The sequence below is a fragment of the Haliotis cracherodii genome, unplaced genomic scaffold, assembly GCF_022045235.1.
Source record: "Haliotis cracherodii isolate W230 unplaced genomic scaffold, xgHalCrac1.p SCAF_19, whole genome shotgun sequence".
NCBI classification, from domain to species: domain Eukaryota; kingdom Metazoa; phylum Mollusca; class Gastropoda; order Lepetellida; family Haliotidae; genus Haliotis; species Haliotis cracherodii.
Genome location: NW_027266274.1, coordinates 15,911,863 through 16,056,041, shown reverse-complemented (window position 1 = coordinate 16,056,041; position 144,179 = coordinate 15,911,863). Strand labels below are relative to the sequence as shown.

Genomic DNA, 144,179 nt, shown 5'->3' with positions numbered 1-144,179 from the left:
TTGATGTGATAACAAATTCCATCCGTTTTAGCTATAAAAACGGTAACGCTATTATTCAAGGCATTATCATTTGCAGAAGCCCTCGGTCTTTTCAACTGCCCTCCTTCGTGGGGCAGTTGGGGCGGTCGGTAGCCAAGTGGTTAAAGCGTTCGCTAGTCATGCCGAAGACGCGGGTTCGTTTTCCGACATGGGTACAATGTGTGAAGCCCATTTCTGGTGTCCCCCGCCGTGATATTGCTGGAATATTGCTAAAAGCGGCGTAAAACTATACTCACTCACTCACTCGTCGGGCAGTTAATGGAAGACCTCGGGCTTCTGCAAATGATAATGCCCTGAAAAATAGCGTTACCCTTATAATAACTATAGTAGGCGACAAGACTATACAGTAATAACTATTTCAGCTGCAAGACATACGGAAATAATTATACTAGTCTACAAGGCTACATGACTATTTATAGTACGCTACAACGCTATACAGTAATAACCAGATTAAGCTGAACTAGTTTATGACTATGCTGGACTCAAGTTTTAGGACTCCACGGGAATAATGTAAGCAGATACAACACCAAACACTACATCACTACAAGACTCTACAGTAATATTTATATTAAGCTTCATGACTTACAGAAATGAATATAGTAGACTACAATTTAAGACACTGCAGGAATAATTATAGTACGCTACAAGACTCTACAGTAATATCTACATTAAGCTACAATAGTTACGGAAATAATTATGGCAGACTATAATTTTAAAACTCTACAGGAATAATTATAACAGACTACAACACGAAACACTACAACGCTACAAACCTACACGACTCTCAAGTAATAACTATATTAAGCTACAATATTTTACAGGAATATGTACAGTGGGCTACGCCACTCTATAGGAATTTCTATAGTTAGCCACAAAACTACAGACATGAAAAATGATATGCACAGTGATTTTATCAGTAGCAAATGCTGACTTTGATATAACGGTAAGAACAACCTTCTGTTTTGTAACTTACCCCTAGGTATTATTTCAGTGAAACATGAATAATCCTTAATCTACATTTGAAAATTCATTTTGACAATGCACCTGAAATTAAGTCAGCTTCTTGTACATAGTTCCAACACAGGCCTGTGACGTTTGATGAAGACAGAAAGTCACGTACGGTGTGTGTACTCCAATCAATGACGTTATAAATGTATGAGTGGATGACTGTGGTTTTACCCCGCCTTTACCAATATTCCAGCAATATGACGGCTAGAAACACCAGAATGGGCTCCGCACATTGTACCCATTTGGAGAATCGAATGTACGACCGCTTTGACCACAGGACTTTTATCCTCTTACACTTGCAAGAACCTTTAACATATTCAAAAACATAGTGGATACAATGAGTTAAAAAGGTTGATTTTGTCACCATATAATTACAGGCAAGTCCCTGACCCAAGGTGACAATAGGTTTGTACTGTCGGTGTCCACATCTTTGAAGGCAATCAGTTTGGTAACAGACTTGTTCATGTTAAATAATTATTATAGAAAAACACTTTCCGAAAAACCTAAAATCAGCCCTTTTGAGGCATTTTAACCTTACCTATGCACGAAGTGTTGTCATAAATCCCAAAAATCAAATCCAACAGTAAACTACGTTCATAACGAACATGCTTGTAACAGATAAAACGAACTGTTATTTTGGTCGAACTAAAATTAGTGGTCCCTTGAGTTCGTTATAACCGTAGTTTACTGTATTTCATTTCAAACATTCTCACAATGTTTCCTCTTGTCAGCACCATATACCCTTGTTCTTGGGTTTCACAAGGTGGTCATTTTCTGAAGATCTGTTACTTTCGACTTTCCACCACATGAAGCAGACACACCGTGACTGGAATACTGTTCAAAGCGGAGTCAAACCCAACTCACTCACTCATGTACCTGTTATGTTCCAACATGTTGTTTCCACCATTATCATCAACGAAATGGCCTTCGTGTAATCTAGACATATTCTAGACACACACAAATTGAGAAATAAACGTTTATTTATGTCCGCCGATGTAATAATACCTTCTTGGGTAAGAAAATCAACTCAGGTTCCACTTGATTTGAGTTGACTGCACACCAAATAATAAAGGTGGGAAATGATCAACGTCGAGAGTTTGAGTTTGAATTCATTTATTTTTGAAGCAATTTAATATTCAGCGTCAGAGAAGCGCATAAAACAAAAAAGTAGAGTTCAGCATTAATCTGGCAATGATTACAACGCACTAAACAGTACCACGCTCAGACTATCGTAGAAGTATTACCAGCCTTCTATAACGACGAAATGAAGACTAATAGCTTCAAATTAAATCGACACGTGCGTGCGTAACATCTAATGTTTCATTTAATTAATGACAATGCTAGATGTTTTAGAAATTCATCTCTGATACTGAACGTAAATGTATTACGTTATATTTGAGCGAAAACTGTGCAATTTCGTGTCATAAAATGCCAAATCATATGACCAATTAACTATAAAACGTACAGCCAATTACATGGGGTTGACATGAGGATTATGCTGGAGGTCCGGCCATGACCTTGGAGATGAAGTCCTCGTACTTGACGTTGCCCTCCAGATCCTCTCTCAAGTCTGTGCACTTGATGATGTCGTCCATCTGGGTGTCGGTCAGTCTGTCTCCCAGAGATGTCAGAACATGCCTCAGCTCAGCAGATGAGATGAAGCCCTGGCCCTCTCTGTCGAATGTCTTGAAAGCCTCCATGAAGTCGGCGTAGGTGCCTGTGTCCTTGATCTGCATGACGGTCTGGTAGATGGGCAGGAACTCCTCCAGTTTGTAGTTCTTCTCTCCGAACTTCTCCACACCTCCGTTCTTCATGATGGTGGTCATGGTAGGGTTGAGGCCCAGACAGTACAACATGTCGCCGGTCTTGGCAGCGTCGACGGCGCCATCACGACCATCCCAGAAATCGAAAAGGTCAAACACCTCGGTGGCTTCTTCAATCTCGTCCTTGGACAGTTTTATTTGAGGAGTTGCAGCCTTTGTGGGCTTTGCTGTTTTGGAGGCCTGAAAATATACATTCATTTGTTTTGTAGATTTACAATATTATATGTGGATGTGTTTTTAGGATGTGTTGTCTTTTCTACCTTTACACCTTTGAAAGATGTGGTATGATGTATTACATATGCATCCAGGGTTTCCTTCATTATTAGAAAACTATCTTTGTGTACTAAGTACATATTCCCAAATGTCTCAATGTCTCACAACCCACAACATAACACATTTCACATGTGTAGTTTTTAACGCCATGACACCAAATTTGGTCACAAGGAAATTAAATCGGATTCCTACACACATATGTTAGCTAGGTGCGTGTTTGAGATATTGTAATAAAGAGAGAAATAGCTCTTGCCACTGCAGTAATCACGGCACGTGTATGGTATTACAAACACGGACTTTGCCAAGACAACACTGGACATTATAGGTATTCTGGAATGTTTACTCATTCCACATTTTAAGTCTTATAATTTTTTGTACATCAACAGAACCGTGAAGAATATAACTTAATTCACAAACATGAAAATCCATGGGTTTCAATACAAGTTAACAAAGTCTGGAAAATCTGCACAGTCCTCCTTGTTCATTGATTATCCGCCTCAAGACCTATCAGCTCAGTGTACACGTCACGATATGGCGGACATATTGCCGATGTGACGTAAGGCATTAACTCACTCACTCAGTTTAGTGCGTATACAATCATGAACAGTAAACATATAACTGAATTAGCACAGAGAACACCAGGGTGTCATGGCTAGTTAATAAACGTTTAACACTTGAGAACAATAAAGAACGTTAAAGAATCAGTCCATAGCGGACCTGTTGAACGGCGTCCCCGACTGTCCATGACGTATAGTATGATGACGTGTCTTGTCTTGTCGACGTTAGTTGCCTGATTACAACGAATGTAAAAGGATGGTTGATATCGATAATTTTCTAATCTCACTATAGTTACAAACACTATATGAGCATCTTCACCGTTTTACTTTCAAGCAAGGCACCCAAATTAATGTCTGAAATAAGTTTATGAACGTTTTCTGGACCCCATACACCAATATGTAAATACGTGTGTATTTTGGATTAAACCAAATGGTAAACATTAATATTTAACAGTACCGTCGTCATTTTGTTTAACGAAATTCTTGACTATACAGCGCTACATGTTAACTAATATTGTTCCTATACAGCCTTGCCGTTTTCTTTCTGGACATATCAAGTTTGTCCGATAAACTGCCAGTGTTGGTTGATTATTACAATATCAGTTCAGTTTTGTAACAATAAAGAATAATAAAAGTCTACGTGAAAATATACAAGACTTACCATGCTGCTTGTCTGTGAGCTGCTTCTGTCTGACTGGAGAAAGTAGGTGTAGTGACTGTTCCTGCACGCGTCTGTATATATACCTACCTTGACCGTAGCGCGCACGAGGGGTGCCCAGATGGTAGCAAGTATCTCAGCTGTTCTTACCTAATCCGTTTATTAATTGAGGATACAGTAATTACACACATTATGTCATTATGCATGTGCGGGGGCATGCACGGTCGGGGTCTCTGTGGTCTGGAAATAGATCGGGGGAGGGGGCGCGTGGGGGGTGGGGGGTGGGGGGGGGTGGGGGGGGTGGGGGGGGGTGTGTTGGAGAGGGTATGGGAGGGGTCGGGATTGACCAGATGAGTGCATGTGGAAATGAAGGGCCACTAGATGGATGTTGTGAGGAGACTGCCTGAACATTCTTCTTGTTCAAACATAGATTTAATGGTTGCATAATTTGAGAATACTTTCTGACCTTCCTTGAACCACGGACTTGTATAACCGTTATACGAGTCCGTGCTTGAACGAAAATGTCAACGAGTCTTTATTTATAGGACGATACAAAAGATGACTTATACAACATCTGGAGCAATCCAAACATGAAAACATACAAGAACATAATAATGCTCTGACATCAGATGTCCCTGTATGTGTGCCATTATCATCTGTAGATACTAGCAGAGACCATATAATAGATGTAGTATATGGTCGCTGATGCTAGCATCCGGCAATACAGAGCTCATAAAAGGGATACACACAGCTGATACATATCATCAAGGCTTAAACAAACATAAACCTATTGCATTATGTAATAAAATCACGTACATGATCAACTATCGTGAAATTAGGTTTCAGCATACACTTTGGCTTCGTCTTACAAAGCATATAGGGATTTGTAAGTTACAAAAAATGAAATTATTTCGCATGGAAGAGGGCTGGTGTTCAACTAGATCAGTGCATGTGGAAATAGAGAAAGACTCTCTCCACATGTTTTGTGGAGGTCGCATTGACTTTAACTTTCATCTTGTTTATAAAACTATAACCTTGAGGGGGCTTCTATTTTTACATTAAGAGTAAGTTTTACATTAAGGTTTGTAACAAGACTTAACCCGCAACCCTTAATGTCATTTTTTTACTTTAAAAGTTATTTTTACATTAAGGGTTGTAACAACGTATATTTCTCTGAATAATTTGTTAGGTTTCAGAGGGAATAAGGAAAGGAAACAAGGAGATAATACACAGTTAATAAATAAGGATCATGTCTAATATGAAATGTAATCATATTGCATAATGACATAAAACGCCGTACAAGATCCAATATCGTCCAATTAGTTAGAGTACACTTTGGTTTCCCCTTACATAGAGTTTCTGGATTTGTTGAGTCACAAACAAACAATGGAATCAGTTCGCATGGTATCCTAAGTAGAAGATTTATAGACGAATGGTAACTATTCTTAAACTGGTAGATAAAATAACAAGAAGGATCACTTACTAGACGCTTCGACAAATATTCCATTTAATATATTACAGTCCCTAATCTAGACTGCGACATATTATGTGTATTACAGTCCGTAATTTGGCCTGTGATATATTATGTGTATTGCAGTCCTTAATTTGGCCTGTGATATATCATGTGTATTATATTCCTTAATCTATCCTGCAATATATTATGTGTATTACAGTCCTTAATTTGGCCTGCGATATATTATGTGTACTGCAGCCCTTAATTTGTCCTGCGATATATTATGTGTATTATTGTCCTTAATCTATCCTGCGATATATTATGTGTATTACAGTCCGTAATTTAGCCTGCGATATATTATGTGTATAATTGTCCTTAATCTAGGCTGCGATATATTATGTGTATTATTGTCCTTAATCTAGGCTGCGATATATTATGTGTATTATTGTCCTTAATCTAGGCTGCGATATATTATGTGTATTATTGTCCTTAATCTAGGCTGCGATATATTATGTGTATTATTGTCCTTGATCTAGCCTGTGAGATATTATGTGTATTGCAGTCCTTGATCTAGCCTGTGACATATTATGTGTATTATTGTCCTTGATCTAGCCTGCGATATATTATGTGTATTATTCTCCTTAATCTAGGCTGCGATATATTATGTGTATTATTGTCCTTGATCTAGCCTGTGACATATTATGTGTATTGCAGTCCTTGATCTAGCTTGTGACATATTATGTGTATTATTGTCCTTGATCTAGCCTGCGATATATTATGTGTATTATTGTTCTTAATCTAGGCTGCGATATATTATGTGTATTATTGTCCTTAATCTAGGCTGCGATATATTATGTGTATTATTGTCCTTAATTTAGGCTGCGATATATTATGTGTATTATTGTCCTTAATCTAGGCTGCGATAAATTATGTGTATTATTCTCCTTAATCTAGGCTGCGATATATTATGTGTATTATTGTCCTTGATCTAGCCTGTGAGATATTATGTGTATTGCAGTCCTTGATCTAGCTTGTGACATATTATGTGTATTATTGTCCTTGATCTAGCCTGTGACATATTATGTGTATTACAGTCCTTGACCTAGCCTGCGATATATTATGTGTATAATCGTCCTTAATCTAGGCTGCGATATATTATGTGTATTGTTGTCCTTGATCTAGCCTGTGACATATTATGTGTATCACAGTCCTTGATCTAGCCTGTGACATATTTTGTGTATTACAGTCCTTGATCTAGCCTGTGACATATTATGTGTATTGCAGTCCTTGATCTAGCCTGCGATATATTATGTGTCGACGGTACAGTGTCGTTTGCAGCAGGTAACTAACCGAACATTGGTTTTTCAACATTTTGTTTCCAAAATGTAAAACCATATTATGTAAGCTATAACCAATAATTTGGAAATATTGCTTGCTACTCGGCGATAGCCTATAGCCTGCCACAGCCCGCTCCAGGGAGCATTAATGGAATATCCATTCCCCTTTTCCTCTAGACGTGTTAATGCACTCAATTGTAATTATGAACCAATGAGATATTTAGCAAGTGCAAGCATTTTCACAATTACTGTCAGAGAATAACCGTTTCATGGAAAGTATTTCTCAACCTTGTTGTACACTGTGTGTTCTATATTATGCTTAGAAGATGAATTGACAAACGCAGCACCTGCACTGTATTATAATTTGTAAATAAACAACATTAGCTGTATTAAATTAGTTAATGGTTAACTATGCAACACTATAAGAAAGATTATAGTAGGCTACAAACTATAAAGGAATGAAAATATTAGGCTATAAGACTACATGGATGATTATAGTAGCCTACAAGGCTACATGGATGATTATAGTAGGCTATAAGACTACATGGATGATTATAGTAGGCTAAAAGACTACATTGATAATTATAGTAGGCTACACGGCTACATAGATGATTATAGTAGGCTATAAGACTACATGGATGATTATAGTAGCCTACAAGGCAACATTGATGATTATAGTAGGCTATTAGGCTACATGGATGGTTATAGTAGGCTATAAGACTACATGGGTGATTATAGTAGGCTAAAAGACTACATTGATAATTATAGTAGGCTACACGGCTACATAGATGATTATAGTAGGCTATAAGACTGCATGGATGATTATAGTAGCCTACAAGGCAACATTGATGATTATAGTAGGCTATTAGGCTACATGGATGGTTATAGTAGGCTATAAGACTACATGGATCATTATAGTAGGCTAAAAGACTACCTTGATAATTATAGTAGGCTACACGGCTACATAGATGATTACAGTAAGCTATAAGACTACATGGATGATTATAGTAGCCTACAAGGCAACATTGATGATTATAGTAGGCTATTAGGCTACATGGATGATTATAGTAGGCTACACCACTACATGGATGATTATAGTAGCCTTCAAGGCTATATTGATAATTATAGTAGGCTACACGACTACATAGATGATTATAGTACGCTATTAGGCTACATGGATGATTATAGTAGGCTATAAGACTACATGGATGATAATAGTAGGCTATAAGACTACATGGATGATTATAGTAGCCTACAAGGCAACATTGATGATTATAGTAGGCTATTAGGCTACATGGATGGTTATAGTAGGCTATAAGACTACATGGGTGATTATAGTAGGCTAAAAGACTACATTGATAATTATAGTAGGCTACACGGCTACATAGATGATTATAGTAGGCTATAAGACTGCATGGATGATTATAGTAGCCTACAAGGCAACATTGATGATTATAGTAGGCTATTAGGCTACATGGATGGTTATAGTAGGCTATAAGACTACATGGATCATTATAGTAGGCTAAAAGACTACCTTGATAATTATAGTAGGCTACACGGCTACATAGATGATTACAGTAAGCTATAAGACTACATGGATGATTATAGTAGCCTACAAGGCAACATTGATGATTATAGTAGGCTATTAGGCTACATGGATGATTATAGTAGGCTACACCACTACATGGATGATTATAGTAGCCTACAAGGCTATATTGATAATTATAGTAGGCTACACGACTACATAGATGATTATAGTACGCTATTAGGCTACATGGATGATTATAGTAGGCTATAAGACTACATGGATGATTATAGTAGGCTATAAGACTACATGGATGATTATAGTAGGCTAAAAGACTACATTGATAATTATAGTAGGCTACACGACTACATAGATGATTATAGTAGGCTATTAGGCTACACGGATGATTATAGTAGGCTACATGACTACATGGATGATTATAGTAGGCTACACGACTACATGGATGATTATAGTAGGCTACACCACTACATGGATGATTATAGTAGGCTACACCACTACATGGATGATTATAGTAGGCTAAAAGGCTACATGGATGATTATAGTAGGCTAAAAGACTACATGGATGATTATGGTAGGCTAAAAGACTACATTTATGGTTATAGTAGGCTACACCACTACATGGATGATTATAGTAGGCTACATGACTACATGGATGATTATGGTAGGCTAAAAGACTACATGGATGATTATAGTAGGCTACACCACTACATGGATGATTATAGTAGGCTACATGACTACATGGATGATTATAGTAGGCTAAAATACTACATGGATGATTATGGTAGGCTAAAAGACTACATGGATGATTATAGTAGGCTAAAAGACTACATGGATGATTATGGTAGGCTAAAAGACTACATTGATGGTTATAGTAGGATACATGACTACATGGATGATTATAGTAGGCTACATGACTACATGGATGATTATGGTAGGCTAAAAGACTACATGGATGATTATAGTAGGCTACACCACTACATGGATGATTATAGTAGGCTACATGACTACATGGATGATTATAGTAGGCTAAAATACTACATGGATGATTATGGTAGGCTAAAAGACTACATGGATGATTATAGTAGGCTACACCACTATATGGATGATTATAGTAGGCTACACCACTACATGGATGATTATAGTAGGCTATACCACTACATGCATGATTATAGTAGGCTACATGACTACATGGATGATAAGAGTAGACTACATGACTACATGGATGTTTATAGTAGGCTACACCACTACATGGATGATTATAGTAGGCTACATGACTACATGGATGATAAGAGTAGACTACAAGACTACATGGATGATTATAGTAGGCTACATGACTACATGGATGATTATAGTAGGCTACATGACTACATGGATGATAAGAGTAGACTACAAGACTACACGGATGATTAGAGTAGGCTACATGACTACATGGATGATTATAGTAGGCTACACCACTACATGTATGAATATAGTAGGCTACACCACTATATGGATGATTATAGTAGGCTAAACCACTACATGGATGATTATAGTAGGCTACACCACTATATGGATGCTTATAGTAGGCTACATGACTACATGGATGATGATGGTAGGCTACAAGACTGTAGTAATCATTAGTGTAGGGAAGGATAGCATCGCCATGACGACCAGGCAAGTCGTTCCCCCAGACGGGCAAAACAACACCACATGTTAAGGGTATTGGTTTCCATGGAGATTACGATGGTGGCGATAACGGCAATGAAGCTAATGATGAAGTAATTATATAAATGGTGATTGGTTCCGGTCGGTTACGTCTTAAGATGTAACAGTGTAGCAGTCGGAATTTCTAGGATATCTTTGACATGGGAATCATGTGTATTTTATGATTCGCTGAATAGAGATTATTAGCCGCGTGTGTTTTCGTATCGTAAATATTATATATTTTTATGAAAATACATTGAAGGTATGCGTGCCTTTGGCAAGTTATACGTTTGGGATGTTTTGTCTCCCGGAATTTCTTTAAAAGCTTCAGTCATACGTGACAATTGATACCGAAAGACGCCTTCAATCGTGACCAACTTGTATATCACTCGGGTCCACTCGGGTCCACTCGGGTCCACTCGGGTCTGGCATCTGTGAGGTTTGTTCTTGAGTTGTTGCTGTTGTTGTTGTGTAACGCCGCACTCATAAATATTCCAGCTAAATGACGGGGGAAATAATCGAGTCTGGACCAAACAATCAAGTGACTGACATCATGTTTGTTTGTTGTTTAACGCCGCACGCAGCAATATTCCGGCTATATGTCGATGGTCTGTAAAAATCAAGTCCTTCACCACACAATCCAGTGATTGACATGATGTTTGTTTATTTGCTTGTTTTGTTGTTTAACGCCGCACTCAGCAATATTCCGGCTATATGGCTATGGTCTATGAGTAATCGAGCCAGGACCGGACAATCCGGTAATCATCATGAGCATCGCCTCTTGCGGCAAGCTTGGGTCTATCAATGGAGTAGTTGTATAGTATATGGTAAATTAATTGAGAAGGAAAGCTATGAAAAGTTTTATAACGTAAAAACGTATAACGTATAAACGTATAAAGTACATATTTCTATCAACAGCAGAACCCATGAAGTAACATGAGCTTTGCAAGCTCCAACTCCGAGTTTACTGAAAATTTATAATAAAGTTATTTCTTCGCCGCTATCGCCCCTTCATTATTTTGGAGCTAAATTAACACCTTCGTAGGGAGAAAGTTAGTACCTGGAGTAATTAGCTGACCACCAAAGTCGGTATAAGATTACAAAACTCCATCAACCATAAATGTTAACTTAACATAAGGGCGTTTAACATGTTGAGGATTTACAGATCAGAATTAAGACTCAGTAAGTATACGGCACAAACGACGTCAATCAATCAATACTTTATTCAGTATGAAGGAAGGTCATAGGTTCATATACAAAACACAGTTTACAAGTATGGTAGTGGCAAAATACATAATTTAGGCATTGTTTAAAAAATACTTTCTTCTTTCATACGTATGATAAATAAACAGGCTTATTCTTTCTGTATCGTTTGTGGCAATTATCTTTTTTAAATGTATGCATAAGTTATACATGTCTTTGGTAAATATTTACTTCTAATAGCATCAAAAGTAGCACATACAAGTAGAAACTGGTTTTCTATACCTCGATCACATGAAGGACACTTTCTCCTGCACATATCAGTTTTTAGCACATACTTTCATTATTTCTCAACCGTCCCCCACTAAACATGACTATAATATTTCTAAGCCTTAACTCGCTAATTGCATAAAGACACTTTTCTGATTCTAACAACTTCTCGATAAAGATTAGATTTTGAACTGTTATTAACAGTAGATATCCAGTTTCGATTAAACATATTAACAGCACATCCTTCAACATACTTATGAAACTTTTTTACTTCCAGCTGTTTGGAAGCCAAACAAAACCGAAACCATAATATTTAATATTTGAAGCCCAGTTTTATACCCTATATTATCTGAATAAAGTAACACCTTGTACGCTGATTCGGGGAGGCGGCCCTCGTGCATTGATTCTCTTTTACACCAGTATCGAACACTACGACTTGGGACCTAGGTTACGCCCCCCGAGTAGCAGGCAGCTCAATTCGCGAGAGGGAAAGAATTTGTGATTATAAGTATTCTAATACGTCTGTGCTTCGAACGTTGTTCACCAAGTGCAGGAGGCACGGGTCCCAGTCGTCTAAGGCGCCGCGATTCGCTGTGCAAAGTTGGCGTCACTTGGGCACGTCAGAAACCTATGATTGTGGGTTCGAATCCCGGTTCGCCCCGATTATGTTTCTAGGTTTGTCAGCACCCTACCCGTGCTCGTGGGTTTCACCGAAGTGGTTAACGTCTGAGACCTGCATCAGTTCGGGCTTTCCTCCCACATTAAGCTGATACGCCGCGATATAACTGGAATAATGTTAAAAGCGGCGTTAAATCCAACTCACTCACTCTCTCATCCAGTGCAACATAAGCTCTTAGTGCACACGACATATGAGGGGTATTGATGGCATGGTAATAACAGATAATAGCATTTTGACACAGCTTTGACAATGCTTTTTGTGAATGGGGTATACATATTACGATGTATTGGGATTTAACCAGAAGTAAATGCGTATTTCTATCTTAAAGTGTGTTAATTAGGATATACACCAACCACACCGTTTTCAGTCATGTTTCTCTTTCCACACTACCTCTCAAAGGGATGTCTCAGAATGACACTACACTTTCTTGATTTAAAAAGTAATAAAGCTGTATCTAAAACGGGATCAATCCACAGTTAATTATCCTATTGATATACAAACCACGCATCTAATACACAACAATACAAATATATCCTGCAAAGTATATTTTTGAGCCCCAATAATGAACGTGTCTCGCAGAAGGAGCACAAGATGGCTGGAACAATATAAGACCTCACATATGAGGGGTCTAAACTTCCGGGTAAGGGTGAACTTGAGATCGCTTCACTACCAACACTGTCTCACATAGAGAACCATGTATTTCCTGTTCCGGAGCCGCGCTTGCTTTGGGACCTCATAGTAACCCAAAAGATGCAAAGAACATCCATGACCGCTCCATCCAATAGCTTTACAACCAATTCTCTCACACTCTGCCTTACAAACAGTCAAGGTAAGTTTCTTGAATTCGCTGTGGTCATCAATAACGAAACCATAGACGCCGTCGAACCCAGGCCCGGAACGACTACACGCTGAAAACAACGTGTGAATTTGAAATGATAAATCAACTCTCTTCAGCAAGGAAGGAAGTGATGAACGACGCTTAAGGAAGTATTTGAGGGTGACCCAGGTAATGGTATTTCCGACCTGTGAATTACCTGCGAGCGGGCCTTTGGCGGCGACTCAGGAGGTATTCAGCTAACCTAATTGTAAAAGTGTTATATTTAATTTGCCCCGGGTTGTACAATCAAAAGCATAACCTATTTCCCGGGGTTGTACAATCCCAAGTATAACCTCTTTCCCCGGGTTGTACAATCCCAAGTATAACCTCTTTCCCCGGGTTGTACAATCAAAAGCATACCCCATTACCCGGGTTGTACAATCAAAAGTATAACCCCTTTCCCCGGGTTGTACCAACCCAAGCACCACCTCTTTACCCGGGTAGTACATTATCAAGCATGCCCTCTTTCCCCGGGTTGTACAATCAAAAGCATAACCTATTTCCCGGGGTTGTACAATCCCAAGTATAACCTCTTTCCCCGGGTTGTACAATCCAAAGCATAACCTCTTTCCCCGGGTCGTACAATCCAAAACATAACTTTCTTCCCCGGGTAGTACAATCCAATGCATATCCTCCTTCCCCAGGTAGTTAATCCAACGCATAACCTCCTTCCCCGGGTCGTACAATCCAAAGCAAACCCTCTTTCCCCTGGTCGTACAATCCAAAGCATACCCTCTTTCCCCTGGTCGTACAATCCAAAGCATACCCTATTTCCCAGGTAGTACAATATCAAGCATAACCTCTTTCTCCGGGTCGTAAATCAAATCATAATCTTACATGCAAACTTATATGAATGGACCACTGAAAATCAGTGATGACACCAGCTGTTTGCGAAAACGGTAAGCATATCCTGCTCTACCGGTATCACCCGCCATTCATACAATTTTGCATAAAAAAGTAAGTATTTATTGCCTGACGCATAAGTCGTGGGAAATTTCCGAGGGAATTGGGTCTAACGCCGCTTTGAATAGAATATGTAAGCTATATCACTGCGTGTCAGGCTGACGTGGGAGCAACGTTCGAGGTTGGGGGACAAACAGGGAGACCTACTTCTGCTGCATGCGTCCTCGGTGACGTTGTATCCGTACCCAGGCTTGCAAAGGCAGAATCTACCCCGGCTGCACTCCATGTTCCGGTCGCCGCAGTCTGACGTCACCAAACACGGGGAGAAATGCCCAACTGATCGGGAGACAAGCAGTATCATATGTCATCACACGAACAGACAGTATTATATATCATCACACGAACAGACAGTATCATATATTATCACACGAACAGACAGTATCATATATCATCACACGAACAGACAGTATTATATATCATCACACGAACAGACAGTATCATATATTATCACACGAACAGATAGTATCATATATTTTCACACGAACAGTGTCATTTATTATCACACGAACAGACAGTATCTTATATTATCACACGAACTGATAGTGTCAAATATTATCACACGAACTGATAGTGTCATATATTATAACACGAACAGAGAGTGTCATATATTGTCACACGAACAGACAGTATCATATATTATCACACGAACAGACAGTATCATATATCATCACACGATGAGACAGTATCATATGTCATCACACGAACAGACAGTATCATATATTATCACACGACGAAATAGTGTCATATATCATCACACGAACAGACAGTATCATATATTATCACACGAACAGACAGTATTATATATCATCACACGAACAGACAGTATCATATATTATCACACGAACAGACAGCATCATGTATTATAGCACGAACAGACAGTATCATATATTATCACACGAACAGACAGTATCATATATTATAACACGAACAGACAGTATCATATATCATCACACGAACAGACAGTATTATATATCATCACATGAACAGACAGTATCATATATTATCACACGAACAGACAGTATCATATATTTTCACACAAACCGTGTCATATATTATCACACGAACAGACAGTATCATATATTATCACACGAAAAGACAGTATCATATATTATCACACGAACTGATAGTGTCGCATATTATCACACGAACAAACAGTGTCAAATATTATCACACGAACTGATAGTGTCATATATTATCCAGGAACAGACAGCGTCATATATTATCACACGAACAGACAGTATCATATATTATCACACGAACAGACAGTATCATATATCATGACACGATGAGACAGTATCATATATTATCACACGAACAGACAGTACCATATATCATCACACGAAAAGACAGTATCATATGTTATCAAACGACCAAATAGTGTCATATATTATCACACAAAAAGACAGTATCATATATCATCACACGAACAGATAGTATCATATATCATCACACGAAAAGACAGTATCATATATTATCACACGAACAGACAGTATCATATACATTCACACGAACAGACAGTATCATATATTATCACACGAACAGACAGTATCATATGTTATCACACGACCAAATAGTGTCATATATTATCACACGAACAGACAGTATCATATATCATCACACGAACAGACAGTATCATATATCATCACACGAACAGACAGTATCATATATTATCACACGAACAAACAGTATCATATATCATCACACGAACAGACAGTATCATATATCATCACACGAACAGACAGTGTCATATATTATCACACGAACAGACAGTATCATATATTATCACACGACCAAATAGTGTCATATATTATCACACGAAAAGACAGTATCATATATCATCACACGAACAGACAGTATCATACATCATCACACGAAAAGACAGTGTCATATATTATCACACGAACAGACAGTATCATATATTATCACACGAACTGATAGTGTTACATATTATCACACGAACAAACATTAACACACGTGTGTATGTGTGTGTGTGTTTGTATGTGTCATTCATATACCCTCCACACAACAACCCTCATATATACACAGTAAAAAAAGTGTTGCACCCCCTATACTTTTTCATGGAGGGGTGTTTTGAAAGGGTGTAAAGATAACCGAATTAATATTATAACCAGGATTTCGTGTATACCAACAAACCAGTTTATTGTCTATACAATGAACTTAAATGGGGTATTCCATGACCTTATGGCATGTAATAATCTCATGCTGAACTTTTACGAAAAATGAACGAACAACGAAGACGCATTAAGTATGGTGACATCTCAATAATTTTTAGTGACCAAATTCATCCAATAGGGTAAGAATGTCATATGGAGATTTGACGAACACAGTAAGTCAATATCGAGAACTTCCACCAAGCACTTGGATCACAGCTTGAAGTCTTCGTCTCATACCCCTCACCAGTCGTTGGAATCGCTCCATGGGCAGCTGCTGCCACTCCTCGTGTAATACTGCTTCCAATTCACGCAAGTTCTGTGGAGGAGGGTCCCGACGATAAATCAGGCGTCCCACAATGTCCCATACATGTTCCAGAGGATTCAGATCTGGACTCATTGCTGGCCATGGAATCTGCGTCAGAGCATTGTTGTGGATAACCTGGGTCACAGCTCGTGAACGATGTGGTCTGGCATTGTCATCCATGAATATCGGTCTGGTGGCCAGTGGATGATTGTCAAAATGGGGCACCACAACTGGATTCAGCACCTCTTGGATGTAGCGCTCCCCTGTCAAGTTGCCTCGTATGGTCACTAAATCAAGCTTACAATCAAATGAGAAGCATCCCCAGACCATAACAGATCCACCTCCATATGGTACAGTTGGCATGATGTTTCTTGCAGTATAAGCTGTTCCAGGACGCCTCCATACTCTCACTCTGCCATCCACAACATGCAGAAGGAACCTGCTTTCGTCCGACCAGTGGACTCTTCTCCAGGACCTCAAGTTCCAGTTCTGTCTCAGTCTACACCAGGCTAGACGTAGTCGTTTGTGGTTGTCTGTGAGTTTAGGTCGCTTGATAACCCTTCTGGACTTCAACCCTGCAGCTTTAAGATGATTTCTCACGGCCTGGGTACTGAACTGTTGACGAGGAAGCCAAGGACGTTTCAAGGTTGTGCTTGTAGCAAATGGATGACGCCTTACCACCCTCAACAACGCTCTGTCATCTCTAACTGTGGTCTTACGTGGTCTGCCAGAGGGTCTGCGATTCCTTACATCATTAGTTTGTGCGTGTTTTCTGACCAAACGGCTTATTGTTGAGTAGTGATGTCCGGTTCTTCTGCCAATCTCCTTGAACGAAAGACCTGCTCCATGAAGGCCAATAATCTACCACTTGACTGCTTCTGACAATCGTCTACCCGGCATTGTGGGTTACAATAAACTGGGCTGTCAGAGAACATCTTTTATAGGCGATGTTGAGCTTAAGAAGATACTGCAATCTGCAAATGTCATGCACCATGCAATTCACGTGCTGATTGCTACGTTTTGGTGATCATCTTCCCTCCGAAAACATTACACATTTCACATCAGATCCCCAAGGAATACCTACCATTAAAACCAGAGCGGGCGTTTTAAATGTTGTGATGTATCAAACGTATTAATGTGGGGGTGCAACACTTTTTTTACTGTGTATATATATATCCACCCCACCATCTTCTCTCTAACTGTCACGCATATAGATTTTCCCTACCTCAAACACATATATATCCTCCCTACCTGACGCATATCTGTATCCCCCTCCCCATCACGCCTGACAAACACACACACTGATATATATATATATATATATATATATATATATATATATATATATATATATATATATATATATATATATATATATATATATATATATATATTATATCCCCCCTACCTGACACACATATATATCCACCCTACCTGACACACATATATGACACACATCCCTAGTAAGACCTGTCACTAGGTTTTACTTTTTTCCTAGTAAGACCTGGTACGAGGTGTTACTATTTCCTAGTAAGACCTGGTACGAGGTTTTACTTTTTCCCAGTAAGACCTGGTACGAGGTTTCACTTTTTCCCAGTAAGACCTGGTACAAGGTTTTACTTTTTCCTAGTAAGACCTGGCATGAGGTTTTTCTTTTTGCAAGTTAGACCTGGTATGAGGTTTTACCTTTTGCAAGTAAGACCTGGTACGAAGTTTTATTTTTGCAAGTAAGACTTGATGATTTGTGTAGCAGATGGAATTTGGGCTTCGTGTAACAAATACACCATATACATATACATACACTATATACACTTTATATCCACCCTACCTGACACACACATATATATACACCCTACCTGACGCACATATATATCCACCCTACCTGACGCACATATATATCCACCCTACCTGACGCACATATCTATACACCCTACCTGACACACATATATATCCTCCCAACTTCTGTGGCTGGCAATAGTCCAGATCTCCACAGTGATGGTCTGCGCATGCTCCAGCGAGGGCCTTAAACATATCAGTTTGTGTGTGTTCAATTCAAAAATACGTTGTTAGACATGTCACAACTTATCTAGTAAAAACATCCCCACAAAATGGTTTAAAAACCCCAAGTAATTTGTGAACGTATATTTTCAACCATGAATATTTCACCCATGCAAGAGTACTTACTTTTGGCAAGATGGACCTTGGGAAGGCTGTGGCTGAGCATGTATCCCATTTTCTTGGCGGGGGATCGTGAGGGACATATTCTAAGATATGACACAGTTTCGATTTATGGGCGTATTTACATTCCTTTCTGAAGAGACATTGTGCAAGACACTCCATTGGTCCAAATCTGGATGGCACTGGTACTCGTTTCGGACGCGAAAGTCTTTGAGATGAACACTTGTACAAGCATAACAGTCCCACACATATGATACTGAATCTGACGTTGATGATTTTTAGAACACTTAATCCCACTGAAGGTTTAAGAGCACTAGAGACGTACATAGTGGTGTGTGCGCTCCTCAGGGCAAGTTGCTTGTGAAACTTCTGACTGTGGCAACATGATTCTGAACTTTGGACTTGGTCGAAAAGATTTAAGACAGATAAGGTCTAACTTGGTATTCACGTTGAGACAGATGGCAGCGATTGTATGAGTGAATAGTTTAACCTTTATGTTTTAGCCTTTTGGCGGAGCGTGAGGATCATTTGACGTCATCTGATATAGAGTTGATGCAAATGGTAGCGGTTGTCGACTTGACTATGTAGCAGTTGAACTTCACGTTGAAGCTGATATATATTATCGTAATGCTGAAGACAACGCCCAGTTATAAACCTACTGCCAGTTTTGCGTAATGTATTGTAGATCATTCTATCTTGGAATACTGAGGTTTTACTTTTTCCTAGTAAGACCTCGTACGAGTTTTTACTTTTCTCCAAGTAAGACCTGGTACGAGGTTTTACTTTTTTCCAAGTAAGATCTGGTACGAGGTTTTACTTTTTCCTTGGAAGACCTGGTATGAGGTTTTACATTTTTCAAGTAAGACCTGGTATGAGGTTTTACTTTTTCTTAGTGAGACCTGGTACGAGGTTTTACTCTTCCCTAGTAAGACCTGGTATGAGCTTTTACCTTTTGCAAGTAAAACCTGGTACGAGGTTTTACTTTTTCCTAGGAAGACCTGGTATGAGATTTTTCTTTTAGCAAGTAAGACCTGGTACGAGGTTTTATTTTTGCAAGTAATACATGGTATGAGGTTTTACATTTTGCAAGAAAGACCTGGTACGAGGTTTTATTTTTGCATGTAAGACTTGATGATTTGTGTAGCAGATGGAATTTGGACTTCGTGTTACAAACGTCCAATGCTCTAAAATCGAAGACAAGAAATGAAACCTTTCAATTCAAGACGGGAATCTTCACATAACGTGTTAAGTTTTGTAACTCACTGTTTTCCCACTGAGCCACCGGTGCAGGAACTTAAAAATCATTTAAATGTCACTCGCACTCTTTGATCGCATGCCTTGTATACAGCGACGCACTCTATTGTTCACTATGAGATATCTCGATGTTTTCTTATTTTTCTGTTATTTCTTGCATTTAGACGTTTTCACGTAAAACACGACTCAACCTTCAAGCCAGAGTATCTATGTGAAAGTCAGACAATCAACATGCATCCTTCACACCGAGACTGAGTAAGCCCTCTTGGAACCAGCATTATCCCCGTCAGTATATATAGATTCCATCAAACAGTGTATGTTTCCGGAGCTAAAGATAATAATAGTGACAGTAAACTGTTCCCCATTCGGTGATAAGCGTTATCTTTGAACGTCACATTAATAATAGAGAAGCCTCTTCGGTGGGGACTGTAATAGTATATCCACTCGGGGACCAGGGTAGAAGTTTTCTCATCTGTCTCGAAACTATGACGATTATTCATACAGTCAAAGACCATGATGATAGCTGATGCGGGTGACGATATCAGCTACATCGGCTGTCCGCTAGAGCGTACATGGGTGGGCCACATCGGCTGTTGACTTGAGAGAGACACAGTGTACATGGGTGGGTCACATCGGCTGTTGACTGGAGAGTGACACGGTGAACATGGGCTGGCCACACTGGCTGTTGACTGGAGAGAGACACAGTGTAACCGGGGTTTGTGATGGCAAATGCAAGGTCCAACACAGGCTACGGGTGTGAGTCTTTATTGCCTTAGTAGATAATAATGACACCCTGTAATGTACAAACAATAAGATTATAAAAACAGTAGTACACAGGTTTCATACACACATATATTAATACAATACAAAACGACCTTTCATTTAATATAAACAGTCTATTTTCATTACATCAACATGAACTTAATAATTAATGATATATAAAATCATTATCTTACCCTGAAGTAGACAAACGATTTATTAAGGGCGATAACTCGATCCCGACATTACTGATAAGATTACAGTATATAGATGGTCCATGGTTCTAAAATACAATGAACATTACAAATACAATTACCACTTTGTTGAAACTACTATATTAACTCAATACCTGATCATACATTTGGTAAGATACACTATTTACAAAATATATTTCATGACACAACAAACATCTAAATTATCCGTACCCTGTGGGTGACACTGGGGTGTTTGTCCTCTCCAGGCAGCCGCCTTGCGTTGTAGCTAAGTAGCTGTCAGCACGCTCCAATTTACAGAATAAACTATGAATAAATGTATCATATAGAATACAATTGAGGAAATATAACTAGCTACAAGCTATCATACTATGATTGACATTGCATACAAATTCAGTATTTACACAATGATAAAAATCAACGCATTCACTCAAACATTCACACACAGAAAGAAGAAGGATGAAAAGCATATATAGTGTTTACTTAGCCTTAATTAATTAATAACTCAGCAATATGGTGACACAATCACCCTACCAGAGATAAGCATGTTATAATACTGAAATAACATTCCACATAACTTAGATAACATAAGTTATATTATTATATAAATACATACATAGATATTAGCTAGCAATTTTATACATTACTAACCTTAATAATCGAATTATTTATCCCAAATCTGTCCAAGTCCAAATTGTTGACTGACTTCTGAATTGGTGTATTGTCAAGTGCAAGATGGATGAAAAGTGCACAATTTGAACAAGCCAATGAAAACAAGGCTTGGGTTAGAACAAAGAGGAGAAACAATGACACAAACATAGACCAACCCAACCACCCTCTACATTTTAAGTAAACTAATCCAGAAGCCCATAATAGATATTGAACTAAGAACCTACTTTCCTAACAACTTAAAAGAATATTACAAACCTAAAGGACCTCAAATAGATAAAACATATGTACAATAAAACTGTATGTTAATACTTGTGTCTGCCACACATGGGTGGGCCACATTGGCTGTTGACTGGAGAGAGACACGGTGTACATGGGTGGGCCACATTGGCTGCTGACTGGAGAGTGACACGGTGAACATGGGTGGGCCACATCGGCTGTTGACTAAAGAGAGAGACACAGTGTACATGGGTGGGCCACATTGGCTGTTGACTGGAGAGAGACACAGTGTACATGGGTGGGCCACATTGGCTGTTGACTGGAGAGAGACACGGTGTACATGGGCTGGCCACATCGGCTGTTGACTGGAGAGAGACACGGTGTACATGGGTTGGCCACATCGGCTGTTGACTGGAGAGAGACACAGTGTACATGGGCTGGCCACATCGGCTGTTGACTGGAGAGAGACACGGTGTACATGGGCTGGCCACATCGGCTGTTGACTCGAAAGAGACACAGTGTATATGTGTGGGTCACATCGGCTGTTGACTGGAGAGAGACAAGGTGTACATGGGTGGGCCACATCGGCTGTTGACTGGAGAGAGACAAGGTGTACATGGGTGGGCCACATCGGCTGTTGACTCGAAAGAGACACAGTGTATATGTGTGGGTCACATCGGCTGTTGACTGGAGAGTGACACGGTGAACATCGGTGGGCCACATCGGCTGTTGACTGGAGAGAGACACGGTGTACATGGGCTGGCCACATCGGCTGTTGACTGGAGAGAGACAAAGTGTACATGGGTGGGCCACATTGGCTGTTGACTCGAGAGAGACACAGTGTATATGGGTGGGTCACATCGGCTGTTGACTGGAGAGTGACACGGTGAACATCGGTGGGCCACATCGGCTGTTGACTGGAGAGAGACAAGGTGTACATGGGTGGGTCACATTGGCTGTTGACTGGAGAGTGACACGGTGAACATCGGTGGGCCACATCGGCTGTTGACTAAAGAGAGAGACACAGTGTACATGTGTGGGCCACATCGGCTGTTGACTGGAGAGAGACACGGTGTACATGGGTGGGCGACATCGGCTGTTGACTGGAGAGTGACGCGGTGAACATTGACTGGCCACATCGGCTGTTGACTGGAGAGAACAAAAGGACACATGGGTGGGCGACATCGGCTGTTGACTGGAGAGAGACACGGTGTACATGGGTGGGCCACATTGGCTGTTGACTTGAGATCAGCACAGGGCACAAGGGTGGGTCACATTGGCTGTTGTCTCTAGGGAGTGCCCCTGCGTTTCCCCAGATAGCTTAATTAACACTCGCTATGCTGATGATCCGAGGCACCTCAACACCATGCCTGCCCTCCTGTGTTAATCCATGTTGTAACGTCCACGGCCAATACCTTTCCTCCGTCACACGTGGTATACCCTATGTGTAAACCAGAGTGTTTCCCTGGCTAATAGTGAGTACTATGTGTACACTGTATCATTTGGCAGCGGACAAGTATGTGTACATTTATTTACAAAACAGGCGGTTTGGAAAGTGCGTCTCCTTAATGGATTGCCACGAGTCTTCAACAACTCATGCCTGACGTAAGAGGCGACAAACGGGATCGGGCGGTCAGGCTCGTTGATTTGGTTCATGCATGTCATCGTATCCCAATTTCGTAGATCAATGCTTATAGTCCAGCAGGTTCAGAGGGTCACCGGTATTAAGTTAGGGGAATAATTCTCATAGCGATTTTTGGCAAGTCATGGGCCCCAAGAGTTGGAAAATGTGTGACAGCATTGCAGCGGTGGCAGTTTTGTGGGTTTTATCACCTTTTTTCAAAATGGCTGCCAAAATACGCGTTACCACATACAAGTGGCCATATCTAAGCTCATAGAGCAGTTAGGACAGTATTTTTGGTGTCTATGGCTAGGTTTGAGGGGTCAAAGATTTCATTTCTGCCTTTACCAAAACCATCGGAGCATGTTCCTGATATGAAAATCCAAAATGGCCGCCAAAATGTTGATTTCCACATACAAGTGGCCATATCTAAGGTTAAGAGCAGTTAGGACAGTCATTGTGGTGTCTTTGACTAGGTTTGAGGGGTCAAAGATTGCATTTCTGTCTTTACCTAAAACATCGCAGCCTTGCTTTATATTGAAATCGAAGATTGCTGTCAAAATGTTTCCTGGCTAGCATATAAAACGCCTTATTAAAGCTCCTAGAGCAGTTAAACAGTGTTTTTGGTGTTCATGATCAGGGTTGAGATGTCAAAGATAATTTTGTTTGTCTTTACCTAAAATGAGAAATACTTCCTTTATATGTGAATCCAAGATGGACACCAAAAAAATTAAACTCTGATTATATGCACATAGTTCATGGACTCTAAACTACCAGGCAAAAGAAAGTTTTCACTTTAAAAATTGTTGTTATAAAAAACAAAAAAGCTGGTACAGGTTTGAACCCCCGCAGAAAACATTCGCCCAAAGGCAACATGACCACAACCACACCGCAGATTTTCGAACGCAGCTTTCCAAATCATGCATTGTTGAAAACGTGCAAAACGTGATTTTGAGACATTGGTCCAAATGCACGTGCATGATTGTGGCATAAGTACCGACTTTTGACAGAGCAGGCATTCAGTAAGCAAAAAAAACAAAAAAGAATATGCCCAGACTTACACAAGCGCAACGAGACAGAGCGATCGGTATGGCCAATATGGGGGCTACTCAATATCAGATAGCCAGAACCTTCAACTGCTCCCAGACCACAATCAGCAAGTTGATAATCCGCTACCAACAGACAGGACGGACTCAAGACCGGCCAAGATCGGGAAGATCGAGAATGACAACGCCGGCCGAAGACCGCTACATCCAGCAGATTCACATCCGACGGCGACGTCAACGGCGGCAACAGCACAAGGGCATATCATGAGCAGACGATCAGTACTTCGACGACTTCGTACGGCTGGTATACAAGCCGACCGACCCTTCCGTAGAATGACCTTGACCCGTCTACACAGTCAACGCAGACTGCAATGGACAGGAACTGTACTTCGGTGGCAGCGACGTGACTGGGCAAGAGTGCTCTTTACAGATGAAAGTCGGTTCTGTCTGTTCAGGAACGATGGCAGAGTTCAAGTTTTTCGACGAAGGGGAGAGCGACTGGCGCCAAACTGCATTAGAGAAGTTCACCCGTTTGAAGGTGGAGGCGTCATGGTATGGGGTGGCATTTGTGGCCAGATTACAACACGGCTGGTTATCATCCGAGGAAACCTGAATGCTCACCGATACAGGGATGAAGTGTTGGTGCCCTTTATTCAACATCAGCCAAGAAGATCAACTTTGCAACAAGACAATGCAAGGCCTCACACTGCCCGAATTGTTCAAGACTACCTGAACAACGTTAATGTCAACGTATTGCCCTGGCCACCTTGTTCTCCAGACATGAACCCCATTGAACATCTCTGGGATCATCTTGATCGTCACCTGAGATAACATGTACCGCCTCCAGCGAACTGACAGGAACTTGATGAGACTCTATTGAACGTATGGAACAGGATTCCTGTTGACATTATCTGCCGACTGACGACGTCAATGAGGAGGCGTGTGTTGGCGTGCATGGATGCCCAGGGTGGTCACACTCGCTATTGATGACGTGTTACCTGACTACCTGAGTTATTAATGGACTCTTCATGCACTTTTTCAATGAACTCTGATTTGTGTAATTTTTAATTTGGACCCCTTGACTCTTTCTTTGTGTATTGCGGAGAAGTAATATTGGCATTACAATGCATTTTCATTTCTAACTCATGGAAAATGATTTCTGTTTATAAATTAATCATCATAAATCTCACATATGCCTTTGTTTTTGGTGTTTGGTCAAGTGAAGTCGGTGAAAACTTTCTTTTGCCCTGTAGTTTACATCGCCGGTTGTTAAACGGTTAAACATGGCTACTTAATGCATGCGGTGGCAGCCAGTTTGACTGCCACTTGGGATTTCAATATAATGCAAGGCTGCGATGTTTTAGGTTAAGCCAGAAATGCAATCTTTGACCCCCCGAACCTAGTCAAAGACACCTAAATGACTGTCCTAACTACTATATGACCTTAGATATGGCCACTTGTATGTGATAATAAACATTTTGGCGGCCATTTTAGATTTTCATATAGAAACATGCTCCGATGGTTTTGGTAAAGGCAGAAATGAAATCTGTGATCCTGAAACCTAGGCATAGACACCAAAATGACTGTCCTAACTGCTCTATGAGCTTAGATATGGCCAGTTGTATGTGATAATAAACATTTTGGCGGCCATTTTGGATTTTCATATCAAAACATGCTCCGATGGTTTTGGTAAAGGCAGAAATGAAATATCTGACCCCTCAAACCTAGCCATAGACACCAAAATGACTGTCCTAACTGCTCTGTGACCTTAGATATGGCCACTTATATGTGGAAATCAACATTTTGGCGGCCATTTAGGATTTTCATATCAAAACATGCTCCGATGGTTTTGGTAAAGGCAGAAATGAAATATCTGACCCCTCAAACCTAGCCATAGACACCAGAATGACTGTCCTAACTGCTCTGTGAGCTTAGATATGGCCACTTAAATGTGGTAAAGCGTATTTTGGCGGCCATTTTGAAAAAAAGGTGATAACACCCTAAAATCTGCCACCGCTGCAATGCTGTCACACATTTTCTAACTCTAGGAGCCCATACCTTGCTATGAGCATTATTCCCCTAACTTGATACCGGTGGCGAAAATTTTGGACCGAGGCTGATTATGATGTCAATCACTGGACTGCATAGTCCAGATTACATTATGTACAAATCGCCGTCATTTAGCGCCATGGAATACGTTCGGCGTTAAACAAATAAACAAACAAATAAACTGTCACGAATGGGTATTTGAAATTCATAAACTATGTATCACATATTATAAATGTTAACATTCCAACGAAACAAATATAATTGCAAAGCATTTTATTTATCAAGTACACAATAATCATCATCTTTTACACATCACAATCACAATTCTTTAATCCTATGGAACCATTTACACAACAGAAGTTACATACTGCTGCAGATACACACATCCAGGAACGCAAGGTCAGACATTCTGTTTTAGGAACGACGCCACATGACGTTATCCGTGACATCTTTAATTTTGCATTGCATATCTAGTGTTTGACATTTCATCCTTCTGATGTGACTAAGTCGGGACCCGTGAAGATCCGGGCTAGAATAGGTCTTCAGCAACCCATGCTTGCCGTAAAAGGCGACTATGCTTGTCGTAAAAGGCGACTAACGGGATCGGGTGGTCAGACTCGCTGACTTGGTTGATGCATATCATTGATCCCAATTGCGTGGATCGATGCTCATGATTTTACAGACCGCCGTAATATAGCTGTAATATTGCTGAGTGCGGCGTTAAACAACCAACCAACCAACCAACAACCAAGTCGGACACCGGTAAATCTCGACAATACCAATCTCGACGTTAGAACCTCAGCAGTGAGAGCAAACGTTACTGTTCAATCGAATAACGCACTACGGATATACCGAACTGATCTATTAGGTAAGCTACACGTCGTGACATCCTGATAGGCTCTTATACAAAACGTTTCTTTACATTCACACACTCATCCATACGTCATAATTTAAATGTCATTCATATAAAAATGCTTATAAGATAAAACTGGCCATTCCTGGCATGGCTCGTGTTGAAAGCGCACTGGGTTCGCATGCTGAGACGGTCTCGTGACTAGGCCTCGATGACGTCAGAGCGGCACATGGAGACCGTGAACTGTAAGGTAAGTGAAGATATGCATGTATACAGGTGGATACAATAAACTGTCTTTACACACAGTTCTAGTGAATATCTATCGTGTATCACTTTGTTTACCCGTTGTCATTAGATGGACACAAGGATACAAATACAACTACAACTAGTACTACACTTATTACTACAACTACTACTACTACTACTACTACTACTACTACTACTACTACCACAACTACGACTTCTGCTGCTACAACTACTACTACTACTACTACTACTACTACTACTACTACTACTATTACTACTAATACCACTAATACTACCACAACTACGACTTCTTCTGCTACAACTACTACTACTACTACTACTACTACTATTACTACTAATACCACTAATACTACCACAACTACGACTTCTTCTGCTACAACTACTACTACTACTACTAATAATAATAATAATACCACTACTAATACCATTACCAATTATACCACTACTACTACTAAAGCCACTACCACTACTACAAGTAATACTACTATGGACATGGACCTATAAGATTTCTACCCTATATACTTTAACAAGGACCTACGATAATCCTACCCTATATACTTTAACATAGATTTCAATATAATGATATTGGGGGTTTTTCTGTCAAGCAATCGGTTGGTCCAGTTGTCTGACAACTGATCATGTGGATCTCCGGAATCCATATCGTGAAATCAAATCAACATCATCTAAAATATATAGTGTTCTGACCCTGAAAACACGTTCTCATGCTATTCATTTTATTTGTGGCATCTAATACAGACGCATGAGTCGTCATGGTTTGTTTGTTTTAAATTGCGAGGCAGTTGCTAATTTATTAGCGCCCTGGAGCTTCCGTCGATTTAGAGTAATTTTACGACGCAGCGCGAACTACCAGGTCATTGTGAAGCGGCCTTAATAGTTATGATGTGGTTTGGAGTGAGTGAGCGAGTGAGTTGGATTTAACGCCGCTTTTTAACAGTATTCCAGTTATATCGCGGCGTGTCAGCCGAATGTGGGAGGAAAGCCCGAGGTGATGCAGGTCTTAGACGTTTACCACTTCGGTGAAACCCACGAGTACGGGTATGGTGCTGACAAATCTAGAAACATAATCGGGGCGAAGCGGGATTCGAACCCACGATCATCGGTTTCTGTCGTGCCCATGGGACGCAACTCTGCACAGCGAATCGCGGCGCCTTAGACGACTGGGCCACCCGTGCCCCTATGTGGTTTAGAAGTCGTTCAGGAGGTCGAAGCGCGAAGAGCGTTTCGTAAAATGTCACCCTGCCTTCTGTATGCTCACCTCGTCAATTTCTCCTGTAAAGTTGTCATAGCCTGTGCCCCGCCCCACCTGCATAGCGCACTGGCTCTTGGCAATGTCACCTGGAAAACAAAGTGATCAATTGAAAAGCTAAGATGGTGGTGATGTCCCATATACAAGAGCTACAGACAAGCTAAGATAGTTGTGTCCCATATACAAGAGCTACAGGGAAGCTAAGATGGCGGTGTTTTCTTTCGCATGTACAAGAGCTACAGACAAGCTAAGATTGTGGTTTTGTCCCATATACAAGAGCTACAGACAAGCTAAGATGGTGGTTGTGTCCCATATACAAGAGCTACAGGGAAGCTAAGATGGCGGTGTTTTCTTTCGCATGTACAAGAGCTACAGACAAGCTAAGATGGCTGTGTCCCATATACAAGAGCTACAGACAAGCTAAGATGGTTGTGTCCCATATACAAGAGCTACAGACAAGCTAAGATGGTTGTGTCCCATATACAAGAGCTACAGACAAGCTAAGATGGTGGTTGTGTCCCATATACAAGAGCTACAGACAAGCTAAGATGGGTGTGTCCCATGTACAAGAGCTACAGATAAGCTAAGATGTGTGTGTCCCATATACAAGAGCTACAGGGAAGCTAAGATGGCTGTGTCCCATATACAAGAGCTACAGGGAAGCTAAGATGGCGGTGTTTTCTTTCGCATGTACAAGAGCTACAGACAAGCTAAGATGGCGGGGTTTTCGCATGTACAAGAGCTACAGACAAGCTAAGATGGCGGGGTTTTCCCATGTACAAGAGCTACAGACAAGCTAAGATGGTGGGGTTTTCGCATGTACAAGAGCTACATACAAGCTAAGATGGCATGGTTTTCGCATGTACAAGAGCTACAGACAATCTAAGATGGCGGGGTTTTCGCATGTACAAGAGCTACAGACAAGCTAAGATGGTGGGGTTTTCGCATGTACAACAGCTACAGACAAGCTAAGATGGCGGGGTTTTCGCATGTACAACAGCTACAGACAAGCTAAGATGGCGGGGTTTTCGCATGTACAAGAGCTACAGACAAGCTAAGATGGCGGGGTTTTCGCATGTACAAGAGCTACAGGTAAGCTAAGGTCTTGTCAGATATTCATTACCTGGACAGGAAATGTTTTTAGTCTCGCTTCCAACCTTGGCCGTCATGTTACCGCCGTACAATGTCAGTCTACAGTTAGTCATAGACCGGCTCCTGTAACCCACGACGGTCTGGAAGAAAAACATATTCCATTACAATCAAAAATCAGTTTCATAGTGGTCAAAACTCCTGACCTAAAGGAAAAATGAGTAAGTTAGTGAGTTGGGTTTAACGCCGCTTTTAACTCTATTCCAGTTATATCACGGCTTGTCAGCTTAATGTGGAAGGAAAGCCCGACGTGATGCAGGTCTAAGACGTTTATCACGAGCACGGATATGGTGCTGACAAACTAAGAAACAATATAAGGTCGAACCGGGATTTCAACCCATTATCAGAGGTTTCTGGCGTGCCCAAGGGACACAACTGTGAACAACAAATTGCATAAAGCAACCTGTAGATAAGATCCAGTACAAGTTAAGGGTGATATAACACAGGTGAGACTCGATAAAAGAGCATCTCGTTCTTCCATATCTATAGTTTGTGTCCCAGACCCCAAAGAATATATTAAAAAAGGAGACCAGTTCAGTCTAGAAAGATTTGGCAAGACTGGTCCTGAAATTAAGGATTGTTCTGGGCTCCATTTGGATTTTGATATTTATATTTTGTAGATACATATTATTAAATAAGATTACTTTTTATCTAGGACTTAATGCCAGTCTACCAGGTCTACAGTACTTCGGGATGAGGAGAACCAGCCATTGACACAGTGAAACCTCGTTCTCCGGACGGGACCCCAGTAAATCGATCAGAGTTAGGTAAATATATAATTCCGGATGAACGAGTCTCGATTGTTGAGAAGTGTCCTGTGTATGTATGTATTCGTCCCTATAGGTAATCGCTATAAAAACTAGGAATCCCGACTAACAGGGTTTCGCTGTAATCTCCTCACATAACAGCCTGGTCTACTCACTTCGTAGGGCAAAGAGAGCGTACATTCCGCCTCATTCTTGTTCCTCAAAATGAATTCCACCGTCGACGATGTCTGAATGATGTAGATGGACCCCTGTCGACCACAGTCGGCATTGCTGACGATAGCCTGTGGTCTGTCGGTGTTTTCGCCCCTCCGCAGAGAGAACGATATGACGAGCGTGCTGCCGATGTCGACGTTAGAGAAACGAGGGATGCGGAGTCCAGAGTCGCGGGAGAAGGAGGCAGCACCGTCATTGATGGTGACGCCTTCGTTCTGGATGAAGGTGTAACGTCCCGAGTAGTCGTTGAGGTCATCGTTGCAAGGGAGGTACACTTCCGGTTGGCACACTGCGGTAGCTGTAATACAATGCACTCTTGAAACTGACCCTCCTGAATCGGGTACTACAGAGGCAATATAGCTCATAAAGATTTCAAATTATAATGTTATAACACTCCGATATTTGTATATAGGTATCTCAGAAACTGGAAACTACGTCATTTGAACATGACGTCATCCTGTTACTTTTTAACAAGGCGATCGCAACTTGCAAACTATAAAAACGAATTAGGTTGGACTTTAAATCAACGCGTGATCGGGTCTCAAATCGCCACTGTGACCTGCAGATTTGAGAAATTTTCAGAATCTGTGAGCAACCATGTGATATATGGGTTAACAAAAAACAACATTTTGACTTCTTATTATTTTTTTAAACTGCAGGAACTTAGCCATACAAAAATAAACTTCACAAGCTTCAATTCATATTTATTACTGAGATCAATGGCATCAAACAAGTCCACATTTTCCGACCTACAGCTGTTTATGTGATGATTGCAGATTTTATATATAATATCTCATCGTTTGAAAGTACACATGTATGCTGAAATTTTTGAAATAGTGTTTTTATTACATAACAAACGAATGAGAAACGCGTAAGAATGTTGACGTCAAACGTCTTTATGACGTCACAGCACAATTGTATCCTGGTACCCATAGCGCCCATTTTCTCCTGGTGGGACACATATATTTTACATAGTGTTTTTATAGATTCACTCACCAGACGCAGATGTGGTTGTGACGGCGGGGACGACAGGGACGTTTGACACGACACATCGACATCCGGCGACATGAAACTCTGTTCCAGTAGGGCATGGTCTCTCCATCCAACCGTGACCACTTACCAACTGTTCGTACACAGCCGTGTTCCCGGCAACCTCCCGACAATCGGGACTAGCTGCTGTTGTTGTGGACTCTGAAACGTGAACGGTTGCCATGAGAACGGCCTCATCACCTGTCTACTTTGATAAGCTATTTGTCGTCATTTTCTGAATGTGACATACGCTACGGTGACTACACCGAAAAATAAATGAAAATTTATCTCCGGTATGCCATGCTATGCTATACTACACAACGCAACGCTACGAACCCATATGCTAGGCTATGCTATTTTACGCTACGCAATGTTACGAAACCATATGCGATGCTATGCTATGCTATGCTATGCTATGCTACACAACGCAACGCTACGAACCCATATGCTAGGCTATGCTATTTTACGCTACGCAATGTTACGAAACCATATGCGATGCTATGCTATGCTATGCTATGCTATGCTACACAACGCAACGCTACGAAACGATATGCTATGCTATGCTATTTTACGCTACGCAATGTTACGAAACTATTTGCTATGCTATGCTATGCTATGCTATGCTATGCTACACAACGCAACGCTACGAAACGATATGTTATGCTATGCTATTTTACGCTACGCAATGTTACGAAACCATTTGCTATGCTATGCTATGCTATACTATGCTACACAACGCAACGCTACGAACCCATATGCTATGCTATGCTATTTTACGCCACGCAGTTTTACGAAACCATATGCTATGCTATGCCATGCTATGCTATGCTATACTATGCTATGCTATGCTATTTTACGCTACGCAATGTTACGAAAGCATATGCGATGCTATGCTATGCTATGCTATGCTATGTTATGCTATGCTATGCTATGCTATGCCATGCTATGCTATCTTCATTAAATTAACCAAAAATTAATTCAAAAGTTAGCTTTAACAAAGATTTATAATACAATAACTCCAAAGAAAATAAACAAGAAATATACACAAAAGCTTTACAATTAAATTCAAAATTCACAAAATGTGTGAACGGTATTATGGACCGTATACTATCAGAAATATGTCCTTCGTGTAAATAGTAACCAGTCCGCTACCTGGGCATGGTTCTGCCCAAGGGACGCAACTCTGCACAGCGAATCGCGGCGCCTTAGACGACTGGGCCACCCGTGCCCCCTCATGACTAAATGACATGATGTATCTATATGCTTCATAGTTGCTTACCAGGAATGGGTACATATGAAGTGTCACAGCGACACAGGGCGGCTTTAAACTCGGTTCCAGCAGGGCATGGCCTGTTCAACCACCCGTGACCATTGACATACAGCTGGTACACTGCCTTGTTGCCGGCAACCTCCCTCTTTCCTTTACAAGCACTAGGGGCGGCTGTTGTTGGTACTGAAACAATGAATGAGTGAGTGAGTGAGTGAGTATGGTTTTACACCGCTTTTAGCAATATTCAAGCAATATATGAACAGTGGAACAAGAAATGGGTTCATACATTGTACCCATGTGGGAATCGAACCCGGGACTTCGGCATGACGAGCTATCGCTTTAACCACTAGACCACCCCATCGCCCCCTGAAACAATTTTCCATATATACGCTGAAGATGTGCCTTGACTTTAGTGCACCCGATGAGGGTGGAATTGTCAACGTTCGACTTAACTGATACTGAAGTAGATCAGCTTTTTCATTCCCTTCTAAACTATCCCTTCATTGTAACGTTCTAGATCCATACTAAAATAAAACGTCAACGCCAGAGAATGATCACTCTCGATTACCTGCCGAAACAGATTCCTTCGAGCGTAAAGGTAAAGTAGTGGTAAAAAGTACCTGACTGAAGCACTGAAAGTCCATGCAGACACCAGGTCTTCGTGAAAAGAGTCAATCTCATTAAAATCAGATCTTAGTTTTCGCTACCGCTAAACAAAGATCTGAGGACATCCCATTACGGGTCAGGTCAGAACGACCTTTCGCGACTTTTGACCGACCAATGAAATGACTCACAAGAAATCGACATTGGCTAATAAGAAGGCAGCTTTCTCGAGCTTTACGACACTAGTTTCAAACTGACGACTACGCTTTGAAACATATTTTGACGTATTCGCGGTTTAAAAATTTAAAACTGATAAGAAGGACATTCTGGAATGGCTTATAGATGCATAGATTGTATGGATATAATCATAAAACCTGTTACTGTCGTTCGGAATACCCCGTGTTAATAAATCGTGATTGCATGATTATACAACACATTACCTGGAGATGGGGAACCGCATGAAACAGCACTAGCATGTTTACAGGTGAGATCGGTCTGGTCCCAGAGCGTCCCGGGGGCACACGGCCTGACGATGGGCTGGGAGCCTTCCTCCCAACACTGAACGTACCTAGAGCAGTCAGAGGGGTAGGGCATATACCCGATACCATTGGCATACAGGCAGCCGTCACACAGGTCCACTGGAACAAAGACCAACGACGCTATTAACCAATAATAAAGCAAAACAATAAAAAAGTATTAAGTTAGTGGAGGATCTGTTGATTTTAAACCACGATTCTCGGTATGGCAAGACTGTGAAACCAGGGTTGCGTGAAATCATTTCAGTAATTTCATGAAAACCCTGTTTTTGACCAGTTTATAAAATCCCTAAAATATTTAGGGAAATATCCTAGCATCGAATCTAGAAAGGTTAAACGATTGTCTTCTCTGGTTAGAACCGTCCACACAGACCAGCTTCCATTTATTATAACGATATAGTTATTCGCGTCATTATATAAAAGCTATCGGTCTTGTCTGTACATTATATCTGTAACGCTGATGCACACATTACTCGGTGAACGTGTTACATCTTACATTAAGGCGTCAAGCGGAAGGATAATAAATCTACCTGGACATCCATCAGAGTTGCAGACTTCTGAATCCTCCTCTTTCGACTCTCCTACACAGTCCGCTCCGCCGTTGCTGGGAGCAGGGTTGGTGCAGGTCCTGTTCCTGGAGATGGTTCTAGATCCTCCTCCACACGACGCTGAACAATCTCCGGTTGTAACCGTCCACTCAGACCAGTTTCCGTCAACTATAGGCGAAGCATTTACAAATTGACTTACATTTAGTATGAGCGCATTGGGGTATTTCAACAGATACATGGCAACCCTATTCCGTTACTTCTGAATATATTTATTGATCAACTTTGTAAAGAGAACATCTGTAAAGCATTTGAATTTGATTAGGTCCATGCTTTTTATATTAGTTTCATACCAGGACATCCAACAGTGTTGCAAGTCTCTGAATAATCTCCGGTTGCGGATCCAACACAGTCCGCTCCGCCGTTGCTGGGAGCAGGGTTGGTGCAGGTCCTGTTCCTGGAGATGGTTCTAGAGCCTCCTCCACACGACGCTGAACAATCTCCGGTTGTAACCGTCCACTCAGTCCAGTTTCCGTCAACTATAGGCGAAGCATTTACAAATTGACTTACATTTAGTATGAGCGCATTGGGGTATTTCAATAGATACATGGCAACCCTATTCCGTTACTTCTGAATATATTTATTGATCAACTTTGTAAAGAGAACATCTGTAAAGCATTTGAATTTGATTAGGTCCATGCTTTTTATATTAGTTTCATACCAGGACATCCAACAGTGTTGCAAGTCTCTGAATAATCTCCGGTTGCGGATCCCACACAGTCCGCTCCGCCGTTGCTGGGAGCAGGGTTGGAGCAGGTCCTGGCCCTGGAGATGGTTCTAGAGCCTCCTCCACACGACGCTGAACAATCTCCGGCTGTAACCGTCCACACAGACCAGCTTCCATTTACTGTAACGATATAGTTATTCACGTCATTATTTAAAAGCTATCGGTCTTGTCTGTACGTTATATCTGTAACGCTGATGCACACATTACTTGGTGAACGTGTTACATCTTACATTAAGGCGTCATGCGGAAGGAAAATAAATCTACCTGGACATCCATCAGAGTTGCAGACTTCAGAATCCTCCTCTTTCGACTCTCCTACACAGTCCTCTCCACCGTTGCTGGGAGCAGGGTTGGTGCAGGTCCTGTTCCTGGAGATGGTTCTAGAGCCTCCTCCACACGACGCTGAACAATCTCCGGTTGTAACCGTCCACTCAGACCAGTTTCCGTCAACTGTAAATGTTTGAAATAACTGGCTTATAACCATATAATTCTACTGTTCGAAATACGCTCAAAATGGAGTGAAAGGTTGATATTGTCGCAATTGTTTGAATGGCAATGTTTTTCAAACTATTTCCGATTTATTTAAAATTTCATTAAAAAGAGGAGATCACCAATACACACCTTTGCACACTCTCTGGACCAGGGCTAAAACATTGTCAAGAAGTTCATCAAAGTCATTCAGCTTCAAGACATTTCCCAGGGAGGAGGCGATACCGTTAAGTTCTGTTGTGTTGATGGAAAATCCGACCCCGACAGCAAACATGTTGAGCCCTGCTTTTCTGGCGTCAGCTGCAGCAGTTTGGGTTGCTGCCGGGTTCTTAGATCGCCCATCGGTGATGACGATGCCGACCTTGGGAACATCAGCACGGCCCTGATTCTGCATCATGTCAGTCATCCTCCGAATACCGAGATGGGTTGCTGTCCCGTCCTTGGGGTGGCCAAACTTGGAGATCTCTGACCTCAGGGCAGCACTATTGCTGCTGAGTGCTGCTGTTTCAGAAACAGTTGAACTGTACACAACAGCTCCAAACATCGTTCCTGTCTCACTCAGGTCGAGAGCATCCGATATCTGTATTACGGCCGTCTTCAGTTTTCGGAAATCGGCATCATCGATACTGTCGGAGCCGTCGACAACGGCAACAACATCAAGCAGGTTCTTGCACCCTTTGATAAAAAATATATAGCAATGAGACGTAACATCCCTTTATATGGGATGCTCTGAAGGCTCCCACCATTCTCATCTCTTAAACCCGTTGTCCCTTAAATTATTCTCGTAAATTGGGTGACGCATGACTCTTTACTATTATCATATAAAACATAAAGTGAACAGTTTCAGCAGCCGATACATCCCTCACGAACATCTGGTGTCATAAAGTGGACACAATTTATGGATAAAAACTTCCTTATTTCACTGTAATGGCGACGTTAAGGTATAGATCTCTTCTTGACAACGGTATAAGGATTTATACCAAAACGTTGCCATTACAGTAAAATAAGGAAATGTTTATCCATAAATTGTGTCTATACTTTGTCATCCGTCAACTCCTAAGAAATGCCTATCAGACAATGCATCTGGTGTCATCACTAATTTTCATTGATTCTTTCATATAATTATCACCGTAATCACATATTTCATAGAGATAGATGGTGACGGCCTGCTTCATGCCAACGATTCTTCCAAATAAAGGGGTTATAAGTAACGTTTTTAGTGGTACAGCACTACGCCCCTTGTTCGATTGTCTCCCATTTGTGATTGATCAGATTCAAATCACTGAGGTGGTTTCCTGTCAGTTCAAAAACAGACAATCAAGAGTCATCTTCCGGGAACTTCAGACAGCTACAATATCGCCAGCATTACACGACATCTTCATCAATGTGTACTCACTTGGTGACATACTTGTACAGGCTCCACCGCCGATGAATAACGCCAGCCACAGCAGAACCACGGGACTCGTCAACTTTATATTACCCATCACTGATAAGGATACAGAACAGAACATGAAGTCCTGACGTTTAAGCCGTGATAATAAATAGTTAACTAGAGTACGGGTATAAGAGAATATGATTTTACGCCGCTTTTGGCATTATCGCTGTTATACCACGACTAGGGAAAGTACAAAACGCTTCACACATTGTACCCATGTTGGGAATCGAACCCGGGCCATCGGCGTGAAGAGTGAACGCTTAACCACTAGGCTACCCAACGCCCCTATTCATGTATGGGCGTTATTAAAAAACAAAACAAAACAAAAAAACGGCAACAACATCATGCAGGTTCTGCCATCCTTTGAAAACAATATATAGAAATAAGACTGGACCTAACATTACTTTAGGGAATGCTTTATATGGGATGCTCTGAAGCCTCCCACCCATTAAAAAGCACTTTTATAGCTGTACACCAAACAAGATCTGTCATGGCAAGATGTTAACAGCAGTTATCTGCCCTTGTTGTGTACATGAACAGGACTGGTTTGATCGTCCGAGAAATTTCTGGATGTGACATTTATTAAAGGCATATATAAGAGGGACAGAGGTCAATTTGAGGCCTTTAAGATCTAACCCGACCAGTTTCTAATTTACTTGTCAAGTGTAGTTTTGATACTTATTTGTAGACATCGTATTCCTGCCACTTTCAACACTATTTAGGATTCACGAACTGAGAAATGCATCTTTCAAGGCATTCAACAGTGGAAAAAGTGAGTGCAATAACATAAACTCTATGGCCTGTTACTTCTTGTGTCACCTATTGTATTGCCTTCTTTATCGTAAACATAAAACTGCGTGATTTAATATTATTTATTGATTATTCATTGATATTAAGTCTTCATTTAATTATTTATTGATTTTGTATTTATTAGGTTTAATGGTTTTTAACGGTACAAACCCGGGTTTTTTCTGAGTTGAAACCACACAGACTCTCATGAAATACGAGTTGGCAACATGCTCCACATCAAAATACAATGCTGAATGAGTATGGGGCCATAATATTGAAGAGCAGGTTCAGATAAATTACTTGATCAAGCAAATTGAAGTCGTTAAAGCATCATTTGGTCAGCATAGTCATGGTCTATAATGTAAATCAATGTACCAGTTAATACTTTGAATAGAACTTCAGCAACCCATGCTTGCCGCAAAATGCGACTATGCTTGTCGTAGGAGGCGACTGACGGGATCGGGTGGTCAGGCTTGCTGACTTGGTTGATCCATGTCATTGCGTGGATCGATGCAAATGTTGTCAATCACTGGATTGTCTGGCCCACACTCGATTATTTACAGACCGCTGTCATATAGCTGGAATATTGCTGAGTGCGGCAAACAACAAACAAACAAACCATATAAATACAATGTATAAATATAAATATAAATATAAATGCAACATCGGGACCAACACGGGATGTGACCCGTGAAGATCCGGGGTAGTATAGGTCTTCAGCAACCCATGCTTGCCGTAAAAGGCGACTATGCTTGTCGTAAGAGGCGACTAACGGGATCGGGTGGTCAGGCTCGCTGACTTGGTTGATGCATGTCATCGATCCCAATTGCGTGGATCGAAGTACATGATGTTAATCACTGGATTGTCTGGTCCAGACTCGATTATTTTCAGACCGCCGTCATATAGCTGGAATATTGCTGAGTGCGGCGTTAAACAAAAAAACAAACAACACGGGATGCAGACACCAGAGTGCAGACCATTGTAAATAATGCCACTGGTCTTCAGCTCAGGTTATAATTGTTTAGGGTACTTCACCTACCTGTGGTGCGTTCTCTTCCAGAAATGTTTCGTTAAGTCTGCAATCTGAAGACTCTCTGTTGGTTTGTGAAGGCGAGAGGGGCATATATATACCAATACACACTCCCACATGCTCATAGAAGTTCTTGGAAGTCATCACAATGATACAATGACGTCATGCTCAGTTCTCATTGGCTGATGCCCCTCTTCCTCGTTTCAGCGTGATATTTTCTTACAGTTATCTCTTACGAAATTACCATACATTATTTTTAAAGGTATTTTCATTTGTTAAAGCTGCTATTTTCAGACTGGAAGCCGGATTGGGAGAGTTGTTGTTTTGTTGAGAAACTACTCAACCAGAATTACCCTGACTAGGAGGAGGAGAAATGGGCGAGGACTTACAAAGGGGAGGGCGAATGTCTTGTTCTCTCTACCCTGTACCCGGATAGGGTGGGGGACGAGGCACTGACAATTGGCAGACGCTGTATCCGGTTTGTCAAAGAACACAATAATGGTCCTGTAAGACAATCCTTGTGGTATAGATCGGTGTCAAGTTAATCCTACTTTGAACATGGGCACCAGACCATGAAGACAATCCACCCGGAGCTCAGTGATAACGTGATTATTTACGACAATAGACGCAATGACAAACAGCCAGCTATTCCTGTGCGACTGGGTTTATCCAGACGGTTAGCTTCTGCTGTTTGGATGACCGGACCTTCGCGTTCCTGTCCAGAAGTATTGTATTCCCCATTAAGGGCAATGGTAACTGTCCGCCGGACAGTCAACTTATCAAATATTCGGCAGGATTCCTTTTTAAAGAAGTCAAAATATAAATTTGCTCTTCTTAATAAGGTACAGTTGAAAAATAATACACTTTTATCTTTGAAATGTTGTACAAAAAAGGACCGAACAACTGCATATTCATATGGCATAATATGATTTGCCTTAAACAGATAAACAAAACAGTTTTAACTTTTACACCCTATTGAATGTGTTGCGGCATATATTCGAGTATGATTATTATTTTGAATTTACGGTTTGAACTGGACGAGAAATTAATTACACCTATTCATCTCCAGAATTTGGCAATCAGCATGTTATTTCAGGATGGATTTGCAATCCTGTTTAATCTAAATACATGTACGTGTTAATAATGTGAATATATTTGCCAAATAAAGTTCATTTCACTCTTTCCTTCCCACAGCATGTGGTAGTTGGGAAGAGGTAAAGGTGAAATGGGGTTCCACGTCGCGTCCAAGATTGTTGCACTATATATATGCGACGTGCATGCACGTGTGTGTGTTGCTACTTCCGTTAGTCCGGACTGACACTAGTCCGGACGATTTATAGTGCTAGCCCACTGAGATACCATGCCGTAGTTTAACATGAATACCCCACTCAGACACAGTATACTGACTCCGAGCCGACCAGTCCTCGTTTAAGCCCCATAATGCCGAGCACCAGACAGGGTAACAACAAGTGCCATCTTTTAACGTCTTTTGGTATGACGCGGTCGGGGATCGAACCCCTTCCGCTCTCCGGGCGGACGCTCTACCACTAGACCACGGAGGCGGTCGTAATTGGTAAGTCTCACGGGGCAACGTAAACCATGTTGCCATGAATATTCTATGCTTGATAAATCAGTAAATACAGCATTGTCCAATATTGATGTAAGTATTAATTACTTAGTGGATGCCTTGAAATTAGCGGGCTCAGACATGCAAGAAAAGGTTAGAAACTTAAAGCTTAATCAATTGTGTAAATGGTATGATGCAGAATGTGAGGGTCTTAAAAAGAAAAGATGTAGGGCACTCAATAAATTCAGGAGATGTAAAGATAAGGACTCACTTAGAGAATATCATAACATAAGAAACAAATATATAGCTGTGTGCAAAGAAAAGAAACAAGAATATTTACATGATAAGCAACAATCCTTAGAAGATAACATTCATGACTCTAAACTATTTTGACCAGAACTGGAAAGTCTAAGCAAACATCAAAAGGCAAATAATGTCAACATTAAGGATTGGTACATCTACTTTAAAGAATTATTTACTTTCACAGATACTGATCAGAGCCCTGAAAATCAGTTCCGGGAGTCACAAGATAATACTCAGACTCAAACAGATACTCAGTTTGCAAATGATATACTGGATTCCCCTATTACTAGAGATGAGATTTTAGAGAGTATACACCATCTTAAATGCAACAAATCACCAGGAATGGATTAGATTATTCCTGAGTTTTTTAAACGTTCCTCAGATATCACTGTACCTTACCTTGAACTTATATTTAATGTTATATTAGAAAATGGAACATTTCCAGATGCATGGTCAATAGGGATAATTGTGCTAATACATAAACAAGGTGATCTAAATAATATAAACAATTACAGAGGTATTTCACTGCTAAGTATATTTGGTAAACTATTCACAAACATAATTAATAAAAGGTTAGTGTTGTGGGCAGATACCCTCAACAAAATCAATGAAGAACAAGCTGGGTTTAGAGAGGGCTATTCAACTATTGACAACATTTTTATCCTTCAAGTTCAAGTTAACAAATACCTCAGTGTCAAGGGTGGGAAACTTTATGTGCTCTTCGTTGACTTTGTCAAGGCATTTGACTCAGTGCAGAGACATAAACTATGGAAGATCACATGGCCTCAGCTTTAAGATGAACAAACTATTGGGTAGCATTTACGAGAATATTAAGGTGTGTGTGCGAAACAATAATTATATATCAGAAACATTTATTAGTCAGTTAGGAGTAAGACAAGGATGTATCTTAACCCCATTTCTCATTACTTTTTTCATAAATGAACTGGCTGTACAAATAAATACCAACTGTAATTATGGTGTGCAGCTCCATCCAGATATTACACAGATATTTTTACTTTTATTTGCAGATGATATTGCTCTCGTTTCATCAACAGTCAAAGGACTGCAGTGTCAAATTAATGAACTTAAAAGTTACTGCAATAAAAGGAAGTTAACAGTTAACATGAGTAAAACAAAAGTTTTGGTATTTAAGAATGGAGGTCATTCAGCAAGTAAGAATATTGGTCCTTTAAAGGACAAAAAATAGAAACTACAGGATTTTATAAATATCTTGGTGTTTACTTCAGTAGAAACTTGTCATGGCATAAACATTTGTATCAAGCTGCTTTACAAGCAAGAAAGGTCTTTGTGAGTATCCATAAGAGTTTTTAAAGTTTTAGAAACCATTTCTCATCAATCTTTTTTAAAAAATATTTGATATAAAGATACTCCCCATTTTGTTGTATGGGGCAGAAATCTGGGGTTTACAGCACTTTGATGCCATAGAAAAGATTCATTTATATGTTTGCAAAAAGTATTTAGGTGTTAAAATAAACACTTCCAGCTTGGTGGTGTATGGAGAATGTGGAAGATTCCCTCTCTATGTATATTCAAATATAAAAGTTATTAAATACTGGCTGACACTTATTGACATGCCCTCATATAGATTGCCAAAAAAGTGTTATAATATGATGATAGTTTATGATAATAATGGGAAAAGAAACTGGGTTACAGGTGTGAGAGAATTACATTTCAGTTGTGGCTTTGATATTTGACAAAACCAAAATGTGTATTCCAAATCAATGTTTATACTTTCATTAACCCAGAGATTAAAGGATCATTGACTCTAACAAACAAGTGCTTTTATTACAAAATGTTTAAATCAGAAATAATTATGGAAGATTATTTATCAAAAGTTAATGTTAATAAAAATTTCGAACGGCTCTTTCATGTTTTAGATGTTCTTCTCACGACCTTTTAATAGAAACAGGGCGCTATGTAAACAATACTCGTGAAGAAAGAATCTGTAATCTATGTAGTTAAAACTCAGTAGAAGATTAATTTCATTTCTTAATAGTATGTCCAGTGTATTACACCTTAGAGAAAAATACCTGCAAACTTATTATTACAGCTACCCTAATATTATTAAATTTGTTAAACTGCTGTCAAACACAAAAAGAAGTATCTTACAAAATGTTTCCATGTACATATATTATGCCTCTTTATACCGACAGAACCTTATGAAAGAATAATCTGATCTGCTTGGTATTAGGAAACTGTTGTGTATATACATTATGTACATATTTATAGATATTTGCCTTATGAATAAACTACAAACAAAAGAGTTAGAAATGGTATTAAACTACTAGGCTGTCATATGATATTGTGGGACGTGATATTACACATGGTTTAGTATAGTTATATGTATATGGAATGATATGATGTGAAATGATATGATGTGACATGACATGATGTGATATGATATGATAAGTGTTGTGGTGTGATATGATACATGAGGGGATATGATGCAATATGTTATGTGTATTATAGAAATTTTGTAAATACTGTTTTTTTAGTGTACATATTATATTGCTTGCGGTCTTCCAGTGTTAAATAAATATTGATTCATTTATATGAAATAAATTGGCATTTGAATGACATGGCATTATATGGTATGATATGATAAGATATGATGGGACAAGCTATGAAATTGCTAATGTGTTGTGTGATATGACATGTTGAAATGTGATATAATATAGGTGTGATATATGGTACGATGGTATGTATGGTATGTTATGATATGATAATGGTATATGAAATAATACGATATAGTATTATCTTATAATAATGATACAATATGATGTGATGTTATAGAATATGTTGTATGATATAACAAGTTGTGATATGGTAAAATAGAAATTATGAAATTACAGGGTATGGTATTGTACTGTATGTGTGAAATTATGTGACTGCGTTGAGATGCGAGGTGGAATGACGTGAGGTGATTTGGTGAGATATGTACATAAGTTGTATCAAATTGTATATTCTTCAAATTGTACTATAGGCCTGTGGCCTCTTCAGTATGTGAAACAAAGATTGGAAGATTGAATATTCTATGATTTAGAGAGATGATCCTTGTAAATTATTTCTTTGTTTGTTTGTTGTTTAAACGCCTCACTCAGCAATATTCCAGCTATGTGACGGTCTGTTAGTAATCGAGTCTTGACCAGAGATTGACATCATATGAATCGATCCACGCAATTGGGATACCATGTCATGCATCAACCAAGTCAGCAAGCCTGACCACCCGATCCTGTTAGTCGCCTCTTAGGATAAGCGTTGGATGCTGAAGACCTATTCTACACCGGATCTTCACGGGTACTTTGTAAATTAAATGACACATACTAGACTATATCAAGTGCGGATTTCGAGAAAAGCGGATAACATGCTGTGAAGTTTGGATCAGGCATACGTATAAAGCACCTTAGAAATAAAGATCATATTTGAAAATAGTTTGTATTTTACAAATACATACAATGTGCATGTACGTGGATATAATACCATATATATCCAAAACATAAGTTGAATATCTACCATATACGTGTTTTTGGAAAAGGGATATAAAAAAAATTAAATTAAAATGAAATTCTGACACTGACTTTCTGGAGTACTGTTTCGAGCTGAGTACGAATAAATCTGTGTTTTCAGCTGATTATTTCAACACATTAAGATAATGTAGTCTGTAGTCAAGTCGTCTGAGGCTTCGAATTGCGATTTTCAGAGTTGCGTCCCTTGGGCACGCCAGAAACCTATGATCGTGGGTTCGAATACCGGTTCGCCCTGATTTTGTTTCTAGGTTTGTCAGCATCATATCCGTGCTCGTGGATTTACCAAAGTGGTAAACGTCTAAGACCTACATCACTTCGGGATTTCCTCCCACATCAAGCTGCCATGCCGTGATATAACTGGAATACTGTTAAAAGGGGCGTGAGACCCAACACACTCACTCACTTCCAAATTTGTACATATAGTATCCTCGGCGGGTTCATGATCAGTCCACGGTGCTCCTTCTTCCAAGATTGGTTCGGAGTTCCTGAAAGGCTTTCACTTACAGGGTTCGGAGTTCCTGAAAGGCTTACACTTACAGGGGTTCGGAGTTCCTGAAAGGCTTACACTTACAGGGTTTCGGAGGTCCTGAAAGGCTTACACTTACAGGGGTTCGGAGTTCCTGAAAGGCTTACACTTACAGGGGTTCGGAGTTCCTGAAAGGCTTACACTTACAGGGGTTCGGAGATCGTGAAAGGCTTACACTTACAGGGGTTCGGAGATCGTGAAAGGCTTACACTAACAGGGGTTCGGAGATCGTGAAAGGCTTACACTTACAGGGGTTCCGAGTTCCTGAAAGGCTTACACTTACAGGGGTTCGGAGTCCCTGAAAGGCTTACACTTACAGGGGTTCGGAGTTCCTGAAAGGCTTACACTTACAGGGTTTCGGAGTTCCTGAAAGGCTTACACTTACTGGGTTTCGGAGTTCCTGAAAGGCTTACACTTACTGGGTTTCGGAGATCGTGAAAGGCTTACACTTACAGGGTTTCGGAGGTCCTGAAAGGCTTACACTTACAGGGGTTCGGAGTCCCTGAAAGGCTTACACTTACAGGGGTTCGGAGTTCCTGAAAGGCTTACACTTACAGGGTTTCGGAGTTCCTGAAAGGCTTACACTTACTGGGTTTCGGAGTTCCTGAAAGGCTTACACTTACTGGGTTTCGGAGATCGTGAAAGGCTTACACTTACAGGGTTTCGGAGATCGTGAAAGGCTTACACTTACAGGGGTTCGGAGATCGTGAAAGGCTTACACTTACAGGGTTTCGGAGTTCCTGAAAGGCTTACACTTACAGGGGTTCGGAGATCGTGAAAGGCTTACACTTACAGGGGTTCGGAGTTCCTGAAAGGCTTACACTTACAGGGGTTCGGAGTTCCTGAAAGGCCTACACTTACAGGGGTTCGGAGTTCCCGAAAGGCTTACACTTACAGGGGTTCGGAGTTCCTGAAAGGCTTACACTTACAGGGAGCATTGTTTCTTTCTGTTCAACAACGTTAAATACTTGAATGATATTTATTACAGTCGCATTAAAGTCATCATGACCTAATTAATCGCAGGTGTCATTCATATCTAGTTTCATTGCATTGATCAATAAGAAGAATATTAGTATAGAGTACTGAACTATAACGTCTACTACGTTTCTTCACACATGAACTGAAACATCATGCAAACGTAATACTAATAGGTCTCGATGTATGTTTGCATATTTGTATTTTTAAAGTTTCAAATAGAAAAACAAATTAGTAATGAAAACTGTTTCAAACATTTACAAATTATTCGTGTAATTGATTATGATAATATACTCTTCAAAACAGAAACGCAAAGCCAGATTTGTGTGAGGTAGGAAAATACATTTATACGAGGAGCCATACAAGGTAATGAGCCTAAATGTTGTGGAGAGAACACTTGGTGATTGTAGTCATCTCAGTTATCGGTACATTGGAAAAGTCCAAGGTGAAGGTCAGCTATCATCAATAAACCCCCGTTGGAATCGATAGCGTTCTGACATCTTGCCCATGGAAGAGACGAGTATGCGAATCACATCCTGGGGAATGGTAGCCCACTCGGCCTGCAACGCAAAAGCCAACTGCTGGGGTTGCGGTTGACGTCGGCGTAGCCGTCTATCCAATTCACCCAAACAGGTGCTCTATCGGGTTCAAATCCGGGGATATGGAGGGCCAGGGGAGAACATTAACGTTGTTGTTGTGCAGACAGGCTCTTGTGATCCGTGCTGTATGCGGTCAAGCATTGTCCTGCTGGAATACACCGTTGCCGTTTGGCGGAGAATTTCGTTGATGCAGTCTTTGTTGACGATGTTGTCGACTCAATTTGACGCGTCGAACAGGACGTCTTGCTCGTAGACCTGCTGCTCTTAAACGGTTTCGTACGGTCTGGTCGGAGATTCCGCGCAGTCCAGGTATTTGGGATGCGGATGAGGTGGCCGTTGTCGTTCTGTGGCGCAGTAGGATGTAGCGATCTTGGCCGGGATGGTTACTCTTGGTCGTCCCGACCTTGGCCGATCACGTGTGGACTCATGCTGTTGAAACCGATCCCATAGCCTTGTGATGGTGCTGGGTGCTACTTTGAAAACCCTGGCTACAGCTGATCGAGATTCCCCTGCCTGCAAGTTGCCTATGACGTTGTTTCTTTGCACTTCTGTTAATCTGTGCATGTTGTTGAACTGTCACTGTTCGATTGACACAAATGCTAGGCAATCAAAAACCCTGTGCGCGTTTTACGTTTCTTCGGTTTGAAGAGTATAACTTCAATGTGGCCTCATTGTGTTATTGTGTCACAGCACATTGTGATTCAGTGTTGTATGATCATGCCCTTTATGACGAATATTCAACAACACTTTACTCTGTTGTTTCAAGTCACATCATGGTCCAGAGTTTTCATAGAGAATAATATTAAAGTTTCGTCTTGAAAAATCGTTTTAATCGGCACACACACACACACACACACACACACACACACACACACACACACACACACACACACACACGTGCATGCACATCGCTATATAAGTGCAATAATCTTGGACGGGACTTTAAACCCAATTTCACCTCTTCTCACCTTAGATTTAATCACATACTTTCAGTTTTGTCTTTTGACTTGGTCGTCACGATATGGCTGAAATACTGTCGATGTGACTTTAAATCTTATCTCACTCACTCTTTTGACTTGGCTCTCGTTAAATTATGAATCAGAGCTATTGATGAGATGGGGCATGTCCTACGAAATGGTCTCCCCACACACACACGCACACATTCCCTGAGAAACGCTCCTATGGGCCGGTAGTGTAATACGGCTACTTTTAGTATACCCGATCAGCTATGAAATTACAGCTACTCCCCCACTCCTTCACACACAGTCCATGGATCCGCCTGCTCTTAAAGGTCTTAACACTGAATAGCGACACCCCTGTCTCTGCGATGCATAGGAATCAGTACGCATGATGTCCGACGAGAGCTCCGCGACAGCTCACGCTATTCACAACCTGACATCAGCTTCGTCAGGGGGCAAAAACCGCCTCCTTCCCAGTTATGTCTGATTCATTGTGAAACGCAATGACACATCTCGGGGATTTCATGTTTCGTTATTCACAGAAAGTAGTCTTGTGTAACGTGTTGGTGATGCTTCGTGACAAACTGATGATAACGAACATTCCTACAAATACAAATGATTATGCAGTTACGAAATGAGATGATTAGAACGGCATGCCTACACAAACTCCAAATAGTTGTTTGAAATAGTTTGTATTGGCGATGCTTCATCTGAACGACCTTACTAAATATATTGTTGACACAGACAAAACAGTAAACTACGTTTATAACGAACACGCTTATAACGAACTGACGGATATAACGAAATTATTTTTGTTCCGACATTTGCTGTATATATGATGTGTATATGATTATAACGAACTACGATTATAACGAACTAAACTTAGTGGCCCATTTAAGTTTGTTATAACCGTAGTTTACTGTATTACGATCATATTATTAATGACTTTTGTGATGATGTCTGTTTGTTGTTGAACACACTTGGAAATAGTCTATAGCCTGAAAATAATCAAGTCCAGACAATTCAGTGATCAATGTTATGAGCATCGTTCCAATCCATGGGGTTGAGCCGAGACGCAAGTCACAGAGCGTGACCCCCCGATCCATCTGCTCGTCTTACCACCAGCATAAGGGAATAGTCCTAACCCGGAAACCCGGTATGTTCAGGAAATGAATATACAAGCTGTTGTCCATAGTTCGTCATGACCTCCGACCTACTACAATACAATTTAAAAGATTCTGGTTACAGTTTATGTATATCCGTACACGGTAAACTACGTTTATAACGAACACGCTTAAAACGAACTCGGTTTTTTTGGTCGAGTCCATTTGCTGTATATATGCTGTATGTATGCTTATAAAGAACTTTGGTTATAACGAACTATAATTGTCCGTCATAACCGTAGTATACTAAGCCGACGTTTATCATGTATTGCACTGAATGCCATTGCTAACAATCTACGTTATTGTTATTTAAAACACATCCAAGGATATAATCTCTGCCAACATATATGTCTCAAGTTTATCCAGTCATGATAGATGAAAAACATTCACCAACCTATCAGGACTGTGTGCAAGTTTGTATGTGAAAGATTTGGAGGCTTCTTTGTTGTGTACTTCCTGGATGCCATTTGGACTAAGTATAGATCTTTGTGTCGGTCGTTATGGTCTCGAGTTTCAGATAATAAATCTTCTAAATTAGCAACTGTGCGACCGGATACCCCAGAATACCCTGCACGAGAAGGATGTTCACATCATTAAGTTGAAGAGGTGCGGGTAGTTTTTAATGATGTTCTATTGCTGTACTATATGACTCATTTTCAAAAGATGTCACTATTTCTGTCCAAACCCATTACAAAATTAAAGATATATATTTGTACAGATTATCACCTGCAAAGTAATACATATAGTAAAATGGTTATTTTCAATCATTGTGTCATATTATGTGTTTTTTGGTGCGTTTTAAATGGGTAGAAAGTGCGTCTTTGGCTGTCCCAGTGCATTTAGCTTCAAATTTGAGAAACTATCATTTTATAAATATTGGCATATATGTAATATTACTGTCCAAGGGCGTTCGTTTCGGCCCTCGGATGGTAGCTCAGGATGATGACGGAAGACAAAACTCAGGGTGAAGTTTTGACGACAGCAGCCATGTTTATTGTTGACGGTTTGGAATAAGTCGAAAAGGTACATGTTGATAATAACGTTACAGAACGCACACCGGGACCGAGTGGCCAATCTTCCCGGGTGGGAGAACCGTTCTGTCACTTACACGAGTCGATCTTCTGGCTGTCTCCAGGCTGTCTCCTTGACTGACCATGTCAGTCGTGTTTTGTAGAGCGAGGTATTACATAACGTGTGCTAAGATCATTGTCCCACGTGTATGTATAAACGTAAGATCCGGCGAGGTGTTAATCAAAATTTATAGATAGCGCTGGAGATTAAGGGTCCAGCCCGGAGGGGCTTATGATAAGAGGGGATACGCCGAATGTTTGCTGAATATATTAAACAGACAAAAGGCATAGAAGTTCGGTGCACTTGAAAACATATTGAACCAGGTATTTAGATAAATGAAATGTAAAATAAAAGTATTGAAATGGTTTGCACTATTTAAGTAAAAGTATTGAAATGGTTTGCACTATTTAAGTAAAAGTATTGAAATGGTTTGCAATATTTAAGTAAAAGTATTGAAATGGTTTGCACTATTTAAGTAAAAGTATTGAAATGGTTATAAAAACTAGATTCATTTAGGAATTTCAGTGTGTAATTTCAATATAACTGATTATATAATAATTATATATAACACCGTCCTTAGATTTTGTGACTTAATAAAACTTTGGAATAATCAATTATCCCCAATGTAAGGATATCAGTACGTTCTGTCATGCCTAGTACCATTTCCTATACAATAGGAGTGTGATGTGCCATGTGCACCAGGAGACAAATAGGCACCAAATGTTAACCAAAAAGGTAAGGAACTGACGAGTATTTTCATTTCATGTCTTTCCCATAACGTTATGATTCAATGGAACAGATGCAAAATAGTTCTTTCAAGTTCCAAGTTTATGTGCCAATTCATGAACAGAAAATTGTGTGAACATTCAGCTTCATGAAGGGACCATTAATTAGTCAATATATTTTTTTATCTTATGATTTGTCTTTCCTGTAACAGTCTTTCCTGTAACACTAAATTTTGTTACAGCTAAAACAGATTGTGTTATGGTAATTACTTTCTTCGCTTAATAAGCTATAAAGTAAGAAAACTATTACTTTCTGTTCTTTTTCAACATTCCAACTGAATATTTTAATTCAGCAGTTTGAAAGACAAAGTTGTATTTAATTATTTTGAGCAACGTTGTCAGAACATATGTTTTTTATAAGAAATGTGTTACAGTAAAGACATATTTGGTTATTGTAATGACATTTTGCAATTGAAAAGTTATAAAGAAACAAAGTAAACTACTCTCTGTTCTTTTTCAATATTCTAATTAATTATTTCAATCAAACAGTTTGTAGAATAAACTTGCACTTTATCATTTTATGCAAAATTATTAAAAACACCTAATTGTTATAAGAAATGTGTTACGGCAAAGACAGTTTTGCTTCAGTAATGACATTCTACATGTCCATAAGGCAATCAAAATCAAAGTAACTACTCTCTGTTATGATTGATGATATATTGTACTAAAGGAATCAATGAGATTTTAGTTACTTGTTCCTAAGCTTGCTAAAATAAAGTGTTATGATTTCAGAGTTATATGGTACCATGGTTATAGAAAAGACAATCTTTACATTAAATATAGAATCATGGCAGTGATCATGAAGTACCTAATAGCTTCTGGGTATTTTCTATTCTATAAGGTCAAACAAGTTTTAGAATACGAGTTTTGGAGAAAAACATTTCTTCACTGCACTAAAATTCAACTCTCCACGCTTCTTTATTTTCTGAAAAGGTCTAATAATATTCTTGATCTGTTGATGTTATGGCAAAGACAAACACTCAAGTATGATAATGTATAGATTTCAATACATCATCAAAATAATTTGAAATTCACTCATGCTGACTTCATGAAGGTTTACTGAATAGCAATGTGTGCTTGACTGGACTACAAAGCAACTCCAAAGTGGAATTTCAGTGTGGGACTGTACAACTAAATTAAACATGGCAATGAAAAATGGTGAGCTGTATCCCTGTACTGTGTTATCAAATGGTAACTGCTCAACATCATGTGGCAGTGTACTTGTTTTGGAGACAATTGACAGAGCAGCAGAAATGACAGTGAGAGTAGTCTCTGAACTTGTTGCCAATGAAGCCAAAGATCTTGATGGAAATTTCCCGTCTCAAGGCATAAAGGAAGGATGTCAGTGTAAAGAGACATAACTCAGTATTCTGACATATATGTTCCAGGAACTTGTCTCACAGACAACACAGTCCAAAGCATATTTCGACTCAAAACCCTCAAAGTGAAGAGGGACAAGTCTTTTATGGGAATCTGGCAAATTCACACTTTGACCACCATACAAAATCTACCCCAAACGTGGTTAGTGAAGGAGTGAAGGTGAAGGCTGAATATGCTGTTAGAGATGGAGAGAAAGTGAAGAGTGAAGATGAAGAGGCTAGTGATGGAGAGAAGGTGAAGGCTGAAGATGAGGAAACTATAGTGATGGAAAGAAGGTGAAACCTGAAGATGGTAGGCGAGTGATGGAAAGAAGGTGAAGGCTGAAATTGAGGAGGCTAGTGATGGAGAAAAGGTAACGGCTGAAGATGAGGAGGCTAGTGATGGAAAGAAGGTGAAGGCTGAAGATGAGGAGGCTAGTGATGGAGAGAAGGTGGAGGCTGAAGATGATGGGGCTAGTGATGGAGAGAAGGTGGAGGCTGAAGATGAGGAGGCTAGTGATGGAGAAAAGGTAACGGCTGAAGATGAGGAGGCTAGTGATGGAAAGAAGGTGAAGGCTGAAGATGAGGAGGCTAGTGATGGAGAGAAGGTGGAGGCTGAGAATGATGGGGCTAGTGATGGAGAGAAGGTGGAGGCTGAAGATGAGGGGGCTAGTGATGGATAGAAGGTGAAGGCTGAAGATGAGAGGCTAGTGAAGGAGAGAAAGTGTAGGCTGAAGATGAGGGGGCTAGTGATAGAGAGAAGGTGAAGGCTGAAGATGAGGGGATACTGATGGAAAGAATGTGTAGGCTGAAGATGAGGCTAATGATGGATAGAAGGTGAAGGCTGAAGATGAGGAGGCTAGTGATGGAGAGAAGGTGGAGGCTGAAGACGAGGAGGCTAGTGATGGAGAGAAGGTGGAGGCTGAAGACGAGGAGGCTAGTGATGGAGAGAAGGTGAAGGCTGAAGATGAGGAGGCTAGTGAAGGAGAGAAAGTGTAGGCTGAAGATGAGGGGGCTAGTGATAGAGAGAAGGTGTAGGCTGAAGATGAGGAGGCTAGTGATGGAAAGAAGGTGAAGGCTGAAGATGAGGAGGCTAGTGATGGAGAGAAGGTGAAGGCTGAAGATGAGGAGGCTAATGATGGAGAGAAGGTGAAGGCTGAAGATGAGGAGGCTAGTGAAGGAGAGAAGGTGAAGGTTGAAGATGATGGGGCTAGTGATGGAGGCAATCATCCCAAAGTTACAGAAGACTTCAGAATCATCTCATTGTGAGGTTGACAATAACATTTGGTCTACAGTTAAAAGCCACTATGAAGGGGTATAATGTCTTGGGAAGACAGCTATAATCTTTCAACTTTCTTCTTGGATGGCTTGATGTTACAAGTGTTTCATTCCAGGTTGTAGGTTAGATTCTTACTCGCAGTTGAAAGTTGTGTTCTTCTAACTGTAGGTCATGTGTTTTCTGACATTTTCTGAATTGTTCATCCTACAAGTTGACCAAGTCTTTATTTTCTCAAGTGTACCATGATTCTTTTACCAAATACTTTCAGTGTTTCACAATATTAGTAAAATTAATACTCGACCTAAAAAATTTTGGATTTGATCGTTGATCATAGAAACCACAAAAAGACATGAAAACTATTCTCTAAATGTCTTTCATGTAACAAAATGTTGTCTTCACCATAACTGTCTTCTATCGCATCAATCTGGAGATTTCACAATGAGATGGAAATATAACTATAACTACATCAAGTCGTGCCCCTGTTTGGTAAACCTTTGTTTACTTATGATAGCGAACTAACTAGGCTAACCAAAACTTCGTTTCACATTGTCAGTAATGTAACGTCTTAGGTCTTTCCTGTAACAGTTATAATGTAGGTCATAGGTAACATTCTTCATATTAATCATTTAAAAATATAAATATCATAAACATGTGCATTGTTATTCAAAGTAACACATTTTCTAATCCAGTAAAAATGCGGAAACTGCTTTGTGATCTAAAATGTCATTGTATGGTAATTTGTTCTGTCATGTAACAAACTTTTGTCCTTACTGTAACAAATTTTAGAATTTATCCTTTAAAAAGTTGGAATAAATTTATAAATATCACTGAAAAAGATAATGACTGCTATTACTTTTGCAAGCATTATTATATACATAAGAAACATTTGAGATAATCTTTACCACTCTTTTCATACTGATGATATGAATTTGCAATGTCTTTTCTGTAACAAATTTTAAAATTTTGTATATCTAAATATGTCTTTAGTTTCCACAATGAGACATAAGTTGATCATGGTTTATCTTTGTTTATCAAATAAAATACCTCCAAGAAATCTTGAAAATTGAGAAATCATAATATTTATGTTGAAGCGGTAGCAGTATTTCATAGAATGAACACTGCGTACATATTGGTCATTGAGAGACTAAATAAATGCCCTTCATCCTCACTTCAAATTTGATATACAAAAAAATGAAGAAATAAATATGTTTTGTATATGCTTTTTGCATTTTCATGAATTTCAAACCAAAATGATTCACACAAACATTGTTATGGGAAAAACAAGCCAAGTTTCAGTTGCCATGGTAACTGGTTATTCCTCTTTCTTAAAAGCATCATTAAGACTTCCATTTGATGTTACTGACAGCTTCAGATATTTGTTACTCCATTTTAACCAAAAGAAATATCATATCAACCATTGGATTTTGTAATTTTGGAAACTCAAAAAGTGACATCTTTTGAAAATGATTCATATATAACTTCTATATTTATTGTTCTACGTAAAGGTGAAAGCTTATTTTCTGGTATTACACAAGACAGACATGTGTTATTGGCTATATGTCCTGAAGCACAATTGAAACTGCGGCAGAATATGTTGTCACGTGAATATACACAATCTTCTTGAATCTGTTTTTTTTAAAGCAACAACAGCGTGTTTTAGATAAGCAGCCACTGAAAGATAACATTTACATTTTGTGAGCTGATGACAAAAATAATTAACATTTCAGAGTAATTATTCAAGAATAATGACATGTAGATTTTAAACTGGAATACTTGTTACACTAAAATGAGACGTGGAATTCTCAATTACCTCTTCCAATTGGTATATACACGATTAACAACATCAATACGTTTAGATTTATGAATCATATTTACATTGAAATTAAGCAATGACATTCTAAATATACAAAAACAACAGTCTTAATAACTTGTCTAGTAAGGAAGATGAACACATTTCGGTTGGAAGCTGTGAGTTTTATTTACTCTAATTTCTAAGATATTTGAAGTTATGAAACAGTTTCATGTCATGTACAAGTGTAAACGCCACTCCCTGCTTTAATATTCCCACAAACACTCGAATGTTACCAATATCCTGAACGATCCACACAAAGGAAAACACATGTAAATAATAGTTATGTTTGCTTCCATCACCCACCTGCATTAGTACTTTAATACTCTGAAGGGGATATCTGCTTTCGTCCATTCTAAGTTACTATGAAACAATCTATAGTATGCGTGTGTATAGTATCTCCCGTGTGTGACACAAAGGTATAGTTACTTGGGGAATCCAAAGAGGTTCGACCATTTACAATCTGTTCAGCGTGTGTTCTATTCAAGTAAAGTAAGATCTAGATCAAAGCACGACCTTTCGCTCTCCAGCGGGGTTCTGTGGTAGTTCTGCAGAAGATATGTGTGGTTATGCAGTATTTCTGCAGAAGAATTGTGTGGTTCTGCGTTAGTTCTGCAGTAGGTCTGTTTGGTTCTGCGGGAGTTCTGCAGAAGATTTATGTGGTTCTGCATTACTTCTGTCGCAGTTATGTGTTACTTTTGGGTATGTTTGTGAAGTGTCTGTGGTAGTAATGTGGTAGTTATATGGTAGGTATAATTATGTGGTGATTCTGTGATGGCACAGTACAATTTCTTTGGTATTTCTGGGAAGTTTTGTAAAAGATCTTTTGAATATTTGTGGTCATTTCCTTGTATTTCTTTGGAGAATTGTCAACACCATAGTGACATGGTCACATCAGACGTGACAGGTAGAACCTTCGCTGGTCATCCCGTAGACAGGAAGAAGGCAAAGAGTAAATAATCTAAACAATCCGAGGTATAGTCAAGTTCCCATCCCAGTAACGTTCCAAATGCAGTACACCTAAAAAACAAAACAAAAACAAAACGACTAAAATCTTCGGAAAATATAACACTTCAGTTCAACTGAAGAGGTAATATTGTTATATATATCTAACTTACAGTTAGTCACATGAGAACGGTGAAATACAATGCAGATGTTTACAGAAAGGCTACATGAGGTGACCTGTGACCTGTGACCTGACAAGCAGCGGTTACTAATCAACGGTGATATTTCCATCAATACCCAGTCATCATTGACCAAACTAGATCCTGTTATTTAAGAAGCATACAACGAGTCACTGAAGCGTGGATTCAAGGATTGGCTTCTAAATATAAATTCCCATTGTTATGGGACTTCCTGGTATACACCTGTGCAATAATATAATGTATTTTCAAAGAAAATATACCCCATTACACCACATCAATACAATGTGTAAAACCCAAAACCAAAGCCCATCTGTTGTGTCCCCTGCCGTAACTGCTGGAATATTCCTAACAGTGGAGTGTTATTTAACTCACTCACTCCTTTCATATTTCAAGACCGCCTCCGTGGTCTTGTGGTAGAGCGTCCGCCCGGAGAGCGGAAGGTCCAGGGTTCGATCCCGGGCCGCGTCATACAAAAAGACGTTAAAAGATTGTACTTGTTGTTACCCTGTCTGGCGCTCGGCATTAAGGGGCTAAAACAAGGACTGGTCGGCTCGGAGTCAGTATACTGTGTCTGAGTGGGGTATTCATGTTAAACTGCGGCATGGTATCTCAGTGAGCTAGCACTATAAATCGGCATCAGTCCGGACTAGTACAAGCAGCCACACACACACATACACGTGCATGCACGTCGCTATATAAGTGCAATAATCTTGGACGCGACGTTAAACCCCATTTCACCTCACCTCACCTCATATTTCAATGATGCTCTGTAGTTTGTTTTAGCCGTCAAATTGCTTTAATATTTCAATACATGTATACACAAACACGTCGTGGCAATAGGCAATGACGTCATCGTGCAGGTACAAAGTTCATGACAACCCAATTTTATTTTCATTTGAAGTGATGACTTCTTAAAATCTTAAAAAATTCCCTTCAGTTTTACCCTGTATAATTTTGAACAAATCACAACAGGCCCATGACTTTCGGATCAGGGGCGGTCGGGTAGCCTAGTGGTTAAAGCCTTCGCTCGTCACGCCGAAGACCTGGGTTCGATTCCCGACATGGGTACAATGTGTGAAGCCCATTTCTGGTATCCCACGCCGTGATATTGCTGGAATATTGCTAAAAGCGGCGTAAAAACCAAACTCACTCTCTCACTTTCGGGTGAAAGTTAGACGAGGATAATTAGTATTTCTATACCCCTCACCTCGGCTCACAATGGACAATATCAAGCTGTGTCACGGCAGCCTGTACCTATTCCTGTTTTGAAACCAAGGGTTAATAGCATGAACAATGTCTCACTCCGCCGGGGCATGAAATAATATTCCAGCAATATCACGACCAAGGACATCAGAAATGGACTTCACAAATTGTACCTACGTTGGGAATGGAACCCAGGCCTTTGGCATAAGGAACGAACGCATTTACCTCTAGTCTACCCCATCGCCCCTCAAGACTTGGAACCCTGTGGGGTACGTGGAGAGGAAAGGATAAAAAACAAACTGAAGTGATTTTTTTTCCAGTTCGAATAATGACTTTTTGTTTTATTTGAAAAGATTCAGATTTCAAATCTCTATCCTCTTTCTGTGGATTCAGTGGAAATGCTTTCTTAACGAATTTATAGCCGACCCAAGCTTTGCTGTGTTAAATAAAGCTGAATAGATAAAAGCGACAATTATATATATATTTATATCACAATCATAAGACGTCATTGCAAAATACAAAGTCCTTTGTAAGTTTCTGACTATTTCAGAAGCATGTGTTTATGAATTATGAATTATTTGAATCTCATTTCATAATTCCTTGCTACTCTTCATACATGTATTACCCTTTTTCAGTAAACTGACAACCTGGTTTAGTCCACGCTTGTCAGCAAGCATTTTCCCTTGACGTACAACCTTGTTAGAATGACATAGAGACATGGTTGTTTGTTTGTTGTTTAACGCCGCACTCAGCAATATTCCAGCTCTATGACGGCGGTCTGTAAATAATCGAGTCTGGACCAGTGGATCCAGTGATTGACATCAGGAGCATCGATCTACGTAATTGGAATGACTTGGAACTGCCCCCCCCCCCCCCAACACACACACTCCCTCCCCCCCCCCCCCCCCCCCCCCCCCCCAACCACCACCACCACCACCCCCTCCCTCCCCTTAGTCGTCTCTTACGATAAGCATGGGTTGCTGAAGAACGATTCTAAACCAGATCTTGACGGGTGAACAAAATCATGTGTATTTCCCACATGTACTGATACAGTCAGTATTTGGTTATACCATCCACGTGGTGTAAGGGTTAGAAATATGTATATATTACCATACTCGGCAATATTTCGGGTAAACGACGGCGGCCAGCAGTAAGTAATCGTATCTGGACCAGACACACCAGTGATCGATATTGTAAACATGTCGGTGACATGCTATCAACCAACTCACGGAGGCTGACCATCCAATCAACTCAGTCGCCTCTTACGACAAGCACATGGGCATGGGGTACTAGGGGCCATTTCTAACCCGGAATCCGTAGAATGGGGTTGATTATACATGCCAACAGGTGCACCGTCAACAACCATTGTATTGTATGAGTCATGTTGACAAGGTGTAAGGAAAATAACTGACAAGGTGTAGTTTTCTGAGAAGTGCCTTGTCATGCGTTAGATATTTAGTAATGAGGTTGTTGGGTTGAATATGGTATGACTAGGTTGTTTTGCATGCTATAAGAAAATGATTGGTTGCCTTGCTTTTCATTTTCTTAACGTACCGACCACGAGTCATTGTGCATAAATACATAGCAACATGTGCATCCTGCACAATCACACCCTACACGACATCCATTCACGCCCTGGTTAGCATCTACAACAGGCATGGTTGAGGCAGTGCTATTTGGTGTCGCTATACGCTGTGCAGAGTTCCATCCCTTAATCGTCCAGGGATCTGTTCATCATGTGGTCGAATTCCAGATTCTCAATTATCTTTCTGTCGGCATCATAATTATGGATGTGGATTGTAAGACTACCGTCACAATGTGCTTTTCTTCCGCATTTCAACAGACATTATAATTAGTATCGTGTGTGACAACCTCTATCTATGAGGGTAATAAGGGGGCACTGGTAGCTAAGGCGCCGCAATACGCTACTTGAGTTGCGTCCCTAAGGCGTGCCAGGAACGTATGAACTGCTGATCATGGGGGGCGATTTCACAGGAACTTGTTATTGGTCAGTAAATAATAATATAGTATCTCTCTCTCTCTCTCTCTCTCTCTCTCTCTCTCTCTCTCTCTCTCTCTCTCTCTCTCTCTCTCTCTCTCTCTCTCTCTCTGTGTGCGTGTCTGTGTGTGTCTGTGTTTGTGTGTGTGTTTGTGTGTTTGTGTGTGTGTGTGTGTGTGTGTGTGTGTGTGTGTGTGTGTGTGTTATGCAGTTTGTCTTCATCATACCCACCTCCCTTCCCATCAGGGGCTTCAAATTGTGGTTAAAAAACTATACTCGCTCACTCATTCGCGTCGGTGCACCAGTTAAAACAACCACCGAATACTACGAATGTCTAACTTAACTCTACTGTGGTTGGATGTGTTTACAAATAAAATAGCGATGGTAGCAGATTTTTACGAAAAGATAGGAGTATCCTGCCCCATCGATTGCACCCGTCACAAACACATGCAAAGGAAAGTAAACTTTTCACCTGAACAAACACGGAAGATATAGAACAAGGCAAATAAGGAATTGCATCGGACACTCTTTTGGTCACTATTTGGTGCGTCAAAATTCGAATTTTCACCACATATCTACTTCTCTTAATTACAAATTAAAAATCCCGGGGTCTTTATTCCAAAACTTTCTCTTTTATTGATAACCTGTAGTTTATTTAACATAACTTTACTTAACAAAAGTGCAGTTATCAAAACTTTTCATGGTGTTTCTAAATATGAATGTAGACAGAAAGTCGGACGAGTATTTCACATCATTTATGGATAACAACTACTGGTTTATTGCATTTAGCGACGTTACCATTCAGATCCTTATGCGTTATCATTCTGGTGTGCCTTCAACCAAGTAATGGAAGTTATATACATGATATGTTGTGATTAGCAGCAGAGTAATATTAACAACAGGTAATGGATAACAAATTGTTGTTTGTTGTTTAACGCTGCGCTAAGCAATATCCCAACTATATTACGGCGGTCTGTAAATAATCGAGTCTGGACCAGACAATCCAGTGATTGATATCATGAGCATCGATCCACGCATTTGGGACATGATGTCATGCATCAACCATGTCAGGCGTCTGACTATCAGATCTCGTTAGTCGTCTCTTACGACAAGCATAGTCGCTTTTTACGAGAAGCATGGGTTGCTGAAGACCTATTCTACCCGGATCTTCACGGGTGGAAGAACAAGTAGAACATAGATAATAGATAAAGCAGGGTGTACAGTAAGAAGAGTGAGTGAGTGAGTTTGGTTTAACGCCACAGTATTCCAGTCATATCACGGCGTGTCAGCTTAATGTGGGAGGAAAGCCCGAAGTGATGCAGGTCTCAGACGTTTACCAATTCGGTGAAACCCACGAGCACGGGTATGGTGCTGACAAACCTAGAAACATAATCGGGGCGAACCTGGATTCGAACCCACAATCATAGGTTTCTGGCTCGCCCAAGGGACGCAACTCGCACAGCGAATCGCGGCGCCTTAGACGACTGGGCCACCCGTGCCCCCTACAGTAAGAAGAACAAATGGCACACCGGTAATGAAGCACATAAACAGTAAGGATTTAAAAAAACAACATAAATCTCATGAATTATTGTTACTATTCTGAGATACCCCCACGTACACAACACAAACCTGATCAGCCCTATGGTTCTATCAACAGGTTCTAGGTTAACGAATATAAAGCATCATTTCGCAAGTAGTAGTACGGAAGTGTATTCATCTGGATATCGGAGTTTTGTTCGGGGAGTAAGAAATATGGACACGACGATCCGCTTGAGAGACTTTCTGTAGTATCACTTCAACACTTCTCCATCTCTTACTCATCAACATCCCTCGCGGACTGGGTGAATGCCGGGTGGGGTAGCAAGGGTTTTAGAACCTAGGACGCACAATACACATGTCCTGATATACGATATATGCTGGGCTGAAACTGACAAAGACCTAGCATAACTCGATATCCTGAACATGTGGTGGCTGTGTATTGTATTCTATACACAGGCTTCCGAACAAGGAACTAAGGTATAGGAGAGCGATTACATATCAATTCATTAGATAGGTTTCGTGAGAGGGTGAATTGGTTTTAACGCCCTTTTCGAACATTATTCCAGTTATATAAAGGCGTGTCAGCTTCAAGTGGGTGGGGGGGCACGGGTGGCCCTGTCGTCTAAGGCGCCGCGATTCGCTGTGCAGAGTTGCGTCCCTTGGGCACGCCAGAAACCTATGATTGTGGATTCAAATCCCGGTTCGCCCCGATTATGTTTCAAGGTTTGCCAGCACCATACCCGTGCTCGTGGGTTTCACCGAAGTGGTAAACGTCTGAGACCTGCATCACTTCGGGCTTTCCTCCCACATTAAGCTGACACGCCGTGATATAACTGGAATACTGTTAAAAAGCGGCGTTAAACCCAACTCACTCACTCACTCACTCACTCACTCACTCACTCACTCAAGTGGGTGGAAAGCCCGATGTGATACATGTCTTAGATCTTTACCACTTCGGCGAAAAGACGGGATTAGGTTTGGTGCTGACAAACCTAGAAATATTATTAGGGCGAACCGAGATTCGAGTCCACGATCATAAGTCTCTGGTGTCCCCAAGGGACGTCACTCTTCATAGGGAATTACGGGCCCTAAGACGACTGAGCCACCTCTGCCCCCAATCTATATAGGTTTTGAGTTATGTATGAATATGTTACCCGCGCTGAACAACATGGATCATTTATATTAGTAAGACGAGCTTGGGATGAATAAACTTGTCAGTTACTTTTATATTCATATATTGGAAATGTTGACATGTATATCTCCAACAACGCAGGAATCTGTGAGTAATGATATGGTTTTACATTTGGTTGCAAGGAAGAGGGTTTACGTTCATGGTGAGATATAACCAATTGATTACCCCTACCAACTCTGATAACCTGTAAGCCAGATGTTTTGTATTTTTTTTCTTTATCAGTAATCAGATGGAGTACCAATAAATGAGTAAGTATGGTTTCACGCCACTTTTAACTTTTTGTTTGTTGTTTAACGCAGCACCCAGACATATTACAGCTATATGACGGCGATCTGTAAATAATCGAGTCTGAACGAGACAATCAAGTGATTGACATCATGAGCATCTATCTAGGCATCGAGCCTGACCACCCGTTCCCATAAGTCGCCTTTTATGGCAACATGGGACGTTGAAGACTTATTCTAACCCGGATCTTCACGGGTAGCCCCGTTCAGCACTACTCCAGCAATATCACATTGTAGTCATGTGCACAAGTATTCAGCGTGACCAGCGAACGCTTTAACCTCCAGGCTACCCTACCACACTAGAATGACAGTGCCTCGATTGGATACTTATATACCTGTACATCACATTAAATATGCTTTGTGTAACATTACAGTATTTGTTTGTTGCTGCACCGCACTTTGTATTTCAATCTTTTACCTTGTATTTCAATCGTTCACCTTGATGTTCTTTGTATTTCAGTCTTTTACTTGGATGTACATTGTATTTCAATCTTTACTTGGATGTACATTGTATTTCAATCTTTTACTTGGACGTACTTTGTATTTCAATCTTTTACCTTGTATTTCAATCGTTCACCTTGATGTTCTTTGTATTTCAGTCTTTTACTTGGATGTACATTGTATTTCAATATTTTACTTGGATGTACTTTGGATTTCAATCTTTTACTTGGATGTACTTTGAATTTCAATCTTTTACCTTGTATTTCAATCGTTCACCTTGAGGTTCTTTGTATTTCAGTCTTTTACTTGGATGTACATTGTATTTCAATCTTTTACTTGGATGTACTTTGTATTTCAATCTTTTACCTGGGTGTACATTGTATTTCAGTCTTTTACTTGGATGTACTTTGTATTTCAATCTACTTGGATGTACTTTGTATTTCAATCTTTTACTTGGATGTACTTTGTATTTCAATCTTTTACCTTGTATTTCAATCGTTCACCTTGATGTTCTTTGTATTTCAATCTTTTACTTGGATGTACTTTGTATTTCAATCTTTTACTTGGATGTACTTTGTATTTCAATCTTTTACTTGGATGTACTTTGTATTTCAATCTTTTACCTGGGTGTACATCTTATTTCAGTCTTTTACTTGGATGTACTTTGTATTTCAATTTACTTGGATGTACTTTGTATTTCAATCTTTTACCTGGGTGTACATTGTATTTCAGTCTTTTACTTGGATGTACTTTGTATTTCAATTTACTTGGATGTACTTTGTATTTCAGTCTTTTACTTGGATGTACTTTGTATTTCAGTCTTTTACTTGGATGTACTTTGTATTTCAATTTACTTGGATGTACTTTGTATTTCAATCTTTTACTTGGACGTACTTTGTATTTCAATCTTTTACCTTGTATTTCAATCGTTCACCTTGATGTTCTTTGTATTTCAGTCTTTTACTTGGATGTACATTGTATTTCAATATTTTACTTGGATGTACTTTGAATTTCAATCTTTTACTTGGATGTACTGTGAATTTCAATCTTTTACCTTGTATTTCAATCGTTCACCTTGAGGTTCTTTGTATTTCAGTCTTTTACTTGGATGTACATTGTATTTCAATCTTTTACTTGGATGTACTTTGTATTTCAATCTTTTACCTGGGTGTACATTGTATTTCAGTCTTTTACTTGGATGTACTTTGTATTTCAATTTACTTGGATGTACTCTGTATTTCAATCTTTTACTTGGATGTACTTTGTATTTCAATCTTTTACCTTGTATTTCAATCGTTCACCTTGATGTTCTTTGTATTTCAGTCTTTTACTTGGATGTACATTGTATTTCAATCTTTTACTTGGATGTACTTTGTATTTCAATCTTTTACCTGGGTGTACATTGTATTTCAGTCTTTTACTTGGATGTACTTTGTATTTCAATTTACTTGGATGTACTTTGTATTTCAATCTTTTACTTGGATGTACTTTGTATTTCAATCTTTTACCTTGTATTTAAATCGTTCACCTTGATGTTCTTTGTATTTCAGTCTTTTACTTGGATGTACTTTGTGTTTCAATCTTTTACTTGGATGTACTTTGTATTTCAATCTTTTACCTGGGTGTACATTGTATTTCAGTCTTTTACTTGGATGTACTTTGTATTTCAATTTACTTGGATGTACTTTGTATTTCAATCTTTTACTTGGATGTACTTTGTATTTCAATCTTTTACCTTGTATTTCAATCGTTCACCTTGATGTTCTTTGTATTTAAGTCTTTTACTTGGATGTACTTTGTATTTCAATCTTTTACTTGGATGTACTTTGTATTTCAATCTTTTACTTGGACGTACTTTGTATTTCAATCTTTTACCTTGTATTTCAATCGTTCACCTTGATGTTCTTTGTATTTCAGCCTTTTACTTGGATGTACTTTGTATTTCAATCTTTTACTTGGATGTACTTTGTATTTCAATCTTTTACCTTGTATTTCAATCGTTCACCTTGATGTTCTTTGTATTTCAGTCTTTTACTTGGATGTACATTGTATTTCAATCTTTTACTTGGACGTACATTGTATTTCAGTCTTTTACTTGGATGTACTTTGTATTTCAATTTACTTGGATGTACTTTGTATTTCAATCTTTTACTTGGATGTACTTTGTATTTCAATCTTTTACTTGGATGTACTTTGTATTTCAATCTTTTACCTGGATGTACTTTGTATTTCAATCTTTTACCTGGATATTCTTTGTATTTCAATTTTTTATCAGTCCAACAAAATCAGACAACAGGTATACGTTTATTCACATGATAGGGTTGTATGTTACTGTACATAAACTATATACATTATAAATACTTCCAATATTATAAGAATCCACAGTATATATGATTTGTACATAAACAAAATATATGTGCAAGGTCCTCGACTTCTTACAAGAATTCTGCAACATTCATCTAGTTCAAGGCAACAGGAAATATTGAATTCCTAAGGTCAAACTGTATTTAATAATACACCTCCTGGAATCCAACAGACAGACAAGGCTTTGTAAGACACGGTCGGTACAATAGAATGTTACGATCTAATAATATCACTTAATTATCACTCATTATAAAAACAAAACAATGCAATCAAAAACCTGCAATTATTTTGTGTCCAAAATGAATAAAGTCAAAAGCAGTTTTCCGCAGAAAATATATGTAAAACTATCACAGGACATAGAGCTTGAAGCAAGGACTTTGATACATATCATAATATTTGGAATTTTTATGCCTCAATGATTTTAAATTTAAATGCAATTTTGCAAGACGAATCTTAGGGCTTCCATGTGATGACCTTGACAGCGATCTGGGCGGCTTTCACGACTGCTGGGATTTCATCCCCTGTCCGGGTCTTGATCTGAAATAAGCAAGCACCTGTTAATGGGCTGGTTTAATCAGAAAGCATAATATAATCACAGACTGTCAGCTGTTAACAGTGAGAGCGGGAGACAGGACGGGTATTTCTGTTTCTCAGTTAGTTAATTTCTCCAATTCTACTCAGACATTTATACATCAGAAGGCCCCCAAATGTTGGCACTACTTTTCAGCAGCACTATTTTTCATCTACCGGGTAAGTTGTATTTCTGCATTGATCATAGCCATTATAATACTTCATAATCTACAAGGTGATGACTACAATCTTGACTGCCCTAAAGATGAAATTGTATATTCAAACTTTTATTGTCAGTTAATTCCCTAACCTCAGGAAGATGCATTTTCTTGACTTGACTGATCCCTCAACAATTAATTTTAGTTAGCCAGGATTGAACTCCCATGTAGATGAGAAAATGAAATGTGTGACGTCGAACAGGAATGATGCTGTGATTTTACAGATGCTTCGGAGGATGCAGGTCCAGATGATTACTTTATGATAGCTATACACTTTGAACAAAATGAACTAAGGGACACAACTCTGTACAGCGAATTTAGCCCCAGGACTCAACTAAGCACCACTCAATAAAACTGTGAAGAAACTACACAACATGCACAACTGGGATAAGCAATGCTCAACTTAACACATCAATGTACATCAACATGCTCATCACTGCTCAACAAAACACAGCTTAACTAAGAACTACCAAACAGAACACTGCTCAACCATTGTGTTTTAAAATCAGGATCGATCATCAAAATTAATTGGTCAGCGTAATATTGCTGTTTTACAATACCAGGTCCAGTTAATCAATATCACACATCACACACAATCACGATCAATCTATGAATATTTCAATTATTTGAAACACCACAACACAACTAAGCACTATACAACTAAAGTCCTCAATTAAGCACTACCTAACAATGCACTGAACAACTATATGAAGTATTCAACTAAGCAATATTCAACTAAGCTTTGCTCAACTAAACACCACTCAACTAAGCACCACTCAACTAAGCTCTACGCAACTAAGCACTGCTCAACTAAGCACCACTCAACTAAGCTCTACGCAACTAAGCACTGCTCAACTAAGCTCTACTCAACTAAGCACTACTCAACTAAGCTCTACTCAACTAAGCACCACTCAACTAAGATCTACTCAACTAAGCTCTACTCAACTAAGCACTACTCAACTAGCTCTACTCAACTAAGCTCTACTCAACTAAGCTCTACTCAACTAGCTCTACTCAACTAAGCTCTACTCAACTAAGCTCTACTCAACCAAGCACTACTCAACTAAGCTCTACTCAACTAGCACTACTCAACTAAGCTCTACTCAACTAGCACTACTCAACTAAGCTCTACTCAACTAAGCACTACTCAACTAAGCACTACTCAACTAAGCACAACTTAACAATGCACTGCACAACTATATGAAGTACCCAACTAAGCACTGCTCAACTAAGCTCTACTCAACTAAGCTCTACTCAACTCAGCTCTACTCAACTAAGCTCTACTCAACTAGCACTACTCAACTAAGCACCACCCAACTAAGCACAACTTAACAATGCACTGCACAACTATATGAAGTACCCAACTAAGCACTGCTCAACTAAGCTCTACTCAACTCAGCTCTACTCAACTAAGCTCTACTTAACTAGCACTACTCAACTAAGCACCACCCAACTGAGCACTACTCAACTAAGCTCTACTCAACTAGCACTACTCAACTAAGCACCACCCAACTGGGCACTACTCAACTAAGCTCTACTCAACTAGCACTACTCAACTAAGCTCTACACAACTAGCACTACTCAACTAAGCACTACTCAACTAAGCACCACTCAACTAAGCTCTACTCAATTAAGCTCTACTCAACTCAGCTCTACTCAACTAAGCTCTACTCAACTAGCACTACTCAACTGAGCACCACCCAACTGAGCACTACTCAACTAAGCACTACTCAACTGAGCACTACTCAACGAAGCTCTACTCAACTCAGCTCTACTCAACTAAGCTCTACTCAACTAGCACTACTCAACTAAGCACCACTCAACTAGCACTACTCAACTAAGCTCCACCCAACTGAGCACTACTCAACTAAGCACCACTCAACTAAGCACTACTGAACTAAGCACAATTGACTGACATCAAGGTCAACTCACCAGGTCCACATGGTTGAGTAGCGTCTCCCTCCCCTCGGGGGCCTCGGACAGACACGTGAGGGCCTGGGGAAAAAAGGGGACATATAAGATAAACAGGGGACGCTTCAGTTTCATACATTGTGGGAATCTTTTAATTTGAGTTCTAATGCGCTTGGTGTCTTTAAGATCATACTCCAAGTTTTGAAGTCAGTTGTTCAGATGTCATACCCACGAACATAATTGTTTCAGTGTGAAAAACTGCGACAAAATTGATTTCATGCAGAAGGGCTATCATACTTGTTTGTTTGTTGCTTAATGCCGCACTCAGCAATAGTTATATGACGGTGGTCTGTAAATAATCGAGTCTGAACCAAACAATCCACAGTAAATGATATCATGAGCATGGATCCACGCTATTGGGATACGATGACATGCATCAACCAAGTCAGCAAGCCTGACCACCCGGTCCCGTTAGTCACCTCTTAGGACAAGCATAGTCACGTTTAATGGCAAGCATGGGTTGCTGAAGACCTATTCTACCTCAAATCTTCAGGGCAATCTTAATCGCGATCATATTAACATGATATTATTGTTAACATTACATCTCTATGTCTGGCATTATAAAGCATTTGACCTTGAAAAAACTTTACAGCTTTTACAGAGAAATCTGCTCTTGCCTCTTAGCTCGTAATGATGCTTTGGGCAGTATTCAATCACCTCAAAGATCCTGGCACAACAAAGGGACACAACTCTGTTCAACAAGTTGTGGTGTTTCAGTTGTGTTTGGTAGTTAAAGTAAAAATAATAACCACACAAAAGAAGTCAAGAACCACCCGATTCTATGATATTACTATTGTTAGTCTGTCCGTTGTACTTACTTTAAGAGCGTTGAGTCGCACCTCACTGACGGGGTCATTGACAAGCTCCACCAACTCTGGGATAGCGTTATCTTTTATTGCTGTGTATTTTCCTTTTGTTGTGATTGTTATTCTGTCAAAATCAAATCAGGAAAATAGAATCATAATAAAAATTTACATAAACATCCACATAAATCCTGCAATATATTCTTACACAATGTTTGTAAAGTGGTGTTATGTAATGCGTGGAAAACTCAGGTTTTTTGATGTGGCCAAGGAAATATTTCAGGGAGATTTGCTATAAAATGGTATCTACTAACTAGCAGTAGGACGATCCACTCATGCATTGTGAAGTTTTTTAATGATACAAGTACTGATCACAATTGCACACTAAGTAAAACGTATCGATTCTTACCATAAATGTATTCTTTAATAAATGTAACACCAAACACTGATAGATTTATTGCAGTGTCCAAGGAAATGGAATCTACTAACGTCATCAAAGCTCCTGCAGCATTAGCTCGCACGTCCGGCGTGGCGTCTTTCAGCATCTCGACGAGGGCAGCAACAGACTCCACTTCCACAGCTTTGTTTTTGCCATCGAGGGGAACACTGGAACAAAAAAATAAACTGACTCTACACAAACACACAGCATCAGGAGGAGTCCTTCAAAAACAGGAAGTCAGAATATTCAGGGTTAGGGGGCTGGTCATTTATTATAGCGGTGGTGGGTCAGAAGGAATCAGGGGTGGGTTACCAATAAATGACAGTCTCTAGGGGAGGGTTATAAAAGAAAACCGTATTCGACTTATTAAGCGCCCAGGGTGCTCTCAAAATTAGAAGTAGGAGGCTCTTATTAGAATATTATTTTGGTGAAAAAAAAACAGTGTTAAAAGACCGTAAATTTCGTGGTTTATGCTGACAGCCTGAAATGTTTATATACGACAGATATATTTTTCCAGGATTTAATTGGCCATAATTAAGAGACATATAAAACACGAGTGCGTATTATACAGAAATAAATAAGTCACGTGTACATTGATCAATCGGAAGGGGTGCTAATTGGGATTGTTCACTAGCCAATATATTAGCAAATATCGCCGTGGGCGCTTATTAGAGTGGGGCGCTTATTGCGTCGAATACGGTACACATATTTTGGGGCAGGGGACAATTTTATAACAAAACATGAAGTGCCTTCCAGGGACATCCTCTATATCTCAAGGGTTCACGTTTCGGTAATGGTTCTCACGGTCTCAAATTACTCTCCCTTCTTCCCCCAGTGCTTATCATTTTGGGGGATGGAAAAAGGTTCAACACCCTCCCGAAAATACAGCGAACAAAAGCAATGTATATTATATCATAAAATGTCCATTTTTTTCATGAGTCACCCCAAATTTATCATTTTATTATGACCCTACCCCAGAGATTGTCATATTTTTTGGTGACCCTCCCAATTCCCTCTCACAGACCCATCTCTATAGATGACACATCCCTTAGTTTTGGGGAAAATCTCTGTACATATGGACACTACTTTACATACAAATGATTTGCTTATCCTTGAATTTGTTAATGCTGCCATCAGGAAATCACGCTTCTTGAGTCCAGAAGTGAGTGAGTGAGTTTGGTTTTACGCCGCTTTTAGCAATATTCCATCAATATCACAGCGGGGTGTACCCATGTGGGAATCGAACCCTCATCTTCAGTATGACGAGTGAATGCTTTAACCACTACTCTACCCCACAGCCTCTAAGTAAAGAAACCATGTTCATTACGAACATGCTTATAACAAACGGACAGATATAACGACCTTGTTGTTTGGTCTCGGCCATATACTGTATATATATGCTGTATATATGCTTATAACGAACTATGGTTATAACAATCATAAATTAGTGGTCACTTTGAGTTCGTTTTAACCGTAGATTACTGTATATGATGTGATCTTTCAACACCGGAGGGTATAAAATCACACATTCCAAGACATATACGATGTGTGCCACTCACCTGAGGTCCATGATGTCACGTGCAGCCTTGGCGCGGATCACCTCTGAGTTGTGAGCGAGAAGTTGGGTAAATGTTTCCATGGCGCCAGCTTCCAGAGCTTTCTTCGTATCTACACGCATACAGTAGTGCAGTGTGTCCAAAATCATCTCCTTCAAAAAATATGTTTGAAGTTCAGCAAATATCATCCGATGTAAACAATCATATCAATCATACGAAACATCATTATTTTTGGGAAATAGTCAACTTTGGGTGTTGATTTATAGCTGCACTCAATTAATAATAATAATAATAAGTCCATTTATACTGCCCCAGATTCCATTCACCAAGTTAATGCTCATGGCGCTACATAGTTTTAGCAAATAATGCTAATGAAAGGGAAGTAGAGTTAATAGCGTTGTCTGAAAAGGTGTTTTCAGATGAGCCTTTAACGATGAAAGTGATGGTGACAGCTTAAGATCAGATGGTAGTTTGTTCCATAGCGAGGAAGTGCAGAACTGGAAAGATCTCTGACAAAAGGTTTTGAGACAGGTTTCCAGGACTTGGTTATTCTTGGAACGGAGAGATCTGGAAGGCTTGTATTTAGGCCGTAGTTTGGTGAGATATAATGGGGCTGTTTCCATGTAGCATTTGTAGGCCAGGGTTAGAATTTTGAATTCAATTCTGGCTTTGAGTGGTAACCAGTGCAGCGACATCAGAGCAGGTGTTACTGGAGTCCATTTTGATGTCTTTGTTACGATACGTGCTGCTGTATTTTGTACACGTTGGAGCCTGTGGATGTTAATCATGAGACTGTAGCAATAGTCAAGCCCTGATATAACTAAAGATCTAGCCAAAGTGTTGTCTGCTTCTTTTGTGAGTAGATGTCGAACACTTCCAATGTTGCGGAGATGAAAGAAGCAGGACATTGACAATTACCTTGATTTCCTCCACTTCCGACTGCAGCTTCTTCACCAGCATCGGAACCAAATCTCCCGTCACAATGCCCTCCGCACCTGTCACAGGTAAACAGGAGAAATTAAACAAAGAAGTAAACATGATATATAGAAGATATTTCATGTGTCGAGTGACATAGCATGTTTCTCACATCGAGTGACGGGAATAAAGGAGATATTTACACGAGTCACGAGATGAAAGAAACATGATTTTTCAGGACACATGGAATAATCTATTTATTATATACTTTTTGTGCTGTTGTCTACCGGAAAATTAAATTATTTCATTACAAAAAGTAGTTTCGTGTTTGCAAAATCATAAAAAATATAAACAAAAGTAACAAAAAAAATATTTAGGGTCGCGAAAAATCTGTATCATACAAATAGATATGATTATATACAAAATCAACTGTGTGAAGCGAAAGAACACACGCTGGTCAAGTAACAAAAATGGCGCTTTGCGAAACGAACGGTGTCGATTGATGAGTTAAGTGGGAAATTTACAGTTTACAACGGAATAATTTCAAGAGAAAAACAAATGCCATGAAGCGATAATTTCTCCATAAATGACCATCTGTCATTATTTTGCCTTGTCAATGTGGAACTAGCATAAAAAGGAAGTTAACAGTTTGTGAACGGGTCAGACACTTGCGATAAAGGGAGACAATTTGAGGGTAGGTCACTCTTAATGACAATAGTTCCGACAAACTGTTATGTTTACAGCAGTGAAATATCAAGTGTTATGTTCACTGCAGTGAAATATCAAGTGTTATGTTCACTGCAATGAAATATCAAGTGTTATGTTCACTGCAGTGAAATATCAAGTGTTATGTTTACAGCAGTGAAAATATCACTTTTCTCAGCTTCTCAGTCTTTCACACTTACGTATATAATAAAGTAAGCCAACAGGATGAAGGAAGTAAACAGGATGAACTAAAACTAAGTAAACAGGACAAAGTGAGTAAACAGGGTGAACTAAAACTAGGTAAACAGGACGAAGTGAGTAAACAGGGTGAACTAAAACTAAGTAAACAGGACAAAGTAAGTAAACAGGATGAACTAAAACTAAGTAAACAGGATGAAGTAAGTAAACAGGGTGAACTAAAACTAAGTAAACAGGATGAAGTAAGTAAACAGGATGAACTAAAACTAAGTAAACAGGATGAACTAAAGCTTAGTAAACAGAACGAAGTAAGTGAACAGGATGAACTAAAACTAAGTAAACAGGACGAAGTGAGTAAACAGGGTGAACTAAAACTAAGTAAACAGGATGAAGTAAGTAAACAGGATGAACTAAAACTAAGTAAACAGGATGAACTAAAGCTTAGTAAACAGAACGAAGTAAGTGAACAGGATGAACTAAAACTAAGTAAACAGGACGAACTAAAACTTAGTAAACAGGATGAAGTAAGTGAACAGGATGAAACACTCCCAATTAAGCAGTACGTACCTGGAGGTGTTTTCGATATCATTTCAACAGCTTTATGAGCATTCTTCCTGGCGATATCCTCTTTGTCATCAAACAGTTTGGATATCGGCATGATGATCCCATGATCGAGGAAAGCATTCCTCCCGATAGCATGGCCTGAAGTAAAACGTAATCTCATGAATGTCAAGAAATGAGATCATCAATGTATAATACACAACATAATCTTCATGAAACACTTATCAATATTTCCATTTCTTGAATCACCTAAGATTGTTGATTGATAGTTTGTTGTTCAAATATTCCTGCAATACGACGGCAGTCTGTAAATAATCGAATGCAGCCCAGACAATCCAATGATCGATATGAGCATCGATCCATGCAATTGGAATACGATGACATGCATCAACCAAGTCACTTGTCTGACCACCCGATCTCGTTAGTTGTCTCTTATGACAAGCATACGTTGCTGGGGGGACCTATATTACTTCCCAGGAATCACCACGGGAACAAATCCAATTCAATGCTCTAAAAGAGTCAAAATGCCTAGATGGTATACAGTGGACGTGGGCCATCTTCCCTAGGCAAGGGACTTTATAAGTCCAGCTTCCACCCTTGCCAAACTAGGCTGGAAGTTTGGACTTACGTTTTGGCAGGACTAGTGAGTCGTTGCATAATCCATTTAAAATCATGTAATGAAACAGACAATCTGTTCATAAACTGCCGTGCAGATTTTAGTCAAATGCAAGATTTGCAAAGCATGAGCACCATCAACTGGACGTCGACAGACATTTTCCAAAACTTTTCATATTTTTAATCAAGGTTCTCAAGTAATTTAATGCACTTCCTGTTTTTTAATATAGATCTTGATTATCGATCAGATCGTCTTGACTGGGGTTGCCATTTTGCTTGAAGCAAGTGCATGTAATATGGTAAGTGGAATCTGATTGGTCAATAGGAGGGACATAGAGGGGACATTAGTCATAATAGCAACTGGTGGCTCTACAATCAAGCTACAAAATTCTAACCAAGTTTGGCAAGGGAGGAAACTGGACTTTTGTAGTCAGTTATCTCCCTTGCCTGGGAAGGTGGATGTGGGTCTGTACCTGCGATGACATGGAGACACTCTGTGGACTTCTGCCTTACTGTGATGTCAGCATCCACTAAAAGTTCTTTTAAACTCTGAGCAATACCTGAAATGGAGACAAAACACATCAGCCGTTGTTCTTAACGCAACAGATAATCTAGAACTACAGTCGAACCTCAACGTGTCGAACTCATGGGGACCTAGAGAAAAGTTTGCGTTTTCCAGGGTTTGAGACAACCAAAAAAGTGAATTTCCGAGAACCAAACATCTAACTTTACATGGAGATGGGCACAGTGGTAGACATGGTAGAGAGAATTGCCGAATACCCGACCTGCATTTACAGAATAACCTGACGTGCAAGGTACCTTATTCTGTATGCCCACTCTGAGGTCAGGATCTACAAAATGTCATTGAAAATATGATGGCTCATAATGTGAGTGGACATTTTGGGGAATCGGGCCATGCAATCCACATTGAGCACTATATAAAGACATGCAGATAAGATGTAAAGTTGGTCTTTACAAGTCTGATTTCTCTCTTGCAGCATGTGAAAGAAGCAAAGCATGTTACACGATCAATAAAAATCATGAGACTGTTGATCTTTAATCATAAGGCTATGAATTGAGAAGTATTATTTTGAAAGAGCTTATTACAGTTAAATTAAAGAATTTTATGTTCAAAATATCTTAAGAGTTAAGAACTTTCTGTGTCTAATGTGTGAAAACATTTGTCCCACTGTCCAAATAACATCAGGCAGGTAGTGATTAAATAAACTTGACATACTCATGTTACTCCGAGGTCAGTTATGATAAACTTTGTCGCATGATACATGATACAATACTACAAACTTGACATTTGCAATTCTCTGGATAAGTTTCATTATGCTAATGCATTGTTGGTCAACCTGAAGAATTAACGAGACATGATTTTTGTTGGTTTGTTGTTTAACGATGCACTCAGCAATATTACAGCTATATGACAGTGGCCTGTAAATAACCGATTCTGGACCAGACAATCCAGTGATTGACATAATGAGCATCGATCGGCGCAAATGGGATCGATGACATGCATCAACCAAGTCAGCGAGCCGAGTCTGACCCCCCGATCCCGTTAGTCGCCTTTTACCGCAAGAATGGGTTGCTGAAGACCTATTCTACCCCAGAAAAGTATTAGCCAATCAAATGAAAGAGAATCTGTTTGCTGCTGAACTAATGCCTAGCAACCACTATACCCTGTGACATAGTAAGATTATTCACTTCAACTCGTTTGCATCATGATGAAGACCTATATGTCAGAAGAATGAAAGCTTCAGACATTGTAATAATGTATTGACCTATTCATGGCCGTATTACTACGGATGTATATTTAATTACGCCATACATATACCTATATGAATGTTATATGGACCACAGCATTTGTCATGCAAGGCACACATTTTCAATCAAAGGCAGTGAAAAAAACAAAAACAAACATAAATCTAAGTCAATTATACTCATTGTGATAACAGTAGACTGAGATCTCTTTTGTTTACAGTTAATTTTCATGCCTTGTTACACACCCTCTTCAATATCGACTTGTATCATATTTGTATCGGTACACGGCCATACATGTGTAGAGTATGACATCCAGTATACTATACTTTCAGCGAATGTTATGTCCCTATAGATGCTGTAAAAAAATACATAAAAAACAAAATCTCACCACATCTAAGTGCCTCAGCTATGTGCTCTGGGTCATGCAGATAATCACAAAGTGACATGACTGCTCTCTGACGAACAAGCAATGTGCCATCATTCAGTTCACGATTCTGAAGATTGAAATGACAAAAATAATGAGAAACTATTCAAATTAATTTGTTCAGCTCGGACTGTCAACCAAATTGTCATAGAGTTAACATGCAAACACATCTAAATATATATTAAAATCTTGATGCGAGCAAACAAAACGACATGACAGTACCCAATATAAGATGTACCTTTACATTAAATTAAAGTAATGATACTGCAGGCTAATATTTTATGTATCAATTTAATTCTTTCAATAAGTAATTGTACACATAGTTATTATAATAAATCTCATCAATAAATCACTGCACCAATATGAATATAATAATAAATAGTGATATATATAAATAAGTGAGACACAAAAATATAAATCGCACGTAACCGAAATGTTTGTTATGGTGATACAAAATTATAAACACCTGATAAACAACAACCGAGTGAGAAAACAAACGAAATACACGATCGTGAAAGTTTCCTAAATTTATACAAACTGTACCAGTCTCGGTAATGCTCGATCTCCATACGCAAATGGTGTCCGTGTAACATCAATTTGTGGGGGGTATTTCGCGGATATTACTGTTAGCGCCATGGTGTGAACGTGAAATGAACCGCTTTACTGAAGTTCCATTCACACCTGGCTCCAATTTCCGCGTGCGTTGCTATAACAACAGTTGGTCACCTTTAGTAAGCCGCACACGGTATGCAGGTGAACAGTAGAATAGATCTTATAGAATACTTCATTACACAGAAACATCCAAACATCAATTCAGACCGTTATTTTTTATATCATTACAGTTTACACTGTGAAGAAAAAATACCAACGGCGGCTTGACCCACTTCTTAGTTTTACAAATGGCGACTTGGCAGGCGCGCGATATTTGAATCATTAAACATCTCAAGCAAAGAAATACTGAAAAAAAATCTCCTTGGCGTTGCTGAAGTTGGTTGGTATGTTTATCTTTAATTCCGTTTTATCGTAAGTCTTCCTGGCGGATACAAATACACAAAATACAAATATAAACAATCAAATTTAAATCGTCTGAGAGAGAATTTCACTTTCCGATTTACTGGCTTCGGCCGTGTCTTCACTCAATGTCTGCGTGGCATATTAGGCCTAAGTCTAAAATGTAGGACTTACTTATGAAATCACCACGGCTATGCGTCATTTATTTCAGGCCTGCCAAAAAGACAACAACAGACAGCTACCAAACTATGGAATATGTAGATCTACGTAGTCTGCGTGATTTACTGTGTCAGTTTGGATGGGTCCACTCGGAGGTTCACACAGTTTAACCAGCGCTTTTAAATCGTTCACACTTCAATGAACCCATCCAAACTGACGTTCAATTCTTAATTATGTGTGTACATATTCTGGTACATGTAGCTCTCTACTGGTTTTCTTTGGCAGGGATGTATTTGATATGTTTCAAGTAAAAATTGTTCTTTTCATTTCATTTGTCCAAAAAGTAGGCTATGGGTCAATGGGAAAAGTGCACAAGAAACATGCATCATATGTGAATCAGATCTCATCAAAAGAAGACGAAATAAGAAGACAAAGAGAATCAATTCTTGCAGGTAAAAACAATTATGAATAAATATTGTATATTGCATTCAAGTTTCAACATTGAAACAATAGGCTGCTCATTGAATCAAGTGATAGAGAGAAAGTTTAGATTCATGTTGCAGTCATCAGAACTTATATGTCACACAAACAGGTGCTGTATCTTATCTGATGTACACTTATGGGGAACTCTGATAAGTCAGTAATCTCAATTATCTCATGTTTGGTGACAAATCCATTCAGCACTTTTCATTATGACCCCTGGTAAGTTAGTGTGGTATATTTTGATATAATTTTATTTATTTGGTAAAATGATTTAGGTCCATTTACCAACAAAATTAGCAAACTGAAAAAAAACAACACAAGAAACACACAAAAAAAACCACATGAGATCTTTGATGTTTGCCTTGATGCCAATATATCGCCTAGTTTTCATACTTTTGGACACAAAAGATCAGATGCACATGAATTTACAAATACCCCGGGACTTTGGAGCCTTTTTCACTATTGCAATACCCCACACTTTTACAATAGTATTGAGATAGTTGTCAAACTATTTTAATAGAAACTGCAATAGTAGCAAACCAACTTTAAGGCTTGATAATTATATTAATCAATGTAGTAAGAATGAATAAAGTATTTCTGACAATCCCATTTTACTTCCTGCTGCTATTCAGACCAAAGGAACCTAACTGATCTGAAGGGATTGTGTTCTTTGCTAACCAACCACAAAGGCAGGTTTGAAATTTGCATAAAATATGTTTTATTAATATACCTATTGCAACTATTGAAACTATTGATTGTTATGCATACTATCGATGACCCTATTGGCATTTTAAAATTCCTATCAATATAGTGCTACCATAGGGCACACATTAGGAATACTGATATATATTGTTACACTCTAACTTTATGGCGGAAGGTCTGGAGTTTGATCCCCAGCCGCGTCATACCAAAAGACGTTGTTACCCTGTCTGGCACTCGGCATTAAGGGGCTTAAACAAGGACTGGTCGGCTCGGAGTCAGTATACTGTGTCTGAGTGGGGTATTCATGTTAAACTGCCTCATGGTATCTCAGTGTGCTAGCACTATAAATCGGCATCAGTCCGAACTAATACAAGCAGCCACACACACATACACGTGCATGCACGTCACTACATAAGTGCAATAATCTTGGACGCGACGTTAAACCCCATTTCACCTCTAACTTTATGATCCGTCATCAAACATGCCTAGGTGATATCATTTCACCATGAGCTAGATAATGGACAGTGTATTTTAGAAAGTTTTCCCCCTTCATTTTCATTGAAATTAATACCATGTGATTCAATTTCTTATTTCCTGGGTTTATTTAAAAATCGAACTCTGCATTAAGCATGTTCTTATATTCATTTTACATCTTTGTCAAAATTACTTTTGAAAAGAACATTAATATTATCACAAGCTTTGTACAATATCCATCCTCATAAAATATTTCTTTTAAAAAAAATGATTTCTCAATGTGGCCTCCAATGTTTGAGTCTGTTATTAAATTCTGTTTCATCCTGGTTAACTGACTTAATAGTGGCTATGTTCAGACGACAATCTATTGTCATTGAAAAGTTGTCACAGACAATTAACAACTAGGAAAACGTGTATATATCTTTCTTCTTTCATTTTAGATTTTCGTAAACATTTCCAAGCAGCACCCGATGCAGTAAATAGAAGTGAAGTGAGCACAGCAGGTGTCACAGTTGTGACACACCCACCAGAGTCTGTCACATTGTGCTACTCATCGGATGCTAGTGACTCCAGCATGGGTAGTCAGGATGAAATACTTCAACGTAAACGAAGGAGAAAAACGAAGGCTGAAAGAAACAAAACAAGATCTAAATCAGTTTCTAGCAAGGTATCTTCGACAGTTCCATGAGTTTTATTTCTCACAGTTACACCATAGTGTAGAGTATTACTATTGGTATATCATTTGGCATAAATATAAAATGACACAGCAAGATTATTATATGAGCATGTGTTTCATACTGATTTTGCAAAACAAGTGTCAGAATTTTTGTATTTCCCAAGCGAGAGCAAGGGTAATACAGGAATTCTTACAGATTCTTATGCAAGTATAATAATGTTTTTATTTCCCATTATTTCTTAATTCTTTTGAGCTCCCCTTTTAGTAAAATGCAATGATCACGACTGCCGTCTCTTAAAACCATAATTGTCGATTGATCAACAATCTTCACCTTAGATGTCGTTTCTAGTGTGTGAATTATTGATAGAATTCACAGATTAATATTAATGTTTGAAACTGAAAATTTGTCATGCTACTCAAACTTTCGGTAATTACTTGTTTACCGCAGTCAACAGGTTTACAACTGGCAGATTGGAGATTGGAAAGTGGCATCAGACAAACTGAGTGTTATTGTTTTGACTGGTATTGTTATTTATCCGTTGTGAGACCTCATGTTTTGAAAATCATGGCTGCTTATATCTTGTTAACATGAAAAAAGTTGAATTCAGTTTGCACTGTAATTCTATCTTATTTTCAGAATGACTCAGACAGTAAAGCTGATGTAAACAAGCACTTAAAGACTGCTCACAGCATATCTTATGTAGGTGGTATTAAATACTGCTTATATTCATTTCACTGTTAAATAATATTTCATATTTATTGCAACCTCAACTCAGTTATAGATATTTGATGATTTTCAATCATAAGTGATTTCTTTGTAAGTGAGGAGTTTGTTATATCTGGTTACCGTTATGATAGGTAACAGTCCCTGCTTACATACCTATCTTAGGGAATAGTAAATACATGAAACTGTTCTTACATCCAGTAATATCTTGGTGTTTGTTTTATATTTGTATCCTATCTCTGTACTTCCACTTTGTCCCCAGCCATTGCGATCCAAAGGCCTCAGCCAGAGAGATGACAGTTTCAATGTTATAACACAAGGCAGATTAACAGTAAGTCTGATGCCAGTAAGACAAGCCAGCATAAGTATATTGAACATTGATAACAACTGGCTCACCAAATATTCACTAGCCAAGTATTCCACAAAGTAACAAACTTAATCCCTTGAATTATTTGTTTATTTTATGTCAGATTTGAATGTTATATTAACTGATGGCATCATATCCAGACTGTATAAGTAACAATATTATCTATAGCTGGGTGACTGGCTGGGAATTCTTGTGTTGGTAATGTGAAAACACACATGGGTGTTACTTTTGGAATAAGAACCTAAAAATGCCTTTAAGAGCACCAACACTCCAACTTTGAATGTCTTGAAATATGGATGGCTATTTCTTTGTGGATTCAATACTTGCTTAGTATGCACTATTATCTCAGAGGTGCCCACTTTCGTCTACAGTGTTATCAGAATAAAGTTTTGCACCAGTGATGAGAGGGGTAATAAGCTATCCCCTTCAGGAACATAGTAGACCACCTGGTGTTGGATAAGATAAAGAAGAATATGAGAGAGTTGAAAATATTTATTTTATACCGTGACCAAATGTAACATATCAGGGTATAGTCAACAAGGAATACTCCTTAACACTAGAGTTCTGTACTGCAGCAGCAGATGAACAATATATGAATTCAACAGTTCAACTAAGTTTAACTTAATGTCATCGAGCATAGAAGAATCTAAGGGGATTCATGCCTTTCTCTTAGTGGTCTTTCAGCCTTTGTAACCTTTGGGCAAGTGAGTGTGTATGGTTTTACGCCGTCTTTAGCAATATTCCAGCAATATCACGGCGGGGGACACCAGAAATGGGCTTCACACATTGTACTTTGGTCAAGTTCCCTGTATATTTCATGGCTTCAGTTTTGTATGATCCAGATAGTGTACTACACTGTAGTAATAATAGTTAAAGCGAAGGGGGTTACAATTTGTCTATCACTGTTGCTGGAATACATGTATTGCTAAAAGCAACATACAACGAGATTCACATGTGTCATATACATGAATATTGTTGACAGCAATGTAAAACAACCTTCACTCACTCTTTGATTTAGAAAAGTAATATCTATGGCAAAAATGTTTGGTTTATGTTTCAGAAGAGACTTGGACTCTTTAACAAGAGCAAGAAGTCAGAGACCATATCGCGAAGTAAGTGTCTTTCTGGTTTTTTGATTCCTTGAGTCTGACGTCTCACAAATCACTTTATGGTGTACATGGTATTCTAAATACAGATTTGAAGGCAAGAGCTTTGAAAACAAATTTGCAAGAATATTGTTTACAAGATAGAAATTTCATCCTGAAATATATCTCATACTTCTAGGAAATCTCTTAATTTAGAATTTTAAAAATATCTGTCAAAATATAATAACATGTATTACCTAATGCTGGTGAATACTTCAAATGATCACAAATCAGAATTATACAAAACTTGACCTTGATGTAATATGTATTATATATTTTTGCAATATGACACCACATTTTTCAACCTGAAATCAATGTTACAGAACCGATTGTGCTGACAGAATCTACAAAGAAGGAAACCGAGGACGACTTGAAGAAGATATTAAACATTCCTCATGATGATAGCTCTGATGTTCCCTTTGAGGTTGATGTGCTGACAGTCAGTGAACGGTAAGGGTCAACGATGCCCCTGCCTTTTAAATTTTTGATAAGAAATTGTTAGAAGATGTTAAAAGGAATGAGAAAAACTTTTCTCATAGGAGTCTGCAATTTATGTATACGTTTTTATATTTCATTTAAAATGTTCAAAATCATTACAGTTATTAATTTTGATTTTTTTAAACAAATATTTCAATCTGTGTCTCGTCAGAGCATTTAAGCATATGTATCTGGATATTTGTTCTTAACAATGTCAGGGGCAAGAAGTAGCCTTGAAATATCTTAACAAGGAATATAGAAGTTGTTATCCATAAAGTTAGGTTCATGTCTTCAACAATTGTATAGTATATGATCACCCTGTGACTTTTTCAGCAGTCCAGTAATGCCCTCTGGCCATTCAGCAGCAGTTTTATACCGGCCTGTGGCCAGTAAGAAGATCACACCAGTCTCCACACTGATACAGGGGAAGTCTCATACCGTCAGGTAGTAAGATATGCACCTCTCACTCAGGCAAAAAGTTGACATCAAAAGCATACACAAAGATGTAATTGTTAATTCAAAGTGTTCCTGACAATCCAAGATGTATCAAGTTTATAATCATCAATCTGGGTGGACATGTTGTAATTATCGTGTTTGAGCTGGAAGTCAGCATTGTGACTGTCTGGGCTGTTGTACGCTGATGTCATGATGATGTACACAGAGTGAGTGAGTGAGTTGGGTTTAACGCCACTTTTAACAGTATTCCAGTTATATCATGGCGTGTCAGCTTAATGTGGGGGGAAAGCTTGAAGTGATGCAGGTCTCAGCCGTTTACCACTTCGGTGAAACCCACCAGCACGGGTATGGTGCTGACAAACCTAGAAACATAACTGGGGCGAACCGTGATTCGAACCCACAATCATAGGTTTCTGGCGTGTCCTTGGGAAGCAACTCTGCACATCGAATCGCGGCGTCTCAGACGACTTGGCCACCCGTGCCCCCTTGTGTACTCAGATGTCATGATATGTATTGGGATATACGCATCTTCCTGAGGCAAGGGAGATAACTGACTCTAAAAAGTCTGGTATCCACCCTTGCTGAACTAGGCTGAAACTATGGAGTTCTATTTTGACTGGACTAACAAGTCTATGCATAGTCCAATCAAAATTGTGTAAGGAAATAAACATCCAGTTCGTAAACTCAGCATCAACAAATATTTTCCAAATCTTTTCATGCTTTTAATGAAGGTGCTCACGTGATTTGATGCAATTCATGAAGTAGGACCTGTTTTGTCCCAATATAGATTTCGATTATCGATCAGGTCATCTTGACGGGGCGGAATATGATTGGTCAGTAGGAGGGACATAGCAGGGACAAAACTCGTAATAGGCACTGGTAGGGCTTCGATCAAGCCCAGAAATTCCTGCCTAGTTCGGCAGTCGCAGTCAGTTAACTCCCTTGTCTCAGGAAGATGGGATACACATTGTTTATGATGGAATCGCTCGGGCAATGCAAACATTCTGCCACTCATTTCATAACTCTGTGTGAATCGTACACTCAGCTAAGAATATACTTGGGGCTTTCCCACCACTTTGTAAACTGAATTTGAGTGTGTGCTGTAATCTGATTGGTTGTACAACAATGTTAAATGGGATTGATCCAGGGAGAATTCAGACATTTCTGTGTGTATAAATACTTTCCTTGATGAGTATTTTTATTACTCATTCCCATAGGTGAAATAACATGCTATTTGGCTTGACCGAATGGATATGTAATTATTTACATGTCAAGTTTGATCAATATTAATCAAAACATGGGTTAGATGGATTTTTCTTCACATTCTGCTAACCAGGCCGATTCAGTTATCACAGAAGATTATGATGTCATTGTAGCCTTGACATCATTGTATTCCAAAGGGACCTCATATCTGTCTCTAGGGGCGGTCGGGTAGCCAAGTGGTTAAAGCGTTCGCTCGTCACGCCGAAGACCCGGGTTCGATTCCCGACATGGGTACAATGTGTAAAGCCAAATTTCTGGTGTCCCCCCCGTGATATTGCTGGAATATTGCTAAATGCGGCGTAAATCCATACTCACTCACTCACTCATATCTGTCTCACAAGTGTGAGGGTTCACATAGAGTAACTACAGATAACTTTTGTATTCTACTATAACATAACTCTCATTTACTCACTTATGCTTTTTGGACAAGAGTTCAGTTCCTTGTGATGACTTACCAGTGTAGTACTCAGCACTGGGTGATCCTGGATTCAGGAAGCTAATCAGGCACATGTTTCATTTGTCACTATCGTAGTGAGATGAAGTTCATGTTGTGTTTTGATATTTTGTTTCTATAGCTCCATATCCACTGGGATCTCCACTTGTCCCAACTCAGTGGAGCTAGACAATTTTTCCAAGGTCAGTATAATTGTTAGTACGGTAAAATTAAGCAAAACCTTCTATCTGAGATATTTAATTCACGACATTCCTCAGCTGATTATCTGATTCACTGATTTCCTGTTGCTATTTTATGATACTGAAGAGTAAGACATTTGTGTTTACGCCAGAGCTCCAGATAAGCTGCTTATCTGCGTACAATACGCATAAGAAATGCAGAAATACGCGGTAAAATAAAATCCAAGCGTATCAAATACGCAACGAACATTACAGATACGCTACAAAAATAAAACTTGTGCGTATCATCAAAATATTGTGAAGTAACCCTGCGTATTCGATTAGCAAATCAGCAACTTATTTTGAAATTATAAACAGACATTCCGTCAACCTTGCCAAACTCCACGATGACAGTTACATCATGATCATTTGCCATCACACTTTCTTGTGGAAGTATCATGGTATTTTTGAGTCCTATAAAGCTCTGGAACCCACACGAAACCAGTTTGCAGGGCCTAGATGAATAGTGTTTTTAAATATTCAACTTAAATACCACATGTGTAAAAACTAGTGGGTAACAGAAATTTGAATACCCAAATAGAATTACTGATACCCAATGATTTTTAAATGCATGGGTAAAATACCCACAACACCAAAAGCTTATCTGGAGCTCTGGTTTACTCTATTAATTATACAGTCCTTTTTTTCTTTAGTTCAGGTCTTTTGTATTTTGAAAGTCTTTCCTACTTCATTGGTCCTGTTATCAGTGAAATAAAAGTGACCTTTGCTGAACTTGAAAACTCTGAATGTGTTTGCTTCATGTAGGCAATACAGATATCACACAGATGTCACACAGATATCACACATCAATATCGTATTGTGACAGCTCTAACCCAAGGATGCTTATGTTAGAAATCTAAAAAATGTCTTTGATGTAAATTATATTATAACCACAGCTACAATCAATGTTCTGTTTGTTAATAGATTCTGCCAATACATGACATAGTCCAAGAATTATCACAAAAGCTGCAAGACCATAAGATATTCCGAGGAATTAGTAAGTTGCACATTACCCAGTGAAAATACCCACCCCATGCAGCTGATGATATACTAATCAATGACTCATCAATAAGTTAATCTCAGGAATTGGATGTTTTACTCAACATTTCTGTCTTCCTCATTGTCAATAAAAGATTAGCTGGGTTTAAGTCCATTTTTAAAAAATCCAATAACATTAATGTGAAATGCTTGTTTCAGAGGCTTTTGTTAATCAAATACCTTGCAGTCCATTTAATTACCACTGTTAAATTCTAAAAATGTTCCGTTTCAGACACAGTCAGGGAAATATGTGATGATCTCAACAAACAGATGAAGCACAAGTTGGTGTCATTATTACAATTTTGAATGTTGATGTTTGTGTTTCTGCATGTACTTCAGAATCATATTAATCTTCATGTATGTATCTCTGAGGTGCTGATTATGATTTTTGCAACCTAGAACCAGACGAATCTGACAGTTCTGTCAATGTACCTGTATATATTTACCTCCATTGATAAGACATTGCTTTGTAAGTCACTATTTTTTTATTTGTATCTTAACACAACTATCGCCTTTTCTCATGACTCCGAACACTTTCAGTGCCCTGCGGACTGTGACGCCTTGCTCCACCCGACTGCGGACGTGTGTATTGTCAAGTGGAGGCAGTGTTTGCAGATCACTAGCAGACAGTTTCACCCCTCAGTATATAGGTAGGGACTCAAACTTCTATCAACCCGTCAAGTTTTGGGTTAGAATAGGTCTTCAGCAACTAATGCTTTCCGTTAAAAGGCGATAATGCTTGTCTAAGAGGTGACTAACGGAATTGGGTGGTCAGGCTCACTGACCTGATTGATGCATGTCATCGTATTCCAATTGTGTGGATCGATGTTCATATCAATCACTGGACTGTCTGGTCCAGAGTCAATTATTTACAGACCATGTCATGCAGCTGGAATATTGCTGAGTTCGGAGTTAAACAACAAATAAATAAACAAACAAATCATAATTCTATCATTTTTCTGTAAAATAAGTATGAATTACAATATGTATCAGGTGAGGTGAAATTGGGTTTAACATCGCGTCCAAGATTATTGCACTTATATAGTGACGTGCGTGCACGTGTGTGTGTGTGTGTGTGGCTGCTTGTACTAGTCCCGACTGATGCCGATTTATAGTGCTAGCACACTGAAATACCATGCCGTAATTTAACATGAATACCCCACTTAGACACAGTATACTGACTCCGAGCCGACCAGCCCTTGTTTAAGCCCTTTAATGGGGACGCCAGACAGGGTAACAACAAGTACCATCTTTGACGTCTTGGTATGACGCGGCCAGGGATCGAACCCTGGACCTTCCGTTCTCCAGGCGGACGATCTACCACTGGACCACAGAGGCGTTCCAATATGTATCAGATCTCCAGATAGAATGCATTTTTGTGGAAAATTTCCCGATAAGTTTTGAGTTGCTTTCTTACAATATCCAAGAAATATGTCAGAAACCTTATTGAGTGACAACACTGTGTACTACTGAGTACCATCAGTAGGCATGTCAGTTTGCATACTTCTATTTCTTTACAGATCTTTACTGGTATTTGCCAATCGAATACAGGCATGACTTCTACATAAATCCTGCTGCAGTGAATAATGCACAAATTGTCAACTGAAACAGTAGTTTAAGCAAAATTCATTTAAAAATTATTTTTAGTCGTCATAGACACCCAATGGACGACCCAAGGGAGTTAAGGCATACTGAATACCCAGAGAAACCTATCAGTACCTACGTGAATGACAACATGGGAGTAAATTCCCCTTAGCTCAGAAAATTATCTGGAGCCCTGATGTATGAAAAACTTTTCAGTGCTTCAGTTGTCTGAAAAAGAAGTCAATCTCTAAAACAATACTAGTCTTTGCTAATTTTTTATTCAGGGGAAAAAAAATCTGAAGGTTAAATCTTAAACAATTTACTCAGCCTTAAATATTTTTGAAAAAACCCAACTCATATTGTTCTTCTGTTTACATTTCAGAGAATCCTTTCACACCTCATTCAGTGGAAAAGGAAAGAGATTCTAAAGGCTCAACTTGGGCCCACCAAAACAGAGAAACATCTTCTCTTGTGTATGAGAAAGTGGATGGGTCTGTCCAAAGTCAAGCAACCATAGCACGACATCGCCATCAAGCAGGACACAGCTCTCTACAGGACATACTAGGTGGTTCTCATCAAGTCAACCAGCCACCTACATCGGTCCGAGATCTGGCCCGCCTAGCTCAGAATACAAATCTGAGATCTCATTCTGGGATGTGTGCTTCAGACTCTGCATCCATGAATGCAATAGACCTTCTTAAACATAATGACAGCATGTGCTTGAAGCGGGAAATGAGCTGTACCATACCCAACCAGAACCAGATCAAACAGCAACCGTTGACTGCTTTAAATCTTCTAGCACAAAATGATACTTTTATGGAATCCAGAAAACAGGACAGCTTCTCAAGTCTCTCAAACAAAGACAAATATGACGTAGTGATGGCTGATGTGTTGCCCGACAGAGATGCTTTGAGTCAGAATTCAAATTCTCCGTCATCAGGTTTCCATAGCCACTCCAGTGAGAAGATTATGCCGTCAAGAAGACATCCAATTTTTGAGCAGTTGCTGAAAGGAATGGAGCCCTCCCACACAGAGGTTCCGAGACACAGCCCACTAGACACTATAGATTCTTCAGTTCTGGAGAATAGATTTAGCCATGGTGAAATGCATAAGGTAAGCCTATATAAGGTATTCAGTGGCAGACCCAGCAATGGGCTGTTGGGTTCGACCCCTGCATCTCTTTCTATTGGAATAGATGTGTATGAAGTTACAAAATCAAAATGTGACCCCTCCCCAAAACCCCTTTAAAATCCTGGATCCCCTTATTGCATTATAACAAAAAAAAAGTTTTGACAAATTAATGTATTGCTGTCATATCTCGTAACCTGTTATGGATATTATGCTAATAAATGATAACCGAGAAATGTTTTGCCAAACCATGAAGCATGTGGATTTTGAAGACTTCGAGGACTTCTTTCTTTTACTTGCACTTTGTGTCTATAGTAATTTAACCTATGACTCATCAATGTAAGACAATGAATATTAGTTCAGGGATTTTTCTCGGATTCCTAACTAAGTGGCAGGCAGATTGGGAAAAGAAATTGTTATTTTGTTCAATGTCTTGCCAAAGCCATAATATTTGTAATAACTATAATAAAACAAATTGAGAGATATTTAATTCCTATTTCGGAATTATTACAGACATCTGCTCCCGATTTGGGCCTGATTATTGGCCTCTGAACACGTCCAGAGGAGTCCCAGATTTATGAACTCCTTACCTTTAGCATACCAAGTCATCACACTCCCTGTATGGGAAATGTGTGCTCCTCAGCAGCGATAGAAACTAACAGTTTTAGTCCACTAGTCCTTATAATAATAACATATAGCAAAACCCTTAAAAATGGCAAATCTTTACTAGTCCTTTTGATACCTTAACTATTTGACAGGTGGCAAGGACTACAGGACTGGTGCCAATTTCTAAGGCTGTCCTTAGCCATTAAAATATTTTGCCCTAGTTTTCTGGGTTAGTTTATAAATGTTCATTGTCCAAAATGGACCACTTTATCTCAGATGCCAGGCTATAACCTCTAAGCTTCTACTTGAATCTTGTGCTAGCAGGTAAAAGTAATCTTAGTATGAAAACTTCTTCCAATCAAACGCTGTATCTGAAATCCAGAACATGGTTTGATGTGCCCATCATCTGCCTACCAGTACACCATAGACAATAAAAAACAGTTTGTATGAATGTCACCTACTATATTGTGGGCTTATCTACAGTAATGTTGACACCCATTAAACTTTGTTCTTACGAATACCAGAGCTACCAAGAAGCTGTGTATCAGTGTAATATTGGAATCCCCATTACCCAATTAATTATAAGTTTCTTGTGGACAAATACACCTAAAATTAAAATACAAAACAATATTATAAACAACACAGTGTGTAATATCCAAAGCGGTCTTTCCAGCATGCATATCTATATTTTTGTACAGATCTGCATGTAAATTAACTCGAATGAATAATGCACATCTCGCTCATTGTAACTTCGACAGGTATATTGCTAATGAGACATGTGACACACTTACTGTAGCACATGAACAGATGCAAGTTAGAAGTCGGATCACCTGAAACAGCATTTATTAAGCAGAATTATTATCTCAAAAGGTCTACTAATTGGTTTAAAAATACCAGATAAACTAGACCTAATTTGATTACCCATAAGAAACATTATTTGGAGCCCTGGTATAACACCTGCATAAGATTTTGCCCTCGACATTGTCATGGCTTCCTTCACTTGCTTGTTGAAGGCTGTTGTTGCTGAGTATCGAGAGGAGCCCCAGTACATGCCTCAGTTCCATGGCGACTTCTACAAGGACTCTCTGTGGTTTGAGAAGACCATCTTGTCAAGTATAGATCAAGGATCAGATCGAAGACTTCAAGCAGACATCATGGAAACTGATGTAAGGAAATGACCATGTTTTGGCTACGCTCATGTCAGTTAAAATTAAAGTGACTATTATTTTATATTAAAATGGATATGATGAAACAATAATTGGAATAACCTGTCACTTTAACTTGTCTTCAAGCATCCTTGCCAAGACCAAAATCTTCCAGAGCTGCATTTAAAAACAAACTTTTGTTTGTGTGAGAGTGATTGAATAGGGTTTTACACTGTTATTAGCAGTAGGTTATAACTGTTTTAAGCAATAATTCAGCAATTTGGACACCAGAAATAGACTTACACATTGTACCCATGGTGGGAATTGAATCTTGGTCTTTGTGGACTTATAAGTAAATGAAAAACTAGATTAGTTTGGTGTGACAGAGAATGTCAGTTTACTGTTTCTTGTATGACTGGCCATGACAGAGGGCACTCATGTAGACTCCAGAACCTTCTGTCAATAAATCAAGAGTGAAGAGCTCCTTCACATAGGTATGGGGTGATACAAACATCTACTGACTGAGTACAACATGGAATTGGCTGACATTCCAGTGTTCGGTTATCACAGTGAGGTTCTCAGTACCCTATGCCTGTCTATGAGCTGATGAATCTGAAGATATGGTCACAATGTTGCAACTCGGCCGGTTGGTTGTCTACCTATCATTGACTGTTGCTTCTTCTGTCAACCAGTTTTGTCAAAGCCAGACTTGATTATTGACATATCACTGTGATAAGCCTTAGTACTGATGCTTAAAACATCATTCACTCACTCAAGATTACAATGTGTAAAATGATATAGCCGAGCAGTAAATTGCAATCTCATTAAAATCAGATTTAGTTCTCGCTACCGCTAAACAAAGATCTGAGGACATCCCATTACGGGTCACGTGAGACCAACCTTGCGCGAACTTTGACTGACCAATGGAATGACCAATGAGAAGGCAGCTTTCTCGTGCTTTACGGCACTAATTTCAAATTGGCGACTACGCTTCGAAACATATTTTGACAAATTCTCGATTACAAATTTGAAACCTGAACAAAAGAACATTCTGGAATGGCTAATAGATGGTGTAGATTGTATGGATTTAGTCGTTAAACCCGTAACTATTGTTCGGAGTTAAAGTTTTCGAAGTTGCATGATTAGAAATCACATTCTGACTGTCACTTTCAAAATCTGGTAAGTGATGCTCTGATTGGTCGGATGAAAGGTCGTTCTGACGTGACCCGTAATGGGATGTCATCAAATCTTTGTTTAGCGGTAGCGAGAACTGAGGTCTGATTTTAATGAGATTGAGTAAATTGCAAAATGAAACCTCATTGTTGAATCTGTGCCCTTTTCTATCGCTTGGATGTCTACCAAGAATAGTCACCTATTTTGGGGTGTAATGCTGTATGTTATCACTAAACATACAGCATTACACCCAAAAATGTTTGAAATTCAATTGGCACCATTAGAAATAGGCCCTAGTACTATAGTCCTTGCCAAACAGCCCTAATAGTTAAGCTATCATAAGGATGAGTAGAAATTTGCCCTTTTTAAGGGCACTATATGTTACCATTATAAGCAGTAGTGGACTAAAACTTTAACCCAGTCCAGGCAAGCGAGCTGGTGCTTATTTCCCTTCTATCTAAATGCACAGGGAGGGCGGTCGGGTAGCCTAGTGGTTAAAGCATTCGCTCGTCACGCCGAAGACCCGGGTTCGATTCCCGACATGGGTACAATGTGTGAAGCCCATTTCTGGTGTCCCCCGCCATGATATTGCTGGAATATTGCTAAAAGCGGCGTAAAACCATACTCACTCACTAAATGCACAGGGAGCAGAGTCCCTTGAAATCACTTTACATCACCATTTATTCTCAAGTTTTGAATGTATTCTTGTCAGTGTGTACATCTGTGTCATCTCTTGTGCAGGCTCATTCCATGGACATCCTGGAGTACCTTGACCGAGGCAACCAGGACTCACCATCCACCTTTCCCCACAGCAGTCAGTCCAATAGAACTGACTGGTCAAACACTGCTGACCCATATGCTCTGCCCAAACCCATGTCACCAGATTCACCTCAGATGTTTCCCAGAAGACTGTACTAATTGTGTTGTCACAAAACTGACGAGAATCCCATTCTCCACTGACCAATATATTCAACAATCACAACCTGTATCACCTTGATGTTTTCAAAGAATGGTCACTACAGCAGATATCCTCACTCTACTGAGTTCAATATTGCCTATACTGACAACCTCTCAAGTGATTGCCACCCAAACAATGCCAGTGTTTAACACATACGCTTGTCCACGGGACAAAATACCAGTAAACATTAGTCATCTCCCTGTTTTTTCTGTAACACTGCTCCTGTACATGGCAAAGAGATATTTGTCAAATCCCGGCCGTGTTGCTATCTGAGTCTGCCTGACTGGTGTATGGAGTGTGAGCAACCTTGCTGTGTTGTCAAGCAACAGTCTAGGGTCTTTATAACGGGACCAAGCCTGCTAACACTTACTCATACAACCAGTTTCGTGGAGCATGTGTCACCTGGTCCACTTACTAGTACCTGCGTAGCTTCACATGGCATTATGTATGAAGACAAGAGTTGTTGCCATGGAGAGTGTTAGAATATTCATAGTGATAGCTTGTGATTGACGCCTTTATTTATAGATGTATCGTGTTACATGCTTTCTGTATTAATTATTTTTTCTGTTTTACTCGAATGGAAATTCTGAATTCTGAATATTTATGAAATGATGTATCACATGTATAATGAATTGTTTAATATGTACATACTAGTCATTTTCAGTTTTTTTTATTTACAAATGAAAGGCACCTGTGATAAATGCTGCAATGGACTGTGTTTAATGACATGTATGTCACCAATTTTACAAAATTATATGATGGCAGTTTGGGGGTGAAAAATGAGTTTGTGTTGTAAACTATTCATGTGTCACAATTCATCACAGAACTGATTCATTATGATAGATGTGACTATAATACAGGGTCATTGATGGTTGCATAGCAACAACTTGCCAAGGGTCCTGTAAGACTCCTGTTCTTATTCCAGGTTGCAGAGGGCAACTTCTGTGCATGATTCTAAGACACATTAATACACTGTCACTGTGCCCAAATGAATCAGGTCAATGTTTATTTGCTTTAGTCAAGACCAAGAGAAAATAGCTATATGGGTTTGGGACAAACAATAAGAGCTATCCTCAAGTGTTCAAATATTACTACTAAAAAAAGAGGGTCATTGTGATTGGCTTCAGCCAATAGTCAGAAGAAAATGTCTAGTAAAATTCTGTTTGGTCTGGTAAGCTCAGATAATAGAACAGAGCTCCAGATAAGCTGTGTATCTGCATAAACTACGTATAAAAAATGCAGAAATACCCAGTAAAATAAAATCCAAGGGTATCAAATACGCAACGAACATTACAGATTCGCTACAAAAATAAAACTTGTGCATATCATCAAAATATTGTGAAGTAACCCTGCGTATTCGATTAGCAAATCAGCAACTTATTTTGAAATTATAAACAGACATTCCGTCAACCTTGCCAAACTCCACGATGACAGTTACATCATGATCATTTGCCATCACACTTTCTTGTGGAAGTATCGTGGTATTGTTGAGTCTTATAAAGCTCTGGAACCCACTCGACACCAGTTTGCAGGGCCCAGATGAATAGTGTTTTTAAATATTTAACTTAAATACCCACATGTGTAAAAACTAGTGGGTAACAGAAATTTGAATACCCAGATAGAATTACTGATACCCAATGATTTTAAAATGCATGGGTAAAATACCCACAACACCAAAAGCTTATTGGGAGCTCTGTAGAACTCCATGTAATAACACTAACATCTACTGAAAATGATTTTCAGTGTCATGTTCGGGAAAGCAGACTTAAAGGTTTTGGCACAAGAGGAGTTGCAGGGCAACAACTTGTCAAAAGTGTTTGGGTTATCTGTTCCATTAGAAAATGCCTATGAATGTTTCTAGCAACACAATTGCTGAGACACACTTACTAATATTTAGGCTAAATAACACAAGTATGTGGGGGTGGTGGTAGAGAACTATGAGATAATTATTTTTTCATAACTTTTTGAAGATTTGATTGTAAGATAACAATTGAGGTCACTAAGGTCTAAGTGACAGATATAGTGATGAAGCTGTGATCCTAAAATGTATATTATGTCATATTACATGAAGCAATGGCAGATCATATGCCAAATGAGTGTCTGTGATAATTTATGTATTGTTGTTAAAGCCTGTTAATGTTCAACTTGAAGTACAGACCTCTGTACATTTCCTGTGTTTGTTTGTTGTTTCTTAGTCTGGGTCTGAAATGTTTTTACTTTGAAGTAGTGTATGTTGCTTAACACTGCAGTCAGCAATATTCCAGCTATATCACTGCAGTCAGTAAAAATGTCAACATGGCAAACCAGTCACTAAAAGCATCGATCCACACCACAATCGGTAAGTCACACAGCCACCTGATCTCCATTTTCGTCAACACTGGGTCTGGAATTAATCTCAACCAATGACAAAGAATAGAAATGTGCTGGACTAAAATAAGTTTCTACATCCCCAAGTTTGTTACCATCAACAGGAAAGTTTGAAGACTTACATACTTCGCTGGTGGTTGCAGTTGACATCTCCACAATGCATAAACACACGTCTACAGGGACAGAGATTTTAATGTTTGATACAGTTGTAGAGTTTGCAAAATGTTTGATATTGGCATCATAGTCTGCAACCTATTAAGGCTGATATAAGCTGGACAAAACCCACCACTTGACACAAAGCAAGGTCACCACTTTTTAATGCAATAATATTGCAGTGTCACAACAAGAATAGGCTTCAAATGTCACGAATTATGCCTTTCACTGACAGTTCTGCCCATTCTCATGATATTCCTAAATATGTTCCATAGTCTTCCTTCATGGCCAGCATCTTCGGCATCAGTCCATCATGGCAGGTCAGGTGGCTCCTCGTCCGAGTCAAACTCACAGTCATCGTCTCGGATCCACTTCCCATCCCAGTCCTTCCGCCAGCCCGATCTGGGAAACAACAGTTCAATTAAACAGTAATTCTGTAATAGATATATTACGCATAAGGGTAGCATGATTATATGTAATAACTTTCTGATATTTGCATATGTGCATTTTACCAATTCTGAAAGCTGTTGGTCAATTGAAGCCATATGACATCAGAGTGCTTCATTTATGAGAAAAATACGATATGACGTCATCAATTCTTCATGAGTCCCAAACTGCTGCCATTACACCATCTGAACCATAGACTGTATTCAGTGAAGTTTCTCAGTATAGTTGACATTTCATACGTTTTTTCTTTCTTCATTTTTGCTCTTAAAATGTCAATGAGTAATATACTACTCAAAATATGATGAAGAACATCCACAATTGGAAGACTGCATGTTGCATTACTCATCACCAATGACAGATTCCCTATAGTCATGAACATGTTCTTGACTTCTTTTGAGTAATATATTATAATCCCCTTGAAACTTGGAATTGCAGATTATCAGTCCCACGTGAGAGGCAAGGGAGTTGCACCATTTATTTACTTGGGGACAGATAATCCATAATTCCTTGTAGCTCATAGTTTATAACCTAAATATGAAATACAGTTAAAGTTTCTTAGCACAAGACAGATGCAAGTGTACAGGAATTGACAGGAACAAAAAGTCCAAAATACAATGTAAAGACTAAGCTAATATTTTGCCTTTGGTAAAATTACCGTTATGGCAAATATTTGAGTTGGGTAGCCTTGTGGTTAAAGCGTTTGCTCGTCATGCCGAAGACCCGGTTTTGATTCCCAATATGGGTACAATGTGTGATGCCCATTTCTGGTGTCCCCCTCTGTGATATTGCTGGAATATTGCTAAAAGTGGCAAAAACCTAACTCACTCACTCTGAAAACAAACCCATACAGCAATGTTAATTAAAGCCCTTGCATTGACTTGCAATCTTGTGAAAATTGGAATAGTTAAAATACCTACCCCGCCATTTGCCAATATTTTTCTGCTAAGTCCTTCTTCTCGGAAGGAACTGCTTCTCTAGCCTTCTCCTCTTTTGTCGCTGTACTGTCTGTGCTTGATCCCCCTGGCTCGGGGGGAGGAGGGGGTGGGGCTGCTGATCTCTCACCCTCCATTCGTCCACCATGGGTCACCAGGTGGCCATTTTGTCCACTATTCCAGCCCGATTCTAAATCAGTCTTTGCCTCAGTCACAAGGTTCTGATTGTCACCAAGCATTTCTGATTTTCTTTGGTATGGTCTTAATACAAATTCAGAGTCAGGGCTTTCAAATATTTTTTTAAGCTGCTTAGGATGTTTCAGCAGGCCCTGACTCTGTATTGCCTCAAGGGCCCTGTTTCCTGGCAGTGCCCTAGACTGTGTGGCTTGTGGTGTTGAGGACAAGCTCAGCTTAGGTTTGCGGTCGTAAGGCTTCACTTTCTTTTTTACTCTAGGATCATATGGAGCAATGCTGCCGATGCCCTTGAAGTGTGTACTGGCCTGGAAGAATCGATAGACAATTAACATGTGTTCATGTTGACAGAACAATCAGTGTTTCTTGAATAGCCTTGAGAAAATCATTCCATGGTAAAATCACACTACAGTAGAACCTTGCTGACTTGAAATCCCCGGACCCCCCAAAATACATTGTCTCATCTATATATTATGACAAGCATTGTGCCTATCATATACACAATCTCATTAAAATCAGATCTTAGTTCTCGCTACCGCTAAACAAAGATCTGAGGACATCCCATTACGGGTCACGTGATACCGACCTTGCGCGAACTATGACCGACCAATGGAATGACCAATGAGAAGGCAGCTTTCTCGTGCTTTATGGCACTATTATCAAATTGGTGACTACGCTTCAAAACATATTTTGACAAATTCTCGATTACAAATTTGAAACCATAACAAAAGAACATTCTGGAATGGCTAATAGATGGTCTAGATTGTATGGATTCAGTTGTTAAACCCGTAACTATCGTTCGGAATACCCCGTGTTAAAGTTTTCGAAATTGCATGATTAGACATTCCGACTGTCACTTTCATAATCTGGTAAACGATGCTCTGATTGGTCGGATGAAAGGTTGTTCTGACTTTAACACGGGGTATCCGAACGATAGTTACAAGGTCATCTTCCTTTTCTTCCAGGTTGGCTTCTAAGTTGTGTTTATAAAGTAGCTGCCATAGAAATAACCATATACATGTACACAGTTCCTTGTGGTGCCTACTATACCTAAGTATACAACCTACATCATGACCTTATGACCTTTTCAGTCACCAGAGAGTTTGCATTTGACTTGATAACCTTAAAACAGCAGGAGATAGGTAAATGTTTTTTTCAATCATGCAGCATGTTTCTTTGATATGATACTTCTGTATCCAGTGTATAGAATCCCCAAAAATTTCAGTCAGACAACCGGACTGGCAACATTGCAATGTTACAAGACCAGATTAAAATGTTGCCAGTCCAGAAGTTTCTAGACTAACGAACAAAAGTAACGAAAGGGTAAACATAAGAATGGAACTGTTTAAGTGTCAACTTAGCAGGCCACCAAGCAACTTTTCAAAACTGACCATCTCGGACTGTCTGGTTGGCAGGTATTTCAAACACTGCTATACTACAAAATTGAAATCTGACCCTAAATCTCTGCTATTAGTTTCAAATTAAATTTTCAGGCATCCAATTCCAGTTTATCTTGCATCTTAGTGGTATCAAAGGTACAGAGGACAACTTACAATCTTGATTTCACTGGACCCTGTCTTGACAAATGCCTCGTGCCTCCTCTTCCTGATGAGTTCCTGCAGCTCTGCCTTCTTCTCCTCGTGATGCTGTAAACCTGTGACAGCAACACAGCTGGAGTCACTGACCTACTGGTGCACCAGTCTACCAACACTTCAGCCATATCACAACAAAGCCACAATAAATAAAATACTTTTCTCTTGCATCTAACCATTCCTCCTCCCCACTCTGTAATCAATGTTTTAATAGTTATTTTCTGATCATAATAGTGAGTGAGTGATTGAGTATATATTAACGTCGCTTTTAGCAATATTCCAGCAATATCATGGCGGGGGACACCAGAAATGGGCTTCACACATTGTACCCATGTCGGAAATCAAACCCGGGTCTTTGGCGTGACGAGCGAACGCTTTAACCACTAGGCTACCCGACTGCCACTCTGATCATAAGACATGTTACCGTATTTATATATTTATTTGATTACCTTGCAAAAATATGTATGTCAAAATTAGAAGTAGGGTCATATATATATGACTCTCAGCAGAGAGAATATTTATATGATGTAAAATCTGTAATATCCAATCATTACTATTCAGGACTCTTGAACTCTTGTTACAAAATTATTTCTTACTCAATTCCTGAAGAACAAATATGCCCGCGTTCACCAGCAGAGAAGGGGTGCCTCGTATGAGGAGATTGTATTGTGACTTAACCTAGCACCTCACAGATTACTTGGAGTGTATACTTCCCAGGGAGCGGAGAATGAAAACTGTCTTCACACTGGCCCAGTGATTGGGATAATGATAAGATTTATATGATTTATCCGGGTTTTAGAACATTTGAGCAACAATAAATTTGGAAAAAAGTGCCATATAATAATAATGATAATAATAATAATACTCTATTTGTTGTGGTCTTGCAGGGGTTGATTTAGCTATAGAAACATGCACCAGTGCAACCTATCTAATATTTATATCAAGTGCATGTCAAAATCTTTCAAATTTGTGTCTAACTCTTACTTGTTGACACATCAGTCCTTGAACACAATCAATACATCTAAGCTATATTTACCATACTACACCAGTAATCCCTGTGTCGTGTGTAAGTTGTCATGCTATTTTGGCTTGATGTCATCAAAGTGTGGAGACTACAACTTAATGGGCACGTGTTTCAACTAGGATAAATTATGGGACCTGGTGCAACCTAGTTTTGTCTGGTGCAACAAGTTTGTCGTGTCAATATGCATGTGGTGTAAGTTAAATCAAGTTCCTTAAATCGAACCTTGTCATGTGATAGTTTTGTAATGAGAATCCTACCTCGCAACAATCAACAAGCATGAAATAATCATATCCCCTTCCAATATAACATGTCTGGTTGGGGGCATGGCACATTTTCAAGATCTGCTCTGGAAACAAGCACTACGCCCATTTTCAATCAAATGAAAGTCTTTGCCTTGGAAACTTGAAATTTTTTTTTAAAAATCCCATACTATCAAAAGGCACCAGTTCATCATTAGACCTACCGGTATCTATGTGCCAAGTTTGGTTAGGATGTCTCTCGCGGTTTTTGAGTTCTGTTTTGAAAAGAAACGTGACTGATGGACGGATGGACAGCACCCATTCCTATATCCCCTTTCCACTTTGTGGCGGGGGATAAAAAAACAATCCTACCATAACACACTCTTGTTGTAATGGACAGTACTATCTGCTACTGTTGCTACAATGTGGGCCTACTTACTGGCTTCATGTCTCTTCCCACTGCGATGAACTGCCAACATGTCCACTGTGTCAAACACAGGCATATGGTGGCACACGACACATGCAAATCTGTAATGAGATATTCAAAGTTGTTCATAACTGTCCGTTTCACATCATAACAAGTAAATGTATCTTGCCTTGAAGGGAAATAAATTTCTCAGCAGGAGAGTAAATCCCTTATACCCCACCAAGAAGAAAACAGGCTGCACACATATTTCTGAGAAGGAGAATAAATCCCTGATATCCCGCTTCAAAGCGTAAAGCAGCACGCTTTTTCTGAGTCAATGAAAGTCACATGACTCAGTCGAACAGCTGTTTTCTATCGAGTTTCAATCTGTTTTAATTCTTTTACAATGTCGTATTAAAACATGTCGGTATGATAAACTTGGCATGACAGGATCACTCGGGGAACATAGGGTTTTATCATCTCATTAAGTTTAAAACCTAACGTGAGATGTATAAAACCCCATGTACCCTTCGTGATCCTGTTACAACTCATAACATACCCTCTGGCAACATAGCCAATGTCTTTCTGCCATGTGCCTCACAATGCCAACAAACAAAATGTGACCGATAATCAGTCAGATCATCTGTCAAAATCAGATTATCAAAACAAACCTGAAATGTAAAGAAACCATGAAAACAAATTCATTGTCCAAAAAACAACTCTCAGTAGCATGTATGTGATCCATGTGATGTGATCACAGCCTAGCACCATCGTCTCATGCTCCCAATAAGTGTCTGGATGGTTGCCAAGGGAAGATTGTTCTACTCTTCAGTAAGAGCACTGCCGAGTTCCTGTAGAGTTGCCAGAAGGGCAGGACATTGTGAAATCTGCAGCTTTGTCGACATGTGTTCGATAGGGCTGAGGTCCCGGTTGGCCACTCCATGCAGTCAATAGTCTCCTGCTCCAGGTAGGCATCTATGACTCTTTCACTATGAGGTCGTCAAACAACGTCTTTTACACTGAGAGGTGTAAGTGCATTCAGTTGTTGCAATCCTCAGTAGCATATGTTGTTGTGCTCTCTGATCATGTTGTGCAATGATTCTGTCACGATACCTCCAAACACAGACGTTCAAGCACCTTGTGCACGTGACTGCATGCCTCATCATAAAGTTGAGGTCCTATCGGGGTTACCCAATAATTGTGTACCCGGATATTTCAATCTTTATTTGTTGGATGATTTTTGTTATCATCAAAACTTGATCAGCCAAGTCACCATGACAACCTGATCAACAAAGTCGCAAAGGGGGATGCTAGGTGATTACTGTAACTAGAATCAGTGTCCAACCCTTCACATATTTCAAAACGTTGAGTCATGTTAATTTTCTTTATTTGTTAAAAGACATTTAAAACATATAAGTAACTATATGCATACATTGACATTCTTGCAAATTAATGAATGGAAATGTACTTCATCCCATTGTTCTAGTGTACCCCCCAAAAATGGTGGCCTGCAAGAAATTAACAATTTATCCGTATTCTGTAACAAATTACTCCATTAAATATGAAACAAAGTCCTTAGTTACTGGAGTCCTTCGGAAGATTTATAATATTTCTTTGTAGTGGCATAATCTATTTTGTTATTTATTTGGGCGTTTTGTAAAGGACGCCCATCAGAAAGATGAGATGGTGTTTGCTGAAATTTACAATTAGGACGTACTGATTGGACTACTTTCTCTGGTGAATGACAGATAAATTTCATCAAATAATTTATTCTTTTTCAAAATAATGAAAAAATAAATTTAATCAGAACTAATTAAAAATGTGTGTGATCTTTACCTTCCATTGCTTAGCAGGGTGGCTTCATCTTCAGGGATGTCAACAGCTAGCAGGTCCCTGATTCGTCTTTGCTGTTAAAACAAGAAAAAAGGGTATTTCTGCTCTGAGGAAGACCAATACACTTCCTTGTTTTACGGAGGTCCATTACCAAAAATTAAAAATATAATTTTAAGGGTTAGCTAATCCATATCTTATCCTCACTCATACTAATTTCTAAACTCATCTCATTCTGAAAAGGTACTTAAACTCCTGTGCTGTTCCCAAGAACAGAGAAAATCATGTCACCTGAACGCACCTCTCAGTCACGTAGTTGCTCTGGAAGCATGTGACCAAGGCAGTACACTCGTCACTGTCATTTCGCTTACCCTTAATGGCTTCACGCGTATACTTGAAGTGGGGACGGCTTGGTGGGTGCTACAGCGTACGAGTCAGGATAAGCATGAATGATATTTTACCCTGAATAATACATATTTTACCTTATCCTGACTCATACTAATTGTTTGAATCCCACAGTTGGTGGTGGGATTTACCGTCATTCAGATCATGATCCGTTCAATTAACTCCATGGCAACGTGGTTTCTTCTTAATCTTCTTGGACATCAATCTGTAGTCAGGCATCACCTCCGTACTTGAGAGTTGGACTAAATCCGGAAATTTCACGGATTTTGTAAGTGCTCATAGAATCATATTCCAGCTAACTTAGGTTCCCTTGTTAAGAAAAGGTCATAATCTTGACACAATCGTTATCACTCATATCTGAATTACATAGTAAAACAGAGGGTGTGGACTCTCGGTTGGTGGTAATGGGTCAGTAACCTAACATCTATTTAGCCCAACCACCAGGTTGGTGCAAAAATAAGAGTGCGACAAGTGTACTAGGTTAGTCACCTGCTTCCAGTGCGGCTGCCGTCACTTAGGGGTGTGTTCGGGAGAGATGATTTTCTCTGTTCTTGGGAACACGGCACAGGAGTTTCCACTACCTTTTCGTAATGAGATGAAGTTAACGATTAGTATGAGTCAGGCTAAGGTAAAATAAAAAATATCAATGCCATTTTATTGAAATCATGTTTTTCTTGAGGTTTATCTTAATCATTATTCTAGGAAAATAATCTCGAAATAGGCCCTGAAATTACATTTTTTACTGTATTTTGAACTGTGCCCCTTGACACAGTCTGTTGAAAGGCAAACTATTTAAAGGGTCTGGCCCCTCCCTCTATGCCGTATTAAATCTACAATACACCATGATTTGCTGATGGCTACTTCACTGTGAATAAAACACCTCTTCCTCAAACTCACACGGTAGGTAATGTCAACTATTGATTTTACGTAATAAACTTCATACGTCCTAGATTATTTAACACAAGTGTGACAGCTTGACATTTGGTGTTATGTAGCACATACTGTCTGCAGCACATACTGTCTGCAGCACATACTGTCTGCAGCACATGCTGTCTGTAGCACATGCTGTCTGCAGCACATACTGTCTGTAGCACATGCTGTCTGTAGCACATGCTGTCTGCAGCACATGCTGTCTGTAGCACATGCTGTCTGCAGCACATACTGTCTGCAGCACATGCTGTCTGTAGCACAGGAAGCAGTCATAACTCTGTGTGTGCGTGCATGCGTACGTATGTATGCATGTGTGTGTGTATGCATGCATGTAATGTGTGTGCATGCATGCGTACGTATGTATGCATAATGTGTGTGTATGCATGCATGTAAGCTGTGTGCGTGCATGCATACGTATGTATGCATAATGTGTGTGTGTGTATGCATGCATGTAATGTGTGTGTGCGTGAGCGTAATTATAGTACTATTTACGATGTAATCAAAGGTGAGACGAAAATAAACAACTGTCTGTCTGTCGATTACATGGTATCTGTGCTAAATGATTCCATTGTCTTTTCTTGAACTGATGTTTTTGGGTGATTATTGTTTGAGCATATCCATGGAAACAGACATGCAGATTAAAACGGACAGTGATCAACCAACTGAAAGTGTTAAGCATGTAGAAATTTGCCATTTTCAAGGGGTTTGCTCTATGTTATCATCACAAGGACTAGCAGACTAAAAATGTTACTTTCTATCACTGCTATTTAATGATTGTTGCATTTCAGAACTAATATTCATTGCTAAGGGATGGCATGGTTTAACGGTGTTAAAACAAAGGGTATGATAATAAACACAACTGAACACAGTAAGGCCAGCACATAGTGGTCAGCACATAGTGGTCAGCACATAGTGGTCAGCACATAGTGGTCAACACATAGTGGTCAACAACCCCACTGTGACCCTGACCTGAAACACTGCAACTGCAACACCCTGACATGGATTTTGTCAAAAATATTAACAAATGTATAAATAAGCCATGTCATAGCTGCCAATTTTGCTTATGATGACTGACAGAAAATGTTAAATACAATACTGATAAGGATTAACACAGCAAACTCATCTGAGGTACTTTGAGTGAGTGATTGAGTGAGTATGGTTTTACGCCGCTTTTAGAAATATTCCAGCAATATCACGGCGGGGGGACACCAGAAATGGGCTTCACACATTGTACCCAAGTGTGGAATCGAACCCGGGCCTTCGACGTGACGAGCAAAGGCTTTTTACCACTAGGCTTCCCCACTGGCCCCTTGAGTAAAAGAAGTGTCACAAGAGTAACATCACGACTGCAATATCCCAGCCATATAGTGAGTGAGTGAGTGAGTGAGTGAGTTTTACGCCGCTTTTAGCAATATTCCAGCAATATAACGATAGGGGACACCAGACATGGGCTTCACTCATTTTACCCATGTGGGGAATCGAACCCAAGCCTTCAGCATGACGAGCCATCCCTTTAACCACTAGGATACTTGACCGCCCCAGCCATATAGTGACTGAACCTAGACATAGATGTCATGTCCATATAGCACTTATTAGACTTGAGACATTTCAATGTCTGTCCTGCTATGACCATGATGACAACATCTTCCACGTATTGATAACTGAGATGGTAGTAGGGCCCACAGTTCAGCTTTTAGCTATACACAGCTACATGGACATGGATCTCATTGACCAATTATCATCCAAATATCTTTTTGTAAATCTGGTAATGATATAAAAGAAAAGTTGTTCATTTAATTTTTTTTGAAAATGTCGAAATGCCATCCGTCACTTGCAAAATAACTGGGTTTCAACAATAGTCATGATATGATGTCAGGAGCAGGACACGTGAATTCCCATAGGAATACCAACAACATTGAATAATTGTTAACTAAAATTACACCATTTTTTTGTGATATATAATTTATATTCTTTATATATATATATAAAAAATCAGCATACCTTGTGCATACTATCAGACAAATGAATGAGATCAGAAAAACAAGCAATAATTTACTATTTCAACATAATCATATTGCTACAAGTTAATAAGTGATAGCCTATATCCTTATTATCACACCAAATTATGTGTACAGATTAACTTTCAAAAACTGTCATCCTTCCATCATTAACAACAATCTGAACATCACTTTGGAAACTAATAACAGCTTCATCCAGGGTCGTAATTTGAGTATGAATCATTATATTGATGGCAAATTAATATATGAGGGATCTCAATTTTTATTACCAGTAAGTATCATTATTAATTGTCAATCATCGTACAGGCTGCACTAACAGGTTAACTTGCTGGGTTTACCCTTTACACTTTCCTCGATGGAACACATTTTTTAATTAAGATTAGATTTCCACCAGTTACTGAAATAGTAAATAGTTAGGTTATTACAAGGGTAATAATTTTATTGTCTAAATTGTCAGTTAGATTTGATAAACGACGGGTATTTCCACACATGTTCTACGTTATCGTTTTCAACAGTAAATGTTCCGCCAATTGCATTTTAAAAAAGCCAAAAATACACCTCGTTTTTTTCTCACGATAGCATTCATCATCAGTGCGTCATCATCGCGCTAGTGTCATTAGCCTACCTCTTGACTTGTCGACAACTCAGAGTGAGTTTTTTTCTTCGATTATAGTTAGATCTGTAGAAATTTCAAATACATATTATAGGACTTTTGATTTAAAAAAATACTGTACTACCAACCCTTAATGAATTAAGAGAACTCCCGTCATTAGATTCTCTTTTGAAAGACATTCTCACTTATTTCTTTGCAAAATGTTACATGGTATATTCCAGGATTAATTTTAAGTAGCCAATTAGAATATTCGTAGTAAATTATTTTATCCAATCACAATGTGAGACAGATATAGTAGAAAGGAATTCCCCTCGAGAATCAACGCGAGAAACTCTTTTAACACGCGAGACATCCGGGCAGCTTGCGCAAATGATTGCGCACACGAACAATTTGTGTCTAGTAGTCAGAACCCGGTAGGAATCGGAGATATTTTAGAGGCGTAAGTCGGGTTGTATTGAACATAATTCGTTACAAGTAAAAGGATAAGAACAATATTGATTCAGATACTGTTTGAATATGTGATATGTGTCTTATCTCCGCGAGGTACACGACGCACGGTAAATCAAACGTCCTTGGGCTTCCGTCGAAGTCGAAATTGGATAGGTCAAATAACTGGAAGTCTTTTCATCATTAGATATTGGAAAGTTGCCAAACGTCAAATGTTCCGTATGTAAACATTTCAGTATTTACGTATATGCTTTCGTTTGTCACAGAGATAGCCAAATACATTTTTCCTGAACATGTGTTTCAATTTTTAAACCTGCGAAATGAAGGCGTTGCCACTCTGTTGACAGATGTGTGGATTGTTGCAATCTGCCAGCAGAAATATGTAACGTCGACATTTTATCATTCAGTCATACCTTTCAATTCATATTTGTATTTAACTTGTGGACATATTTTAAACCAGCGATAGAATGTGTAGCATGTCCAAAGAGGTGAAAGCACTCAGTGGTTTTCAACTTAGGGAAAGTACTGTGCAGTCTACCTGATAGATTGGTTCCATATTGACACTGAAATGTCTGGTAGTTACCTTGAATGTAACATAGGTAATATGATTAAAAGGACTGACAATGCACATTGTACCTTTTTTTCTGTGGAATGTAATTGAGGTATTATGTCTGCTGTTTTTGGTATGAAGTCAGACATTAAATTGTTATCTGCTTTCCACTTTGGAAGCCTATCATTATGAGGATGTTTTACAAGCAGTGCACATGGAAATTGTGGCAGTATCTTTGAAAGGGCAAAGCAGCAGGTTGCTGTAGATAAGTGCATGTTGGATTATTCCTGTACCCTCTTTTGTTTTCAGTTTGTGCAACTTGGAAAATCGTACATGTTGAACCAGAAAACATGGGAAAAGATCATGTAACTTGTTATGTGATCACTAAACTTCAAATCTTGCTTGCATTTGCTGTAGCTTGTTTATAGGGTTTTAGCCTTTTCATTCTGTTGTGGAGATGTGTCCAATGTTCATTTAAAAAAATTTCATCCATTTTAGAGTTTAAATTGCAAATGTGAGGTTTGAAGACATGTTCAGTCTTGTTTTTTCCATTTTGAAAATCTTATGTATTTTGAAAAAATTGCCATTGTGAATAGAATCAATACTGGTGGTGTAGCAATATTGCATTTATTTTGCCAAATTGTAAACATAGAAACATGGTATTGTTGAAGATAATACTATGTAAATTGCAATACTATGCATGAGGGTTAGTCAGTCTTCTGATTTTCAATATTGACATCTGTTGATATAAATAGTATTGGCTGTGAGGTTTTCGTTTTCTGTTTTGTTTTCTTGGTTAGAGGTTTTCATGCTTCACAAAAAGTAAGATTGACTTATTTTTGTGGTTTCAAACATCTATTTCTAATAGCTGAAATTCATGAAATTATTGTTGACTAAACTGATCATAGTTTGGTGTAGTACTGGTAATGCTGTTTTCACTTAAAATGAAATGCCAAATTTTAGATGGAAAATTCATGTATACAATACCGTGTACGTCTTGGACATGGACATGCAGCCGAACCTCGTCAAATTCCTGATTGTCTTGGGCTTCCCTTCCTTTCCGTGCAATTTTTCATCTGATCTATTATTCAAGCTACGACTTTGACAATGACACTGGACCAGACATCGACAGAGAGATCGATGATACATCTGAGTTGTCACCCCCTTCATTACCACTAACCACGGTCCTGAAATTAATGTATGCCTTGAAATCTAGTGTTGCATCTGCACAGGGTGATAATCTCCTGGTTTTCGAAAATTTGGTTTGTTGATTGTCTCAAATCCCAGATAACTTTGAACTTTTTTCCTGGTCCCCCGAGTTTGACACAAGGTTCGACTGACATGAATTGTTGTTCATCACTGTCAGTGTTATATAAACAAACCTATTGTTTATTTATTCATGAATGAAAGCAGCTCAACAATTGTTATGAAGATACTGAATACCGTAAATAATTTGAAATACCTGGAAGATGTGAAACCTGCCATGATAAAATAGTTCCTTGTTGATGACTAACAAACTATTTCCTTATGGCTGAAAGTCCCTAGTATTTCCTACCCTGGATTATTTTATAGATAATGTTGTGTTGGCGTTGCTTTTTCTTATATTATTATTAGACATGTGCCAGTGGCTCTGTGCTGTGGTTAGTGTGAACAGCTGGTACTATCTCAAAATTTCTGTTCATATGCAGATTTCATACCAGTGCTGTCTACAAGCTGTGATTTATAACTGACAATGGCAGGAGAAGAGCAAGTCGAGGTGAGGTTTTATGATATTGACATATGTTAATTTCATGGTTAACAGACAACACCTGATACCCTATTTATTATGCTTATTTCATTGATTGACAGTAAGCATTTACCAGCTTAAGCCTGTTACAATGATGTATCGGGCACTTTCACACTTGTATCCAGAAGAGAGGCTGTCATCATGGTCATGTGGCATCTTTTGTCTTCAATCTTTTACCACCCTTTACATCACTATATGTTGTATGGGCATAGTAGGTTAATTTTCAATGATGGGACACTTGGATTTATCTATTGAGGTAGAATATTTTGTTGTAAATATGGAGTAACCAACGTCACCCCAAAGAGTTACATTTATATTTCAACTTCATGCAAATGATTTATAGTATGGTTTTATTAATTACCGTATGTTGCTGTGTATAAGGCGAGTTTTTCATTTTCATACCAAGAATTAGGGGCTTTCAAGGAGTGTTGTCTTAGACATGTTAGACACAGGGTTAAAGAGTTTTGATGTTTTTACCCCTCCCAACACAAAGATATTACCGTAAGCACGTAACACCAGAAATACCATGTCAACAAATCTGTACTGAAGTACATAAACTATTCATGTAATTACACTGTCTGGTTATAAACAGTCTTCATTGTATATCTGGAGTTATGTTCGTAGTCTATTTTATTAATTTTATCTAAAATTTCATTCAATATTGTTGACATTCATTTTGGAGAAATCGTATGTGAAGCGATCAGAAGATTGCCATTATTTACAGCAACTATGGTCAGATTACCGCTATTGACTCCGTAAAACAAACTTTGGTGAATAGAGAATGTATATATATATATATATATATAATCATAAATGTCATACATTGTCTTGCCGAAAGTTACATTTGTTGTAGTTTGACTATTTATTATATGTCAACATAAAGTTGTCCCTATCGCAAGTGCAGAAGCATCGGGAGTGATTGGTCAAATTGTTCCATGCAAAAATATATCAGTCAATAGCGATCTGCTGAGCCTATGCTTCGCTAGTGGTTATTCATTTGTTTCATATATATTTAGTAAAGCTGCGACTAAAATAGCATGAAGTTGGAATAAATAATTCCTGATAAAATAATAGTTTCAGATACAATTCTTCCGATCATTGTTTCAAAATTCTTTTAAGTGATATTATTGTTATTTTAAATGTGTATTGACCAAGTTTAATTGTTATGATCAGTTCGTTTCCCTGAATTTACTGAAGGGATTCGATGTATTTTGATTACGTGGAAGACAAACATGTTTTTATTGCAAATGTAGGGATTGTGTATGCGCTGGTGATGTGCTTCATTCCGATTTGCTTTTTAGATGGGGTATATAAGTTACCATTGATTTTGATGGCTTGTACAGGGGGGCTTGCCTTATACGTGTGGTCGCTTTATATACGGCGATATACAGTACATAAATTGTTTGATAGGCATTTCTTAGAAGTTGACGGATGACAAAGTCCACACTATGGATACAGCCTTCCTTATTACACTGCACTTGTGACATTTCATTATGGACCCTTATACAGTCACAATTACTCACCTTGTTTTAATATATATGTATAACCCTTGTTTTCAGTGTCCTCTATGCATGGAGTTGTTGGAAATAGATGATGTGAATTTCTTTCCCTGCACTTGTGGATACCAAGTAAGTCTCTGGGTGTTTGTTACATTTTGGACAAATCTTACATCATTTCATATCATGTCATTAAACTGACAAGTTGTTATATGATGGAAATATTGTTGTTGCAGTTAGAAATGTGTACTGGCCTGGTGGATCTCTGTGGTCCGGACTAAACAGTGTTCCTAGTGATATTTAATACTGAAAGGGAAACCAAATTTGTTTGTTTTGTGTGAGTTTGCACAATACTTCCTTTCCAATCTGAGAGAAACCCCCCACACCCCCACATCCCCAACCCCCACACCCCTGAGAATCACAAGTGTTAATTTATTTAGTTTTTTGAGTCCATGTTTACAAATTCTATTTTTGTTTTAGATATGCAGATTCTGTTGGCACAGAATAAGGACAGATGAGAATGGGTTGTGTCCAGCTTGCAGAAAGGTGAGGTCTGCTGAGCATTGCATCTCTCAAACGATGTCACAGTTACAGACCATGTTAAATCTTGTCAGTTTGGCTGAACATGCTGATGGTACTATTTGTAAACAGAAATTGAAACTTAAACTTCATCCAAAGGTAGTATCTACGACAGGAGATCCTGCCACTGCTCATGTATGTACCCCAGTACTAGGTCGGACAGCATCGGTTGTTGTTCATGTATGTTCCCCAGTACTAGGTGGGACAGCATCAGTTGTTCATGTATGTACCCCAGTACTCGGTGGGACAGCATCGGTTGTTGTTCATGTATGTTCCCCAGTACTAGGTGGGGCAGCATCGGTTGTTGTTCATGTATGTACCCCAGTACTAGGTGGGACAGCATCGGTTGTTGTTCATGTATGTTCCCCAGTACTAGGTGGGGCAGCATCGGTTGTTGTTCATGTATGTTCCCCAGTACTAGGTGGGGCAGCATCGGTTGTTGTTCATGTATGTTCCCCAGTACTAGGTGGGACAGCATCGGTTGTTGTTCATGTACATGTTCCCCAGTACTAGGTGGGACAGCATCGGTTGTTGTTCATGTACATGTTCCCCAGTACTAGGTGGGGCAGCATCGGTTGTTGTTCATGTGACAGGGGTTAAATAATGCCATTGCCCGACACCCATGCCAATTAAATTTTGGAATTGGGCAAGTAATATATGTTTTCTTGCACATCTGTGGACAAGTATGTCACACAAAGTAAACTGGGTCAAGTATCCCAAGATACTCCATTAATGCTTGGCAGCAATGGTGGTTTAGCAGCCAAAATAAGCAAACAAGCTAGAATAAGTTAAGCTTATCATTCACCTATGTTACTGGAAGGTAGTACTAACTAGTTGTAGAGTACAAAAAATACAAACTAGACAATGCTGTCCCAGGGTCACTGTTTTATTACCAAAATCCGTTGAGGTGGATCTCAGTTCTGAAGCCGAAAGTGTTACTGACTTTATTATCTTGATTCTGGACAAGTTAATTTTGAAATGGGGCAAGTAAGAATGTTGGTCTTTCTTGCCCTTGGTCAAGTAACATTTTCAATAAGTTTTCAACCCCTGATGTAAATCACTGCTTGTTTGTCTGTTTCTGCTGCCAAAATGGTTGTCGTTTCGTAGCTTTTAAATTGTTGCAGTAACAAACAGTTCTTGCTCACAGTTTATGCATTGCATGTTATTTTTTCAGCAATACCCAGAAGACCCAGCAGAGTTCAAACCTCTAACAGAAGACGAGTAAGTAGAATTTGCATTTGTCATTTATGTATGTGTTGCTTTTATTTGTAAAAGAAAACTAAAACAATTTTCACAGATTATTATGTTTTGTTGTCACACATTCTGGTTTCTGTAACAGGTTATCGAGAATTAAGAAAGAGAGGCGCCAAAAGGACCTCCAGAGAAAACAGAAAGCAGCGGAGAATAGAAAACACCTGGCAAATGTCAGGTATGTGTGGAGTTACTCTTTATATTTTATGTAGCAGTTTGTCATTTTCAAATTTTCGTAACAGGTAAATTTTAATATCTCACACTATGCATTTCTCCTCCTCCTTTTGATCTTGGTGTGGAAATGCCCTAGAGCAAAGGTTTTCAGGTTAAAAAAACATTTCGCCTGATCACATCACCAGCATCACCATGGTCACAACCTCCCATAATCCTGTGCATCACAACCTTACATAACCTGCCACATCATTCTCTTTCTCATTGCCTCATTGGACATGTTTGAACCATAGAAAATTACATTATTTTTTTTAAATCCTCCTGTTACGACCACAACATTTCAAACAGATGAATATGAAGAAACATCCATTCTGTAAAATGTGCTGTCATACTCTTTCTCTTGTTGAGCCTCACTCCATGTGTTGCAATTATCCTGGACAATGACAATTATCCAACAGGTGTTCTCAATGTAAACACTTAAGAAGATTTTGGTGTGGTATTGATTATCTATCCAAGTCATTATCTGGAGAGACGGAATACAGACCTTCATCCATTCAAAACCAAACAAGTTACTAAGAAGGCAGTCATCCTCCCGAGGCAAGAGAGTTAACTGACTATAAAAGTTCAGTTTCCACCCTTGCCGAACTACGCTGGTATTATGGAGTTACATTTTGGCTGGACTAACGAGTCTATGCATAGTCCAATCAAAATCTTGCAACAAAATTGAAATCCGGTTCGTAAACTCTCGTGTAGATTTCGGGAGATTGCAGGATTTGCAAAGCATGTGCACCGCCAACTCATTGTCAACAGATATTTTCCGAACCTTTTCATGTTTTTAATCAATGTGCTCGCGTGATTTGATGCTCTTAGCGATGTTTTATCACAATATAGATCTTGATTATCGATCATATCGTCTTGACTGAAACAAATGCAAGTGATGGAATTGGACTGGTCCATAGGAAAGGCTTAGAAGGGACATGACACATATCAACCACTGGTGGCGCTACGATCGAGCCAAGGAATTCCAGCCTAGTTCGACAAGGGTGGAACCTGGACTTTTAAAGTCAGTTAACTCTCTTGCCTCGGGAAGATGAAGGCAGTGAGATCGGCTGTTTCCTTATTCAAACAGACAAAGCAAATTAATATCTTGCCACTTTTGTTTGAAGATGATATAGCCTCTGATGGTTTCCTTCCGTTCAATTTTCCCGCTGAAGCTACGACAACACCAAACGACTATGACTTGTGCGATTGACAACACCCTGGTTATTTCCACGCTGCCTATCACAGATCATCTAACCCTATATCTTATGAGAAGTCACAATAAACAATGAAGATTGAAGCTGACGTGCATCTCAGACTCTGAGCAGAGAGTGAATACTCATCCCCTGTATCAAACTAGGATGAACAGCGCAAGGACGGGGAAGCCAATCCCTTACAAGTTTTGGGGGCACGTGTGGCTAAGTCGTCTAAGGCATCACGATTCGCTGTGCAGAGTTGCATCCCTTGGGCACGCCAGAAATCTATGATTGCAGGTCCGAATCCCGGTTCGCCCCGAACATGTTTCTAGGTTTGTCAGTACCATACCCGTGCTCGTGGGTTTCACCAAAGTGGTAAACGTTTAACTTCCCGATCCATTGTCACTACACCATCGTCTCCAGAGGAGGCTTCAGGAATTGAATGTCTGTGGTGGAGTCTCTTTAAAGCCATTCATCCCGACCCATCACTTGTTCGTCGATGCCTCAACCTTAGGTTGGAGAGCTCACCTTCTAGATTTTCAAGTGGCAGGGCATTGATTCTTAGCCGATAAGGAGCTTCATATCAACAACTTGGAATTCAAGGCAGTAATTTTGGCAATATATCATTGAGCCCAAGTCTTCCATACAGCACAGTTCTTGATCCAGTCAGGCAATGCATCAGTGGTCTTGTAAATAAACAACATGGATCCAAGTTAGTGAAAGTCATGATCTTGAAGTCACCGGAGTCCGGTTTGAGAGGCAGTCACTGGAAGGTATAGCTGGGACTTCATTGGGATTTTATTGCAAAGAATCAGCTCCCTAGCAAACCAGATCGGTTTCTAAACATCCCTTCTCCAGTATCCATTTTGAATCCAGATGGTCATGAAAACATCTCCTTATGCCCTGTTATAGCACTATGCAATTATGTGGAGGCTTCAGTGACATTCAACATTGAAGTCGTCGCAAGCGTGGCTGTTTTAGCGGTGTGCCAACCCTTACCTGCCTTGAATATGTCATGACTCAGTTTTGGTCTGATGATACTCTTATTGATGTTGTCAGTCCTTACCTGTTCTCGTCTTGGCATGTATCTGGTCGTGTAGGGTCGAGATCCACGGGATTACAGTGCGTGACCCATTTGTTAGGTGGTCACCATGGTGATGCTGGGATGTGTTCAAGCGAAATGTTTTTTGAAGCTGGAAACTTTCTTGGGCGTTTCTGAACCAAAATCAAAAGAAGGAGAAATGCATAGTGTGAGATAGGATAAGTATATTAATTTACAATATATTCTGAAATAATTCAGGTGCATGTAGCAAAAGGACAACCTCGTTTTTCTTGAGGTCTGAATTTTATGACATTAGATCATTGTTGGTAAAGCTACTCGTTTTGAGAGTGAAGCCATCCGTGAAGATCCGGGTTACAATTGGTCTTTATTTATAGACTGCCACCACATAGCTGGAATATTGCTGAGTGTAGTGTTAAACAACAAACAAACAAACCTGAGAATGAAGCTGGTAGACATCTTACATTAAATGAGTGTTCTGTCACTAGATCTGTTTACAGTCACACCTGTAATCATTAATAATTCTAGTTCCTACCTTTTTGAAACAAGTCAACAAACTCTATGCTACTGTTCCAAATAACAATTGAACTAATGTCGTTTCTTGAAACAGTGTCCTCTCTGTCTCCAGGGTGGTTCAGAAGAACTTGGTGTTCGTGGTGGGACTGTCCCAGCGTCTTGCTGAGGCAGATGTCCTCAAGAAGCATGAGTATTTTGGCAAGTTCGGGAAAATCCACAAAGTTGTGATCAACCAGAGCACTACATATGCAGGTGCTCAAGTCCATGTGAGTACTGCAGTTACACTCTTCTAGGAATGTCAAAGTGAACACAATTTATGGATAACAACTTCTTTAATACTGTAAAGGTGACGTTTCGGTATAGATTCTTATACCATTGTCAATAAAAGACTTGACAAAAACGTTATGTCTGGCTTGACAACGTTATAAGGATCTATACCGAAACATTGCCTTTACAGTATTAAAGAAGTTGTAATCCATTAATTGTCCACTTTGTCATCCGCTAACTCCTAAGTAATGCCTATCAACTTTTCTTGGCATGTGTATGTTATTGATTGTGGTTCATACAGTTCTGAAAAACACATTTTTCCAGTTTGAACTTACTTTTATATGTTGAACAATAACTTATCTGTTATGTGACAACATGAAAAATGCTACTTTGAAATATTGAGTGATGGTCATGATGGCTGCAGTAATTTCACACAGGTTGAGGAGACTGACTAATAAGGCCCTTAGTTACGATTGTCACCTTCAGTACAGACTGGTGTCAGTACCAGTTCATTCACTCCCAGCTGGAAATTGTTAATAGATGCCAATTGAATTCATACGGTTAATGCAGGTTTAATAATCTTGAGTTGATGAAGAGCAGTTGTTTTGTTCATTTATTTTTTATTTTCAACAATATGACAGATGGATTCTTTGACAATTATTAAATGTTTTAGTATGTTGTTCATGTTATTCTTGCACCAGTTTAAGCTGAATTAATATTTTCCAGCTAAATATGTAGGTTTATGTCCGTAAATATGTAATTATTTCCCATTTTGACACAACATTATCAATTTCCTTCTTCACTTCTTTCTTATTAGACAAACCCCAAAACATGCCTTTTCACATCCAGGATGTCTGTTGTCAATGGTTACCTATCAGTTTCAGAAAAGTCCTTGATGCCCATCTTTCCTTCACTTTGCTTGCTTTTGGGGAATTTTAACATTGGTCTTATAATACATATGTTCTTAATGAACAGAATTTCAGTTACCTTCCTTGCATGTCTCTACATCGTATTCTGTATTCAGTTTTCGTTCTGTGTTACATGATCGAAGTGAAGAAGGAAATTGTAATATGTTGTGTGAGGAGAAGCGTACTACTGTCATGAACACCTAAACTCATGGAAGTCTGTGACTGTTTCAGGGCCCCAGTGCAAGTGCATATGTAACTTACACTCGGTCGGATGATGCTCTCCGAGCTATCCTAGCTGTAAATAATGTCCACATAGACGGGAGGACACTAAAAGCCTCCCTTGGTACTACTAAGTACTGCAGTCACTTTCTACGGGGCTCACAGTGTCAGAAATCTGTAAGTAAATATTGAAAAGATATTATGTTGCCATTCATTTTGGACCTGTGAAGATCCGGGGTAGAATAGGTCTTCAGCAACCCATACTTGCCGTAAAAGGCGACTATGCTTGTCGTAAAAGGCGTCTACCGGGATCAGGTGGTCAGACTAGCTGACTTGGTTTATACATGTCATCGTTCCCCATTGTGTGGATCGATGCTCATGATATTAATCACTGGATTGTCTGATCTAGACTCGATTATTTACAGACCGCCGTCATATAGCTGGAATATTGCTGAGTGCGGCGTTAAACAACAAACCAACCAACCAACCAACCAACCAACCATTCATTTTGATTGATTTCCTTTGTGATATTGTTTGGGTCTGTACTGGGAAAAGCGTGTTGTTTTTCTTTAACAATTTTGAATGAGAAAATTGAGGATTATGATGATATTTTCAGGACTGTATGTACTTACATGAACTGGGAGAGGAAGCAGCCAGCTTCACCAAAGAAGAGATGCAAATGGGGTATGTGTGAAATTACAAGGACTTGATCATCACCATGTCTGTGTTATTATGTTTAGTTCGTTGTGTAACGCTGCACCCTGCGATATTCCAGTTATGTGTCTACAGCCTGTAAGTAATCAAGTCTGGACCAGACAAGACAGTGATTGATTTGTGAGCAACGATCCACATCTTTGGGGTGTGACCGAGCCTCACCACCCTTTTCATTTCGTTTCCTCTAACGGCCAGCATAGGTTGCTGGGGCCCAATTCTAACTTGGAATCTCCATGACCAGCATAGGTTGCTGGTGTCCTATTCTAACCTGGAATCTCCACTACATGAATAGATTTCTAGGGACCAATTCTAACCTGGAATTCCCATAGGAATGTGTTACTATGTATGCTTATATATAGCTTTTACAAGTTTGTTCATTGAAAGATACCGAAGCATTGTACAGATGTACAGATTATTTGCATCCTCTTCCTAGTCAAGGGATGAGGAACATGATCCCATGTCTGGCTGATTTGTAATCATCTACAGTGTAGCAGTAGTATTGACTTCCTCTTCCTCCTCAGTTCCTAGTAGGAGTGACACTTAAAAAATAACAACAAGCGAGGAGGAATTACGGATTATCTGTCCCGAGTGAATGAATGGTGTTAATCCCGAGCCTTTAATGAGGGACTTACATCATTCGTTCGTGAGGGCATCAGTGTCAGTTATAACATCTTGTGGATTCATTTCTCATTTCAGTAAGCATCAAGAATATGAGCAAAAACTGTTAGAACAGTTCCTCAACAGTCAAAATACAGCCAATAATCACACGACAAATAACAAGAAATCAAGGTATGTAACTGTTTTCCTGTAAGGAGGGACTAGATTCTAAAAGTTTGATTCAAGTCATTCCAGAATAACGTTTTGTCTAAAGTAGAGACGTCGCCTTTACAGTAAATAAAGAAGTTGTTGTCCATAAATTATCTCTTCTTTGTCATCCATCAACTTCTAAGTAAGGCTATGAATCATGAACATTTCTTTTGGATGTTGTTTGTGGTGAAGACTGAGCACACCCTTTCCTAAAAATATCCCCCCAAATATCCATGATCCGTAACTTATTTTGTTCATTATATTAATTGTATGTTGTATATCAATGGAATCATTGATGATAACCCAAATTGAGTTAGAGACAGTGACTCTATTTGAAGAATGTCGCTAATTTTAATGTTTAGATCACCTGTAAAATTGGGCCCTATTGAAGGATTGTGCAAACTTTTTGTTAACTGTACATTGTGGAATTCATTCTATAGCAGAGATGCATTTTGGCCTTCCTGAAAAATCCTACTGATCATTTGCATAATGTCGTCATCCACTATATGCCATTCTCATTGTAGAAAGAAATCTAGTTCTCCTGTTGCTGATCAGGTGAACATCCCCCAACCAAATCCCCCAGAGCCTGCAGTAGAGACTCCGCCCAAGTCTCAGCCCAGCCCTTCCACAGTACAACCCCCCCCAACAAACACTAGCAAAGAGGCGTGGCCTTCGTTACAGGGGCAGGACAAAGGGGAAAGGATTCCCAATGGCAATCGTCCGACTCACAGTACAGTCAATCATAGTAATAGGTCAAACACACCTCCCAATCACAGCAAGGCGGTTGGTAATGGCCGCAAAAGGAATACCAATACAGACAATGAAACACAGATAAAGTGAGTTCACAAACATCATTAAAAAGATATCTTTGTTGATGATAACAAAAAAATCATGTAAATGGGCCATGGGGTCCTATTGCTTTCTTTTAATGAGCCCTTGTCCCATTATCTGCTACCCTGGACCCTGAATAGTTGTAGGGGAAGAGTATGGGTGACTAGACTTAAGGTCACTCTTTTCAGTGTCTGGTCTACTGTCGTTTGATTTTAAGATTATTTACTTTGGTGGCATATTCTACGTGTTACCTAGCTGTAAGATATTATCATTAGGTGTCGACAAGTATGAAGTATTTCTGTAACTATATAACCTAGAAAGCAATCACTACCTGATTTTCTTATGCTTTGGGTTTCTTCCTGATTGTAGAGAGCTGATAACTGAAGCTATTGCTTTGCAAACCAACTGGGATCTTTCGTGAATTGCCATAAACAAAGCACGTAGGATTTATGAAGTTTGAGGCCCGGATTATAACATTTATTGCACCATTGGGGAAATATGGTGCAACAGAAGGGCCTGTAATGCTAATTTGAATGCACCATTTCACATTTCTTAAGGGCAAGGGATTGGACCAAAGTATTGTTTGCATTGACGTTGTTTCTTAACAGTTGAAGTTGAAATTTCTCATTACATGAAGGATATGGGACTTGGAAGATCTGGGTTGTATTAGTAAGAGGATTGTTTTTCAAATTGATGACATACAAATATTGATGAAACATGTATTTTGTTTCAGCTCCCATTCGCCAGACAGGCCCCAGGAATTGACAGACACTCCCATTGACAGAGAATCGGCTCCACCCACAATATCTCAGAACAATGCATCTACAGTGCCCCGGCCTCGCCAAACCCTTCCCTCACAATCCCCCTCCTCTCAACCCTCATTCCCCATGCCCAACACCCAATCTACACCTCCCCCTCAGTCTCAACCTGTGGCCCCTATTGGCTCGAACAGGAAACCTATTATGTTTGAGAACAGTGCCAACAGTCTTTCATACTACAGTGCAGGAGGTAGTGGCTCAGCTTATCCATGCAACAAGCTGGTCAAGCCATCCCCTCAAGTTATACCACAGAATGCTACAGGTACTAGTCATGCCCACCAGCGATAGAAACTAAGTTTTAGTCCTAAAATGATAACATATAGCAAAACCCTTAAAAAGGGCAAATTTTGATTAGTCCCTCTGATGCTAACTATTGGGCAGTTTAGCTAGGACTATAGGACTGATGCCAATTGGTAACGCTGCATACTGTCCCAAAATAAGAAAGGATCAGAAGTAATGTAGTGTAATGCTCACAATGTTAGTTACAGTCTTTCCAACAATCTTGCCTCTTAGACTCATCTTCAATGGAATTGAGTTTTATTATGCTGACTATTATTGTGATTTTTATTGTGCTGACAGACCTAACAGAATTTTACTTGACTTGTGCTTTGGACTAGTGGCTGATGTCACAGACTGTAGTTATAATGCTATGCTAAAGGACCCATGACTGATGAAATCAGATTTATAACTTACATCAAATTGTCACACAAAAATTGCATAACATGTTTCTACCTCAGTAAAATATCTGCCGTTTGTGATATAACTAGAATACTGTTCAAAGCAGTGTTAACCTGACTCTCACTGACCGACTCACTGGAGACAGGTTGTACAGTAATGATTATCTCCCTTTGATTACCTCCCTTTGACTTGTGCTGTTGCTGCTTTAGATGTCCCAGCGTCCGTGACGCCACCAGCTCAGTCTGCTGACCCTCTGCCTGTGTCCAGCAGCTCGGAGTGGCAGTCATCGTCCTCCTCCAACTACACATCCTACAGTAATAGCAAAGACATTCAAGATGATGATTTAGGTGAGTTAAAGAATATGTTTACCATTTGCAATAAGTTGTGCCTCTTTGCCTGTTCTGGTTAGCAACCAAATTAGGTTCCAAATTGAATACAGAAATAATTCTGTAGGACTGAACCTTCTTCATCCAGAAATATTGCCCTTTGGACAAAGACTATTAAGAATGATGTATTTTGCAACATGCCTGTGACACTTTGCTTGTTATTGGTTTGATACTTGGTACTGTGAAGGTTTAGAAACATGTGTTCTGGCCAGTTACAGTTTGTGTACAAACGAGATAATGTATGTAGGAATACTCTTCTCAACTCTGGAATTGGTCACTGTTTTGTAAAGTATGTGATCCCATTCTTACTGTAAGAGGTGACTATGCTTGTTATAAGAGTTGATTAACGGAATCGGGTGGTCAGACTCGCTGACTTCGTTGATGCATGACATCGTATCCCAATTGTGTGGATGGATGCACATGATATCAATCACTGGATTGTCTGGTCCAGACTCCATTATTTACAGACTGCTGTCATACAGGCGGAATATTGCTGAGTGCGGCGTTAAACAACAAACAAAGAAATCCTATCCTCCCCAGAGCTCATTACTCCACACCCATTCATAAGTCATTGTCCCTGAGGATTTTCCTGGGAACTGGTTCCTAATTAATATGGATTCACTTTGTGAAAGACAATATAAATGAATTGTTCAAAATAATAGTCACGTGATAAACATCCAGTTTTTATCCCCCGCGGGGCCAGAATGGCCGAAGGGGGATTATGTCGTGGCGCAGTTCGTCCGTCCATCTCTGTCTGTCTGTCTGTCTGTCTGTCTGTCTGTCTGTCTGTCTGTCTGTCTGTCTATCTATCCCACAGAGGGTACTAAGCTTGTGAAATCAACTCCTCCTACAGTTTCCAGAGAATATCCCTGACACTACACACAAGATGTCGACATGTTGATGATATGCCTATCGCAGTCCCGTTTCATTTCGACTAATTTTGACAGAGTTACTGCCCCTGTTTTACGGAGCTTCATGAAATCTACTCCTCCAGTTTCCAGATAATATCACAATATCTAACTATAACTATAACTATAGTTAGTTTCCTTGTATAAGGCTTTTGTGGGTGAGCATCCTTATGGCATTAGTATTCAGACTGGATAACTCCCAACAAAATATTTTACACAATTAGTTTCAAATGCAGTGCCATCTACTGTTAAACTCATTAAAAAAATTCATGTGGGGGATGTTCTGCTCTCAGAGCACTCTTGTTTATGAATGACATGAATGAGGGAAGACTTGATTTGATGTATTTTCTGTTCCTCCAGGTTTTGATCCCTGTGATGAGTCTTTCAAAGGTCTGGCTGATCTGATAGAGAAGGAGAACGGTCTCCACGGTACGACAGCCACAACAACACACCATTACACAAATATGCAGCAGCACCACCACAGTGGAAGCAGTCGGTCAGTGGGGCTGCAGGGAGGGGTCATGCCTCCTGTCCATCCCCCTCAGCCACGGAGTCTACCCCCTGGCTTCTCTCTCAGTCACATACAGCAGCAGCAACAGCAGCTGCAGCAACAACAACACTTTCAACACAGACAACAGATGCCGTTCTTTAGACAAGGTAGGCATGAATTACTTGATGAATCCAAGGGATTCGGTTCAACTTGCTTGTTTTAACCTTAAATCTAGCCCTGATATTATTAACTGAGTGTTTTCTATATCGTTAATATTGTATATCAGGAATAATATTGTATTATGCAAGTGTTTGGAAAGAATAATATGTATAGTTAAAATTCATGTCATCCTGACTTGACAAGCATATACAGTCAAGTCCTTTTAATCCGACGGGCAGATGACCACGGAGTACGCAAATCACTGTGTCAGTTTAACGAGACTGATTAATGAGTGATTTCAGCAAATCGTTGCAAATTAGGTGTGTCAGAGTCTGAGTGCGAGACTGTTGGATTAACGGGTCTAAATAGCACTGATTTAATCGGTTCCCATCATTTGTGTCGGATAAAACCAGTTGTTGGATTAAAGAGTGTTGGATTAACGAGACTTGACTGTACATGTTTTTTGTGCTAGTATATGGTGTGTACAATAAAAGTCTTTATCATATGTCATTGTTAAACTATTCGATGTTTAAGATGTTATTTCACTCACTGAAGTAACTTTAGAGATGGCATATAAATGTACAGTGCTTGATTGAACTTTCCAATCATCTAAAAGTGCCTAGTGATTTGAAGTCATGTTTGTGTGCCGAAACATCCACACATCGATAAATATCTTTCTAAACTTATTGGGGATGTTAGGCAGTAGTTTTCTAAGCAAGTAGGCATTGTAGTGATGCATGGAGCTTACTTGAGGTAGTTCCTGCCATGTGACGTCATTTACATATTTATTGGATGGTGATAAAAAGTTTATCACATTGTTTTTTTTTCATAGTGTTTAATACAATTCGTATTGACCAGGTGTATTTTCAGATATGACAAATCACAAAATGATGGACTTCTTACCGGGCTACTCTCAGCAAAGTTTCAGTCATATGCAGCAGCAACAGCAACAACATCAACAACAACAACATCAACAACAACAACAACATCCACAACAACAACAACAGAACTCCCCGTTTCACAACTCCTTGCCAGATCGACCTCTGCCTGGGCGTAGTGCGATATCTGCAGAACATACTCACATGCAACCTCAGGTAAGCAATCATATCTTAGTCATTGTTGGCATCGGGGCGGTCGGGTAGCCTAGTGGTTAAAGTGTTCGCTCGTCACGCCGAAGACCCGGGTTTGATTCCCGACATTGGTACAATGTGTGAAGCCCATTTCTGGTGTCCCCCGCCATGTTATTGCTGGAATATTGCTAAAAGGGGCTTAAAACCATACTCACTCACTCACTCATTGTTGGCATCCAAATTCTAGTTGATTTGATTGTTGATTGCATGTTGTTTAACACCGCACACAGCAATAATCCAGCTGTGTGGTGGTCTGTAAATGATCATCTGGTCCAGACAATCCAGTGATAGACGCCTTGAGCATTGATCTACTTAATTTGGATACGAAGACTTACTTCCACCACGTCAGCGAACATGACTAATTGATCCCATTAGTCACCGTTTAGAACAAGCATGGGTTGCTGAAGGCCCATCTAACCTGTATCTTCACAGGTATGCCATTAATATGTCCAGTATGGGATAGCCAACTATGCTGTTAGTGAGTTATCCCACGACACTACTGTGCACTATTACCCTCTTGGGTTCAAAATTAAATATGGGTGAAGCAAGCTCTTATTGTTTTGACATTCCCCTTTGAAAAGTCATCCACCAACTATCAAAAACTATAATACGACCCCACTTACAATGCGAACACACCCCCCCACCCCCCTAATTTTGGCGATTTCTTTTGAAAATATACACAGTAATCTTAATTTCTGCATATAAAACAATGCCTAGCAGAACTGGAAATATAATTTATGTCCACTGATATTTTATCTCAAATTTCTCATTAAAATGTACTAATTTAAGTTTGTCACCATAATTCCCTGAAGGGATACGATGTGTTTTTTTTTACCGCGCATAATATGATGTTGACCAATAGCACTCGGTCACCCTTGCAAGTGGTGTATACACTGATCAACAACAAAAACACATGTCAGTCTGGCTGCACCTTTTTATTTTATATCGTTTAAGATATCTGAGTGAGTGAGTATGGTTTAGCGCCACTGTTAGCAATATTCCAACAATAACACAGAAGGGGACACCAGAAATGGGCTACACACATAGTATCTTTGTCGGGAATAGACCCTGGGTCTTCGGCGTGACAAGCAACGCTTTAACCACAAGGCTATCCGACCGCCCCTTAAGATATCTGATCACAGCTTGTAACGTCTGGCAAGTACTTTCTTGAAAATATTCGGTTGGCAAATTTTAAAATGCCCACTTTGCACTTTTTCAAATTGATCCTTTTGTAGTCACAACCGGACAAGTCTGGCACACAGACCGTTTTCCGGATCCCTGGTCAGGTCCTTGTTGAAGATTTCATGAGAGTTAGCTCAATCTTTTGAACACATATATGAGCAGTATGACTAATGTTGGTGTCCTGGAAATTGTCACAAGTTTACCAAGAACAAAGACCCTGTTGTACATGGTTGACAACTGTAAGAACTGACTGATCAACTTGCTTCAACAAACTGATCACACTTGACACTGAACTTGGTGAAAAGCACAAAGTTTAGTGCTCAATTACATAGTTTATTGTGAACTCTTGTTATGTATGTCATTGTTTCCGCCCGTGTGCAGTGAACCTGACATGACACTTTTTGAATGTGAGGCAATGGACACTCATGATGTCCCTTGAAGACCCATGGTAGAATAGGTCTTCTGCAACCCATGCTAGCCGTAAAAGGCAACCATGCTTGTTGTAAGAGGCCACTAACGGGATCGGGTGGCCAGGCTCACCAACTTGGTTAATGCATGTCATCATTTCCCAATTGTGTGGATTGATGCACATGATATCAATCACTGGATTGTCTGGTCCAGACTTGATTATTTACAGACCCCTGTCATATAGCTGGAATATTACTGAAACAAACAAAATCATTTCATTATATGTCATATTCTCTGTAGATTTTCACCAGTATCTGACTGCTGCTTATTTCTATTGTGGTTGGTCTTGCAGCAACAACATGCCGATGTGTTCAAGATGGAGGACATGCAGAATCAACTACGATCGCTGTTGCCAAATATCAACATCAGCTTTGGTGCTCTTCCACAGACAAGTAACACAACTCAGCAAAGAACACAGCCAACTCCCAATTCTCACAAAAGTGAGTTCCCTGAACAAGACCATAATTGTGATAAATGGGACTTTGTTATGAATATGCAGGTAGCAATATGTGATAACTAGATAAAAAGATCCTGGTTTTCACTCCTCAAAAGTCTTTGAGCTACTTCAGATATCTGTATGATTAAATTCTGAATCTTGATTTTGTCCTTCCCTGCTGAAATTGAAATTGTCTTGAAACAGATTGATAACAGATTGCTTCAAATTAATTACTGAGACATTATCATGTTTGCTGATAATACTGAACACTATATTGGCTGTAAAATGTGAAAAGGATGCGGAAAAACTAATTCGTCACTATCCCTCTCTTCATCATCTTCCCGAAGCAAGAGAGTTAACTGACTTTAAAAGTCCAGTTTCCACCCTTGCCGAACTTGACTGGAATTACTGGGCTCGATCGTAGCGCCACCAGTGGCTATTGCCATTTATGTCCCCTCTAAGCCTCTCCTATGGACCAATGAGATTCCACCTCTCGTATCACTTGCGTTTGCTTCACCCAAAATGGTGGCGCCCAGTCAGGACGATCTGATCGATAATCAAGATCTATATTGTGATATAACAGGTCTTACATCGCGAAATGCATCAAATCACGTGAGCACCTTGATTAAAAACATGAAAAGATTTGGAAAATAACTGTTGACAACGAGTTGGCGGTGCACATGCTTTGCAAATCCTGCAATCGACCGAAATCTACACGACAGTTTACGAACCGGATTTCGATTTCGGTGTGTGATTTCGATTGGACTATGCATAGACTCGTTAGTCCAGCCAAAATGTAACTCCATAATACGAGCCTAGTTCGGCAAGGGTGGAAACTGGACTTTTATAGTCAGTTTACTCTCTTGCCTCGGGAAGATGTCTCTTCATACATATGTCTTCAAACCTAATGCATTTGCTGATGAAAGAACAGCTGAGCTGAGAAGTGTAGCAATTATCATTTGCACAACATTGCTGCTGCTTTTGCTGTGTGGCATTTAATGTGCAATCAGAGCAGTGCGATGCAGATAGTTGACAGTGGCTGTTACAACCTGTCAGGCCGGTTTAGCCTTCCTGCTGCTGATGCAGGGCACTAGCAATAGGTGATTGATGTGGTATTCAGTGTTTGTGTATTTGTTGTACTATTCATTCAGTTGTACCCTTTTGTTCAGTTGCAAGCTCCTTTTAATTGTCTTTAGCTTTGTATTAATTTTCAAATCACCTGCTTGCTTGTTGACCCTAGGAGCCCAACTATTCTGAAACATATTGCATTGCTTGTGACAATGTTTCGGTTAGACATGTCGAACAACCTCGTAGGCTAATATTAGAGATTATTTGTGTTTACATAATTTCTGTTACCGTAGGTTGGCCAAATTCCTGCACACCACCAGAGTCAGATAGCCCTTGGCTGACTTATGACCCTGCTATATTATCTTCAGGGAATATTCAAGATGGTATGTCTTGCTGCATATACATCACCCTGTGTTCATCTCATTGACATCCTCATCTTCATCCTCATCATATGCTACTGATACTCTCTACTTGTGTAGAATGTCTGCCGTTTGTTTGCTTTGCTCTAATACGGATTCCACACGTTGGCTGGCACCCTACCCTCCATGTTGCTAAAACTGATTGGCTTTGGAGAAGTTTAGTGTTTGTTGATCACTGTGCTGTGTTTTGAGACACCTCGTAACATGCTAACACAAGTGTGACAATATTCTAATCTTAAAAACGATTGCAATATTACTTAATAGACATTGGATTATTATGGCAATATGCAATCAGTCTCACTGAAAAGGCATTCCTTCATCTCGAAGATCTCACTCTACATACTATTTTGAGTTATTGCTGGTTATGTTTGGATTAAGAAACAAATGTATTTTTATAGTTTATTTATAAGAGTAAATGGTTAAGGCATCATAAATGATCGTAGCACTAGTAGTTACATCATATTTAAAGTATTGGTTTGTAGAGCCGTGCACGTGCAGGGGCGTTTCCGATAGACCTGTGCTTTTTAAGCAAACCTTGCTCTTTGTTCAAGATTAGATAACAGAACGTCCTAGAGCTTGGCTGTTTAAAGTGAATTTAGCTGCTGAAGTGGATTTTTAGCTCACCTGACTGAAAGTCATGTGCGCCAATGTCATGGCCTGGTTTTCCAGTGTCAGTGGTCCGTTGTAAACATTTCAGAAACCACGAAACCAACAAAACTGAATTTTCACATCCTTGTTACACCAATGATGACACCCTGATTTGTTCAGGAGGTACGAATCTGGTTTGAAATATGGATGATGCCAAGGCAAAAAAACCTATTCATGATCATTGCTCAGTCATTTATGTTCAAAATAGAGGGAAATTTGGTGTAGGTGTAGTTTGTAGCTGGGGCACAACACATATGTTCTTTTTTTGTGTGACATTTTACATTTTTGTTTGACCATGCTCCTAGTTCCTCTAAAAATCACCTCTTCAGGAACCACTTGACCAGTGCAACTGAAACGCCACATGATAGTTCCCACCAATTTAGAAAGCTGAATGTATTCAAGAGGCTCAAATCTGAGTTTAAATATTGTCATCATGGCAGCCATATTGGAGAAGCTATTTATGGCCATTGCTCTGCAGTTTTTATACAAAATGTCATCAACTTAGGATTTGTTTAGGTTTTGATGGGATTCAACACGTTTGAATATTTAAGTATCAATACTGAAGGCAACTTTTGTGAATTGTCTTGGTTAACGTTTTAGACTCCTGACTGCATATCCAGGAGAACTACAGTGCCGTGGCAGTATTATGTTAGTTAGGGAGCATCTTTATTGGATTAAATGGCAACTATAATTTAGTGTGCCAGGAGCTCGTGTTGCAATATAAAAGGATCCTTGTTTTGGTGATTGATCTGGTTAGGTCTAATTTAATTTTACAAAAACGTTTTCAGTTTCCAAGAAGTATGTGACAGGTAACGTCAAGTAAATGACTGAACAATTTCAGTGATAACCTCTAGGTCCCCAGTACATCATGCATGCCATTAAGGAGCACCCACAAAGGTTGCTAATGTGTGTTGACTACTGATTAGTTGCCTCCTGGAAAAATACCCACTCATAGCTGTTCACCTTTCACATGTCTGTATTAGACCTACAGGCTGTAATGTCAAGATACCATATTTTTGTTGTAATGTCAATATACCATATTTTAGTTGTAATGTCAAGATACCATATTTTTGTTGTAATGTCAATATACCATATTTTAGTAAGACGCAAGAAAATATTTTGAAAGAAGGTTGTGAGAGTATATACTCTGCTTTGTTGGAACAGGACCAGGTTTTTCAATACTGCGAATATTATTCGAAATGATAAAACCTAGAAATGGGGAAAGAAGTTTTAGTGTTATCTTAACAAACAACACCTGAAATGTAAGGTGCACTTATTGTAGCAAGTCTTAATATGTGAAATACAGACTGTGATTGCTGCAAACCCAATAAACGCTTTCACTCTGCATGTTGGTTTGAGCATGCACAGCGGGTGAATCTTGTTTGGTTGACACACCATTTTGCCTTGATCATGTTGATATGACTTAATTTTTTCAACCCATTCCTTCATTGATTCATTTATGGTCTATGTATTAGAGAATGTATCTACATATGTTGAGAATGTATCAAGAGAATCTCCTCCTGAGCTTTTCCCCATTGTGCTTTGTATGAAAGAATATATAAAGATTTAGTCTGGTTGAATGATGAGGCATACAAACAAGATTACAGAGGAACATATGAAAGCTGCTGAGGTAATGGAGAATATTTGATAGCGCTGACACAGTATCACATCCATACAGTATTCTTTGTAGCATGGCAGTGTTAACACATGTTACCTGTTGACAAGTTTAGCAAGGCCTCACACAGGCATTCATGACTTTGATTTGCATGTTTTGAACTCAAAATTGTTCTCTGTCAAGCATGGAGTTCATTTTACAACTTTTTCTTCCAATTACAAAGTCTTATAGGATGCCTCTCAGACCAGCTTGCACAGGCTTTTCTATATTTTCAGTGATCAGTACTTATGTGACTATTGTAGGTTGTGCTCTCTCTCTCTCTCTCTCTCTCTCTCTCTCTCTCTCTCTCTCTCTCTCTCTCTCTCTCATTCTCTCATTTACTGTTGATGCACTGATCCAGCAATGGCAACCTCTAGAGGGATTTTCATCACTGATCCATCACACTCGGTTAAGATACAGTTTGATGTCTTTCAAGCCTTAAGAATTAGAGAGGTAGATATCTCTAGGTACCCCATAGTTTGCGAGTCTTGTGTTTTGTCTTTGTACATTGAGTACATTGTGTTGGCTGTTACTATATCTGTTTGAACTCATGACTGGAGGCAAAGGTCCCACAATTGTAGTGTTACATCCTTTCGCCCCGATTATATTTCTGGGTTTGTCAGCACCATACCTGTGCTCGTTGGTTTCACCAAACTGGTAAACTTGGACCGGCATCATTTGGAACTTTTTATTATATATGATATATTATCAAGTGAGCTCCAGTGCTTTGTCCCTTTTTCTATAATGCTTTATGGAATAGTATCATTGTAATTTGACACGATCATATCAAGCTATCAGATCACGTAAAACATGAACAACAGGTATACTATGGAGCTGTATGTCTATGGGTTGCATTCATAGGATCAAGTTTAGGCTGCCAATATGGGTGTTTAAGGCCCAGCTGAATGATTGATAATGCATGAATTATACCGTCATTAAGAACTATGACCAATCATTGATGGCTGCTGCAACTTTTTGTTACTTTTTCAAGTTGCCTTTGTCATCCATATTACTCATTGGTAGTGTGAAAATATGTTTCTTGAATGTAAATGTTGTGTTGATTTACCTGCTATTATATTCTTGTTTTAAATGTTCATCAAATTATGTTAAACCCCCAAAATGGCTTTGAAATGTTTTCAGTCTCATTTTGTTTCTTATGTGTGTAAGCATTGCCATTATGTAAACACATATGCCATGTTGTCATCTGTTACTCTTCTAATACTACATGTGGTTTAGTGTAATATGTTATTTGCTGTGCACTCTTTTATGTCCTGCTTTTTCTCTCTTCAGGTAATACAGAAAGTGCTCCCCACTGGCTAAAGTCAATCCACCAGCTGACAGAAGTAGACACCCCCAGCCCTAATCACAGACTTCCATTTGTGCAACAGTTCCCGTCATTCTCAGCTGCCAGCATGTGGCCCCCTCAGACACACAACCCACCCCCTGGCTTCCAGGCTCCAATCAGAAATAATACAGTTCAGCACCCAGAGCCACACAAGATTTCTGAAGGTGAGACACCTGTAGTCGGTAATCATTTTGTCATCAATGTTTACATGCAAGGATCATCAGCATTAGAAATTGTCACTAGTCCTGTAGTCCTTGCCAGACTGCCTAATAGTTAAGGTATCATAAGGACGAGTAGAATTTTGCTCTTTTTAAAGGGTTTTGCTATATGTTATCATTAGAAGGACTAGTGGACTAAAACTGTCAGTTTCTATTTTCATGGGATGTTTTCTTTTGTGCTACTGCTAGACCACCATCATTTCAAGCTTTCGTCCATCAATGTGACAGCTCTGATGTTACTGAAATATGATTCACAGTGACTTTTTGCCAAATTCACACACTCGCTCACCCATTCTTGACTCAAAATGTGTTTGCTTATGGCTTCCATCTTGATGAAATCATGAAAACGTGAACTGCTCTGAATGTTCCTGTTGAGCAGCTGTACCTTTGTTCTATGTCTGTCTCACAATGTAATGACATTCAAGCTCCACGACATTGAGGCTCACTCGTAAAGAGCCACAAGGGATCCACAAGTGAGCCACAAGTGAGCCACTATGCAGAGTTGCATCCCTTAGCGTATGAGCCAATGATTTTATGTTTAAATTCCAGAATTTTTGTTTGTCAACATGATGTCCGACTGAATCAATCCATCAATCATCAATCTATTGCTCGCTTGAATTGTAAAGATTTGTGTTGCATTATCTTGCAGGTCTTTAGTGTGGTTAGGCAACCCATGATATGTGCATCATCAGGCCAGCTCAACAAGCGACACCTTAAACATCTGCAGCCAGATGGACAGACACATGCCCGCTCCTTGCATCCCTCAACAGAGGCTTCAACTCCGCTAGTTGCATGGTGTATTTATAGGCTTAATCCTAAGATAACATGTATACCATACAACTTCAAATAGTGCCCTATATTCTGCCCTTAGAGCCTGCAGGAACTTGACCTCTTGTGACTGGTTAACTGAATAACTTTGTTTGACTGGTTAACTGAAAAACCTCCTTTGAGCAGTTATCCTGAAGACCATATATGTGACCAGTTGAATAAAATATGACTGGCGATCAGTTAATTGATATAGCTTATGTAAGTGTTGATACTGACTAAAATTTGAGAACCTATAAATGATCCCTGAATGAGTATGTGTCAACAAGAGAATACTTATCTTGTTCCCCTTTTCTCGCCACCAGTTAAGAGAACAATAGAAGTGGGTGCTGAGGGGGTATACTGTTTAGCACAACTGTTTTTTGTCTCAAAAATATGATGAATCTAATCTTATTGATTCTAATAAGCACTCTGTCTTGAATGTTTTATTGAGAGAGTGATTTAATGTTGATTCATTGATTGTATTAGAAACTTGGAAATGTAAAGTTATATATTTGGGATGTATGGATACTATGTCGATTTGACAGTTTGCTAAAGACTGAAATGCATTGTATATTGTGTATCGCCATGAAAATAATTGTTTAGGCTGCTGTCTTTATTGTGTGACAATGCATTGTTAGATATGGTTGAGTGTTGTGAAACCGACACAACAGATTTACTGAAAATGGACACATGAGGTCTTGTTCAAACAGGTCTATCCATAAAGGCACGTTTGCTCACCTTCAAAAGCTGTATCCACCTACATTCATAACCAGAGGTGATGACTCCCTTTTCTAAGGTTACAAAAACAACAGTACTATGTACATTATGGGAAGAAGTTGATATGTACTATTCAAGTATTTTGTTATGAATGGTGATGTTAATATTTTATTCCAAAGTATTTTGACTTTGTGTGGATCGACACATGCTCTGAGTAAAAGCATATGTTTGAAGTTATATGGTATCTTCAGATGATATTGTGACTGAAGAGGTAAATACAGGTTTGAGTGAATAAGGCATCAAAGCAAGCTTTCTAAGTGGAATGGCACATGATTTATTACACTGTGATCTTAAATGTACACTGTTTCCTCATACTGTTGGAATTTAGAACTTTTTTCTGATGATATGCCTTTAAGTTTTTGTTGCAGCTTTTTTGAAGTATCTTTTTCAAATTGATTACTTACTGTGTGAAGTCTTAATCTGAAGCTGATTTACAAACATAAATGAAATCTAATATACACTGTATGACATGTTGTGACCGATTCCAATAATTCAAACTATTGAATGACATTTTGCACATTGTGACACTTGGAACATGTATGTTCCCTTGTAGTGTTAATGACAGAACCACTCTGGTACCACCTATATACTTTCATTTTCGGCCTCTGTTGTAAGAATGCATTTTTTCGCGATATTTTGGCAATAATATGTTTTGTATCATTCGCCAAGAAATGGACTAGCTGATATTTTTGCAACCCTTGATGCTGAGCTGTTTTTACTTATCTTGAGTAGAGTAATGATTCTGTTAATGCATATAGCCTCAAGTTTACTCGAGTAGGAGAATAGGAGATATATCAGTGACGCATCCTACAGGCTCCGTTCTGGACTTTGTTTTGAAACTTCAAATGATTGATGGCTTTGGTAAGCATGAAAGTTACTGGAGAAAGCTTTATAGGTATTGCTTCTGTAGCAGGGAAAAGAGGCACCTCAAAGATGACACATATAACCTCTTTGGACAAGGCGTCTGACCTTGGATCAGAAGTTCCGTGGTTTGAATCCCATCATGGAACTAGAAAGATTTATGGCAGATGAATTTCATTTTTTTTTGTGACAAACGAAGGAGTAGAATGTCCATCTTAGATGATATGTTAAGTTTCAAAAGTTTTTATGAAGTTGAATGAGTTGTTTAACATGAATACAACAAGCAACCTGCAATTCTTGAACGGAGCCATTTTACCCATTGTGATATTCGCATTTGTAAGCTGGCTTTGCAGCTGAATTTTTTTTGCATGTTACCATCTTTTCCCATATGGATTCTACTGATGCACTTATATGTAAGCCAACCATTTGTATGATTCTTGGTCAAAATATGGCATGTGGTATAAAATCTAATGATGTATGCCAAGGATGAAGTATTTTTTCAATACGAGTTGGCTGACTCCTGGAATATTTTGACTTGGTATGGGATGAAATATGGACAATATTGATATGTATGAGGGCTGACTTGCTAAATATTATGCTGTATCTTATGACGTTTCATTGTATATGTGATATTAGTGGCAAAGCATCAAGGGTTAGGGTTTCTGACTACTCCTAATGAAACCATCGTTGCCATGGAATGCAGGTTGGTTCGCATGCATTTTACATGAACTTGCGGGCTATTGTCGGTTCTTGCTGGAGTTTTGGGTTATTGCCTTAGCGCCTTCTACTTTCTGTGATGAATCTTATGGTCGCTCCAAATGCAGACATGTTTAGTCCAAGTGTTGGAAGCATACATGCTCATAACAGTTACTTGGTGATAATGGCGACGTTTTGTTATTATTGAGAGTGCTGCAAAATTCTATCTGATGGCCTGTTACTGACTGATACTGATAGGCCCTGATTGAATCTAATTTATGTCTTCTGTTGGTGGTAAAACTGACTAAGTTGTGAAAAAACTATTAAAAATATTGAAATGACATCTTTATGTGTTTGTGATTTTTCCTGAAAACATTCTTTCTCTGCACAGGTGCTGTGAATGACCAGCCTGGAGCTAGAAGATAGTAGTCTTGTTATATTCTATAATTATCAAGCAGTTTGTGAAGGATTTAATGAAACTTGATGTGTCTGCTTTATGGTATCGCTGAGAATGGAAACAGACCTCTTGTGACCTATACAAGATGTCATCTTTGTAAATTATGTTTACAATTTTCACGAACATCCCCAGTAATTGTAATTTTGTTGAAACTTGGTACACATCATCCTGAGAGTGGGGCATTGTCGTAAGGTTTTGAGCAACCATCGTTAGAGTCAGGGTCATTCATTAGGTTGTTTGTATGACATGCATGTAAGAACCTATGCCCATGTTTTCAACTGAAAAAAATATGATCGGATGAAATTAAGGGTCAACCCAATTATACTGGAAGTGCTTACATAGTTTTTATTGTAGCTAGAGACATGGAACTTTCCATTTTAGAGTTATCTTGCATTGGGCATACATTTTCCCAAACTGGAAGTGATGTCGTTAATTCAGAAGTGCTTACATTTGGTATTCAGGGGCACATGACTAAATTGTCCTGCATTTGACAACATCCTGTGAGGTCAGCCATCACCCGATATGGTGCCAGGTTTCAGAAAATTACATGGGGAAGTGTAATCCTTGGCATGGTGTAACGCAATTCTAAGAAGAATCTTTCTTTCTCTCAAATATTTATAATGAAATGTGTACATAACGATTGTTGCTCGGCAAAAATCATAAGAGGGTGGTACGTCCTGTGGTAGACTGGTTTACCTGCCCCAGAGCCCTTGCGCTCCTCGCTTGCAGCCGCTGGGAAGCGAAAGGCAGGGCACCAGTCTAGCTCTATCCGATCTATATAACATATGCTGTGCGGAAAGCGTTTACCCATTTCGAGTTCTGTTTGTCGGGATTGAAGGGGACAGTCCTGAAGCATACGACCTGGCGGTAAACGTTCACAAATTTCCACGTAGCAAGGCCTGTGGGTTTAAATTTTAGCGACATCTGCATGTCTCATCAGATCTACTTCATTATATAATATTACAACAATGTAGCTTTTACTTTGAAGGGATTAATTATGAAAAAGATATTAATAACTTCAGCACTGTAGATACATTAATGTCAACAGTATCACATCACTATGATTGTGTCAACTTATACCCCACGTTCGGGAGCTTGGGTGGCCCAGTCGTCTAAGGCGCTGCGATTCGCTGTGCAGAGTTGCGTCCCTTGGGCAGGCCAGAAACCTATGATTTTTTGTTCGAATCCCGATTCGCCCCGATTATGTTTCTAGGTTTGTCAGCACCATACCCGTGCTCGTGGGTTTCAACGAAGTGGTAAACATCTGAGACCTGCATTCCTCCCACATTATGCTGACACACCGCGATATAACTGGAATACTGTTAAAAGCGGAGTTAAACCCAACTCACTCACTCACTATACCCCATGTTCCTTAAACATAGTTAATGTTTCAGGAGGTCATTGTGTAAACATATTACTAGTGTTTTCATAACATGTTTGATTTCTACTTTTATATTACATAAATATTTAAATTGAAATGTGTCGTTTCCTGATTTTGAAGGTACCACATGCAAATTGCAATTTGTTTTGTCTTCTGGTTTCACGTGCGCATAATGACTGATAGTATTGCTACTTGCATTAATACGTTGTAATGCTACAAACTTATTTTGCGCCGTGTTGATCCTCTGGATCAAAGTTATCTTGTTAAAATAACGATCTTGATTATTGATCAGAGGTATGACCGCAACTCATTTTTGACTAAGCACAACTCGGGCTGTGTCGCTGTACATCTCGCGAGATCAATTAATTCGCTGCAGGGGAACTCATTTCTCTTCTGAAAACTTTTCAATAAAAGGAGAGTTTGAAGCATAATTTCTTAATTGTGTGTGTATTTTGTGTGATCGATTATCTTACGCGAACGTTAAGGGTAATGAAAAAAATGTCTCTCACGATTTGTTTTGTCGTTTGAAACGACTTTGCTCTGTCTAGTCATATAACACACCTAATCTGCCTGTATATGGCAACACTCACTAAAATCATAACCGCACAAACACAAAAACGTAAACAAAAATTTTAAAATCTATTTATGACTCACATTGTAACAGCTACAAACCAGTGCCTGGTCAAAATGAAAAAAAAATGTTAAGGGGTTTGTAAAGGAAAACTTGCTATTCTGTCACACTTCCGCATATTGTTACAGATCATTTGTACAATATTTATGTCTACGTGCATTTTACGTTTCTTTACCAATCTGGTCAAATATGATTACGTCCCCTGGCCCCACGAGTTTCAATAAGAGTCATTCCAATTTGATGTCTATTCAACATTATGTGCTTCCCCGATATACATTTCACTGGACTCGGCTTTGGACCAGAAATAACTGACCGTCAGCCAAGCCTACTCTCAAATGTACCACCAGATAACGTCGGTGTTCATAGATGTCACTGTCAATCGTCGCCATTAATAAATATGATAAATTGCCCCTGCACAAAGTCGCGTTTTTGTCATGACGTCGTGCCTCTTAATGCCTTAACAGGAAATATGTAACACACATTAAAAACACAAACAAAATGCTGCATGTGTCCCCTTTTCTAAAATTATGTTTTTATTAAAAAGTTGAGGTGAAATGGCGTTTACGCCGCGATCAAGATTATAAGACTTCAATAGCAACCTGCATGCGTGCGTGCATGCGTCTCTCTGTGAGCGTTGCTTGTATTAGCCCAACTAATCCCGACTTAATAGTGCTAGGCCATTGAGATATCATGCCGCAGTTTATATGAATACTCCACAAAGACAGCGTACTGACTCCGAGCCGACTAATTGTAGTTTTAGCCCCGAAATGCCCATCTTCCCGAGGCAAGAGAGTTAACTGACTTTAAAAGTCCAGTTTCCACCCTTGCCAATCTAGGCTGGAATTCCTGGGCTCGATCGTAGCGCCACCAGTGGCTATTACGAAATATGTCCTTTCTATGCCTCTCCTATTGACCAATCAGATTCAACCTCTCGTATCACTTGTATTTGCTTCAAACAAAACTGTGGCGCCCAGTCAAGACGATCTGATTGATAAGCAAGATCTATATTGTGATAAAACGAGTCTTTCATCGCGAAGTGCATCAAATCACGTGAGCACCTTGATTAAAAGCATGAAAAGATTTAGAAACTCCATATTACCAGCCTAGTTCGGCAAGGGTGGAAACTGGACTTTTATAGTTAGTTAACTCACTTGCCTCGGGAAGATGCGAAATGCCGAGCGCCAGGCACGGTAACAAGTACCATCATTTAAGGTCATTTGGTATGACACGGTCGTGGATCGAACCCCTGATCTCTACTACTAGACCACGGAGGTGTTATTTTTTTTAAAAAGAAAGGGGGAAAGAAGATGTATGTTGCCAAGTGAATGACGTTACAAAGGAAATATAGTCCAAGAGATGTGAGCGATTTATTTCACCGAAGAGGTCCATACAAGTTAATGCTTGTACCGAGGACAAAATGCCTGGGTTTTTAAAAAAGTGTTTGTCTTACAAAAATCTGATGGTCCATTTTCACACTAGTGGGCGCTCAAGTAATGACTAAGAACTTTTTTACATTATACTTGCTAAAAGTAAATGGATGTTTTCATCAAAACTAATACTATTTTCTTTTAATTTTTGGTATCAAAGTAAAGAGAATACAACAACCTACACAGTCATACACAAAACTTAAGCGTTCTGATATATTTCGGGTACAATAACCAATATTGACACTTTATGTTCATTTTCCTTCCTTCACATTAAAAACAAACATTGCATAAATTGTATTTCTATAACAAAAATCTGTTGGAAATTAAGATAATATTTCTGAGCATTCCTTTAAATGTAATTTAAAGATTATTGCGAAATTAATGACCATGGTCATATTTTTGAAAGTTGACAAGGCAGAAAACTCCTTGCAATGGTATTCATAAAAGCTGTCATTTGGATACATTTTATGAAAAATAAAACCATTTGAGATAAGAATCTTAGGTTGATGGGTAATAAAGAGCACAAAACATTTCTCAATAAATGTCAATACAAAGAGGTATTTTACAGCAGCTTCGATTAGGAGATGAACCTACTGTGTTTTGAAATTTGATGTCGTCCCACAGTGGAGTAGATACCTCTTATTTTAATTTGGAACCGAGTGCTTTCCACAGTAAGGTTATCTCCATTCTACCATGACGGCATCAACGCTTTGAAAATGGTGCTCTCTTGCAACATGTAATAAAACAGGGTACAAAGGTTTGCAGTCTTAGAGCATTCTGAAAAATGATCACAGGTAACAAATGTAACAATTATTACTTAAGTTCAAGATTAAAAACACTATAGCCTTGAGTATTTCAAAATAAGTGTTCAAAACACATAGTTTTTCAAAAAGAAATTGACATAAATGATTCAATTTCTACCAACCTGCTGTGCACTGTTTGGACTCGCCAAGTCATTTCTTTGAAATCCGCGAGAGAAGTCATTTCTTGGAAATTGAACATGTCATTTCCATTGATGGGGTGACAGGTTGTAGAAATAGTTTTAAAATGCTAAACGAATATATATATCTACAACAAACTTAATGAATTAACATTCTACTATTTATTTTGCATGTGTAAGTTTTATTCGTTAGGTAGCAATTACTCCCAGTAAATAAAAATAAATCAAAATAAACGCCTCTCCACCCCGAACTTGGATGTGGCAGAACATGACCTACATCACAGTTACTCACACGTCAAAACTGTCAATATGGCTGCCTTTCCTGTGAATAATAATGAATCGAAAAAATTATATGTGCCAAACTGGAGTATGAGTGAACAGCTGTTTTTTTGGGTGCAGAGGCGTCGGCTATTTTGACAGGAGGAATCTGCATGATTTGACCTGTCAATTTGAAGTTTTCACAGATTCAACACAAGCTTGAGAAAGAAAATTATGTTAAAACAGTAATTCGTGCGAGTTCTGAATTGAATCTCAACAAGTTTAATAAGTTGCTACGATCAAGTGTGCACTGACTTCAGTGATGTCGGGACATTGTTTTCACCTTTTGAAGGAAGCTAGAGAGTCTAGGAGTGTTTTCCGATGGACTATTAAATCCTCTCCTGCCAAATCCTAACGGTGATGGTAGACGGAGATGGCAATGAATATTGATCACAAAAAGGTTTGTAAAGAACAAGTCATGAATAAAGTTTCTTCAAACATTTTATATAATGTTATATATTACTGTCACTGTCGGTTGTTTCCATGATGAAATAGTCTGTTTCGATTCTGGTCGCCATTGAATGTTCCTAACATTTCATGAACATTTCATTCGAATTGAAGATATGCTTTCGTTAAATCTCGAAATGTCATCAACAAGGCAGTCAGGGTTGTGTCCTAGAATGCCAAAAATATCAATTAAGATACCGTATTTCATCTATTACCCTAGGCCGTCTTCTCTTGATAAAGGGCAGTTACTTTGGCGGACAGACCTTGCAATGTTTAGTTTATGTTTATAAGAGATAGGAAGAGCTTTTCGAACACAGAATTGAAGAATGACATTACATGATAACAAGGTTATCACACTTGTGTGTTTGCGGATGGTAAATATCCTGTATTAGCCAAGGTAGCCAACCCTCCCTAAATACAATGTTTATTCCTAATACAGTATATCTCCGATCCCCAAACACACTCGCGTGATAACCGCGTTTTCATGTAATGTCATTCTTCAGTTCTGTGTGAGCAAAGTTACCTGGACAGAAGAGTAATAATACTGACACCAGAGACATTTGATGGAAGCATCTCTTGGCAGAATTATTTGGCTCATTTTGGATCATGTGCCATCGTGAAGGATTGGAATGAGGGACAAAAGACAGCCAATCTTGCAGCAAGTTTATGGGGTAGAGCACTACAGATTTATGGAGAACAGCATGGCCCCATGACATACCTAGAAATTACAAGATTGCTGGGACGTCGAGCTGTACATGATTGAAATACGGAACCGACAACAGAAAGAAGGCAAGTCGATACAGGATCTTGGGCAAGCCATACGCCGCTTAGCTAATCTCGCATATCCTGGTGTGACCCAAGATTGTAAAGATCGCTTGAAACGCTGTGATTTCAAATCCACCCAGTTCCGCAGACAAAGAAGAGATAATTCTTCTCAAGGTGTAGGGGAATGGTTTGTATATAGTTGTAAATATTGTATGGAGATCTGTCAAACTGTTGTTCGACACTGGTTCCAAAGAGAATGTGATGTCTCAAGAACAGTATCTTACATTTACAGAGGGTCAGATGTGTCCCGAGTTATTAAATAAAGTACTGTCGGAAATGCTAGAAAACTGCTTTTCTGGCTTCATTTAATACCTACGAGCCATAGGACTATTAAAAGAGCATGTATCAAAATAACGAAATTGTCTCAATCTAGCCTGTCCTAACTGACACTGTGATTACCCTTAAAATGTACTTTTACAGGTAAAATGATGATCAACTTAGAAAATATTCGTGTGTTGTCATGCATGTATGAAATGGCCTATAACCTGAGGTAACTGCCTAACACCTGTCCCGAGGTGATGACCTCACACCGTCCCGCGCATTCTCACAGGTGCAAATGTCACCGCGTTTGGGGTGGTCTCAAAATATTGATGTTATTGTACTTAATTGACATGTGCGTTGATCGGGTAGCAATTAAGGATATGTACTGCATTATATTAGCTTGGAAACATGATGGAATAGTTAAGAGCTATGAAACGGGATGAGTATTGGAAGGTTGCGATTTTGGAATCCAAAAGTATTTGTTGTTCTATAGATGATGTCTTGAGGTAGCAGTTATCTCTGCTGATGACGTATATGATCTGTACTTTTGAATGTTGTGTTTTGTCATGCCACGAACCCTATACACTTAGTCAAGATGGGCGCAACAGGGTTGAGGTCACAATATCTGACTGGCGTACGTAAGACAACGTGACCGTGTTCTGCCACCAACACATATGTCCTGTACTTTACAGGGTTCTTATTCATCCAAATTTTCTCCATCATTTGAGCTTTCGTTTCATATGGTCTGAGGTAGACAATGCCATATATTCCTGTATGGTCGCCTTCAGACTACTCGTGGTTTGGGCGACAGTATCTGATTCCCGGATTTTATATTAACTGGCGTTATCTATGACAATGACACAGACGTTGTTTAAAATGGGCTATGGCTGAGGTTCCACATCCATCAATAAGCACCGTATCATTGCAGCGTGCAAAACAATGACACGATTACCTTTACCTGATGGTCTATGGGTGCTTTTTGTCCATCTGCCGGTAGCAACATGTAGTCAGTGGAATGATTAATCAAGGTAAATTATCTGGACGCTCTGACCCTGATAGTTATGAATGTTTCTGAGATAATGTGACCTCATAGACAGGATTGAAAAATATTTTCCCCTGAAAAGTGCTCGGTCATCGCCACTCGCAGTGTATCGATATCCCATCTCTCGGAGAGCAATAGTTCGTGCAGTTAATATTAATTGTATCTTTAATTCCTCCCAAATTCTACTACAAGTCGTGGTTACCTGCTGCTCGTGAAGCTTGAACACTTTACGCCTAATCACCCTGTATCAAAGCTGTCTAATATCCTTTTATGTCCCAATTTTGTTTTTGAGACCACCCCTATACCTGTTTTGTTTTATTTATCACACCGTAGACTTGATGGTATGAATGGGAAACCATATAGCTTGGGCAGTTCAGTAATTCACCCTATGTAAATTAATAAATGGTTTCCCTCTAACTCTCTAAAGTGTAAAGAACTTGTATACATTTCCCAATGTCTTGTACCATGGTTATAGCTATGCAAGTGTAATGTAACATGCATCATGGGAGCAATGTTAGATGTGTGTGATCAGATGTTTTTTGAAGACTACATTATTATCATTGTCACGGAGTCACGGGCGCATAGTCCATTTCAGACTACCATCATTCCCGTTTTCGTTCGAATTTGTCTCCTGTAAATTTGTCAATAGGATTCTTTGTGACAGAAATTCTTCAAAGCACAGGTAGGTCGATCGGTAGTTACTCGACATTTCAATATCAACAGTCTGTAAAAAAAACCCTATACTTTTTTAACAGGCATAAAACAGTTTTCTAGCATTTCCGACAGTACTTTACCTACTTCTGACGAAGTGAAGCATGCAAATGGAAGTAGTCTCAAGTTGTATGGCAGGACCATCAGGTCAGGACTGTCAGCAAACATGTTGACTTCCTAGTAGCAGACATCAGAGGGTCAGCTATATTGGGACTAGATTTGTTTCTTTTGTTTGTTGTAACAGCAATATTCCAGCTATATGATGGTCGTCTGTAAATAATCGAGTCTGGACCAGACAATCCAGAGGTATCGTGAGCATCGATCAATTGGGATCGATGACATGCATCAACCAAGTCAGCGAGCCTGACCACCCGATCCTGTTAGTCGCCTTTTACGACAAGCATAGTCGCCTGTGTATCATGCAGAAAGCAGAGGTACTGTAAGTTCCAATGATCCCCTGCGAGGTGGCCTAGCGTTTGTTACTGGTGGCATATAGCCAGTGTTTTAAAACTGTATACATGATATTGTTATGCTCAAATTTATGTTACATAAATTGTTTTTAAATATAATATGCTCAAATATGTTCAATGAATTGTTTTAAATATAACTTTACATAAATGACTCAATTGTAAACATATTAAAGTGAGTGAGTAAGTGAGTTAATATTTAACGTCACATCGGCAATATTTCAGCCATATCATGACGAGAAGTACATTAATAATACATATATTTACACAATATAAAAAGCTGTCAACGAAGGACAGTACAATACCTAGAATATCACAGAATCTATCTAAAACTAGTTGAGAATATATAAAAGTCATAAAGATTAGAGAACACAATATAAAAATGGGCTAGAGATCGCCAGCAACTGAAGGTAGATCACCATGCTAGGGTTCATGGGGACTTACAGTACCTTTGCTTCCTGCATGGACCCCGGCAGGATTTATATCATCCCTTCAGTCACTGGCGACAGTGTACCAATTAAGCCTAACTAAAATGACGAATATTCTACGATTAAAAACCTGGCATGCAGAAAAATACTTTGAATGATATTGGACTTACATACCCTCTTAGGGGGACAATAATTTTACGCTACTTCAACCCCCCTCGAGGGTACAGCCACTAACAATCTCAGTTATGAATTTTGCACTACCAATCTTTAAAACAATACAACAATTATATCAAAATTTATGTATAAGTTCTATTTCTTTTAAAAAACATAGTATTAAATTAGAGTTAACTTTACTATAAAGGTCCTTCACTGTTTTTACACTGAAATATTTATCCCTTGTGATGGAAAAATCAATACAGTCAAGCAGGACATGCTTGACCGTGATTCTTTCATCACAAGGGATACAAAACGGAGGATCCTCACCCTTTAATATATACTCATGTGTATATCTCGAGTGGCCAATACGACATCGCCGCATAATAACCTCTTCAAATCTGGACTGACAGTCCAAGTAGGTGTAATCAATATTGGGTTTAATTACGTGTAATTTATTGATACCTACTTGGGTGTCCCACTTCTTGTGCATCAGATCACGTATGTAAGATCTAATTATAGGTTTATAATCACTGTATGGTAAAA

General features: G+C 39.2%; 7 protein-coding genes across 14 annotated transcripts; 3 read left to right on the top strand and 4 right to left on the bottom strand.

Moving 5' to 3' along the window:
* Nucleotides 1-2,402: 2,402 nt before the first annotated feature.
* LOC139467150 (myosin, essential light chain, adductor muscle-like) lies at nucleotides 2,403-4,417 on the bottom strand. Its single transcript, XM_071248873.1, has 2 exons — nucleotides 4,362-4,417; nucleotides 2,403-3,050 (listed from the first exon to the last, which is right to left on the bottom strand). The coding sequence occupies exons 1-2, from the start codon at nucleotides 4,362-4,364 to the stop codon at nucleotides 2,541-2,543; spliced, it is 513 nt and encodes a 170-aa protein (XP_071104974.1). The 5' UTR covers nucleotides 4,365-4,417; the 3' UTR covers nucleotides 2,403-2,540.
* Nucleotides 4,418-27,143: 22,726 nt separating this feature from the next.
* LOC139467149 (uncharacterized) lies at nucleotides 27,144-39,939 on the bottom strand. The gene is made up of 14 exons (XM_071248872.1): nucleotides 39,890-39,939; nucleotides 38,023-38,112; nucleotides 36,759-37,301; nucleotides 36,402-36,587; nucleotides 36,072-36,257; nucleotides 35,704-35,889; nucleotides 35,336-35,521; nucleotides 34,710-34,907; nucleotides 33,676-33,849; nucleotides 32,364-32,558; nucleotides 31,310-31,665; nucleotides 30,362-30,470; nucleotides 29,248-29,327; nucleotides 27,144-27,947 (listed from the first exon to the last, which is right to left on the bottom strand). The coding sequence occupies exons 2-14, from the start codon at nucleotides 38,108-38,110 to the stop codon at nucleotides 27,906-27,908; spliced, it is 2,529 nt and encodes an 842-aa protein (XP_071104973.1). The 5' UTR covers nucleotides 38,111-38,112; nucleotides 39,890-39,939; the 3' UTR covers nucleotides 27,144-27,905.
* An 8,809-nt stretch (nucleotides 39,940-48,748) lies between these two features.
* Nucleotides 48,749-53,733, top strand: LOC139466983 (uncharacterized abhydrolase domain-containing protein DDB_G0269086-like). The gene is made up of 4 exons (XM_071248694.1): nucleotides 48,749-48,804; nucleotides 52,765-52,990; nucleotides 53,052-53,402; nucleotides 53,572-53,733. Exons 1-4 carry the CDS (start codon nucleotides 48,749-48,751, stop codon nucleotides 53,731-53,733), a joined length of 795 nt encoding a protein of 264 aa, XP_071104795.1.
* Nucleotides 53,734-65,970: 12,237 nt separating this feature from the next.
* LOC139467148 (radial spoke head 14 homolog) lies at nucleotides 65,971-77,463 on the bottom strand. The gene is made up of 10 exons (XM_071248871.1): nucleotides 77,315-77,463; nucleotides 76,736-76,841; nucleotides 75,054-75,140; nucleotides 73,972-74,106; nucleotides 72,505-72,581; nucleotides 71,590-71,738; nucleotides 70,081-70,197; nucleotides 69,607-69,718; nucleotides 68,750-68,812; nucleotides 65,971-66,566 (listed from the first exon to the last, which is right to left on the bottom strand). The coding sequence occupies exons 1-10, from the start codon at nucleotides 77,405-77,407 to the stop codon at nucleotides 66,483-66,485; spliced, it is 1,023 nt and encodes a 340-aa protein (XP_071104972.1). The 5' UTR covers nucleotides 77,408-77,463; the 3' UTR covers nucleotides 65,971-66,482.
* Nucleotides 77,464-77,739: 276 nt separating this feature from the next.
* Nucleotides 77,740-94,144, top strand: LOC139467147 (uncharacterized). Of its 4 annotated transcripts, XM_071248868.1 has the most exons (15): nucleotides 77,740-77,766; nucleotides 78,286-78,393; nucleotides 80,041-80,267; nucleotides 80,914-80,976; nucleotides 81,263-81,331; nucleotides 82,428-82,479; nucleotides 82,836-82,962; nucleotides 83,323-83,433; nucleotides 85,284-85,344; nucleotides 86,305-86,377; nucleotides 86,651-86,699; nucleotides 86,959-87,068; nucleotides 88,385-89,115; nucleotides 90,750-90,902; nucleotides 92,796-94,144. In XM_071248868.1, exons 2-15 carry the CDS (start codon nucleotides 78,300-78,302, stop codon nucleotides 92,970-92,972), a joined length of 2,097 nt encoding a protein of 698 aa, XP_071104969.1. In that variant the 5' UTR covers nucleotides 77,740-77,766; nucleotides 78,286-78,299; the 3' UTR covers nucleotides 92,973-94,144. The 4 variants fall into 4 exon arrangements, with proteins under 4 accessions (XP_071104969.1, XP_071104967.1, XP_071104971.1 ...); XM_071248866.1 differs by lacking the exon at nucleotides 77,740-77,766 and having other exon boundaries at nucleotides 78,239-78,393; XM_071248870.1 differs by lacking the exons at nucleotides 77,740-77,766; nucleotides 90,750-90,902 and having other exon boundaries at nucleotides 78,239-78,393.
* A 1,423-nt stretch (nucleotides 94,145-95,567) lies between these two features.
* LOC139467146 (sodium channel modifier 1-like) lies at nucleotides 95,568-106,360 on the bottom strand. 2 transcript variants are annotated; one of them, XM_071248864.1, is made up of 6 exons: nucleotides 106,289-106,360; nucleotides 102,201-102,271; nucleotides 100,398-100,486; nucleotides 98,657-98,757; nucleotides 96,897-97,411; nucleotides 95,568-95,934 (listed from the first exon to the last, which is right to left on the bottom strand). In XM_071248864.1, exons 1-6 carry the CDS (start codon nucleotides 106,337-106,339, stop codon nucleotides 95,844-95,846), a joined length of 918 nt encoding a protein of 305 aa, XP_071104965.1. In that variant the 5' UTR covers nucleotides 106,340-106,360; the 3' UTR covers nucleotides 95,568-95,843. The 2 variants fall into 2 exon arrangements, with proteins under 2 accessions (XP_071104965.1, XP_071104966.1); XM_071248865.1 differs by lacking the exon at nucleotides 106,289-106,360 and adding an exon at nucleotides 103,089-103,173.
* A 159-nt stretch (nucleotides 106,361-106,519) lies between these two features.
* Nucleotides 106,520-134,488, top strand: LOC139466795 (CCR4-NOT transcription complex subunit 4-like). 4 transcript variants are annotated; one of them, XM_071248483.1, is made up of 19 exons: nucleotides 106,520-106,599; nucleotides 108,846-108,913; nucleotides 110,503-110,571; nucleotides 110,920-110,985; nucleotides 112,193-112,239; nucleotides 112,358-112,447; nucleotides 115,364-115,517; nucleotides 116,658-116,822; nucleotides 117,262-117,329; nucleotides 118,056-118,148; nucleotides 118,691-119,002; nucleotides 119,731-120,077; nucleotides 120,703-120,840; nucleotides 122,148-122,444; nucleotides 123,295-123,530; nucleotides 125,509-125,656; nucleotides 127,014-127,103; nucleotides 130,732-130,950; nucleotides 131,654-134,488. In XM_071248483.1, the coding sequence occupies exons 2-19, from the start codon at nucleotides 108,890-108,892 to the stop codon at nucleotides 131,659-131,661; spliced, it is 2,571 nt and encodes an 856-aa protein (XP_071104584.1). In that variant the 5' UTR covers nucleotides 106,520-106,599; nucleotides 108,846-108,889; the 3' UTR covers nucleotides 131,662-134,488. The 4 variants fall into 4 exon arrangements, with proteins under 4 accessions (XP_071104584.1, XP_071104583.1, XP_071104582.1 ...); XM_071248482.1 differs by having other exon boundaries at nucleotides 115,346-115,517; nucleotides 123,307-123,530; XM_071248481.1 differs by having other exon boundaries at nucleotides 115,346-115,517.
* The last annotated feature ends 9,691 nt before the right edge of the window (nucleotides 134,489-144,179 follow it).

Coding starts and splice junctions, on each gene's coding strand:
- LOC139467149 (XM_071248872.1), bottom strand. CDS start 38,110: ATGGGTAATATAAAGTTGACGAGTCCCGTGGTTCTGCTGTGGCTGGCG. Junction 36,258..36,401: donor CAACTCTGATGGATGTCCAG/GTAGATTTATTT, acceptor ATATCGTTACAG/TAAATGGAAGCTGGTCTGTG. Junction 33,850..34,709: donor ATGCGGTTCCCCATCTCCAG/GTAATGTGTTGT, acceptor TCATTGTTTCAG/TACCAACAACAGCCGCCCCT.
- LOC139466983 (XM_071248694.1), top strand. CDS start 48,749: ATGTCCGACGAGAGCTCCGCGACAGCTCACGCTATTCACAACCTGACA. Junction 48,805..52,764: donor CACAACCTGACATCAGCTTC/GTCAGGGGGCAA, acceptor TATATGTTCCAG/GAACTTGTCTCACAGACAAC. Junction 52,991..53,051: donor AGGCTAGTGATGGAGAGAAG/GTGAAGGCTGAA, acceptor TGAAGATGGTAG/GCGAGTGATGGAAAGAAGGT.
- LOC139467148 (XM_071248871.1), bottom strand. CDS start 77,407: ATGGCGCTAACAGTAATATCCGCGAAATACCCCCCACAAATTGATGTT. Junction 69,719..70,080: donor GCTGCAGGAGCTTTGATGAC/GTTAGTAGATTC, acceptor TGATTTTGACAG/AATAACAATCACAACAAAAG. Junction 66,567..68,749: donor TACTCAACCATGTGGACCTG/GTGAGTTGACCT, acceptor TGCTTATTTCAG/ATCAAGACCCGGACAGGGGA.
- LOC139467147 (XM_071248866.1), top strand. CDS start 78,240: ATGTTTCAAGTAAAAATTGTTCTTTTCATTTCATTTGTCCAAAAAGTA. Junction 80,977..81,262: donor CTGCTCACAGCATATCTTAT/GTAGGTGGTATT, acceptor CTTTGTCCCCAG/CCATTGCGATCCAAAGGCCT. Junction 83,434..85,283: donor GGGAAGTCTCATACCGTCAG/GTAGTAAGATAT, acceptor TTGTTTCTATAG/CTCCATATCCACTGGGATCT.
- LOC139467146 (XM_071248864.1), bottom strand. CDS start 106,339: ATGTCTTTCAAAAGAGAATCTAATGACGGGAGTTCTCTTAATTCATTA. Junction 100,487..102,200: donor ACCCTGCTAAGCAATGGAAG/GTAAAGATCACA, acceptor ATCTCATTACAG/ATTTGCATGTGTCGTGTGCC. Junction 97,412..98,656: donor GGTCCAGTGAAATCAAGATT/GTAAGTTGTCCT, acceptor CGATTCTTCCAG/GCCAGTACACACTTCAAGGG.
- LOC139466795 (XM_071248481.1), top strand. CDS start 108,890: ATGGCAGGAGAAGAGCAAGTCGAG. Junction 112,240..112,357: donor AAACCTCTAACAGAAGACGA/GTAAGTAGAATT, acceptor TTTCTGTAACAG/GTTATCGAGAATTAAGAAAG. Junction 115,518..116,657: donor ATGCAGGTGCTCAAGTCCAT/GTGAGTACTGCA, acceptor TGACTGTTTCAG/GGCCCCAGTGCAAGTGCATA.